The sequence below is a fragment of the Trifolium pratense genome, linkage group LG2, assembly GCF_020283565.1.
Source record: "Trifolium pratense cultivar HEN17-A07 linkage group LG2, ARS_RC_1.1, whole genome shotgun sequence".
Lineage (NCBI taxonomy): Eukaryota > Viridiplantae > Streptophyta > Magnoliopsida > Fabales > Fabaceae > Trifolium > Trifolium pratense.
The window spans coordinates 48,628,055-48,730,784 of record NC_060060.1 but is presented as its reverse complement, the minus strand read 5'-3'; the positions used below and the strand labels follow the sequence as shown (position 1 = coordinate 48,730,784).

The 102,730-nt window shown below is 36.5% G+C and overlaps 2 protein-coding genes across 11 annotated transcripts; both read right to left on the bottom strand.

Moving 5' to 3' along the window:
• Nucleotides 1-18,744: 18,744 nt before the first annotated feature.
• On the bottom strand, nt 18,745-26,009 carry LOC123907039 (pentatricopeptide repeat-containing protein At1g12300, mitochondrial-like). Of its 4 annotated transcripts, none has more exons than XR_006809095.1 (3): nt 24,164-25,995; nt 22,930-23,074; nt 18,745-18,941 (listed from the first exon to the last, which is right to left on the bottom strand). XR_006809095.1 is itself a non-coding variant. In XM_045957106.1 (2 exons), exon 1 carries the CDS (start codon nt 25,838-25,840, stop codon nt 24,176-24,178), a length of 1,665 nt encoding a protein of 554 aa, XP_045813062.1. In that variant the 5' UTR covers nt 25,841-25,995; the 3' UTR covers nt 21,656-23,074; nt 24,164-24,175. The 4 variants fall into 4 exon arrangements, 1 of the variants encoding a protein (XP_045813062.1); XR_006809096.1 differs by lacking the exon at nt 18,745-18,941 and adding an exon at nt 19,501-21,123 and having other exon boundaries at nt 24,164-26,009; XR_006809094.1 differs by lacking the exon at nt 18,745-18,941 and adding an exon at nt 19,501-21,123 and having other exon boundaries at nt 23,529-25,995.
• LOC123907040 (pentatricopeptide repeat-containing protein At1g12300, mitochondrial-like) lies at nt 19,501-75,455 on the bottom strand. Of its 7 annotated transcripts, XR_006809097.1 has the most exons (4): nt 73,632-75,443; nt 72,404-72,548; nt 66,081-66,305; nt 19,501-20,027 (listed from the first exon to the last, which is right to left on the bottom strand). XR_006809097.1 is itself a non-coding variant. In XM_045957110.1 (2 exons), exon 1 carries the CDS (start codon nt 75,300-75,302, stop codon nt 73,644-73,646), a length of 1,659 nt encoding a protein of 552 aa, XP_045813066.1. In that variant the 5' UTR covers nt 75,303-75,454; the 3' UTR covers nt 65,919-66,305; nt 73,632-73,643. The 7 variants fall into 7 exon arrangements, 4 of the variants coding, with proteins under 4 accessions (XP_045813066.1, XP_045813063.1, XP_045813064.1 ...); XR_006809099.1 differs by lacking the exon at nt 19,501-20,027 and having other exon boundaries at nt 65,919-66,305; nt 73,632-75,455; XR_006809098.1 differs by lacking the exon at nt 19,501-20,027 and having other exon boundaries at nt 65,919-66,305; nt 72,404-72,759.
• Nucleotides 75,456-102,730: the final 27,275 nt, after the last annotated feature.

The window sequence follows — 102,730 nt, the reverse complement described above, 5'->3', positions numbered from 1 at the left end:
GTAACAACCAATCTACCCGACGTCATTTTTTAGGAACACCCTATGCTGGAGACGCGGGTTACGACCACCCTAGAGAGGTACAACCACCAAGACTATTGCCATCACCAATCGACAAACAGTGAGGAACGGCAAACCTAGAGGTACGATAGTGCGGAGTGCAAGATGCCACTCATCGCACCACCGCCGGCCATGTTAATAATATGTTTAATAATATTATTGAAGAAACTAATGTAACAAAGCCACAAAATGCGGTGACGTCTAACATGCACAAACCTCTCAAGTGGTCCATTGTACACAAGTAGTGAATAACATTCTAACGAATACGAATTTTACAAAATTCACAATTGTATTGAAAGTTTATATCATATAGATCATCTATATATAATTTATTTTAGAGAAATTGAAAATCATTTAATATGTTATTGAGACTCTGTTGACACCAAAATTATAAAGTTTCTGGTATTGAGAAAGATTTGGTGTTTATTTGTCGAAATTAGCCATATTAAGTGGAATTCGACTAAACTATTTTGTGACATTCGACTAACATATGAAGAAGCCATTCAAAGAGTCGAATATGGACATGGTGCGTCGATCAAGCAAACAACTCCTACAAAGAAGTTATCGGAAGTTATTCAAAGGGACAAGTGGCAATCTTTGATACTAGAAGTTATTAAAAAGACACTTGTCAAAATCTTAGATGTAGGAAGTTATTTTCTATTCTCTATAAATATTTGTAACTTCTATGTATTATGGGTTGTTGAATCTCATTTTATGAAAGTCTTGCAACACCCACGCCGCGGTGGCAAACGGGTTCAGGGGCGGACATAGATGGATTCCAACCACCATTTACATTTCATGCAATTTAATATATTGCTTTGTTCTTGTTTTATTTTCCTTTTTCTTTTGCAATTATGCATTCCTTTTCATCTTCTTTATTTTTTTTTCTTTTCAATACTCACTTGAGTATTTTTTCTATTATGTTGTCGTGAGACAACTTGTTATTAAAAGTTGTTAGATGTGATTCTAACACTAAAAAGAACAATGATTTTGTTCTTAAAGACGCATGAAGTGATATCATAAACCGCGAGACTTGAACGAATACTGTAAAAGGACTTCTATCCGGTCCCAAAGTGTTTATGGATAGCGGTTGTTTACATTACCAAAAATCGGTGTAAACAGACTCATCAAAACTAACGGTATTCAATAAAACTGTTAATCTTGACGTGCCTAAATAACATATCAAATGATTTTCAATTTCTTTAAAGAAAATATGGATGATATAAACTTTCAATCCAACGATGAATTTTATAAAATTTATAGCTACTTATTGCACCATGCACTATTCGACAAACTTGTGCTTATTAGACAAAACTTTAATCATATAGAATAAAATCAAGAGATTAATAAATAATAAAAAAATAAATGATGGAGAAATAAGAAACAGTAATATTGTAAAGGGAAACAATTTTAATTTATAAATAAGATATTACTTATAATTTGGGACGAATATAAAAGAGTTACTATCTCAAGCTAATGTTTCCCTTTATCACATACTTAGAGATATGAATCAATGTGTAAATTTTTTCGCTAAATTTGTAGTCTTCTCAAATGTCGATTTCTTGACTCATGATTTCTTAGAAACGATTCAATTGGAACTTTTTTCTTTCGTGAATAATTTTTCTTTTAATTAATTTTTTCTTTTTTCTTTGGCTCCTTTAAAAAAAAAAAAAAAGAAGAAGAAGATTCAAAGAAACGTGAGATGTGGAGTGGAGAAAAGAAATAATGTCCTCATCTTTGACAATTAGCCTTTATCTCCAATTCTAACTTTCCAAGTCATGGTGGTTTGAAGAGTAAATGGAGTACATTGTATCATGCTCCCACCGCTGGTCCTGCTATAAGTGAAAATATAAAATAAATGCAATTATTTACGTTTTTAATTTTCTCTTTGATAATACCGGGTATTTATTCATCAGCCAATAAAAACAAGTTATATACGTGAAATAAAAGTTGATTCTAAATTAATTGTGGGTATTACATGCAAGTATTCCTAAATAATTAGGCAAATACTCCTAAATTATCAACGGGTAGATTAGGCTTCGCCAAATATTTATTATTTTAATTTTTATATATATATATATATAGGGGTTTTCTAACTTAGACCCTAGTTAGGTCTAAGTTAGCAAGGTGCACCTTTTGAGTTGGACAAAAATACCCATTTTTTTTTTTTTGAAACAATAGAGCAACTGGGGCATGTATGTAATTTGCATCATAAAAATACCCTTTTTTTTTTTTTTGAAACAATAGAACAACTATTACATTTTTTAAATTTCTTCCAAATTTCGACCTCATTTTACGTGCGAATCGAACGCCGATTTCAAAAACTAATACCGGAAACCTTTGTAAAATTGAAAAACGATCAAAATCCATATAAGGAACGTCGAGTTTCGTTGAGTATTGAGGGAGATCGAACCGGGTCAAAAACCGGGTCGCACGACCCGTTTCTGCATAAAACGGGTGGGAGGGACGATGAACAGTGCGCGTCGCCCACGCCCACTCTCATCGGCGGCGCGTGGGGGCGCGTGCGGCCTCAGGGAGGCTCTATTTTTTTTTTATTTTTTCATAATAAAATAGTAGATAATATTCTGGAAATTTTGGTATATTGTATGAAATTTTTGGAGACCCGAAACTATTTTTAGTTAATTAAATGAGTAAAAAGGTAATTAAAAATATTATAATTCCATAAAAAATTTCCAAAATTTTATGTAAAGTACTATGAATTATTTAGAACCCTCTTGTGTACCTCACTCTCCCTAGTTCAAGTCATGAAATTATTTTCACAAATTCCGCTGATTATTTAAAACCATTTAACAAATAATAATAATAATTTCCTAGATTTGTACTCTGAAACCAATTGTTTTTTTATTTGTTTCTAATAAAATATTAGATAATATTCTGGAACTTTTGGTATATTTTATGAAATTTTTTGAGACCTGAAACTATTTTTCGTTAATTAAATGAGATAAAACGGTAATTAAAAACTATTGTTTGCTTCTGAAACCATTTAGCTGGAAGAATGGTTTCAGAGAGTTATACTGTGAAACCATTCTAGCAGTAAAATGGTTTCAGAAGCAAACAATTAAAAATCAACTCCCCTGAAACCATTCTATCAGTGAAATGGTTTCAAAGTACAACGCTCTGAAACCATTGTACCAGCTAAATGGTTTCAGAATGGTTTCAGAAGCAAACAATTAAGAAATTACTCACTGAAACCATTCTACCAGTAAAATGGTTTCAGAGAGTTATACTGTGAAACCATTCTACCAGCTAAATGGTTTCACAGTATTATATAAAGATAATTAAAGGTAGTGAAAAATTGAGTTTTTTTTTTTGTGTCCAAATCAAACGAACCAAGTCTCTATTTGTAGACAAAAAAAAATTATGAATTTTGGTATAAAAATAAAAAAATAAAAAATTAATTTACAACGAAATAATTGAGTTTAAAGTATTAAATGAAAAAAAAAACACGCCAACCACCCAGCAGTTGACACGTGTCCTGCTTTTTTAAAATGAAATTTTCTCTCTCCAGGCGCAGATCTAGTGTGGTGCACGCGCTGGCTTATCATGGAGATGGATGATCTGGACTGTCTGATTGATCCGACAGCCATGATGAGATCATCTCTTGGCCGTCTGATGGAAATCAACGGTCTGTAACGGTGGTCCTGCGGTAGGCGAGCGACACTGGATCAGCGCCAATATGTTTTTTTTTTTTTTTTTAAAAAAAGAAAGGGTATTTTTGTCCAACTCAAAAGGTGCACCTTGCTAACTTAGACCTAACTGGGTCTAAGTTAGCAGCCCCCATATATATATATATATATATATATATATATATACTTCATGTGATTCAAAATAATGTTTTTTTGTCAATAGCTTAGTGGCTAGAAATTTCACCCTTAAGGTGGATAAGTGAGATGATCAGGATTTGAACCCCGACTCACTACATATATAATGCAATTACCTGTCAATTGAGTTAAACTTACGAGACCAAAATAATGTTGAAATAAATGTTGGTTAAAAAATTTTATTTTTTTTAAGCAAAAAGAGTACAGAAAGATCTGCACACAAAAGTAGAATAAAACTAAGATAAGAGAGTACAAACAACTGGGACATAAAATCTGACCCAGTGCAACAAAAACTATCCAAAAGGATAATACCGAACCTAAAGAAAAAATACAAATCTTAATTCAGAGTAATCAACCACACACCACAAGCACAATCCAGCGAACCCGCGGACGAGCGCGAAACTAAATTGCAAAAAAATGAAGTGTGTGACAACCAACCAAGATTTAGAGGACGATAAAAGAACTCGACTGCCAACACAGCAACGAGTCCACACACCGACAATTTACTGTGAAATGCAGCAAATAAAAAGGCCATTTCTAGCCACAAACAGTCTGAATCCAGTTGCAAAGAACCGAAGCTAACGATGGAAACACCGTTGCGGTGGATGCAATCTAAAGACTTGAAACCTGCAGATCCCAACTGATCTGGAACAAACAGGAAACAAAAGCCAGAACCGCAAACCATTGTGGGTATCACATACAAATCTATTATTTATGTGGTTTATTCTCATTGATTGTTGGACAGATACTCCTAAATTATCAACGGGTAGAATAGGCTTTACCAAATATTTATTACTATTTTAACTTCTTTTTTTGTCTTAGATGAAGTGGTGTCTTAGATGAAGTGGTAATCCATTGAAATTAAACTCACATAATTGTGAGATCTCGAGTTCGAACCTAGGTCCCGACGTCCGGCCTAACAATTTCGGCATTTTTTGTCAGTTGAGCTAGGACTTATTTTAAATATATAATTCATGTGATTCAAAATATATTTTTTTCGGTCAATAGCCTAGTGGTTAGAAATTTCACACTTAAGATAAATAAGTGAGATGGCCGGAATTTTGAACCCCAACCTCTGTCAATTGAGGTAAACTCACGAGACCAAAATAATGTTATTGTTGTTGGAACAAAATTGATTTAAAAATGTTTGCCCCTAAATCTATAAAGGTTTTGATGATAACAAAGTATTAATTAACAATTGGAAGGACTAAAAATTTATTTTAAGTGCGCAGATATAAGCATCATATAAGCTCTGAGTGAAGTTCAGAGGATGTGAATTCAGAAGTTCACAAGCGCTCAGAAGATGTTGGATTTCAGAAGATACAACCTTCAGATGATGAAGTCTTCAGAACTTCTTGACTGACTACAAGCTTCATCAAAGTCTGAAGATCTCTTTGAAAGCTGTGAAGATTCCTTTTGCTAGTCAACTCTTCTACCAATGAAGAAAAGGACCTTTCAAGCCTGATCAGTTCAGCTACTCTCGTTTTGTCTGTCCTAACTTGAGAACGTGGGTCTTCAGTTTTGTTAGCTGAATAAGGAAAGTCTTCTCTGCTGTAGTCAAAGTACCTGAAACTCTTTCTTAGTTTTGGATACAACCAAACTGCATCAAGACAGACTGCTTGAAGACAAAAGATTATCAACTCCAACGGTTCTTTTTACAACGACTCTTTTCTAGTGGTATATATACTAGAAGAATCAGCTACAACAAACATACAAACAATTATCAAGAATTGAACGTGCGCTGAAACAAACTCTGAACTTTGTGATATACAAGCTCTGAACCGCTGTTAAGTGTTTTTGCACTTTAGTCTAATACTCTGTACTCTTTGTATTGGCTCTCATTAGGTTCTGTTAAGAGCATTTGTATATTGTTATATACTTTTCTTTTACTTGAGAAACTTAAGCTTGTGTGCATAAGTGTGAAGTCTTAAGCTTGTGTGCTTGAGCATTGTTGAGAAGTCTCTTGCTTGTGTGCTTGAGCAGGTGTAATCTTGTGTGATTATAGTGAAATCCCTTGGAAGTGCAAGGGGACTGGACTACTCTCGTTTTGTGAGAGGAACCAGTATAAATTGCTTGTGTGATCTCTCTCTCTCTATCTTGCTTTTATTTGTGTTATTTATCCGCTGCTAACGTAGTTGAGTTAAGAACTTGAAAAAGTTTTTAACTTGGCTAAAACACAATTCAACCCCCCCTTCTTGTGTTTTCACACCTTCAATTGGTATCTAGAGCTCTGGTCTGTTACTTTCACTTAACAGTGAGACAGTAAAGATCTTGTGAGAACACTATGTCTGGAGGAGACGATAGTAGCACTAGAACAACCGGTGAAGCCGGTGAGGCCAGTGGTGCTGGTGGTGGTCCTAGAAATGCTTTTGGTTATGACTACTTAAGTAATGAATCACATGAACATAGTGGCAATAGAAAAGCCCCTATATTCAATGGTGATGCTTCATTATTTGAGTGGTGGAAAGAAAGATTGTATAGCAATATTACTGCTATTGATCATGAGTTGTGGGATTTGGTTGAGCTGGGAGTAACTTTTGAAAACTTAAATGAACATGGAAGGTTGTCCATTGAGCATAGAAAGTTACTCACACCAGCTAACTTAAAAACCTACACTAAGCATCATAGAGTAAAGGACATTGTTGTTGGTGCTATTAGACATGAAGATTATGTCAGAATAGAGAACAAGTCTACTGCCAAATCTATCTTTGATTCTATGTGTGCTACCTATGATGGTAATGAAAAGGTTCAAGAGGCTAAAGCTAGTCTTTTGATAAGGCAATATGAACTATTCACTATGCAACAAGATGAAAACATTGAGACTATGTTTACAAGGTTTCAAATCCTTGTATCTGGTCTTAAAGCTCTTAAGAGAAGTTATTCCACCTATGACCATGTTCAGAAGATTCTGAGAAGTCTTCCTATTGCTTGGAGACCCAAGGTCACTGCAATAGAGGAAGCTCAAAATCTCAAGACTCTGAGTCTTGAAGCTCTGATAAGCAATCTCAGAAGCCATGAGATGGTTCTGGATGCTGACTCAGAAACTAAGAAGAAGTCCAAGTCAGTGGCTTTACAGTCAACTAGGACTACTTCTAAGGCTCTTAAGACTCAGCTTCTTGATATTGAAGAAGAATCTTCTGCTGATGGTCAAGAGGATGAGATGAATGAGGATGAGTTTGCTTTATTCACCAAGTTTCAGCAATGGAACAGATTTAACAAAAGAAATTTCAGAGGTAACAGCTCCAGAAATTTTGTCAGCAAAAAGGATGATCAGAAGAACTGCTTCAACTGTAAGAAGCCAGGACACTTTATTGCTGATTGTCCAGAAATGTCTGCTAAAGACAAAAGCAAAAGATACAGCTCAAAGAAGCAACAATTCAAGAGTAAATTGAAAAAGAGTCTGATGGCTACCTTTGAAGAGCTATCATCTGAGGAAGAAGTTGAGGAAGAAGAAGAAGCAAATCTAGCCCTGATGGCTTCAGCTGACTCAGATGCAGACTCAGACGATGAATCAGAATCAGAATCAGATTCTGAAGTAACTGATGAGGTATTTTCTGACTGCTCTAAATCTCAACTTATAACTGCACTTAACAAGGTCATTGAGAAACATCTCAGAGTGTTAAGTAAACAAAAAGTTTTACAAGAAAAGCTTAACACTCTGACTGAACAAGCAGAACATTTTCATGGTCTATATCAAGAAACTCTGAATAGAGTAAATGACTTTGAAAAGGGTTGTGCTGTTTGTCACAAACCTATTGATGAGCAGGAAATAGCTCTTCAACAGTTTGTGCATCTCAACCTTGGGAAGAGCAAAGCTGCTAATAGAATTTATAATGTTTTAAGACATAGAGGAGAAGGACTTGGCTATGAATATGGTAGAACATATTCAAAGCTAAAGACCTTTGCCAAAAAGGTTGGAAAATCTTGGGTTTATTATGTTGTTCCACCAAGTGAAGAGAGAAAGAATCCTGGTATGGTTGAAAATGACAATGATGATCTGAGTGATTTAGAAGCTGACAGCTCAGAGGAACCAAGTCTCTCAGGATCTGGAAAGAAAAGTTCAGAAGATAGAAGTTGTTCAGAACCTGAGAACATTAGTTCAGAAGTTCTGAAAGCTTCAACATCTGAGACTTCAAATTCTGGATTCAAAGGAACTTCAGTACCTGAAGCTAGTCAATCTAAAACATCAGAAGTTTTTAAAAAAGAAAAATTCAAACTCCAAATCTCAGATGAAGTACAAGACTCAGATTATTTATGATTCTAGAGTCAGTAGATATAATCAATCAAAACATGGGATTGATGATAAATACAAACCCTGGAATCATAAACAATCCAAATCTTGGAACAATAACAGATTTCAAACAAAGAAAAGATTTCAAAAAGGTTATTATTCCAAACCAAGATCTTTCTCTAACACTAGACAACATAGTAAGCATGTGTGGACTAACAAGCGTGGACCCAGAAGATGGGTACCAAAAGCTGAAATAATGTATCATTCAGATTTACCAACTAGGAAAGGATATGTCTTACCTAAAGCATGGAAACAAGTCCTATGCAAAGGAAGAAGGGCTTATGTCCTAGACACATGGTTGACAAGTTCTCAAGTTAACAATCAGAACTTGGAAAATGAAGAGGAAGAATACTGGGATGACTTTATCATTAACCTTGATGAAGAGTTCTATCGCAATGATTAAAGTTGTTTCTCATACAGCCTGCCACTCAAAGAAGTATCATGAATCATTCATGGTATCTGGATAGTGGATGTTCAAGGCATATGACTGGTGACAAACAACTATTTTCCAAGCTGACACTGAAAGAAGGAGGATCTGTTGGCTTTGGAGGTAATCAAAAAGGAAAGATAATAGGTACAGGTACAGTAGGTAATTCTTCCCTATCTATTAATGATGTTTGGTTAGTTGATGGACTCAAACATAACCTATTGAGCATAAGTCAATTTTGCGACAATGGTTATGTAGTTGTCTTTAATAAGGAATCATGTACTGTGTCTAAACAATCTGATAACTCCATGATATTCAAAGGTCTGAGAAAGAACAATGTTTATAAAATTAATCTTTCTGATTTGAATGAACAAAAAGTGATGTGTCTTTTGACCTTGAGTGAAGAAAAATGGATCTGGCATAAGAGGTTAGGCCATGCTAACTGGAGGTTAATCTCTAAGCTTAGTAAGCTTGACCTTGTCAGAGGTTTACCTAAAATCAAATATCACTCAAACACACTTTGTGGTTCTTGTCAAAAAGGAAAAATTACAAAATCTTCTTTTAAACCTAAAAACATTGTTTCTACCTCAAGACCATTGGAACTTCTTCACATTGATCTTTTTGGGCCAGTTCACACTGCCTCTATCAATGGAAAGAAGTATGGATTAGTAATTGTTGATGATTACAGTAGATGGACTTGGGTAAAATTCTTAAGAACAAAAGATGAAGCTTATGATGAGTTTAGCATCTTCTGCAAACAAATTCAAAATGAAAAAGGCTACACTATTTTAAAAGTTAGAAGTGATCATGGTGGAGAATTTGAAAATGAACCTTTTGAAAACTTTTGTGAAAAATATGGCATCTTGCATGAATTCTCTTCTCCTAGAACTCCTCAACAAAATGGGGTTGTTGAAAGGAAGAATAGAACTCTGCAAGAAATGGCCAGAACCATGATGCATGAAACTAATGTAGCAAAGTTTTTATGGGCAGAAGCTGTAAACACAGCGTGTTATGTTCAAAATAGAATCTATATCAGATCTAAATTGAACAAAACAGCTTATGAATTGTTCAAAGGAAGAAAGCCTGACATTTCTTATTTTCATCAGTTTGGATGTACGTGTTATATCTTAAACAACAAAGTCCATCTAAAGAAATTTGATGCTAGAGGTTATAAGGGTATCTTTATAGGATACTCTGAACGCTCAAAAGCATACAGACTGTATATTTCTGAAACACACACTGTGGAAGAAAGTATGCATGTCAAATTTGATGACAAAGAGCCTGACCAAGTGTCAGAGCTTGTGGAAGGTTTGTCTAGATTTCAGGTATCAGAGGATCAATATTCAGATATTCCAAACTACTCAGAACATCCATTCTCTGAAGAACCTCTGAACATAACAGTTCCTACAGACTCTGAACAACAAAGAGCTGAAGCAACTGCTGAACCTGATGTTGATGAGTCTGAAGATGATGAGCCCCCAAGAAATACTTTCAAATACAAATCATCACATCCAGAGGAACTGATCTTAGGCAACAAGGATAGTCCAAGGAAGACAAGATCTCAACTGAGAAATGAGGAATCTTTAGTTGGTCTTATCTCAATGATGGAACCTTCAAAGATTGATGAAGCTCTGAAGGATGATGCTTGGATTGTAGTAATGCAAGAAGAGCTGAATCAATTTCAAAGGAATGATGTATGGACTCTAGTGCCCAAACCTTCACACAAGAACATTATTGGAACAAAATGGGTATTCAGAAACAAGCTGAATGAACAAGGTGAAGTGGTAAGAAACAAGGCTAGATTGGTTGCACAAGGTTATAGTCAACAAGAGGGGATTGACTACACTGAAACCTTTGCACCAGTTGCTAGACTTGAAGCAATCAGGTTACTTCTATCTTATGCTGTTAATCATGGAATAACCTTGTATCAGATGGATGTTAAAAGTGCCTTCTTAAATGGTTTTATTTCTGAAGAAGTGTATGTTAAGCAACCTCCTGGTTTTGAAGATGTCTCAAACCCAGAACATGTTTTTAAATTGAAGAAATCACTGTATGGTCTGAAACAAGCTCCAAGAGCTTGGTATGATAGACTCAGTAATTTTCTTCTTGAAAAAGGTTTTGAAAAAGGGAAGGTTGACTGCACACTATTTAGAAAAACAACCAAAGAAGACATTTTAATCATTCAAATTTATGTTAATGATGATTTTTGGTATTCAACTTTCTGTCAATTAGCGTAACTTCCCAAATTTGCTATTTTCATGTTAACTGTACTCATTTAAATAAACTTACACAATACACTTGCACACTATTCACTTTCACAACCTACACTTTCATATTCTCTCTAAACCTCCAACACACTTTCTTTCTCTCTCGTTAGTTTTCCAAACCCTACCCTAATCTCCAACAATGGCCGGACCTTCGTCATCTTCTTCAACAAAGATTCCACCGTTTATGTTCAAGAATCTTCAGATTGTTGGGAACGAGATGGAGTTTCCTGAATCTGAACTCTGCTTTCTGTCTGAGAAGATTGTGGACTTTGATAGTCTTTCTGCAAACGGTTTTGAAGTTAAGCAGTACTTTACATCACAAAGATGGGATAAGTACTTCGACATGCTTAACGGTCCTATCTACCCAGACTTGCTTAAGAAATTTTGGATGAAAGCAAGAGTGTTTGATAAACATGAAGCAAAGAAGGAAGAAATTGCTGCTATTGAGAGGGATCCTAGTCTGAAGGGTAAAACTAGGAAGGAAATGGGCTTGCTGGAATTTACAGGTGTTCAGATTAGGTCTAACATCTGTGGGATGAATATGGCTTTCTCACCAATTCATTTCAATGCTCTCCTTGGTCTACCTAACTCTGGGATAGAGTTAGATGCTTTTGAAAAGGATACCAGATATAGAGATGATCTTCTGCATCTCATCTGCACTGACTTTAAGCTGAAAGGGAAAGTCAAAGGATTGACTGACGAGTGCAGAGTGATGTTCAAGATAATCCTTGCTTCTATCAGTCCAAGAGTTGGAGGGACTGATACAATCTCCTGGACGCATCGTCATTTGTTATATTTCCTTCTGACAAGGAAGAGAGTTAATCTTGGAGATTATTTTTTTGAACGGATTTGTGAAGCAATTTTTGCAAGTAAGACTCAGAGGAAAACTACTATAGTTTATCCCAGGTTGTTGTCAGACCTTCTATATCAAGGTCACGTGGTTCAGAACCTGCAGAAGTTCCACCCAGAATTGGTTCAGAAGAAGTTTTATCCAGAGATTCTGAATGCTAGTTTTCTATCCAAGATGCGTTTGATTGCATCTAAGCCTGTTGCTCCTCCTCAAGAATTCTCTGTTAGGCTTGAAGATCGTCTGTACATTGAAGGCTACCCTGTTATTTCTGAAGCTGATGCTGAGCATGTAATTCAGGACTACTTAGAAGTGCTCAGAAAAGAAGGTTTTATTGTTGATAGGAGTATGGTTCCAAAGGCTCCTGCAAACCAGTATAACCCTTCTAGGAAGCAAAAGAGAAAGGCTGAAGCTCAAGATGATCTACCTAAGCCAGATCTTTTGGCTCAAAAGAAAGTTAAAGTTGAACAATCTATGGCTGAGCAAAGGACTAAGAGAAAACATGAAGAATCTGCTACCAAGGCTACTGAAGAAGCTTCAAAAGAGCCTGTTGTTGTTGAAGTATCCAGCTCATCTGAAGAGACTGAGTCAGAAGATGAGACTGAATCTGATGAAGAGACTCTGGCTGCACGTTTGAGGAAAAGACCTGCTCCTACTCCTAAAGGTAAAGGTAAGTCTACTAAGTATGTCTTTAATGCAAAAGAGATTGGAATAGGTTACACCAAACCTCTCAGAACTGTTTTACCAGCCTCTGAAACTCCAACCTCTGATAACCCCCTATCAGAATTAGAAAAACATCTTAGTCCAGATCCTCTGAATAACCAAACCTTCACCCAGAAACCTTCATCACCTCCAAAACCTAAATCACCTCAACCTCAATCACAAAAAGAAACACCTATCATATCACCATCTGAACCTACATCACACACTCCAAACCCTGACAAAGCTTCTCCCACTAAACAACCATCTCCAATTCTGTCATCTGAACCTGCATCCCCACAACATCAAAATCCTGAACCATCTAACCCTGAACCAACAGATAATCCAATTCCTGAAACAATCCCTGAACCTCAACCAAGTGCTGAATATGCTTCTCCTGAGCGTATTCATACTTGTGCCCCCAAGCCTTCAGAGGCAGAAGTTGTCATTATTGACAATCCTGCTAATGAATCAACCAATATCTCTACCATTCCCAATCCTTCACCCTCATCATCTAACCCATTCAATAATCTATCCACTCAATTGCATAAAGACTTGGTTAGATTATCTTTGCTAAAGGACAGGTTTCTAGTTTGTCCTTCTGATGTGGATTTGGAAATTTCAAGCATTAAGGCAAGGATTTGCAATGCTTTGGATGGTGCTGCTGAGGAAATTAAGGCTGTGGTTGGAAGAAGAGACTTGGATGTGATAAGCTTCATGAGGGAAAGTCTGGCTAGGGCTGAATTGAAAAGGTTAACCACTTTTAATCATGCTGAATCTGAACGTGCTAAGCTGGAAGCACTTGCTGCTGCTGAACAACGTCTGAACGCTTTCAAAGTCATCTGGATAGACTCCAAGCTGTTTCAGAGTCTTGAAGCTCAGAGGTCTGAGTCTGAAAGGTTAGAAGAAGCTGCTGCAAGAGTTGCCCAGTTGGCAAATGAGTTGCAACCAGAGGAATTCTCAGAGGATGATGTGCTGGCTTCTCAGAATCAAGAGGATGTGCTGATGATTGACTATCCAGAGGAAGGTGAACCCTCTGATAAAGGCAAGGCACCTTTGGTTGAAGAACAAGTGCCTTTGGTTCAAGATCAAGCTCCTGTGGTGGTTAATCAGTTGCAGATCTTTCAAGAAGCCCTAAGAGAACAGCAGGAAGGTTTGGAAAGGCAAAGAGCTGCTCACCAAACATTGGAAACCAAGGTGGATGGTTTAGTTTCCAATGTGGGATCTTTGAACGACAAATTTGACCAACTCTTAGCCTTCCTTAAGAAACCCTAGGATTCTATGCACTTGTTTTAACCTGTTTTTGTTTGTTTTCTTGATTATCTTCTGAACAATTTTTGTTTGGTTTATATTTTCACGTTATTGGTTTATATATCCTTGTTTATGTTTTGTTTATGTCTTTGATAAATAAGAACATAAGAACACACGATGCTTTTAAACGAAAATTTTTATTAATGATCTAACAATGTTGAGTACATTGGTAAAAAGAAAAAGAAAAAGACAACCTAATCCTAATCAGATGGATAAAACTCAGAAGAAATCTCTGATTTCTCCTCAGCATCATCTGATGAAATTTCTATGGGATCTGGGTTTTGCTCTTCTTCTTCTTCTTCTTGTTCCTCTTCTGGAACATAGTCAGCCAAGAACTCAACATAGTCAGCATCATCTCCATTCTCTTCAGCTTCAGAGTCTGATGAGATGATTATTATCTCAGCATCTTGTGGTTTCTTGTTGTCTTCTTTATTCTTCTCATCTTTTTCGCGTTGTTCGTCTTCTTTCTTTCTCTTAAACTCTGCGATGCGTAAACTAAATCTTTTCATTCTTCCTAGTCTCTCTTGATTTACTCGTTTATTCTTGTTTTTACGTGAAGCAGGCATGTTAACTCGTTCACCTTTTTATAACCTTTTAAGCGCGTTGTTTTCTGTCTTTGAAATAAATTCACCTTTGTAACAACCACTCTTCTTTCTTTGACTGTCTTGGTTATATAAATATTTTCTTACTTTTTGATAATGACAAAAGGGGGAGTAGTTACGCATTAATTGATAAGTGATAAGTTTCAAAACTGAAAACGCATTAATTGATAAGTGATAAGTTTCAAAACTGAAACCACGCCTTTTATCTCGCTTTTATCCGTTAAGTTAAAAGTTGTTACTTTTAAGTTGTTTTACGTATTTCAAGGTGAAGACTAAGTTAGTTAAAACTGAAATAAATTTCATAAGTAAGGATAAGTTAAGAGTGCAATTTTAACTTAGCCTTATGAGACTTAGGGGGAGAGCTTGCAAACCTCTCACTCTGAAGAAAGATATGAAATTTGTTTTATTTCAAACCATCTTAATCTTATACTAAATTAAAATATCATGGATAAAACATAAAGTTCAGACTTTATGGAGTATCAATCTTAGGGGGAGCTTGCAAACCTCATAAACCTAAGAGAAACATGATAAGTTAATTTAACAACAATTGTCAATTAATACTGATGTTTGTCATCATCAAAAAGGGGGAGATTGTTGGAACAAAATTGATTTAAAAATGTTTGCCCCTAAATCTATAAAGGTTTTGATGATAACAAAGTATTAATTAACAATTGGAAGGACTAAAAATTTATTTTAAGTGCGCAGATATAAGCATCATATAAGCTCTGAGTGAAGTTCAGAGGATGTGAATTCAGAAGTTCACAAGCGCTCAGAAGATGTTGGATTTCAGAAGATACAACCTTCAGATGATGAAGTCTTCAGAACTTCTTGACTGACTACAAGCTTCATCAAAGTCTGAAGATCTCTTTGAAAGCTGTGAAGATTCCTTTTGCTAGTCAACTCTTCTACCAATGAAGAAAAGGACCTTTCAAGCCTGATCAGTTCAGCTACTCTCGTTTTGTCTGTCCTAACTTGAGAACGTGGGTCTTCAGTTTTGTTAGCTGAATAAGGAAAGTCTTCTCTGCTGTAGTCAAAGTACCTGAAACTCTTTCTTAGTTTTGGATACAACCAAACTGCATCAAGACAGACTGCTTGAAGACAAAAGATTATCAACTCCAACGGTTCTTTTTACAACGACTCTTTTCTAGTGGTATATATACTAGAAGAATCAGCTACAACAAACATACAAACAATTATCAAGAATTGAACGTGCGCTGAAACAAACTCTGAACTTTGTGATATACAAGCTCTGAACCGCTGTTAAGTGTTTTTGCACTTTAGTCTAATACTCTGTACTCTTTGTATTGGCTCTCATTAGGTTCTGTTAAGAGCATTTGTATATTGTTATATACTTTTCTTTTACTTGAGAAACTTAAGCTTGTGTGCTTAAGTGTGAAGTCTTAAGCTTGTGTGCTTGAGCATTGTTGAGAAGTCTCTTGCTTGTGTGCTTGAGCAGGTGTAATCTTGTGTGATTATAGTGAAATCCCTTGGAAGTGCAAGGGGACTGGACTACTCTCGTTTTGTGAGAGGAACCAGTATAAATTGCTTGTGTGATCTCTCTCTCTCTATCTTGCTTTTATTTGTGTTATTTATCCGCTGCTAACGTAGTTGAGTTAAGAACTTGAAAAAGTTTTTAACTTGGCTAAAACACAATTCAACCCCCCCTTCTTGTGTTTTCACACCTTCAATTGTAGGAAAAAAAATTGTATTAATATGAATGTTTTCTTCAATTATCAATTTAGGTCTTTTCAATTGTACCCACCATGTACAATACAATAATTGATATTGAGCTTAAATAATTGATGAATGAAGTTTCCTAAAGCTTATACTTTGGAAAAACCCAAATTTAATTCCTCCAAGTAACAATAATTTTAGGCTTAATTAGTAAAATAGTCCCTTAAAGACATTTTTGGTTTTAGATTAGTCTCTTAAAGAAAAAAAGGTCTGAATAGGTCCCTTAAAGAAAAAAAGGTCCGAATAGATCCCTTAAAGACTTCTCCGTTAATCAGTTTGGTCCTATTCGGACCTTTTTTTAGGGACCAAACTGATTAACAGAGAAGTCTTTAAGGGACCTATTCAGACATTTTTTTTTCTTTAAGGAACCTATTCAGACATTTTTTTCTTTAAGGGACCAATCTAAAACCAAAAATATCTTTAAGGGACCATTTTACTAATTAAACCATAATTTTATCAGCAACAGTTTTTGTTGATTTTGATTGAGTTACACTAGTTCTCGTTCAATTACATGTTTGGTCCAGTGAATATCTTGACCATGATATATATCCCTGGTCGTTAGTTTGACTGATAAAATGGCAGGTCCGATTTATATCAATAGTAAAAATTTAATATTTAGTGATACAAAATATTTAATATTTTAAAAAATAAAGGCACAAATTCCCATAAAATGTTATCATATTTATTTTCTGAACATGTCTCCAACATTCTTCTAAATCTTATTATATATAAAAAAAATTAAATTAAATCTTATCATAATAGTTGAGGCTGATCGAAAGAGAGATAGATGAAATTAAAACGCTACAAAAAAAGCTTGACGTTTGAGTAAGAAAGCACTAAATATAGGCCAAACAAAAATTCTATAACAAATTTGTAACAGATAACGGAGAATAGTAGCCATTCAAAAATAAGAAAAGAAGAGAAGAAGATAACGGAGAATGGTCCATGGATGGATACCCCACTCAATTTCTACGAAGCTCCTATACTCAAAATGGAAAAACAAAAAGAAGATTATAGGTGGCATGCCTATGTATTCTTCATATACTTTTCAATAGTCATGAAACGTGTGATTGTGGAGAGCTTCTTTGTTTATGTCCTCATATTTGACAACTGACCTTATGGTTTAGAAATTAAATGGTACACTAATGATAGGAATTTACATGTTTTTAGATAGTTTTTAAGTTAATTTTTATTTATTTTAGTAGTTTTTAGTAGCTAAAAGTATTGAAAAGATTTCAGGGATCAAGTTACTTGAATAAGAAGCAAAAGCAGAAGAAATTACACAAAAAAAAAAAAAGAAGCAAAAATAGAAGAAAATCTGCTCAGCATACATCGTGCCACGATGAGCAACTTGTGAGAGATCGTCGCATGATGGGATTGATCGTGGCACGATAGCACGCAAAATCCAAGACCATGAAACTCAATAAATATTAAATACTAAATAGAGACCTTCACCCCATAATTTAGAACATCTCAGAATTGAAGAAGCAACTCAAGAAGGAAATAGAGCAAGGAGCTCTCTAGGAAGACAATCTCCACCATTAGGAGTAGTTTTCTTAGCATTTCAACGAAGTTATCGTGTATGCGTAATTTTCTAACTCTTTTGTTATGTTAGTTATGCTTATGGGTAACTAATTACTTTAGGTTATGTCGAGTAAATGTATTCCATCGTGACACGGTGCAGTTGAGCTGATTTTCTTCAATTTTGTGTGTGTGTGTGTGTGTTTTTTTTTTTGTGTAATTTCTTCTACTCTTTACTTCTTCATCAAGTAACTTAATTCATTAGGTCTTTTGCATACTTTTGATCTTGAAATTCTACTAAAATAACAAAAAACTAACCTTAAAACTATCTAAAAACATCATATAAATTTCTGTCATCATTGACTCTATCATATCAAGACATAAAAATATAGGCTAAATTGCACTTTTGACCTCCTATGTTTTAGAAACTTGCGATTTTGACCCCTTATATTTGAAAATAGCATTTCTAGCCCCTTATATTTAGCCCCTTTTGGAAAAGGTCGATTTTGACTCAGCTGCCACATCAATTTTGTTTCCATCTTATAATTAAAAGTAAATAAAAGAAAAGGTGATACATAAATTCTTCCTTTAAATCAAGGGAAATGAGTTCCCTTACATCTGCATGCATTTAAACCCAAAATAGTAAACATCCATATGAAACAAGAAACCAGAAGTAATATATCAAATTATATAAAATTAAGCATTGATTTCATATTTATTACATGTTGATTACCAAATTATATAAAATTGAATGATGTAGTTTAGTTGCAAATGCATGAAATAATTCTTAAAGGATACATGTTCGATTCTTGTTGAGGTATGTTTTAACATTTTATTTGATTTAAATTAGGGTTAAAATGGAAAGGAAAATGAGAGGGAATAAATTAAGTTTAGGGTTAGCTAAATGGAATAAGCTTATATTAATGCTATGAACAAACTTTCTAACACACTCTTAGTTATTGGGCCCGTCACCTTTATTTCAAAATACTGAAATGGGCAAACCGGTTCTTCCATTTTCCAAAACACACTGCTTCCTTTGCAATTATTATTATTATTATTATTATTATATTATTATTATTATTATTAATAATAATAAAATAAGAATTCACACCGTCGTTCTGAACAAAACAACAACGCAGAAGAAAATATTGTAATGGGTTCTTTGACCTTTTGTTCATCGTGAAAGATGGTTGTGGTGACCGGTGAGGAATAATAACAGTAAAATAAAATAGAAAAATAAAATAAAACTTGTTTAATAGGTGATCTAACTTGTTGATCAGAGTAGGTGATGGCCAATCCGTTGAGCAATTCGTCCACCGGAGGGGGTTGTACCTGCAGGCACTCTGATACTTAAGTCAGCAAGAGAATACGAGAGATACTAGAGAGTGAAGAGAGAGAGAGTAAAGAATAGAATACATGGCTCTCCTGTACAGGAGAGCTTATATAGTTGCCCCAGGTGCTGGGCCAAAGGTTGGTCTAATGGGCTGGAACGAACCGGCCCAATAGACTCAACTGCCAAGATAGTCCCTGTATCGTAGGGGAGGCGGTTATTCGCCCCTATTTTGGTTGGAGTTGTTCCGCTATTGGTGGATAATGGATAAGCTCCTTGGCTGAGTCGTGGTTGGATGGATGAGCACGTGTTTATCGTGTTGCGTAGCCGTTACGTCATGGAGGACACGTCATAGGCTGACATGTTGGGGAAGTTCCCCCTTATTGGGTTGTGCCCCAAATTCCGGGCAGGGGGACAATTGGGCCAGCTCTTGGCCCAGTCCAGAACAATAGGTAAACCAGTAATTGATTATAAAAGATAGGTGACATGGCCCAATAAGAAAGAGTGTGTCTAAGAGAGTGTGACAGAGACTGTGAAGATAGCATTCCTCAGCTTATATTATAAGAGAGATATTAACAAAAGCTAATTTTTATTGAGTTTGGTGCAATACACGTCATATTTAGAAAAAGGCATTGGCTAAATGCATACCTCTCATCAAATATCATCACTGCTATTGATTGCTCTATCATTGTTAACAAATAGAGCAAGATGGCTGCAAATGAAGTTTTATGCACATAAAAACAAAGAGAGTTTGATATTAATGTGATCAAGTAAATTGAATTTGGCCTAGAAGAACCTATATGATGGAAGAACCAATTTCTAACAAAATAAAAACAACCTTCTTGTTCAAAAGGTATATCAGACCCTTCTAACAAAATATATGTAATAAATTTAAAATTCTATAATTCTTCTGTCTAGTTAAGGTTACTAAATGACCATTGTGCCTACTGCCTAGTTCAGGAATTTGTCTACACCTTTATTCCTTGCTTCTTTTCTGATTCAAAATTTCCTCTTTAACCTCCTTAGAATTTTGGGGTCCCATATATGCCCAATAGAGAACGGGATGTCGGGAAACAAGAGAGAATTTCATCAATTGGATCTCAAAATAGTAATAATGTTCCGATTACATGTGTTACTCCTTGATTGTCTAAAGTTAGATCCTCCTAATTTGACTTGTGTGCTAAAATGTGGGTTGACTTTTAGTAGTGAGCCCTCTACAGTTTGATCCTCAAATCTTGGCCAAAAGAAAGGGCGGTCATTGGTTGGAGGAGGATAGTCCTCAAATTAAAGGTTACATAGCAGATAAATGATGAGGAAAAGAAAGCTCATCTTCTCATTAGATTAGACTTGGGCCATACAGAGGATTTACCTAAGTTGGGAGGTTACAAATTGCATTACCTCTCAGGTTTATTATTCTCTCCTTAACTAATTACACTGATAGGAAGCCCCCAACAATGAATTGGTCAGAGGTAAGGGTCTTGAGCCACTTGAGCAAATGGTGACGAGTGGATCCCTGACTCTTGCGTATGGAGAAAACTCAGTTGGAGGGAAGAACCCACCTTGTGTGCCCACAAGTTCCCTCGCAGAGATTAGACACAAAGTTAGTACCAATAACGCGGTAAATATAAAAATAAGAAATAAAAAAAACAAAAAAAAACAAAAAAAAAAGATGAAAGTGCACTTTTTACTGATTGTCTCTATTCATATCAAAACAAATTAAAAATCAATGTATACAAAATTTAAATCAATGAACGCTGCAACTAAGAGGAAATCATTGAAAATATTGATAAGAAATTGTGAAAGACCTGAAATTCAAGCAACGGTAACAGGTTGTTGCTTGGACGGCTGAATACCCTTGTGTTGATCAGAATCGCCAAGAAAATCTTCCATGTTGTAGATGACGGTGATATAGAGAGAACAACTAGGGCAACAAGCGATCTCCACACCAAGCTTGAGATCTCCCTTCGTGATCTGGAACAAGTCCCCACATGGACATGGATACGTGTATGACTGCAACTCCTCATTCCACTCCATGTCTTCAATCTCCACGTCATCGTACGACATTATTTCTGGTTTTTTATGCACTTTAGGGTTTTCAGAAACAACAGATAACGCGTCGACGGTGGGCGATGATTCTGGCGAGGAGAGGAAAGGGCGGTGCAACTTGCTGGATTGGTCTAGCCGTCTAGGGTTCGCTTGATTTGGGAAAGATGATATAAAACAAGCTTAGTCATATAAGAAAAGATTTAATCAAACATACAAATCAAATCATTGATTAAAACAATACTGTTGTTTTGTTTCGACGGATTAAAACAATACTGTTATACAAGTCTTTACTCTCAATTTCATCAATAAAACTAATAACAAAAACATGTAATGAAATACGACTTTCAAAAATAGATATAAACTAGATCCAATCTTATTTTGAAAAACATCATATAAGATAAACATGACTTCATGTTACACCATAAAAAAAAAGTAAAACCAGATCAAAAAAATTCATAAGTAAAACATGTCACTGTTTAAAGTATCACCAACCAAACACAATCAAATCAAACAACAATAAAAACATCATTTTCATCAAATAAGCAACATAAATTACAATCAAAGTCTTATCTTAACAGATCCAAAATCAAGCAACCAAAACATTAAAAGCTCATAACTTTTCAAACTAAATTACATGATTTAAACAAAAAACAACAGATCTATAAATTCATGAAAAAACAATTGGTTCAAAAAGCTAAAAACAAATCATATATTACAATCACAGATTGATTTTTTCATCCATAATAAAAATTGACAAATCTAAAGTACGTGACGACGTCGTTTTATTGAGGTTTGCTAAATACTGCGTCAGTTTGGGCTCTTTATTGACAGTGGCCCAAATGAAATGCCAAAATAAAGAATGAAGGATTTTTCTTTAGAATATTAATATACAAAGTTATATTATTTCATTCATCAACAAAGTGTTAGCGTTGGCATTATTGTCCCATATTGGTGCGTGTTCATTTGTTTCAAATTGTATTTATATACTGAGTTGCTTTTTACTACCTAAAAAGGTTTGTGAGCAAATTGAAAAGGCTATATGTCAGTTCTGGTGGGGAAGTAAGGATGGTAACCACAAAATCCATTGAAAAAGAAGGAAGGATCTTTTTAAGGCAAAATTTGATGGAGGTTTGGGCTTCAGGAATATGCATCTTTGTAACCAGGCCATGTTGGCCAAGCAAGGATGGAGACTTGACACAAATCCTAATTCTTTATTAGGACAAAGCCTTTTAAAGCAAGATATTTTCCTAATACTGATGTTCTACAAGTACAGAGTGGATACAAACCTAGTTATGTCTGGAAGAGCATTCAACAAGCTTTGTGGATTCTTAAAAAGGGAGGATGCTGGAAGATTGGGAATGGGACTACTATAAATCCTTGGGAGGACAACTGGCTTCCTAGACAAAATGGCTTCAAAATTTTGACTCCTCAAAATAGCCACTCCAACATTACTACAGTAAATGACCTTATGCTTTTCCAACCCTCGGCTGAGTGGAATGTCAATCTTATCGACCAAGTATTCTTTTGTTTTTGGTTTTCACCACTATTATCCGGCCCGCTGGACCGCCTAATCTGGTTAGGGGGTCAGTTCTTGCATCAAGTGGTTCTCGCCCCCTCCGATCGCAGTTGTGGGGATCGAATCGTGGTCCTCTCTACCAAGTTCAGCACCAATCACCGCTGAACCAATTAACGATTGGTTAGTATTCTTAGCTTTTGAAGGAGAACAATTCAAACAACTTCCTTTAATAAAAGAGCCAATTGATGACCAACTTATGTGGATGCACTCTAAAGATGGGCAGTATATAGTGAAAAGGCTAGTCCTTCAAGTAACCAACAACAAAATTTAGTTTGGAAAAAGCTCTGGACTTTGAACGCTATTCCTACCAGCAACCACACTACCAATAACAACCATTGTCAATCAACTACTGCTCAGCCAAGATGGAGAAAACCCTTACCAGGAATTATATCAAGGCCAACACCGATGCCAACCTGCAGCAGCAACACGACGGAAGATGGCTCAATCCTTTGCGATGAAAACGGACTGGTGATGGAATCAGCGACTTTGAAGAAGCGATGGGGATCTACTATACGGTGAATACACTAAAAAATATAAAAAAAATAATAATAAGATCAATACAATAAAAAAAATTATATGTGAATCATAAAAATTACAAAACAAACAACCAATCGTTAGTTGGTCCAGTGATTGGCGCTGAACTTGGAAGGGAGGACCGCGGTTCGATCCCCGCAACTGCGATCGGAAGGGGGCTGGAACCACTTGATGCCAGAATTGACTCCCGAACCAGATTCAACTGGTGGTGAAAAACCAAAAAAACAAAACCAAAACAAAAACAATAAAAAAATTACAGAAGCCTTAAAAAAATATTTACAGAAAGTTTAGTCAATACAAAATTTTAAAGATAAAAAATAAGATAAATACGCATAAAAAGAGGAATATAAAAATAAAATCATAAACAATATTTTTTATAAAAATAAATAAATAATATTGCTACCAAGTTTACTACTCTGGTCCTTAATATAAGAAAAAGTTTACTTTTTAGATGGAGAAGTTTCAGGCGTCCTTGCTGATTCGGCCTCTTTAATTAATCATGTGATGTGCTGATCTAACTGAAAAATTGCCATCTCCTTCCCAGTGCCATATTCTTTTATCATTCGGGAGCCTCCGAGATAAGGGAATATTGAGAATTTGTTGTGCTTCAAAAGAGGAGAAAATATCTAGGACAAGGTTCCTGTTCCAGCTTCTGTTGATGGGGACACCGACACGGACACAGAGACAGACATATTTGGTTGAAGAGAGAAAATTTAAACTTTTAATTGTATTCCAACAAGGATAATTTAGGATTTTTAAAAAAAAAAATAAAGCAAATTTGTCCATATAAGTTCATTTAAAAAATATTCTATGCACTCCCTTCAAAAACCCCCTAATCAAACAGACCCTTAAGCATATGTTGCAGCATAATAATGCAGAAAAAAAACTATGTTTCATATCCTACCAATTCTCCTCAAGTTGGAATGTCTATTAGTTGGGAAGTATAAACAAACTTAACCAAAAGAAATAACACAAGCACTTTTTCCATTAGGTGAAGTAACTACATAAATGAAATGACGAAACAATATTGTTAAAAGATAAATTGAAAATAATAATGTACAGTAGACAAAACATATTACCTAGTTTCAATCTTACAATAGACCTTTTGCGATAATTTCACGTAGAAGTTTCTCTGCCATATCATGTTCACCTTTATTAAACAGAGAACGGATAATTATTTCATAAGTTGCAGCGTCTGGAAGGCAACTATTGTCTTTCATTTTTGATAGCAAGGCCAACGCTTCATCAAACAAGCCCTTGATGCAAAACCCTTGGATCATAACAGTATATGTATAAACACTTAGATTGTAGCCTTTGACTGAAAGATCTACAAAAACATTTCTCGCGTCCTCTACTCTTCCAACTTTACACAATCCGTGAATAAGAATAGTATATGTGTTCATATTTGGTTGAATGCCCTCGTCCTTAACTTTTGTTAATAATGCAATCGCCTTTTCAACATGATGGGTTTTGCATAAAGCATCAAATATAGAATTGTAGGTAACTATATTAGGTGGTTGACCTCTATCATGCATCTCATCAACAAGCTTCAAAGCATGAGAGATTCTCCCTGATTTGCCCAAACCATCAATAAGGGAATTGTAAGTTACCACATTAGGAATAATGTTTCTACAACGCATTTCTTTGAAGAGATTTAAGGCTTCATCCACCATTTTAACTTTACAAAATCCATTAATCATAATATTATAGCTCTGAACATTTGGAGTCACTCCACATTGTGCCATGGTGTTGAATGTACGGTTGGCCTTGTTCATTTCTTTAACTAAGCAATATCCATCCATTAACGAGCTATAGGTAATAACATCAGGTTTAACACCTTTTCTGATCATCATAGCAAACACATTATTAGCTTCTTTCACTTTTCCTTCCTTACAAAATGCATCAACCAATATATTAAACGTATACGCATTCGGGGTGATGTTCTCCAAAACCATTTTATTAAAAAGCCCAATTGCTTCTTTCAATTTACCGACAATGCAAAAGCCACTAATTAAAGTACTATAAGTGACAACATTGGGATAAATTGTCTTAGCGACCATTTCAGAATATAAATCAAAAGCATCATCAACAAGTTTATCTTTGCACATACTGTCAATAATTGCAGTGTACATTACCACATTAGGTCGAACCAGTTTCCCATCAACTCGTCTCAGCAACTGCAAGGCTGCACTTGTTTCTCCTACTTTACATAACCCATTGATTAAGGTCCCGTAACTAACTTGGTTCAACTGAAATCCCTGTGCTACCACGTTGTCATGAAAGTTCAATGCTTTATGGATCTGACCTTTGAGACAAAGACCCTTGATGAGTGTAGTCAAAGTTATGGCATCTGGGTCATAACCCTTTTTGAGAATGTTGGCAAATACAGAAAAGGAAAGAGAGTTTAGACCCAATTGAGAAAAACAATTGATCAAGATGTTGAAAGTGACTAAATTTGAAGCAATTCCATTTAGTTCCATCTGACGATGAAGTGAAACAACAGTGTAGTAATGATTGGACTTAACAAGAGAACCTAAAATCTTACCAAAATGGAAGATGGGTGGAGTTGGATTCTGATGTAGTAATTGATTGAATGAAGAAACAAGATGATTATGTTGGTCTTCTTGTTGGTGATGTAATTGAGAGTATAGCATTAGCATTGATGAAGAATGGAAGCAAGGAATGAATTTAGGGTTTGAAAGTTGAAAAAGAGGAAAATTGGAGAAACGAAAATGCCTCAAAGTTGAAAACAACATTGTGGTTTAGGTTTTGAAGAAATGAAAAAGGATTAATTAAGGAAACAAACGAGAAGGTTTCATTAGAAATCTAATCCCTTCCTGCGCGATTCAGTTTTCTTTTAGTTCTACAACGGAGTTGATTCATTCGATGTTGTTTTGTTCCTGCTTCCTAGTATAATGCTGTTTTATATTATATATGAATTATGCTTATGTATAGGAAAAAACCAAAACAAGAAAGGCAAAAATCAATATTCACCGTTCATTTCAAACCATTACTCCCATGATTTCACAAATATTAACTGCAAGCACTACTATTTAGCAAATGGCCATAGTACAATTCTTTTGTTTCGTACCAAATAGCAGGACTCTTTATATATATATATATATATATATATATATATATATATATATATATATATATATATATATATATATATATATATATATATATAGAGTCAGGATCCGTTGACACCAACTAGTTTGACACCAAATGTTATACCTCTCAATAACGTTTTAACCGATATAAATTTTATAAAATCCACCGTTGGATTGAAAGTTTACATCATATAGATCATTTGTGTAAAATTTCAGACAAATCCAAAATCATTTGATATGCTATTGAGACACATAAAGATTAACGGCATTTAAAAAAATACAAAAACCGTTAATTTTGATGTATCTCAATAACATATCAAATGATTTTGGATTTATTTGAAATTTTACACAAATGATCTATATGATGTAAACTTTCAATCCAACGGTGGATTTTATAAAATTTATATCGGTTAAAACGTTATTGAGAGGTGTAACATTTGATGTCAAACTAGTTGGTGTCAACGGATCCTGACTCATATATATATATATATATATATATATATATATATAGGGGTTTTCTAACATAGACCCTAGTTAGGTCTAAGTTAGCAAGGTGCACCTTTTCAATTGGACCAAAATACCCATTCTTTTTAATTAATTAACCAAAATACCCATTAGTAGACACAGATCCAGTGTCGCGCGCGTACCGAAGGACCATGGTTACAGACCGTTGATTTCCATCATACAGCCAAGATCTAATCTCATCAAGACTGTCTGATCAATCAGACAGCCCAGATCATCCTGATCCATCAGATTCCAGCGCCTGCGCCACACTGGATTACAACCTGGAGAGAAAAATTTGCTTTTTAAAAGTAGGACACGTGTCACACAATGGTTGGCTGGGCGTGATTTTTGTTCATTTAATACTTTGAACTCAATTATTTCGTTGTAAATTAATTTTTTATTTTTTTATTTTTATACCAAAATTCATAATTTTTTTTTGTCTACAAATAGAGACTTGGTTCGTTTGATTTGGACACCGAAAAAAAAAAAACGCAATTTTTCACTACCTTAATCTCATTTTTTGTCAACTAAATACATTACTTGTGTGTTGTAATTTAACACGCACCACTCAACCAACTCACTGAAACCATTATACCAGGAAAATAGTAGATAATATTCTGGAACTTTTGGTATATTTTATGAAATTTTTGGAGACCTGAAACTATTTTTAGTTAATTAAATGAGATAAAACGGTAATTAAAAACTAATGTTTGCTTCTGAAACCATTTTACTGGTAGAATGGTTGCACATAGTTGTATTCTGAAACCATTTTACTGGTAGAATGGTTTCAATGAGTAATTTATTAATTGTGTTTGCTTCTGAAACCATTTATCTGGTACATTGGTTTCAGAGAGTTGTAATCTGAAACCATTTTGCTAGTAGAATGGTTTCAGTAAGTTGATTATTAGTTATTTGCTTCTGAAACCATTTAGCTTGTAGAATGGTTGCACATAGTTGTATTCTGAAACCATTTTACTAGTAGAATGGTTTCAGTGAGTAATTTATTAATTGTGTTTGCTTCTGAAACCATTTATCTGGTACAATGGTTTCAGAGAGTTGTAATCTGAAATCATTTTGCTGGTAGAATGGTTTCAGTGAGTTGATGTAAGGTAGTGAAAAATGAGATTAAGGTAGTGAAAAATTGGGTTTTTTTTTCTGTGTCCAAATCAAACGAACCAAGTCTCTATTTGTAGAGAAAAAAAAATTATGAATTTTGGTATAAAAAAAATAAATAAAAAATTAATTTACAACGAAATAATTGAGTTCAAAGTATTAAATGGAAAAAAATCACGCCCAGCCAATCAGACAGCGACACGTGTCCTGCTTTTAAAAAGTAGATTCTTCTCTCTCCAGGGTGTAATCCAGTGTGGTGCACGCGCTGGAATCTGATGGATTCGGATGATCTGGGCTGTCTGATTGATCAGACAGTCTTGATGAGATCAGATCTTGGTTGTCTGATGGAAATCAACAGCCTGTAACCATGGTACTGCGGTACGCGCGCGACACTGGATCCGCGTCCATTGATGGTAATTTGGTTAATTAATTAAAAAGAATGGGTATTTTGGTCCAACTGAAAAGGTGCACCTTGCTAACTTAGACCCAACTGGGTCTAAGTTAGCAGCCCCCATATATATATATATATATATATATATATATATAGGGGGCTGCTAACTTAGACCCAGTTGGGTCTAAATTAGCAAGGTGCACCTTTTGAGTTGGACAAAAATACCCATTTTTTAATTTTTTGGAAGAATAGAGCAACAGGGGCATTTCTGTAATTTTACGCAACAGTACACGCGCCCCCACTTCTTTCCCCCCCCCCCCCCAGGACACGTGGCAGCGTGTTAGTGGACAAGATCAGCGCGCGTGCATCACACGCGCCGACAAACGCGCGTGGTGCTTGCTGGATGACGCGGAGAGAGAAAATTCTGAAAAAGGCAGGCCACGTGTCATGATGTGATTGGCTGCGTTAATTTTTTTCCATTTTATACTTTAAACTCGATTATTTCGTCGTAAATTAATTTTTTATTTTTTATTTTTTATACCAAAATTCATAATTTTTTTTTCTCTACAAATAGAGACTTGGTTTGTTTGATTTGGACACCGAAAAAAAAACGCAATTTTTCACTACTTTAAACTCGATTATTTCGTCGTAAATTAATTTTTTATTTTTTATTTTTTATACCAAAATTCATAATTTTTTTTTCTCTACAAATAGAGACTTGGTTCGTTTGATTTGGACACAGAAAAAAAAACCCAATTTTTCACTACCTTAATCTCATCAAATAACTAATAATCAACTTACTGAAACCATTCTACCAGCAAAATGGTTTCAGATTACAACTCTCTGAAACCATTCTACCAGATAAATGGTTTCAGAAGCAAACACAATTAATAAATTACTCACTGAAACCATTCTACCAGTAAAATGGTTTCAGAATACAACTATGTGCAACCATTCTACAAGCTAAATGGTTTCAGAAGCAAATAACTAATAATCAACTTACTGAAACCATTCTACCAGCAAAATGGTTTCAGATTACAACTCTCTGAAACCATTGTACCAGATAAATGGTTTCAGAATACAACTATGTGCAATCATTCTACAAGCTAAATGGTTTCAGAAGCAAATAACTAATAATCAACTTACTGAAACCATTCTACCAGCAAAATGGTTTCAGATTACAACTCTCTGAAACCATTCTACCATATAAATGGTTTCAGAAGGATTTCGGTGTCCAAATCAAACGAACCAAGTCTCTATTTGTAGGAAAAAAAAATTATGAATTTTGGTATAAAAAATAAAAAATAAAAAATTAATTTACGACGAAATAATCGAGTTTAAAGTAGTGAAAAATTGCGTTTTTTTTTCGGTGTCCAAATCAAACGAACCAAGTCTCTATTTGTAGAGAAAAAAAAATTATGAATTTTGGTATAAAAAATAAAAAATAAAAAATTAATTTACGATGAAATAATCGAGTTTAAAGTATAAAATGAAAAAAATCACGCAGACCCATTCATATGCTGACACGTGGCTGCCTTTTTCAAAAGCAAAATTTTCTCTCTCCAGCTTATAATCTAGTGTGGCGCAGACAGGATGATCTGATAGATCAGGATGATCTGGGCTGTCTGATTGATCAGACAGTCTTAATGAGATCACATTTTGGCTGTCTGATGGAAATCAACGGTCTGTAACCATGGTCCTTCCGTACGCGCGCGACACTGGATCCACGTCTATTAATTGTTTAAGAAGGTGGGGCGCGTGTTGTTATTTTTTTTTTTATGCAAAATTACAGAAATGCCCCTGTTGCTCTATTCTTTCAAAAATTAAAAGAATGGGTATTTTGGTCCAATTGAAAAGGTGCACCTTGCTAACTTAGACCTAACTAGGGTCTAAGTTAGAAAACCCCATATATATATATGGGGGCTGCTAACTTAGACCCAGTTGGGTCTAAGTTAGCAAGGTGCACCTTTTGAGTTGGACAAAAATACCCTTTCTTTTTATAAAAAAAAAAAAAAAAAATATTGGCGCTGATCCAGTGTCGCGCGCCTACCGCAGGACCACCGTTACAGACCGTTGATTTCCATCAGACGGCCAAGAGATGATCTCATCATGGCTGTCGGATCAATCAGACAGTCTAGATCATCCAGCTCCATGATAAGCCAGCGCGTGCACCACACTAGATCTGCGCCTGGAGAGAGAAAATTTTATTTTAAAAAAAGCAGGACACGTGTCAACTGCTGGGTGGTTGGCGTGTTTTTTTTTTTCATTTAATACTTTAAACTCAATTATTTCGTTGTAAATTAATTTTTTATTTTTTTATTTTTATACCAAAATTCATAATTTTTTTTTTGTCTACAAATAGAGACTTGGTTCGTTTGATTTGGACACAAAAAAAAAACTCAATTTTTCACTACCTTTAATTATCTTTATATAATACTGTGAAACCATTTAGCTGGTAGAATGGTTTCACAGTATAACTCTCTGAAACCATTTTACTGGTAGAATGGTTTCAGTGAGTAATTTCTTAATTGTTTGCTTCTGAAACCATTCTGAAACCATTTAGCTGGTACAATGGTTTCAGAGCGTTGTACTTTGAAACCATTTCACTGATAGAATGGTTTCAGGGGAGTTGATTCTTAATTGTTTGCTTCTGAAACCATTTTACTGCTAGAATGATTTCACAGTATAACTCTCTGAAACCATTCTTCCAGCTAAATGGTTTCATAGTAATATATAAACATAATTTTTCACTTCCTTAATCTCGTTATTTATATGTTCTATTGCATTTTAAATTATGTGTATCGTACTAAGTACGTTACTTGTGTGTTGTAATTTAACACGCACCACTCAATCAACTCACTGAAACCATTATACCAGCAAAATGGTTTCAGAATATAACTCTCTGAAACCATTCTACCGGCTAAATGGTTTCATAAGCAAATAACTAAGAATCAACTCAATGAAACCATTCTACCAGTAAAATGGTTTCAAAGTACAACTCTCTGAAACCATAGTACCAGCTAAATGGTTTCAGAAGCAAACAATAGTTTTTAATTACCGTTTTATCTCATTTAATTAACGAAAAATAGTTTCAGGTCTCCAAAAATTTCATAAAATATACCAAAAGTTCCAGAATATTATCTAATATTTTATTAGAAACAAATAAAAAAACAATTGGTTTCAGAGTACAAATCTATGAAATTATTATTATTATTTGTTAAATGGTTTTAAATAATCAGCGGAATTTGTGAAAATAATTTCATGACTTGAACTATGGAGAGTGAGGTACACAAGAGGGTTCTAAATAATTCATAGTACTTTACATAAAATTTTGGAAATTTTTTATGGAATTATAATATTTTTAATTACCTTTTTAATCATTTAATTAACTAAAAATAGTTTCCTGTCTCCAAAAATTTCATACAATATACCAAAATTTCCAGAATATTATCTACTATTTTATTATGAAAAACTAAAAAAAAAATAGAGCCTCCCTGAGGCAGCACGCACCCCCACGCGCCTCCGGTGAGAGTGGGCGTGGGCGACGTGCACTGTTCATCGTCCCCCCCACCCGTTTTATGCAGAAACGGGTCGCGCGACCCGGTTTTTGACCCGGTTCGATCTCCCTCAATACTCAACGAAACTCGACGTTCCTTATATGGATTTTGATCGTTTTTCAATTTTACAAAGGTTTCCGGTATTAGTTTTTGAAATCGGCGTTCGATTCGCACGTAAAATGAGGTCGAAATTTGGAAGAAATTTAAAAAATGTAATAGTTGTTGTTGTTGCATGGGGGGCGCGCTATTTTGGGGGGCGCGCTATTTTATGATGCAAATTACATACATGCCCCAGTTGCTCTATTGTTTCAAAAAAAAAAAAATGGGTATTTTTGTCCAACTCAAAAGGTGCACCTTGCTAACTTAGACCTAACTAGGGTCTAAGTTAGAAAACCCCTATATATATATATATATATATATATATATATATATATATATATATATATATATATCAAGTTTAATACGTAATGTTTTATATTTATTGTCTTTTTTGTTAAGTACAATAAGCTAATTTATTTCCTTCAAAAAAAGAAAAAAAAATTAATTTATAACACTGATTTTTGGTCTCGTATAATATTTGACTCATATTTGCTTATGCGCAGGCCCGGTTTTAAGGGTAGGCAAGCAGGCCCACAGCTCAGGGTCTCGATTTTTTTTGGAAGCCCGCAACTAAAAGGTTGGGTTAAGTATTTGTCTAGAGATGTTTTAACATGTAATATTAGTTGGTGTAGTGGTGCACACCTTGCGGTAGCTAGTTCAAATCCTGCTTTGTGCCATTTTCTCTATTTTTGTGTATTATTTCATTTCATTTTAAGAAATTTAAAAATTTAAAGAAATGTTGTAGGAGAGAATCGAAACCATTTACAACCAACTATGTCGGTCCAAACATTACACAAATTATTTCAATTATTTTAAGAAATGATGAATTTTCTATAAAAAAGAATATCTTTATTAGCTTATAAATAACTTCGCTATTGAAACAGAGGGAGTAATATTTTTCATAAAAAACATAAGGCTTAAATGTAGTTTTGATCCCCCTATTTTTAATTTTTGGGTAAATAGGGTTTTACCCCCCCCCCCCCCTGCAAAATGGGCGAATTTTACATTACCCCCTGCAAAAAAAAAAAATTTGTGATTACCCCCTGTAATATAAAATTCATTCAATTACCCCCTAATTCGCCAACTAGACATGGAATCTTTTTTTTATGATGTAGCATGCATATGTGGATTTTCTTAGAATTTTTATTTATTTTTATTATTATAATTATTCCAAATCATTGTTATTTAAAATAAATAAAAAATTAAAAAATCTTCATCTCAAATCCCACAAATTTTTTTTCCAAAAAACAACCTTCATATCAAATCTCAGGAAGCAACTTTCATCTCAAATCCCTAAATTGAAAAAAAAAAAAACATCATCTCCACAATTCCTCCAATTCAAACTCTTCCTCCACCTCCTCCATAACCACCACCAACAACAACCCTAACATAATCAACTCCTTCATCTCTCTCCTTCCTGGTCTCTACCTCTCACGTATTCATTCCTTTGATCTTGGTGAAGGATATGGGTTGGGTTAGCAATTACAAGTTCAAGAAAAATAACAACAACACATGTTCTCCAAACATCATTAATTCTGATTTAATTTTAATTTTTTGAAAAATCAACAAACAACAAAATTGAGAGTGATGCTGCAAGGAAGAGAGATGTAATTGGTGGGAAAGAGAGATGGACGACGACGATGGTGGTGGCTGGTGGTGGAGAATGAACTGTGAGATTTTACGTTTTGAAAAACTTATGAGTTTTTTATGGTTTTGGATTTATGGGTTTGAGATTGAATTGATGAGATGAAATTTAAGATTGAAGATGAAGTTTGTTGTTGTTGTTTGTTCTTCCCATGATAGTGGTGAAAATTGTTGATGTTTCTTGCGGTTTGTTTTTTCCCTTTTTTTGTTTTTTATTTTTTATTTTTTTTAAATGACATAGCTCAATATGTGGCAAAATAAAAATTAAATAAATAAAAACAGTAAATAAAAGCCATGTGTAAAAAAAAAGCCACGTATGGTTGCCATGTCAGCAAAATTAAGATTTCAAATCCATGTTGTCAATTCAGGGGGTAAAACAAAGAATCTTAATATTACGAGGGGGGAATCACAACTTTTTATTTTACAGTGGGATAATGCAAAATTCTCCTATTTTGCAGGGGGTAAAACACTATTTACCCTTAATTTTTTGAAGTTTTGGTCACCCTATTTCAAAAACCAACTTTTCAATCCCCCTATTTTAAATTATTTGTACTTTTGGTCATCCACTTCTTTTTGAGTCAATTTTCATGATGTGTCAGATGACACTTAGACACTACAATTACAATAAAATAATAAATTAATTAATTAAAAGAGATTAATCCCCAAAATCCCTAATTTTTCCAGAATTCTTCACTATCATAGTTGTGTTCATCCTCTCATCTCCAAATCCAAATTTATTCAACTACATCACAAACCCACCAAAACCATTCTCTATTTCTTCCACTTAACTCCTCGTAACCAAAAATCTCACTGATGTGAACAAGAAATTTTTCTATGTTTTTCAATCAGGAAATTGTTCATTGTTTTCCTATAACTTTCCTTAGAGCATAACTCTAGACCTAAAGGAAAACCAACTCAACAAAGCATTCCCTAATTCATTAAGTCAGCTTAAGCATGTTGAAGTTGTAGATCTCAACAACACCTTTACTAGCTTGTCTCATCTGCTAAAATAAAAGTTCCCAAAAGAATCACAACTAACATATATATAAATCATAGTCAAAAGAATGACACCAATTATTTCAATGACACCAATTATTTCAGCACCATACCAATTAATTCAGCAACAACAACTTCATTATAAGGGGTAGAGAAAGCGGTACAAAGAGTGATTTTGACGGCGGCGGTGGTGGTGATGATAAATAATGTTGAAGAAGTCTGAATTTTGAAGATGAGATGAGGAAGAAATCTAGATTTGAGATGAGATGATGATCGCAGATGAAAAAATCTGGGAAAATTAGGGATTTTTGGGATTAATCTCTTTTAATTTATTTATTTAATATTTTATTAATTAAAATAAATTTTAATAATATGATTTATTGAAATAAAATAAACAATAATGTCATGTGTAATTGTAGTGTCCATGTGTCATCTTCCACATCATGAAAATTGACTCAAAATGAAGTTGAGGATCAAAAGTACAAAAAAAACTAAAATAGGGGACTGAAAAGTTGGTTTTTGAAATAGGGGGACCAAAACTTCAAAAGATTAAAAATAGGGGGATCAAAACTGCATTTAAGCCAAAACATAAATAATTTACTATTAATTATTATTAATTATAATAATAATATAATAATAATACAATAAAGTTAAGGGTCTTGCTAACGAGTGCCCCCGGGGCACTCTTTAAGCATTTCATTTAAAGAAACTTTTTATTCAAAAAGTTAAATACTACAATTTCCAATGCGTTGACTTTACGCATTCCGATAAAAATTCTATAAAAAGCTTACTATTTAAGGGCTTAAAGAGTGCTCGGGGGCACTATTTAGCATTTGCCTAAAGTTAATTAATATCAAATTTACTAAATTATTAAAAAATATTCATAATCAAATTTCTAAATCTATTACTAATATATTAAAATCGATTACCACCAAAGTTACTAACTTATCCTTATTACTTTTAACCACGTTGCAAGTTTTATATTCTTCATTGTAATTTCACTAAAAAAAATATAGAAAGATTTTGTTTTACATAATTTTTTTTTAGAAAAAATATAGAAAAATGATATGCTTAAAATAAGGAACAAAATAGATTATAAATAGGAACAAAACGGGGTAGACTATGATGAAACATTTTCACCAGTTGCGATGATCAAATCCATTCGGATCTTACTTGCCATCGCTGCATACTATGATTATGAAATCTGGCAGATGGATGTAAAAACTGCCTTCCTTAATGAGAGTCTCCTTGAGGATGTGTATATAACACAACCTGAAGGCTTTTGCATTCCAGGAGAAGCCAAAAAGATATGCAAATTACAGCGATCAATCTACGGATTGAAGCAAACTTCCAGAAGTTGGAATCTTCGTTTTGATGAAACTGTAAAACAGTACGGATTCATTCAAAATGAAGATGAGCCTTGTGTTTACAAGAAGGTTAGTGGGAACATAGTCGCATCCCTAGTATTATATGTAGATGACATATTACTAATAGGAAACGACATCCCTACCTTGCAACAAATTAAAACTTGGTTAGGGAATTGCTTTTCTATGAAAGATCTGGGTGAAGCAGCCTATATATTAGGAATAAGAATCTATAGAGATAGATCACAAAAACTGCTTGGCCTAAGCCAGAGTCACTACTAGAAAATTCACTTTTAGCGACCGATTTAGAGACCGAATTATTTTGGTCACTATAGAGACTGAATTAGAGACCAAAATGTTAAGATTTAAAATAAAAAATATTTTGGTCGCTAAATCGGTCGCTACTAAATTTAGAGACCGATTTAGAGACCAAAAATTAGCGACTGAATTATTTTGGTCACTATAGAGACCGAATTAGAGACCGATATGTAAAGATTTAAAATATTAAATATGTTGGTCGCTAAAATCGGTCGCCTAACCCAAATCAATTTTTTTTTTTTTTTGGTACATAAATCAATTATTTTTAATCAATATCTACTTTTTACTTTTCAGTTTCCCAAATCAAATCAAATTAAGTGTAAAGCATAACCTCACCACCCAAATCAAATTTCGCTTAACCCTCAAATACCGACGGACAAAATCTGTCTCTAAAATACAAATATTCCGTCACTAAGCATGTTAGAGACAGATTTGATTCTGTCGTTAATTTCCTCGTCTCTAAACTATCAGAGACGGATTTTATATTCCGTCTCTGATTGGAGACAGAATTTATCTGTCACTAACAAATAAAAATCTGTCTCTAAACATTAAATTCATAACACAATAAATCCGTCTCTATTGGAGACAAAATCATCCGTCTCTAAATTTAAATAATTCGGTCTCTAAAATTCTGTCTCTAAGCATAGAATTCCGTCTCAATAGAGACAACACATTTTCCGTCTCTAATAAGTTAATTTTAGTAATTAAATGCTTATACAATTTTTCAAATATTAATTTTTATGTAATTCATATAATTCTAGAATGTGAGAAAATTAAATTTCGATTGACACCAAATTTGAAACATTAACATAAAAATGTATGTCATTCTTACAAAGTATCAAGTATGCCACTACGACACTATATAATAATATCAAACTTAAAGTTGTCAAACACAAAAATACATATGATTAATTTTAACAAAAATATATAACAAAAAGTAACTAAAGTTAAACTTCATCACATCATTTTCATTAGTATCCATCTCGACAAGGAGATACACCCATCGACGACAGCTATGAACGCAAACCCAACATGGAGGAAGATGAACGCAAACCCAACATGGAGGAAGATGAACGCAAACTTAGCAGCTAGAAGATGAACACAGACCAGAGGCGAGAAATCAAGTTCACTGTCCTCCATTTGAAAAAGCTAATCCTATTTCAACTGCCTAAACCTGGACAAAAATCACAAAAACATTCTTAATGCAAATTCTAAATTGGGGAATTCAAAATAAAACAAGTACAATACTGATCACAAGTGATGAAATTGGAATGTGTTGTTACAATTGATAGAATTAAAAGTGAGACCTCAATCAATAGAAAAGAAAAAACAAAATAATTGAGGAAAACCCTAAAAAGAAGAGTATACCACTACCGCTAGAAACAGAACCTCAAGGCTCAAGCTACATCACATGCTTAGCTCTACCATTTCAAGAACATGAAGTAAATTTAAAAGAATAGACCATTGATTTAAGTAAACTTGAAGAAAAAACTTACAACTAGCATTGACATCACAGAACCTGAAGTAAATTTAAAAGAATAGACCATTAATTAAGTTTAAACATCATAACAGAGGTTTCAGTAGCAAACTAAACACAAACATGGACTTAGCCAAACCTTACCACACACATGAAACTACTAACACAACATAAACCAAAACCCAATAATAAACCACTAAAGGGAGAAAGAAAACAGAACTGTCCCAAATACAACAAAACTAAAAATTAAAACAACGGCAAAAAAGATCTCAGGCAACACGCACACGCCAATCATGCACAACCAAAACATTGAGGGGGCCAACACCAAAATAGATCACACATAAGATTCCTTGGTTTAGATCATAGATTAAGTACATACCTCATAGCTATTATTTCTTGGTTTAGATCATATCCATGTTACATCAGTGGTGCTGCAATTGTGAGATTGCAGGAACAATACTTTCAATATGTCTTATATCACCAACAAAGACATCCTCTGCATCACCAATTTTCTGCTTTTTTGTTTCTTTCTTTCCCTAATCAGCACTTTAGCCACATATTTTTTGACCTTTTTCAATTTTTATAAATGATTTGTCCTGAAAAGTAAAACCAATTAATCCATATCAAGAATTATCATAAAGTTAGAGAGAGAACAGTGTGTAACCTAATTTGGCTTGTATCAACATTTTCAATATTAGCTTACACAGCATAACTATTAGACATAACCAAGGCAAAATATGAAAGTATAAAATTAGAAGAAACAAAAAAAGCTGCAATGAAAAGAGAGAATTGATTAAATATTTCCTAACATATTCAAAAGACACAAAAGTACAAAATCCATGAAATATAATACAGTTTATGTATCTCAATGCATGTATGAAAGGTTGTATGAAACAGAAAGAGGGTTGTAAAAAACAATACCAAAAATTCCATGTTCTACGAACGCAACAACACCGTAAATGCCGGAAATGCAGAATTATGACTTAAGCTGCTCATTGAACAAACAATTGTGACATCGCTCAGCCAATTATATTTTCTTCAATTGCTTTTACAATTGGTTCCTGCAATAATCAACACAAACTTCAATAATCCAAAATGATATACATAAAGATAAAGGTCCACTACATGACATTTAAATTGAAACCAAAATGATATATATATGAAAAATGGACATTGACCTATAATAAACTACATTTATTCATTGAAATTAACTGCAAAAGGTAATTTAAATTGTTATCTGAAAAAAACTACTTACAAAACTATCTTCATGAATACGCCAAATAGTTTTGCCCAGCAAATTCACTACGGTAAGAATAGTTACCCGAGGGAAATAGTTGTTCTCTGCAATGGGAATGGTGCTGGTAATTATCATCTCTTATAAAAATATTATTAGTAGCCTCAATGTGTATTTTTCAAATTCTTTTTACCTCGCACTTGTAGGCTTGCAGCTAACAAGCATGCCAACGAAGTCAATTCAAAACTTAATGTAATCCTGGAGTATGACCATGAATCTCTCCACCCTGAAGCCAAAATACAAGAATTTCATGCCAAGACATCATCAATACATTGAATGTGTTAGGTGAAAATAAACCACTCAAATAGTTATAAATAAAAAATAAAAAAGGAAAAGCCTGCCCTACACTGAATCTCTTCACACCCATGACTCGTAGAAATTGGCACTGCATCATCAACCCTCTTTTTGATCAAAACAACTACAATGAAATTAATTGAATTATGAATGTTGCAATCTCACAAGAAAAGGATGAGAATCAATTGTATAATGCACCTATTAGTAATAGGTCATACCAATTAAATGGATTATAACAAGAACGACAACTAAAGACTCACTTCTATATTACCAAAAAAGCAACTAACCAACCTAAATTATATTATTAATTTCAAGAAAACCAACCATGAAGAACTTTTATCAAACAGTTTACGTGCATTCTATAAAATTCAAAAATAAGTGAAAAAGCTTACCTCAAACGATTCTTTGCTTGTTGTTACTCCCTTCCTTTAACAATGAAGCACCACTACATGCACTTATTCATCTAACGAGTCCTACAAAAAACACAATCTTTTTACTGACAAATTAGTTCACTGATATGAAGAAGGAAACCCTAAGTAGAGAAATTGTTTGAAACCCTAAGTTGAAAGTGAAATGAAAATTGGGTTTCGAATTTTTTTGAAACTGAATAAATCAGATTGAAAGTGAAATGAAAATTGGGGTTCGAGATTAAGGTTTAACGAAACCGAAACATTACCTGGTGTGAGATGCGAGTCTTCACAAACTGAGGCCAGAGAAGTGGCGGATAGTTTCGCCAGCGGGACGGAGGAAGAGAAGCCCTGTTTTCTCAGATGGCAGACGATTTCTCCGACAGCGGACACGGTGGGTGACGTACGATTTCTCGTTTTCTCTTTTCTTTGGGAAGCAATTAAAAAAGGGAGAGATGTTACAAAATTTAGAAAGAAAAAACAAAAAAGCGGCAGACGAAAAAAAAAAATGAATGAATGAAAAAATAAAAGCGCCTCAGGAAAAACTAAAGCGGGAGTTGTTTCTTCTCTACTTGTTTATTTTCCCAAATTTTAAAAAAATATAAAATAAATACAATAAAATTATAATATGCTTAAAAATATTTTTTAAAAATATATAGAAAGAATATAAGGTAAATACAATAAACAGATGATATGCTTAAAAATAGAAAAACAACCGATTATAGATAGGATTTAAACAAAATCACTAGGGGTTGGTCTAGTCGTGTTGGCTTGGGTCCTTTGAGTATTCTTCTCTCGAGGTCTCGGGATATTAAAATCGATTATCACCAAAGTTACTAATTTATTCTTATTAATTTTAACCACGTTGCAAGTTTTATATCTTTCATTATAATTTCACAAAAAAAAATATTAAAAAAATATATAAAAATAATATAAGATAAATACAAATATATATATATATATAGAAAAAATATAAGATAAAAAACAACCATAGGTGAGAGTAGAACTACCGCACCCATGACACTAGGAACTTAACACAAACCACTACTCCATTTTACTTCTTTGTAACTATATCTTCGCAATAATACATGAGCAATGCTTTGTATGTTGGGCTTGAAAACAAATATTGAGGCCCTCAAATTTAGAGACAAACAATAGAGACGAAAATACTCAGAGACAGATATTTTTCGTCTCTAATAAAAGTTTGACTATTTTAATAACAATTTGACTTCTTAGAGACAGATATAGAGACAAAAAAATTAGACACAGTTAAAGTTCGTCTCTAAAATCTGTCTCAAACTATTATTTTCTATTTATAATTATAAAAATAATTAACTAGAGACAGATTTAGAGACAAGGTGATTTAGAGACGGGATATTCGGTCTCTAACATCTGTCACTAATACACATATTTTAATTTTCGTCTCTGATTGTTTTTTTCTGTCTCTAATTTCGTCTCTAATAGAGAAGAAATAAATTCCGTCTCTAAATTCCGTCGGTATTTAAACTTTTTCTAGTAGTGGATGACACTTGGACACTACAATTACAATAAAATAATAAATTAATTAATTAAAAGAGATTAATCCCCAAAATCCCTAATTTTTCCAGAATTCTTCACTATCATAGTTGTGTTCATCCTCTCATCTCCAAATCCAAATTTATTCAACTACATCACAAACCCACCAAAACCATTCTCTATTTCTTCCACTTAACTCATCGTAACCAAAAATCTCACTGATGTGAACAAGAAATTTTTCTATGTTTTTCAATCAGGAAATTGTTCATTGTTTTCCTATAACTTTCCTCAGAGCATAACTCTAGACCTAAAGGAAAACCAACTCAACAAAGCATTCCCTAATTCATTAAGTCAGCTTAAGCATGTTGAAGTTGTAGATCTCAACAACACCTTTACTAGCTTGTCTCATCTGCTAAAATAAAAGTTCCCAAAAGAATCACAACTAACATATATATAAATCATAGTCAAAAGAATGACACCAATTATTTCAATGACACCAATTATTTCAGCACCATACCAATTAATTCAGCAACAACAACTTCATTATAAGGGGTAGAGAAAGCGGTACAAAGAGTGATTTTGACGGCGGCGGTGGTGGTGATGATAAATAATGTTGAAGAAGTCTGAATTTTGAAGATGAGATAAGGAAGAAATCTAGATTTGAGATGAGATGATGATCGCAGATGAAAAAATTTGGGAAAATTAGGGATTTTTGGGATTAATCTCTTTTAATTTATTTATTTAATATTTTATTAATTAAAATAAATTTTAATAATATGATTTATTGAAATAAAATAAACAATAATGTCATGTGTAATTGTAGTGTCCATGTGTCATCTTCCACATCATGAAAATTGACTCAAAATGAAGTTGAGGATCAAAAGTACAAAAAAAACTAAAATAGGGGACTGAAAAGTTGGTTTTTGAAATAGGGGGACCAAAACTTCAAAAGATTAAAAATAGGGGGATCAAAACTGCATTTAAGCCAAAACATAAATAATTTACTATTAATTATTATTAATTATAATAATATAATAATAATACAATAAAGTTAATTACTATCAAATTTACTAAATTATTAAAAAATATTCATAATCAAATTTCTAAATCTATTACTAATATATTAAAATCGATTACCACCAAAGTTACTAACTTATCCTTATTACTTTTAACCACGTTGCAAGTTTTATATTCTTCATTGTAATTTCACTAAAAAAAATATAGAAAGATTTTGTTTTACATAATTTTTTTTTAGAAAAAATATAGAAAAATGATATGCTTAAAATAAGGAACAAAATAAATTATAAATAGGAACAAAACGGGGTAGACTATGATGAAACATTTTCACCAGTTGCGATGATCAAATCCATTCGGATCTTACTTGCCATCGCTGCATACTATGATTATGAAATCTGGCAGATGGATGTAAAAACTGCCTTCCTTAATGAGAGTCTCCTTGAGGATGTGTATATGACACAACCTGAAGGCTTTTGCATTCCAGGAGAAGCCAAAAAGATATGCAAATTACAGCGATCAATCTACGGATTGAAGCAAGCTTCCAGAAGTTGCAATCTTCGTTTTGATGAAATTGTAAAACAGTACGGATTCATTCAAAATGAAGATGAGCCTTGTGTTTACAAGAAGGTTAGTGGGAACATAGTCGCATCCCTAGTATTATATGTAGATGACATATTACTAATAGGAAACGACATCCCTACCTTGCAACAAATTAAAACTTGGTTAGGGAATTGCTTTTCTATGAAAGATCTGGGTGAAGCAGCCTATATATTAGGAATAAGAATCTATAGAGATAGATCACAAAAACTGCTTGGCCTAAGCCAGAGTACATACATAGATAAAGTGTTAAGACGCTTTAATATGCATGATTCCAAGAAAGGATTCATTCCTATGCAACATGGCCTATGTCTTTCAAAGACACAGTCTCCTTCATCTAAGGAAGAAAGGGACCGCATGAGTAAGATCCCTTATGCATCGGCTATAGGATCTATCATGTATGCCATGATATGTACTCGACCAGATGTTTCATATGCCTTAAGCGCAACAAGCCGTTATCAGTCTGATCCTGGTGAGGCTCATTGGGTGGCTGTCAAGAACATCCTTAAATACTTAAGGAGAACTAAAGACTCATTCCTAATATATGGAGGACAAGAAGAGCTAAATGTAATTGGTTACACTGATGCTAGCTTCCAAACAGATAGGGATGACTTTAGGTCGCAATCAGGCTATGTGTTTTGCATAAATGGTGGCGCTGTGAGCTGGAAGAGTTCAAAGCAAGATACAATTGCTGATTCTACAACCGAAGCTGAGTACATCGCTGCATCAAATGCAGCAAAGGAAGCTGTTTGGATAAAGAAGTTCATTACTGAACTTGGCATATTCCCTAGCATTGTGGATCCCATTGAATTATTTTGTGACAACAATGGTGCAATCGCACAAGCTAAGGAACCTAGATCTCACCAAAAGTCCAAACACATACTCAGGCGCTATCATCTTATTCGAGAAATAATTGATAGAGGAGATGTGAAAATATGCAGAGTACCAACACTTGACAATGCTGCTGATCCACTTACAAAGCCTCTTGCTCAGCCGAAGCATGAGGGCCACACTAGGGGCATAGGTATTAGGAGTATGCCTGATTGGCTCTAGTGCTAGTGGGAGATTGTTCGTGTAAGCCCTAGAGGCCAATTATTTATAATTGCATGATACTTGTATTGGATAATTTACTTATTAAATAAAGGCTTTTCTTTATTATGTTTATGTGTTAAATAATAATAGAGTCCCTAGAATAGTAAGTTCATTGAATGGAACGTTAAGTGTGACTTAATCGTGAGAGTTCATTACACATAAGAACACTATTCTTAAAACATCCGTAGTCGAGCTTTAATGTGAATTGGGATAACATCAAAACATAGAGACTATTATGTTGGTAGACTGATGATCACATCTCACGGATCATAGATAAAGAGTTATCAAGTCTTCACATAGATATAAATATTAAGAGTAATATTTATATCGGATTGACCCACCATGAGAATACTACATAGTATGTTATGAAAAGTCATAGGATATTCTCATAGTGATAAGTGGTGTATTCCACCCTTCGACCTGAAACCACTATGTTCCCTAGATGTAGGAGTGTAGTACTTTGTCGCCATTCAAAGTTATCCGTAACAGGATGACTATAAAGTTGGTTGATGGGTATTCCACGAATCATGCTGAGGGACATGAGTGACCTAGATGGAATTTACCCCTCCTACATAACAGGAGATATGTCTATGGGCCCAATATTGAACTTAACAAGGGTGACGTACTATGCCTTGTGTTCAATATAGACATAAGGGTAAAAGGGTAATTATACACATGAGTTTTATCACGGAAAGGTTTGTCAGATCACGTGACATTCTTGTGACTTGGGTAGCAGTGATGTGTTGCTAGATACCGCTCACTGTTTATAATATTAAGAATAATATTATTGCCAACGTTATAAGAACCTACAGGGTCACACACATAAGGACAGTCGATATGGAAGAAATAAGTAAGACTTATTTTGAGGGTGCGATTAGTGAAAAACGGTTTTGGGCTTAAGAAGACCAAACACTGTTTGGCCCAACTGACCACACAAGAAACTCTATAAATAAGAAGCTTGTGTAGTTCAGTGAGTGCTTGCTTTTTCACAATTCGTTTTTCAGAGAAACCTTAAAGCTCTGAAACCCTAACCGCACTTCCTAAGCCTTCATCTTGTAGCAGCTAGCACTGAAAGTTGAAGACCTGTTCGTGTGGACTAGCTAGAGGTGCTGCCGTCGTGTGGTGCTTGTGATCAACAAATAGAAGCAAAGAGTTTGCTGTTTCAGTTCACCAAAAGGTATAACGTTTAACCCTGATCATGACCATTCGCAAGGATCCATTGAAGGAAAAATTTAAAATTCCGCTGCGTTTTACACTCTGTTTTAAACACGATTTTCCTTCAAAGGGTACTTAACATCCGTGCCCCATCTTGTTGTAAGTCTTATAATCAAGAGCTTGGGATTAATATATGTAAAACTAACCCAAGCTCCAAAACCAGATATCATAAAAATCCCTTAAAACCAACCATCCTTGTTCAAAGTACATCTCATTACACTTTTTCAGGACACGAACTTGAAACTCAATACCATTACGATCCTGAAGCATCACATGTGTGTCAATTAAGCTGCCAAACTCGCGGACAAAGCACTGAGGTAGTTTTCCCAAATTCTGTGAACACAACACATAAACAAAACATATATTAACTCATCATAAAATAAAGATGTCAATTAGTCTGGATCACTATACAAATCAGACCAGGTAGCATGATCAAAAAAATAGTAAGGGATGAGTGATTAAGACATATGTATTAATTTCTTTGACCAACACATATATCTAATTTCATAAATATGCATTCTCTTGTCAAATCTCTTGTCAAATAACAAAAATACGGCTAAACATGAATTTTTCATCAAATAACAAAACTATGAAAATGATGCTTGGCAATCAAATAGTACAGAATCCTGAACAAACAACACAAACCACTATTTTTTGAACTATACATGAATCTAATATATTCCCCTAAATAGACCAAAAAATAACAACAATCACCTAAACAAACATAAAAAATGCAAAGAAAGAAAGGAAAAAAATTTCCTAGATATGTATTCTTTTCTATACGATGATTGTTTACTATGATTTTTCATCACTAAACATGAATTTTTTCATCAAATTCCAGAACTATGAAAATGATCCTTGGCAATCAAACAGTACACAATCATGAACAAACAATACAACCCACTATTTGTCCGTACTATGCACGAATCTAATATAGTCCCCTAAACAGTCCAACCCAAAAATAGCAACAATCACCTAAACAAACATAAAAAATGTACAGAAAGAAAGGAAAAAAAAAACTCACACTATGTGGATCATATTCCATATGGAAAGTGTGTATGCCACTGAGAATTTTGTGCACACATGAACCATGAATTTGATCAATTGCCTGGGCAGTTTCAACATTCAGATATGTTGCACAATCGATGAAACAGTAACTGATTGGAGACATAGCAAGATTGGAGTGAATTTTCCCTGCATTAAAGCAAATGAATGAATCTGGGGAAGATGAGGATCTGGCAACAAGATGAGATTTAACATGGTTCAATGCAATGAGAGAGAAAATATTTAATGATGAGGGAGGACGAGTTTGGTGGGAGAAGGAAAGTGAATACATTTAGTGAAAGATTGTGGATGCAGAAGAAATGAAAATTTTGGCAATTTCCAAGGAAAATGTGCAGCCAATGAGATTGCTTGAACAACAATACAATGTGCTAGTTGAAATTGTGTAGGAAGTATTAGCAATTTTCAAGAAGCATTCAATGTATAAAAAATAGAAGAATGTATGTGAATTGATTGATGGCAATGCATATAGATACACGACATGCTTCTTCATTGGGCAATTCTCAAACCCTTATAGCATCAAGCCACATGTACGATGAAAACAACATGGCTAAACCTAAAAACCCTGGATGATGGAGATAGATGTTAAAGACTAATTGGGTAAACATTAGGGTTTCAAATAAGCAAAGATTTAGGGCTTCCAAGACAGCCTTGTAACCTAGGTGTGTCAAAATTTTATTGGATGATAGAAAAATATGGCAAAACACTATTGGGCAAAGATTAGGGTAAAGAATAAAGGGAGGAAAGAATAAAGGGATATAATGTACATCCTGATATTCTAAGCACAGGGTTAGTATTCAATAATTAAGAATTTTCTTTTCCTACCCTTCAATTTTATTTTCTTTCTCTTTTAATGCTAACCAATGAAATTACTTTGGTGAAAATGCAGTGTCATTTTTGGAATGTTGATTGCTTTGCCCATTACTCTTGTGTACTACATCTTAATGGGGCTATGAATGAATGAATGAATGAATGAATGAACAAAATGAAATGATGGATATGATTTCAAAAAGATTCTTTATTCTTTCCTCTATTATAATCTATGAACCAACAAGAGATATAACCTCCCTAATCTCTGAACCAACAAGAGATATAACCTCCCTTTATTCTTTCCTCTATTATAATCAATATTTGAAGCCATTAAATTTGACAAGTAACAAGTAACAACTAGTAGTTGTTACGAATCTGTCAAGTAAGAATGATTTTAAAATAAAAATATATAGGTTTTTCCTTTGGAAGATAAAACTAGCTAATTAGTTGAATTGATCTCTACTATTTTTTTTTTATATAGCTATCGGAATATTTTTTGAAAAATATTTGATGACTAATTTGATTTTTATTAGATAAGTGGCCATGCAATAATTTAAAAAATATTAAAAAAACTCCTACAATACGAGCATATACGTGCAAGTTTTGTCTTTGTGAATTGTGATGCTAATTTTTAATTAGTGATCTTAACTGTTGATCAGAACAGGTAGGAGGCCAGCTGGAAGTCCGTTGAGCAGGTGGTAGGCAGTAATCCGAGCAGATGGTCCACGGAGGGGGGGGTTGTACCTGCAGGTGCTCCGATGCCAAAGTCAGACAAGGAATAGAGAGCAAAAGAGATACTAGAGAGAGGTTAGAGAGAGAGAGTAATTGTGATAATGAATAGTATTCTACCTTGCTCTCCCAAGAGGGAGAGTATTTATAGCCCCCAGCTCTGGGCCAAAGGTCCTCTTAGTGGGCTGGACTAGCCAAGGCCCATTAAGAGGGACTGCCAAGATATTACCCTTGGATAGTGGGTAGAGTAGTAATTTTACCCTATCTTGGTGGAGAGGTTGTGCCATGCTGACATGGAGGTGGTTGGGCAAGCCATGTGGACTTTGTGAGGGTCTAGGTGGACTAGCATTAGTCTAGTCCAGAACAGGAGCCCCCCAAGTCGTTGCTCCTAGGCATAGGAGTGATGACTTTAGGTGTGTGCCCAAACGCAGAAGGAAATCTCCTTGCAACCTCTCTTGAACAAAAGTGGAAGAGGAAGTTGTTCGTCAAAGCATTGCTCGTAGCAAATACATGCAATGTTTTGCTCAAATGTGTTGCTCGTATCTCCTGCGAAGAGATACTGCACAAGATGGAATAGTTGCTCGTATCTCCTGCGAGGAGATACTGCACAAGATGGAATAGTTGCTCGTATCTCCTGCGAGGAGATACTGCACAAGATGGAATAATTGCTCGTTGCCATGGCGAAGAGATAACAACGGGAAGTATATCTGCTCGTGACTACGACGAGGAAGTAATATCAATTGTTGCTCGTTGCTGCACCTAAGAAGTTAGCAACGAGGAGGTTTTTGTAAATATAGCCCTTTTGCTTGAGGGCTTGCTCGAGTGAAATTCGGGGAGCTTTACTCGTTGGGGATGTGAAAGGGTGCATTTACTGCTTTGATTTTTACGAGGGAGTGTAAGGACCATTGGATCAAAGCGTCTCTTCACTTTCCTGGCTTGGTCTATATAATAGAGGAGAGTGAATTTCATTTTTACTTTTCACTCTCTCTCTTCAATTGTGAATCTCTCTGAAGTTTCAACTTACTAGTCAAATCGCTCTTCAGATTTCCTTCATATTCAAGGTAATTTTTTCAAATTTGTTCTTTAGATCCAATTTTTGTTGTTCCTGCCCAGCTTTGGGCGTTTTTTACATGAAGAATGTATGAATTTATGAACATCAAGATGAATATGCCGGGCACCATATGAATTTAGTGCCGGGGAGCTTTCCCCCCCTTTGAAACTCTAGGTTAGATAACTAGTGACGGGGAGCCTATCTCCCCGTTTGAAACTTTAGATAGTTTATTTAAGAGCCGGGGAGCCTATCTCCCCGTTTGAAACTTTAGATAGTTTGTTTAGGTGACGGGGAGCCTATCTCCCCGTTTGAAACTTGATCACTGTCGTTTCGTGATCAAAATAAGTTTTAATTAAGAAAAGTAGTAACAAGGTAGTTAACCTTGGTCGTCTCACAAGGACCTCTAATTTAATAATTAGTAAAAATAAGAACAATGAATAACACAATTAAATATGGGGTTTTGGGTTTGTTTAGATCGAAAGAGTATTAGAAATTCAATTGATAAAAAGACGATCAATCCATTGGTTTTAGGAAAACTTCGTTATGATTCTATCCTCGGTTCACATAAAATATTGTTTATATATTCATGCCTTGGTTGGTTTATAAGACCGATTATACAAGCGATAAACAGTTTATACGAATTCATTCGATTAAGCAAAGAATGTGTTCAACTAACCATGAGTAGTGAACAAGCGTCACTTAGAACACGGTTTGTATCATGACAGATTTCGACCAACCCTTTTTTGCTAAGCGCGAAAAAAACCTATATCAATTCCTATTCGAACTAGTCATACAAGCGATGAATCAATCCGAAAAGTCTCACAATATATAACTCAAAATAGAGATTAAGCATCACTATATTCGAGTTTCATAAATAAATAAAGAGCATGAATTGATAAGAGAAGACAATAAATAAATAAACTGAATTACTATTAAGAATTGAACCTCAAGAAGTCATGAACGATGTTCCCGTATACCAATGGATCAACCTAGGGTTGCTAGTTCTCCATGAGAATGTAGCAGCCTTTCTTTTCTATTTTTTTGCGTGAAATCAGAATTTCCCTGAAACCCTAGCTGTGTTTTTGCTTAAGTACTCAGAGAAAATTGGGCTTAAAAAGCTACGGGTCGAAAAACATAAGTTTGACCCCAAATTACATTATTTTCATAAAGTCTGGAACATAAACGTAAATATTTGACACACTTGCGCTCCGAACTGGGTTTTGGCCTCAACATGAAAGTTGTAGCTCTTGATCTCAGCTTTCCAACGCATCTTTCGGCGCCTCAATCCGATATTCGTAGCTCCAGTTATGACCTGCGGACTGGAAGGGTGTCAAAGTGCTATTTATTCATAAATTAAGTGCGAAAATAAAATAAAGTTAGAAATAAACTTAAATATAAAAACACATTAAAATAGTAAAAATAGTAAATTAAACCATAGGAATACACTAGTACAATAGTAAAAGAATGTGCATTAAAATGCACTGATCAAATTCCCCCACACTTAAACTTTTGCACTTCGAGCAAAACTTAGGATTAAAGACTTAAACTAAAAATTTAAAACACAAACAAGCATGCTACAACGTCACAAGTACCAACACATTCTAACATTCAAGCTACAAGCCTTGGATTGTTTTTCAAAGATTGGCATAACTCTTGTATGTCAACTATTAATGATAATCATGCGTGTGTGTGTGAACTGCCTATTACTGTCAACCAGAGTCATGACATGATCCTTCTCATAAACTACACAGTCAGGATACTAAACTACCTTTTCTTTCCTACAACTCAGAGTTTGAGTTTAGATTTCAGCTTGAGGGGAAGCTATTCTTTTCTTGTTCTCATAGGCTTCTTGATTTTTATACGCAGGGATACCACTTAAGTTCATTTTAGTTATGCTTTAGGTGCTACTCTACCTTTTCACCTGACGGGATCTCACTTGTAATGAGTCCAACCTGTTACTCCGAATAGAGCACCCTACACATCATTTGTTCCTCCAGTTTTAGGCACAGGAACTCAACATATTCATTATTGTTCCTCCAGTTTCGGGCACAGGAACTTATTATATTTTTATTTTTAATTTTAATTTTTTTATTGTGTAGTATCCCATCATTTAATCTAGCCATGATCCTACAATCAAGTAATCCAGCTTTCCCCCAAACTTAGTCCTAATCATACCTCTTTATCATATTCTATACTCAGACAACTTAGGATAATGACTGTGTATTTTAAAGATTTATCAAGCCACTACTAAGTTTGCAAGTTTTTCAGCAGTTGTGCATTAAGGTGCAAAGATCATCATATCAAGCATGAAAACGAGAATTTCCAAAAATTTCACCAATCCTACGGCTATATTGCTCTAGTCCTAAAACATGTAACTACTCATAACAATTGCATGCATGCTAAATTTATTTTTTATTTTATTATTACTATTTTTTTTTAATTGACAAAAAAAATAAAATGACTAAATGTTCCCCCCACACTTAAATCAGACATTGTTCGCAATGTAACAATAAGCATAAAGAGAGAATAAGGAAGGAACACACCCGAGAGGTCAAGGTGTAACAACTGTAGCTTCTATGTCTGGTGGTTTAGGTGGAGGCCTTGCTGCACTACGAACATATGAAACAAGAAAAAGCAAACAGCACGTGAACTTGCATAATAGTACAAAATCTGGTGGCTTAGGAGGAATAGCCAGCACAAATAGTGAACCTGCACTAACAAAAGCATGGAAATCACAAAATCCACAGTTAACTGGTGAGTCAGGTAAAATAGGTGGAAGAGATGCATAAATGGTGAAGGACGACTGCATGTTGCGTGGCTTAATCCGAGGCTCCACCAACAATTTTTCTGCTATAGGCAATAGTTGCTTCCGACTAAAATCCACATTTTTGGTGTCAACTTCAAGAGTTATTGAATTTGTTTGAATTTCTGCACAAGTGGTTGTCTGCATCAAAATGTCTTCACCTAAAATGGCTGCATTGATCTCAAGACAAACATTACAAACACCACATTCACAAGAAAAAATTTCAAAAGATTTATCTACTTCAAGCGAAGTATGTAATTCATCCAAATCAGATTGCAAAGCATTTTGTGGTGTAATCTCTTTCACGCATTCACTTGAGTTCATGCTATTTACTTTGTGTTCATGAGATGAAGCAAACAATGTTTTAATGGGCTCACCTGGAGAGTCATTAAGACTTGTATCACATTGCATTACCTCCAGTGGTGCAACAGGTTGTACATTATCATGAGACATCTTGTTCTCTTGAATTTGATGGTCGATGGAGACTATTTGTTCAACATGATCAGGCTGGACTTTCATAACTTGAAGAGATTGCATATGTTGTTGAAATTGCGAATTATCTTCAACCCCTACAAATTGGTTCATACCAATAAAACTAGTATCAAACAATATAGGACATGCATCCATACTATGATAGTTTGATCCACAAAAATTACAAAACAAAAGTGGAATATGATTTTGAAAGCAAAAGCATGCTTGTTGTTCTCTTGCTTCCAACAAATTAATAAGATAAGCTAATTCATCCAATGAGGTACCCATTTTTTTTTAAGTGTTTTTTTTTTTTGGGTCTAAACAAAAATGAATAGAAAAATAAAAAATCGTGTCAAACAAAATCTAAAAAAAATAAATATACCACCTAAAATCTCTAAAACTTAAGAAGATCTAAATATAATTTTTCCAGATTTTTTTAAATATATCGAAAATTAAAACAAAATAAAAAGTGGTCTAAACGAAGGAATTTCGGATTTTCAGCCTGAAATTTTGTATCTTTGATACAAAAGTATTATTCTCTGATTTATTTCTGATTTTGTGACCAAATTTCGGACCAATCTGAGCTGTTGGCCGAAAATCGATTATTTTTTTCAGCTTCAATGCAAAATTCAACGTCAGAACCTGTAACACAGCAGAAACTCACAAAACAAAAATTGTTAGTAATGTTAGTTGATTCTCAATTTTACTAATTCTAATAAGAGATCCCCGGCAACGGCGCCAATTTGATCACTGTCGTTTCGTGATCAAAATAAGTTTTAATTAAGAAAAGTAGTAACAAGGTAGTTAACCTTGGTCGTCTCACAAGGACCTCTAATTTAATAATTAGTAAAAATAAGAACAATGAATAACACAATTAAATATGGGGTTTTGGGTTTGTTTAGATCGAAAGAGTATTAGAAATTCAATTGATAAAAAGACGATCAATCCATTGGTTTTAGGAAAACTTCGTTATGATTCTATCCTCGGTTCACATAAAATATTGTTTATATATTCATGCCTTGGTTGGTTTATAAGACCGATTATACAAGCGATAAACAGTTTATACGAATTCATTCGATTAAGCAAAGAATGTGTTCAACTAACCATGAGTAGTGAACAAGCGTCACTTAGAACACGGTTTGTATCATGACAGATTTCGACCAACCCTTTTTTGCTAAGCGCGAAAAAAACCTATATCAATTCCTATTCGAACTAGTCATACAAGCGATGAATCAATCCGAAAAGTCTCACAATATATAACTCAAAATAGAGATTAAGCATCACTATATTCGAGTTTCATAAATAAATAAAGAGCATGAATTGATAAGAGAAGACAATAAATAAATAAACTGAATTACTATTAAGAATTGAACCTCAAGAAGTCATGAACGATGTTCCCGTATACCAATGGATCAACCTAGGGTTGCTAGTTCTCCATGAGAATGTAGCAGCCTTTCTTTTCTATTTTTTTGCGTGAAATCAGAATTTCCCTGAAACCCTAGCTGTGTTTTTGCTTAAGTACTCAGAGAAAATTGGGCTTAAAAAGCTACGGGTCGAAAAACATAAGTTTGACCCCAAATTACATTATTTTCATAAAGTCTGGAACATAAACGTAAATATTTGACACACTTGCGCTCCGAACTGGGTTTTGGCCTCAACATGAAAGTTGTAGCTCTTGATCTCAGCTTTCCAACGCATCTTCCGGCGCCTCAATCCGATATTCGTAGCTCCAGTTATGACCTGCGGACTGGAAGGGTGTCAAAGTGCTATTTATTCATAAATTAAGTGCGAAAATAAAATAAAGTTAGAAATAAACTTAAATATAAAAACACATTAAAATAGTAAAAATAGTAAATTAAACCATAGGAATACACTAGTACAATAGTAAAAGAATGTGCATTAAAATGCACTGATCAAAACTTTAGATAGTTTGTATTGCTGGGGAGCATGTTCTCCCTTTTTAACTTAGGAATTTTTTCATGAAATTCGTTGTTTGAAATTCAAACCGGGAAGCTTATCTCCCCGTCTTTCACCTGGGCTACCCTCCTCGGTTTGATTTTAATTGCCATTTGAAAAGGGCTTTGGTCGGGGACAGCGTCCTCGTCCTATCCTGCGCCCTTTCACTTGAATTGCGGTGAAAGGGTGGATTTGATCATCGAATTCACTTTGTTTTTGCTGCATTTCAGGTTGTAAAATGTCAGAAACCGAGGAGGTTGTGGAAACGCAGGGTGCGGAGAAGTATACATTGGTCGACTGCATAACCGATCCTGCGCTGGATTGGGTTGCTCCAGAACCCCGGGGAATAGCCTCGTCGCTTACTTCCCAGGATCCAAGATTATATATGACCGTCGAGCAGCAGAGAGCAGACGGGCTTCAAAATTGGTCGACCCGTATACCCGGGGAGGGTGAACGGGTGTGCTCGTCTTTTAACGGGCATGAGTTCGCTATGTACGAATTTGTATTTAAGGAGATGGGGCTCAGGCTGCCGTTCAGCCCCTTTGCGGCCAGCGTGCTTAAAGCCTTGCAGGTGGCTCCGTCGCAGCTGCATCCAAACTCGTGGTCTTTTATTATGGGGTTCGAGCGCCTCTGTACGTATAAAGGCGTTCTTCCTACTCTTCCCCTTTTCTTTAGAATCTTCAAGATTCAGCGTAAGCCGACGAGGGAGGTTGGGCGAGCACCTCGTCAGAATTGGGTTTCATTAAAGCATCACGAGGATGTTAAATTATTCAAAATGTTTGTGGATTCCGTTAAGGATTTCAAGGAAAGGTACTTTGTTGTCCGGCCAGAGTCTTCATCTGCCCGGGAGAGTTTAATGGAGCTGGAGGAAGGTAGGGACGAGCAAGGTGTTGCCCGTAAGGATGCCAGCGGGCAAGTTATAGTTCGGGCAGTCCCTAAGTTCCCGTTAAGCTGGTCGTACACCCATTTCCTGAAGGAGCCTAAGGAATATACAACCGGGGACGCAGATTTGTCTCCCGAGGACATGGCTGCCTTCGAAAGTCTGAAGACCTTTGTGGCCGGTTTTACTCCCGGGGTCTGGACGACTCGTAAGGGAGTTACCATAAGAGATGAACACGGGGAGCCTAAGGCCTCTCCTCGTTTTATTAATACTAGGACCCTCCTTAAGTGCAAAAATGCCGGGGAGGTTAAACTATGCTTGGGTATTGTTTCCTTTCTTTTTTAACTTAGAAAAATTTATGTTATTGTTGTGTGCATTCCTCGTCTTTTACTAACGTGCTCGTCATTTATTTGCAGACGAAATGGAAACCATTGCCGAGCGCATGTTGAAGGCCAAGCAGGATGAGAAGGCGAGCAGGTCTGGCCGAGGAAAAAAGAAGATTGTTGCCAGGGCTTCCCAGGAAGTGAGGCCGGGGACCCCTTCCGTGCAGGTTATTGGGACCTCGGGTGTTGGTTCGGGCACCCCTACCTCAGCTCCCCGGCCTCCTCCAGCGAAGAGGACAAGAGAAGAAGATACCCCGGTTGAAGATGCGGGCATGGGAGGATGCAGCAAGTTTCCAGTTCCTCGGTGCTTTACCGTGGACAGATTTTTTGAGAAGTATCCTCCGGAGGTCTTTGAAACTGAAAGGGCTGCTATTCTTGACCAGGAACCAGAGGCCCGTAGGCAGCAGCATGCTCGTGACATGGCTGCTATGGTGCGGATGGTCTCGAGCTCCCTTGTCCTTGGTGACGAGCGGGAGTCCTTAGTCGAGCAGCTGAACACTGCCCAGGCCAGGCACGAGCGGTCCAAAGGTCGGATCAACCAGCTCAAAATTGCTGTGGAAGACCTAAAGGAGAAGCAAAAACATTGGGGTGACCAGCTGGACGAGCACCGTAAAAGGGGAGAGGATTTGGATGCTGCTCGGGCTGAAATTGAAAGGCTTAATGCTGCCATGGCGCCGGGCGAGAACGAGCACAAGGCTGCCGAGGGGTTGACCACCCGAGCAGACTTGGTCAAGGTGATTGCTCAGCTGTCCCATGACTTTGTAGAGGGCACTGAGTACGCCTTTGAGAATGCCGTGCAGCAAATCAAGTGCCTCAATCCTGACGTGGAGCTGGTGACCCGGGGAATGCATGTGAACGGGCAGGTCAAGGATGGCCAAATTGTTATCCCGGCTGGCCTGGCCGACTCTGATGAAGAGGAGGAAGACGCTGAGGGGGTGTTCGAGGAGGGTCATGAAGATGAGCAAGATGACGTGAATGAGCAGGAAGATAGGTGCGAGGAGTAGATGTCCCCGGCCTTTCTAATGTAATTTATTTTTGTCTCTTTGATTTTTGGGGCCTTTGAGCCATGGTTTGTAATTTTGGAACAAGTGGGCTTTTGTCCCCGTTTGATATTTATGACAATTCCGGGCAGGTGCCCGTTTTATTTATATATGATTGTATATAACTGCTCGTCTATACCTGCTCGTATGTATGTTTCCTTATTTTTTAACTTAGAAAATTTTTCATGAAATTTGTTGTTAAAAATTTCAACCGGGGAGCCTCCCCGTCTCATAACTTAGAAAATTTTTCATGAAATTTGTTGTTAAAAATTTCAACCGGGGAGCCTCCCCGTCTCATAACTTAGAAAATTTTTCATGAAATTTTGTTGTTAAAAATTTCAACCGGGGAGGTCTGGTCCCTACTTTTATCTTAACCAAATTTTATGCTAATTTCTTGCTCAAAACCTGAGCCGGGGAGCTTGTCCCCATTTTTAATTTAACGAAATGTGTTGTTTAAATTTCGTGCCGGGGATCTTACCTCCCCGTTATTGAGATGCTCATCTGGCATGCTGGTATGCTCATTCGAGCAAGTTGGTGTGCTAAGTTTTGCCTGTTTATTTTTATGTCTATTTTGTATACTTATCATATTTTTGCATGTATGAATGCTGCGCTCGTTGTTATTTTGCCGGGGAGGTTTCCCCTGCTTGATACTGAGCATGTTTTATTGAGGGTAGTCTCCTCTGTTTTGACTTAAACAGTTTGGGGAACTGTATAAGCACTTAGAGTTGTTTCTAAGTTACGCGAATACAAGCACGCTAGTGTACCCTTCTTCGCAACCTGAACCTCCCATCGCGAGCTGGGTGCTAGGTCGTGGCACGGGGACGATGGGCTCGTTTCGAGAGTTATCCTCGTCTAGCAGGAGTTCCATTTCCCTTATGGTGAATTAGTTCCCCTGCTATGGTTTTAGATGAGCACGTGTGCCATGGTGCCCTCCGTTGTTTAAGGTGCTCGATTCGTTGTGTTCTGAAGTGCGAGCAGCCTTTTAGTGTGGCAATAACTTAGCTATAATATTGTTTCAACTTCTGGGCATTCCAAGGTCGAGGAAGTTTCTTCCCTCGAAGGTCCTCGAGATAGTATGCACCATTTTCTGTTTTGTCAATGACGCGGTATGGTTCTTCCCAATTGGGTGCAAGTTTGCCATCCTGGGAGTCTGCATTGCGTCTTAGGACGAGGCTGCCCACCTCGAACTCTCTTTTGATGACTTTGGTGTCATGACGGGCAGCTATTTTCTGCTTCAGGGTGGCCTCCTTTAAAGAAGCTCCTGTTCGAATTTCTTCGACGAGGTCAAGCTCCTCTCGAAGTGCTTCGTCATTTTGCTCCTCGTCTAGAGGTTGCTCAGTCCGACGAGACGGTTCCCCAATCTCTACGGGGATAACTGCCTCCGTTCCATATACCAGTCGGAAGGGGGTCTCTCCGGTTGTGGAGTGTGGGGTTGTTCGATAGGCCCAGAGTACGTTGTCAAGCTCTTCGACCCATTTCTTTTTGTTTTGGTCGAGTCTTCTTCGTAACCCTCTCAGGATTACTCTGTTGGCTGCTTCAGCTTGCCCGTTGGTTTGGGGGTGCTCGACCGATGTGAAGTGCTGCTTGGTGCCCAGGGCAACAAGAAATGCTTGAAAATCTTTGTCTGTAAACCGTGTTCCGTTGTCTGTGACTACCACCTGTGGTATTCCGAATCTAGCTAGCACATTTCTTTTGAAGAAGCGCAGGACTCTGAGCGACGTTATGTCGGAGAGGGGTTCGGCTTCCACCCACTTTGTGAAGTAGTCCACTGCTACTATTAAGTAACGATTTTGATAAAGTCCTTTGGTAAAAGGACCAAGTAAGTCCATGCCCCACCAGGCGAAGGGCCAGGGGGAAGACAAAGATTTTAGTTCTCGAGGGGGAGCTAAGTGCATATCCCCATGCCTTTGGCATTTGTCACATTTTTTTACGTGGTCTTTGGCGTCCTGTTGCATAGTAGGCCAATAGTACCCTGCTCGTAGAGCTTTCCTGGCAAGTGACCTTCCTCCCAGGTGTTGGGCGTTAATGCCCTCATGGACTTCGCGCAGGATGTAATCTGCTGTGTCCTCGTCCACACATTTTAGGAGAGGAATGGAAAATCCTCTCCTGTATAATTTTCCATCAAGGATGACATAGGAGCAGGCTCTTCGTCTGACTATAGCTGCTTGTTTCTGGTCGTCAGGGAGAGTTCCGTGCTCGAGGAAGTTGTATACTGGAGTCATCCAGCAGTCTTTGTCGCCAATGACGTTTATGTCCACAACCTTGCTTGGTTTTTCTATGCTTGGGCGAGGGAGTATCTCTTGGATGACAGATTTGTTTCCGCCCTTCCTTTTTGTGCTTGCCAGCTTGGACAGGATATCTGCCCTTTTGTTATGCTCGCGGGGAACATGTAATATTTCAACAGAGTTGAACTTGGTGATTTTTTCCTTTACTAGCACTAGGTATTCAGAGAGGTTATCATTCTTGGTCTGATACTCTCCTAGCACCTGTGAGGCGACCAGTTGCGAATCTGTGTATATTTTTATCTCCTTGGCTTGCAAGTCCTCGGCCAAACGTAGTCCAGCGAGGAATGCTTCATATTCTGCTTGGTTGTTTGAAGTTGGGAAGGATAGTGCTAGGGAGACCTCGATTAGTAAGCCATTCTCATTTTCAAGAATGATGCCTGCACCTGCTCCTGTAGCGCTTGATGCTCCGTCTACAAAGATTGTCCATTTATCTGCTCCGTCCACTGTAGGGGAGGAGCTCGTCATCTCTACGACGAAGTCAGCTAGGACTTGGGCTTTTAGAGCTTTTCTGCTCTCGTAACGAATGTCGAATTCTGAGAGTTCGAGGGACCATTTGAGCATCCTGCCCGCCATATCTGGTCGGCCAAGCAAAGACTTGATTGGTTGGTCTGTTCGGACCACAATTGTATGGGCCAAGAAATAATGTCTTAGTCTCCTCGCAGCATAAACTAGTGCAAGGGCTATTTTTTCAATTTGTTGGTATCTTAGTTCAGGACCCTGCAAGGCTTTACTCGTAAAGTATACTGGTTTCTGCCCTTCGTTTGTCTCACGAATAAGAGCTGCACTTACAGCCTCTGAGGCGACGGAAAGGTACAGGTATAATACCTCCTCGTCACTTGGTCGTGAGAGGACAGGTGGCTCTGATAAGGCCTTTTTCAGATGTTGGAGAGCTTGCTCGCATTCATCTGTCCATTCGAAGACTGCTTCTTTCTTTAGTAGTTTGAAAAAGGGGAGTGCATGTTGTGCTGATTTGGATACAAATCTGGAAAGCGATGTTAGCATTCCATTAAGAGTTTGTATGGACTTCTTATCGCTCAGAGTGGGGAGCTCGGCAAAAGCTCTGCACTTGTCAGGGTTGGCTTCAATTCCTCGCTCGGTTAGGTAAAATCCCAGGAATTTACTTGCTCGGACCCCGAAGGTGCACTTCTCTGGGTTGAATCTCATGTTGTATTTCCTGGCCTGCTCGAACACCTTTCGAAGGTGCACGACATGGTCGAGTTCCTCGGGGGATTTTACGATCATGTCGTCCATGTATACCTCGAGCATGTCTCCTATTTGTCCTCGGAAGACTTTGTTCATCATTCGCTGGTATGTAGCTCCTGCATTTTTGAGACCGAAGGGCATTACGTTGTAGTAATAGTTGCCCGACTCGGTCATGAAAGCTGTTTTTTCTCTATCTGCTACTGCCATTGGAATTTGGTTATAACCTGAATAAGCATCCATAAAAGACAATAATTTAAAGCTAGAAGAATTATCAACAAGTCTATCAATGCAAGGTAAGGGATAAGAGTCTTTAGGGCAAGCCCTGTTAAGATCGGTATAGTCGCAACACATCCTCCACTTTCCATTAGATTTTTTGACGAGTACAACGTTGGACAACCAGGTTGTATACCTGGCCTCCGAAATAAAATTTGCCTCTAGGAGGTCTTTTACACATTTTTCTGCAGCCTCCGATTTCTCAGGAGACTGCCTACGTCTACGTTGTACAACGGGAAGTGCAGTGGGATCAATAGTCAGCTGGTGACATGCTATGTTGGGGTCCAAGCCGGGCATCTCAGAAGCGTGCCAGGCGAACAGATCAGCATTTTCCTTCAAGCAGGCTTCAAGTTGCTTCCTAGCAAGTTCGGGGAGCCCAGTCCCAATCTTCACTGCCCTGCTCGGGTCTTCTCCGAAGGGAATCAGCTCGAACTCCCCGTCTGGAACCGGACGACGGTGCTCTTGGCTTGCCTCGTCGTCTTCCTTCTTCTCCTTGCGGAGCTTCTTCTCATCTTTGTTTTCCTGTTTGGAAAAGCGGCTGTCGAGGTCGATGGAGCTGATTTCTGGCAAGGGCAGGGAAGTTGTTGCCTTGGACTTCTTGAACTCGGGGAGCTGCCCGATATATTCATTTCCTTTGGAGGACGCATTGAAGACTCTCCTTGCAGCTTCAATGTCTCCATGCAGTGTTGCAACTTGGCCTTTATGAGTATAATACTTCATCTTGAGGTGGGCGGTTGAAGGGACAGCCATTAAGTCAGCAATAGCTGTTCGGCCCAGGATGCACTGGTAGAGAGAAGGGCAGTCTACTACCAGGAATTTCACTTTGATAGTTTTTGCAGTTTCTTCAGAGCCAACGGTGACTAGCAGGTCTACATAGCCCCATGGCTTAGTTGTTGCTCCATTAAATCCGGAGAGATCAGATCCAAAATAAGGAGTGAGGTAGGTTTCATCTAGTTGCAGAGTCTTGAAAAGTTGGGAATACATGATATCACAGGAGCTTCCTTGGTCGACCAGTACCCTGCGGACGTCCATATTTGCCATGTCCACTCTGATGAGCAGGGGTATCTGGGAGTTTGCAGTTCCACCGGGCAGCTCTTCCATATAGAAGGCTAAGGGCTTTGATTGCCCTTTCGGTTTATCCAAAGTTGCACTCAGGTTGGAAGAGCCATCTATCAATTCTTCAAATTTTCTCTTGATGGATCCCACAGTCTGTTTGTCAAAACCTCCACCAGAGATCACCATAGCTTGGGCAAGTGCGTCCCATTTGTTCAGTGTAGGAGCAACGTAGGTGTCGTCCAAGTAGTCAGGGACGAAGAAATCTTCAGGTCTGGAGATGGCAAGGGCAACTGGCTTGTGCCCGGATTTTTCTGGTGCAGCTTCTTCAGTGTTGCTGGTCTCAGCAGCTTCTGCCCGGGGAGCATTGCCCCTCTTCACGTATTGTTTGATTTGCCCATTTCTAATCAGAATTTCAATGGCGTCTTTTAATTGGATGCAGTCGTCAGTCAGATGGCCGTAACCCTTGTGGTACTTGCAGTACCTGCTCTTGTCTTGGCCAGGCTTTGTGGGTTGTTGTCTTGGAAATTTAATTCCTGCTTTAGTGAACTCAGCTGAGTTGCACTCTTTCCAAATTTCTTCCTGGGTTTTGCTAAGGGGAGTATAGTTGCTGAACGTGCTGGGAGGTCCACGGGGTTCCCTAGGCCTTTCGCCTCTTTGTCTTCCTCCTCCTCGGCTAGACTGTTCAGCATTTGAACGAGGAGCAGGTTGACTGTTCCCTGCTCGCCCATAACGGGCAGCATCTGCAGCTTGTTGCTCTTCATACTGGATGTAGGGTTGAGATTTGAGGAGGAGGTCGCTAAAGGTGCGCGGTTTTTCGATTCCGACGGCTTTTGCAAAGTCACTGTTTGGCCTAAGGCCCCTCTGGAGCAGGTATTTCTTCATATCATCAGTTGTTTCTACCTGGACGGCTTCTTTGTTGAACCTCTCTATGAAACTGCGGAGAGATTCGTTATCAGCTTGGAAGATGGCGTCCAGGACTGCTTCGGTCTTTGGTTGCTTGCGGGAAGCAGTGAAGTGCCTGCGGAATTGGTCGGACAGATCCATCCATGAGGTTATGGAGCGAGGAGCTAGGCTGTGGTACCAAGCCATAGCTCCCTTTCTCAGAGTAGTTGGAAATATTCTGCATCTAATTGCTCCGCTGACCCTCAAGAAGTTCAGGGTAGCATTGACTGATGCGATGTGTTCATCTGGGTCAGAAAGTCCATCATAAGCTGGGAGAGGAGGTGGTCGCTTACATCCCTTTGGAACGGGTGCTTGAAGTATGTCGTGAGATAAAGGGCAGCGGGGATCATCCTCGTCACTCTCCTGCGAGTTTAGGGGAGGTGAGCCCTCACGATCAGGAGTTGGGCTCCTGGAGAATTGGTCAGTGTGATGGCTGCGGCTTACTGGCTGCCCTTGTTTGGTCATCAAGCTGAGTCCCTGGGGAGAGTGACGACGAGGAGGTGTTCGGTCCACAATTTTTCCTTTTTTCACATTTGGAGAAGATATACCCTCGCGGGGAGGGGAGACATGGTCTCATTTCTTGCCAGGCTGCTCAATCCTCTCAAGGGCAGGTCGTCGTTGCCTGACAGTTTCCTGACGAGGAGGGGATTGAGAAGTAGGAGTTCTCCTCGGGGGAGAGTTGTTCCTTGAGAGTCGCTGATTCCTTTCCAAGCGATCTAGTCTCATATTCTGCTCGTCCATTCGGCGATTCTGGCCTTGGAGAGCTTCGGTGGTTTGCTTTAGGGCAGCTATGAGTGCTGCTAGTTCAGCATTGGTAACTGAAGCAGTGGACAAGTCGGTTTCTGCTGATTTGCCCTGCTCGGACTGAGGGCGCTTCCCTGCCTGCTTCTCAGTCAAGACGACCAAGTCGCCGTCCTCAGAAGTCCAGGAAGTTTCCTGCCCGTCTCTAGGGTCAGACTCGGGGAGGGCCTGGAGGTCAGTGATGAGAGCAGGAGACAGACGGGGAGAAGGTGGAGGAGCAGCGTCCTCAAGGTCATTGTTGAAATGAGATGAACTGGCCATGATGAAAAAGTGATTGATTGGTTTTGTTCTTTGGTTTACTTGCTCGAAACAAAGAAGGGGAGAACTCAGATCCCCACAGTCGGCGCCACTGATCTTAACTGTTGATCAGAACAGGTAGGAGGCCAGCTGGAAGTCCGTTGAGCAGGTGGTAGGCAGTAATCCGAGCAGATGGTCCACGGAGGGGGGGGTTGTACCTGCAGGTGCTCCGATGCCAAAGTCAGACAAGGAATAGAGAGCAAAAGAGATACTAGAGAGAGGTTAGAGAGAGAGAGTAATTGTGATAATGAATAGTATTCTACCTTGCTCTCCCAAGAGGGAGAGTATTTATAGCCCCCAGCTCTGGGCCAAAGGTCCTCTTAGTGGGCTGGACTAGCCAAGGCCCATTAAGAGGGACTGCCAAGATATTACCCTTGGATAGTGGGTAGAGTAGTAATTTTACCCTATCTTGGTGGAGAGGTTGTGCCATGCTGACATGGAGGTGGTTGGGCAAGCCATGTGGACTTTGTGAGGGTCTAGGTGGACTAGCATTAGTCTAGTCCAGAACAGAATTCAAGTTCGATTACTGGTGGAAACAATTCTTAGTTAAACTTTATAGTAACACCGAATTGTGAATTATGAAGACACTCTTTAAAAATCAGAGTTAGTACAATTTTTTTTTATCCAATCATACAAAACAATTATTAATTAGAATTAGTTTGTGTTAAATCGCCAACAAATACATATGACCTAACCACAATGCAACACAAATAAACTTATTAATTAGTTACATGAATGAATAATAGTGGTAGATGAGTTATTACCTATAATTTTGTTGGATACAAATTCCATTATACTCAAACAAACCCTAACAACACTAAACCTTATGCATTCTCTTTTATATATTATTATGCTCACTCACTCTCGTACTAGCTAGCTACTATCTCATTCTCATCATTGTTTCCAACAAAATGAGAAAGCTACTACTAGCAAGTTCTCTTTATGCATTCTCTTCATTTTCTCACAATCCAACACTAGGAGTAGGAGGACTCAAGGGATTTGACTCTAATGATCCAGATTGTGTTATGCCAAAGGGATTAATCGGTCTTTTGAGATGGAGATTTATTAGAAACTACCAAACTGTTCCTTACACCAATCGAACTCGTTTTATTTCCATACCAATTTCTGTTGAGAGGATAGCTGGTGAGAGATATTTTGAAAAACAAAAACAAAGTTTTGACATTATGCCTTCAACTCATCCGGTTACTATCAGGGTTACAAACATTCTTAATCACATTATTCATGCATTGCATAATGAGAAGAACAAAATGAGCTCTGCTTCTTCTAATTATAGTGTTTGCTTGCATTTAACTCGAAGCTTACCGCCATCTATGTCGCATTTGGATGGATTAAATTGGGAGGTTTTGGTTGTCAATGAACCTGAAGATATTTTTACCGGGTGTTACGCTGGTGGCAAGATTGTTACCACCATGGCTTCGGTTTACCATGGGTCAGATGCACATTTAGCAACTGTTCTTGCACATGAGGTGTTTGATCATTATTATTATCCTTTCTTCAACTCTTTGATTTTTTATATGCATGATGTTGATTCAAAATTGCGGTAAAATGTAGCCATTGCGGCAGTAATTGCTGTTTTTACGGACATCTCACTCTATTTATATCTATGATTTAATATGTAATTGGGTTTCTGGTCTTTTGTTATTTTGAAAATATGTTGATTTTCTTGTTATTATTATTTTTTTTTTTCACTAATGTTGATTTTCTTGTTATTTAGGTTGGGCATATTGTGGCTAGACACCATGCTGAAAGAGAAACAAGGAGCACATGGGTTTATTACGATTGATTTTGCCCAAAGAGTGCTTCCACTTGTCCAACTACTACCCTTCAACCGACGGTATGATTAATTCCTTGTCTGCCTTTTCTAATCCATTGATTTCTTATGTTCTTTAATTGAATACAGGAGCAGATATTATATTCATGTATAAATTACTATAGTATGATATGTGTTAGGGGTGGCGGTCTCCCCATTTTCAATACACCTGGTTCCGTCCCTGGTGATATTTGCTATGGCTACCGATAGAATCAAAACTATATACAATACCATTTTCAAGGCAATCGTTTGTCAATCCAAACAGCCTTAATATAAGCAGCATACTTGCATTCCAAACAGCATCAATATATTACCATGATTTGACATGCTTCTTTAGTTCATTTTGAATGGTATCTTGGTGCATGGAATTAACATATTTTGCTCCATGCTCGGTCTCAACCCAATTTGTTCATAATTTCCAGGCTTGAAATGGAAGCTGATTACATTGGACTTCTACTAATGGCAGCAGCTGGCTATGATCCTCGGTGTGCACCTATAATATATGACGAATTTGACAAATATGAAGAGTTAAAAGAGTCACGCAATAAATTTAAGCTCGGAGGTTTCCTTAGTTCCCATCCACCAGGGAGAAAAAGAGTCCAAGCATTGGATCGACCTAGGATAATGGAAGAAGCTCTTGTTTTATATAATAATGTAAAAGCGAAGCGAGGGGATGAATCATAATATGCTCTTGAAATTCCCATGCAAGTCAGCTTACTTTATTTTCAAATCCTTTGAGTTTCAAATGTAGTCGAGTCGAGGTATTTGTGACCTGCACTAAAAACTCTACTATTGACATAGTTTTTGCTTGTATATGTTTATTTTATCTGGTATGGATATTTGCTTCCACAATTTCGAATCGACAAAATAGCACAATGCGCAAACAACTTATTAATTCTTAAAACCTTATCACATATACTATTTTTAGAACCTTATTAATTCTTGAACCAAACAGAAGCAAAAAGATAGCATACTAGCCTACCTTGATATTACTATATACAAATCATATCATCCTAAACCAAAACTACAACACCAGCAATTATGTAGAAAATAGAATCCCACTCCCTACAAAGCATTCAAGTTCTAAACTCTCAGGTCTCAACCTAGTGAGCAAACAACTTGAAGACCATTCCAGTTCTCAATACATGTCTTTAATGCATACTTATTAAAGTAACTTTCATTTGACAGTAATTTTATGTAACCATAAGAACAATTAAAGTAATTCACAAGCTTACAACCGTCGCACATCAACTTCCCTAGTATATGATGTTGCTTCATGATCATTAATTAGTGCTAGCCTGACTCAGAACACCTACCTCTCGACTGTTCTTATTCAGTTACCTGAAAAAACATAAGTATATATTAGGATACTTAAACAAATGAACAAAATTGCGCAGACAAACACAAATTATTTATGGTTTCATCATATTAGTTTTCTAAAGGTTTTTCCAGCACATAACTCATTAAAAATATAAATGTTAGTATGTTACAATATGCAGGTCTTTGATTTGAGGGATTAATTTGGTGAGAAGACTATTTGAATCACTAACGAAATGAAATGCTAATTGGAGGACCAATGTAGATTTCAAATAACTAAATTCAATATTTTATCTTGGATCATGTGTTCATAGCTAGTACATTAAATGCTGATAACAAGAATACACACAGTTGTTAATCTAAAATGATACTCCCTCCGGTTCTTTTTATAAGGAACAGTTTAGAAAAATCACACAGACTAAGAAAATACATTTAACATAGTTATTTTCATTTAATACTCTTATGAATTTAAATTTATATTTCATGTATACCCTTATTTAATTACTCTTTATTCAACTAACTTACTTATTTTTAAATTCTCTCTCATAATAAATAAGGGCATAAGTGAAATTGAACATTTAAAACATTTGAAAATTGGTCAAAGTTTCTTATAAAAAGGACCAAAAAAATTTCACAAAGTGCTCCTTATAAAAAGGACTGGAGGGAGTATTAAATTTAGGGCTTAATAATTCAAATGGTCCCTTAAAGATATTTTAGGTTTCACAATGGTCCCTTAAAGAAAAAAAGTCTGGATTGGTCCCTTAAAGACATCTCCACTAGTCATTTTGGTCCTTTCCGTTAGATTTTGACAAAAAACGTTAAATGGTGCAAAAAAATACTGTTCATCTTCTTCCTCCTCCCTTCTTCATCTTCTGCCTCCATTCTTCTTCATCTTTTTCATAAACATCATAAAAATATACTCAAATCTTCAATCAATATTCAAACAAACTCTAAAATTCATCTTTTTCCCCAATTTTCCAACATCACCTTCTTCCTCAATTTGTCTCTTCAATTTCCTTCTAAAGCTTAAACCAAGCAATTATTGGTTGATTTATGTTCAATATCACGTTTTGAAGCTTTTCCAATCGTTAATTTTGCGTGAGTTTGCTTGAATCATGTTTTGGTCATTTTTATGTTCTTAAGTTGTTGTTTCGATTTTCAAAATATAAGCCTCCACTATGAAATCTAAGCATAGATTCATGACCAGTGCTAAAAATCAAGCGAATTTGTGTATTCTTTTGTGATTTTTGAAGCCGATTTGAGTTTTTTTGTGAAAGCTCCATTGAAGGTCAATGGTGTGTTCATGGTGAGTCCATTGAAGAAGATGAAGAAATGGGGAGAGAAAATAGTTGTTGATGGTGTATTGCTAGATGTGGTAGGCATACAAAATCAAATGGTTACTATTTTGACAAAAGAATCAAAAGTTAAGATTAAATGATTTATTAAGATCTATGGTGGACCACATGTAATGTTGGTCCACCTAATATATTTGGTGTTAATAAATTAACGGAAGGGACCAATGTGGCAAACGTGATATCAATAAGGGACCAATTCAGACCTTTTTTTCTTTAAGGGACCATAATGAAACCTAAAATGTCTTTAAGGGACCATTTAACTAATTAAGCCTTAAATTTAGTGTTCCCAAAGTTTCTGAAACAAAAGCTCTTCTTTTACCGAATGGTGGAGACGAAATCTAAGACGGAACAACAGGCGGAATTTAATAAGATTATTGATGATTTAGCCAACCTTGAGGTGAACCTAGAAGATGAAGATAAAGCCCTACATCTACTGTGTACATTACCTAAGTCCTATGAAAGTTTCAAGGATACCATGCTCTATGGCAGGGAAAACCCTTACCTTGGAGGAAGTTCAATCGGCCTTGAGGTCGAAAGAGCTAACTAAGTTAAATAACTTGAAGGTGGAGAACGGTATGGATGCCTTAAAGAAAAAAAGGCGGAGGTAGAGGTAAGTAGGTTAAGGGAAAAGGCGGTGAGAAGTGGAATTGTTTCCATTGTCAGAAGAAAGGTCATTTCAAGAGGTATTGTCCGGAGTTGAAGGACAATAATTCTGCTCATGTTGTTGAAGGCTCATCGGAGTATGAGGGTTATGAGTATGGAGAGGCACTAGTGGTGTCTGGTGATGATGCTCGTGACGGTGGAGAGTTAGGGGATTTCGGGGTGGCTGTTTCAGAGGAATTGGAGAGGTCTTGCCTGTTACAAGGTGGAGATCATGGTGGGTATACTTTGGTGGAAACTCAGTTTGAGGTGTAGTCTTCCAATAGTGGTAGTCAGTCAACATTAACCCTTGGCTATCTAATCGGAGATAGGGAGGAGGGTGGTAGTGTTGAACCAAAGAGGGATGACCATGGAGACCTTGTGGGTTATATTTCAATTGTATATGAAGAAGTGCAAGACCTTGAGAGGATCTTCAGGGAGGCAACTGAAAGCAACGATGATCAAACTTTGGAACTTGTAGAACTGTTGGAGGTATTTGGATGCAAGGGGAGTTTGATCTTGCAGCTTGTGGAACCGCCTAAAATTCCAAGGTGGGTTCGGAGCCAAGCAATACTTCGAGAGGATGGAAGGCATTCCGGGGGTCGAAGGGTGGTGGAGCTTGTTGAGCTATGTCAAATGCCGATGATAGTGGGGAACAAACGTTTCTTCAGGGAGGTACAGATTTGATCACTCCAAAGTCTGAAGAGGGTGCGGTGAATCTTGTGAGTGCTACCAAACATCTTATGGTAGTGGGAGGCAAGATCTTCATGAGGGAGGAAGACATTCCGAGGGATGAAGGGGAGGTACAGCTTGCGGGAAGCAGGTGGAGGATGGTACCTAGGGCAAGGTTCAAGTGGCACTTGGACTTGGCCGGTGATCTTGAATGGGAGAGTTCAAGGAGGATGAAGAGAAGCACAATGATTGATTGGATCACCATCAATTTAAAGGCAAGATGGAGATTTGTTGAAATATGCCTTGAAATCTCAGTTATAAGAAGTCAGAAAAATTTGTGTAGAATCTATCGGCTATGCGAGGCGTAGGCTTGTTCTGGTTTCTTTTTTTTTTTGTTTCTGCCTCCTGCGCGAGGAGCAGCGCGGACCATAATTTTGCATTTTTGGAGATTTTGTGGAAAAATCTTTTCTTGGATGACACCCTGACTTTGATTTGTTTTATTTTAAAAACAGATTTGTTACTAAGTTTTAGGCATATATTTTTTTTCTATAAATAGGGAGTGTTTTATTCATAGAAAAATAAGAGAGTAGAAATATAGAGGCAAGGATTAGGGTTTGCCACCACACAAGGGCTAGGGTTTTAGAGAGGAAGAAGAGTTTTCTCTTGGTACAACCAACTCTAGGGTAGACGAACTATCTTTGTGGTACACCTTGGGAAACACTTATCAAATTGAGTCTCTTGGCCACGGGAAGAGATTCAGATTTTGGGTTGAATTAGGATTAATTCCTTGTAACCCAATTGAGAATTTCTTTGTAAAGTTACTCTTTGATATAGTAGAACGGAGGGGCTGCTCTCTCCCCCAGACTAGGTTATTGTTGGACCGAACTGGGTAAACAAATTATCATGTTCTTCCTTCTCATTTATCGGTTATTATTATTGCTTATTCCGCTTGTTATTGGTTGTCGTTCTATTGCTCCACACATCAAGTTCTTTTATTGGTGTGATTATTTAAGACGAATTCACAACAAAGGTATTTGTTACAAAAGGTATTTTTAACATTTTTAATGAGTTTGGTGCAATACACATCATATTTATTTAGCCAAAGGCATTGGCTAAATGCATACGTCTCATCAAATATCATCACTGCTATTGATTGCTCTATCATTGTTAACAAATAGAGCAAGCTGGCTGCAAATGAAGTCTTATGCACATAAAAAATAAAGAGAGTTTGATATTAATGTGACCAAGTAAATTGAATTCGGCCTAGAAGAACCTAAATGATAGAAGAACCAATTTCTAACAAAATAAAAACAATCTTCTTGTTCAAAAGGTATATCAGACCCTTCTAACAAAATATGTGTAATAAATTTAAAATTCTATAATTCTTCTGTCTAGTTAAGGTTACTAAATGACCATTGTGCCTACTGGCTAGTTCAGGAATTTGTCTACACCTCTATTCCTTGCTTCTTTTCTGATTCAAAATTTCCTCTTTAACCTCCTTAGAATTTTGGGGTCCCATATAGAGAACGGGATGTCGGGAAACAAGAGAGAATTTCATCAATTGGATCTCAAAATAGTAATAATGTTCCTATTACATGTGTTACTCCTTGATTGTCTAAAGTTAGATCCTCCTAATTTGACTTGTGTGCTAAAATGTGGGTTGACTTTTAGTAGTGAGCCCTCTACAGTTTGATCCTCAAATCTTGGCCAAAAGAAAGGGCGGTCATTGGTTGGAGGAGGATAGTCCTCAAATTAAAGGTTACATAGAAGATAAATGATGAGGAAAAGAAAGCTCATCTTCTCATTAGATTAGACTTGGGCCATACAGAGGATTGACCTAAGTTGGGAGGTTACAAATTGCATTACCTCTCATGTTTATTATTCTTCCTTTACTCTCATTTTCATCAATAAAACTAATAACAAAAACATGTAATGAAATACGACTTTCAAAAATAGATATAAACTAGATCCAATCTTATTTTGAAAAACATCATATAAGATAAACATGACTTCATGTTACACCATAAAAAAAAAAGTAAAACCAGATCAAAAAAATTCATAAGTAAAACATGTCACTGTTTAAAGTATCACCAACCAAACACAATCAAATCAAACAACAATAAAAACATCATTTTCATCAAATAAGCAACATAAATTACAATCAAAGTCTTATCTTAACAGATCCAAAATCAAACAACCAAAACATTAAAAGCTCATAACTTTTCAAACTAAATTACATGATTTAAACAAAAAACAACAGATCTATAAATTCATGAAAAAACAATTGGTTCAAAAAGCTAAAAACAAATCATATATTACAATCACAGATTGATTTTTTCATCCATAATAAAAATTGACAAATCTAAAGTACGTGACGACGTCGTTTTATTGAGGTTTGCTAAATACTGCGTCAGTTTGGGCTCTTTATTGACAGTGGCCCAAATGAAATGCCAAAATAAAGAATGAAGGATTTTTCTTTAGAATATTAATATACAAAGTTATATTATTTCATTCATCAACAAAGTGTTAGCGTTGGCATTATTGTCCCATATTGGTGCGTGTTCATTTGTTTCAAATTGTATTTATATACTGAGTTGCTCTTTACTACCTAAAAAGGTTTGTGAGCAAATTGAAAAGGCTATATGTCAGTTCTGGTGGGGAAGTAAGGATGGTAACCACAAAATCCATTGAAAAAGAAGGAAGGATCTTTTTAAGGCAAAATTTGATGGAGGTTTGGGCTTCAGGAATATGCATCTTTGTAACCAGGCCATGTTGGCCAAGCAAGGATGGAGACTTGACACAAATCCTAATTCTTTATTAGGACAAAGCCTTTTAAAGCAAGATATTTTCCTAATACTGATGTTCTACAAGTACAGAGTGGATACAAACCTAGTTATGTCTGGAAGAGCATTCAACAAGCTTTGTGGATTCTTAAAAAGGGAGGATGCTGGAAGATTGGGAATGACCTTATGCTTTTCCAACCCTCGGCTGAGTGGAATGTCAATCTTATCGACCAAGTATTCTTTTGTTTTTGGAGTTCACCACCATTATCCGGCCCGCTGGACCGCCTAATCTGGTTAGGGGGTCAGTTCTTGCATCAAGTGGTTCTAGCCCCCTCCGATCGCAGTTGTGGGGATCGAATCGTGGTCCTCCCTACCAAGTTCAGCACCAATCACCGCTGAACCAACTAACGATTGGTTAGTATTCTTAGCTTTTGAAGGAGAACAATTCAAACAACTTCCTTTAATAAAAGAGCCAATTGATGACCAACTTATGTGGATGCACTCTAAAGATGGGCAGTATATAGTGAAAAGGCTAGTCCTTCAAGTAACCAACAACAAAATTTAGTTTGGAAAAAGCTCTGGACTTTGAACGCTATTCCTACCAGCAACCACACTACCAATAACAACCATTGTCAATCAACTACTGCTCAGCCAAGATGGAGAAAACCCTTACCAGGAATTATATCAAGGCCAACACCGATGCCAACCTGCAGCAGCAACACGACGGAAGATGGCTCAATCCTTTGCGATGAAAACGGACTGGTGATGGAATCAGCGACTTGGAAGAAGCGATGGGGATCTACTATACGTTGAATACACTAAAAAATATAAAAAAAATAATAAGATCAATACAATAAAAAAAATTATATGTGAATCATAAAAATTACAAAACAAAAACAACCAATCGTTAGTTGGTCCAGTGATTGGCGCTGAACTTGGAAAGGAGGACCGCGGTTCGATCCCCGCAACTGCGATCGGAAGGGGGCTGGAACCACTTGATGCAAGAATTGACCCCCGAACCAGATTCAACTGGTGGTGAAAAACCAAAAAAACAAAACAAAAACAATAAAAAAATTACAGAAGCCTTAAAAAAATATTTACAGAAAGTTTAGTCAATACAAAATTTTAAAGATAAAAAATAAGATAAATACGCATAAAAAGAGGAATATAAAAATAAAATCATAAACAATATTTTTTATAAAAATAAATAAATAATATTGCTACCAAGTTTACTACTCCGGTCCTTAATATAAGAAAAAGTTTACTTTTTAGATGGAGAAGTTTCAGGCGTCCTTGCTGATTCGGCCTCTTTAATTAATCATGTGATGTGCTGATCTAACTGAAAAATTGCCATCTCCTTCCCAGTGCCATATTCTTTTATCATTCGGGAGCCTCCGAGATAAGGGAATATTGAGAATTTGTTGTGCTTCAAAAGAGGAGAAAATATCTCGGACAAGGTTCCTGTTCCAGCTTCTGTTGATGGGGACACCGACACGGACACAGAGACGGACATATTTGGTTGAAGAGAGAAAATTTAAACTTTTAATTATATTCCAACAAGGATAATTTAGGATTTTTTTAAAAAAAAATAAAGCAAATTTGTCCATATAAGTTCATTTAAAAAATATTCTATGCACTCCCTTCAAAAACCCCCTAATCAAACAGACCCTTAAGCATATGCTGCAGCATAATAATGCAGAAAAAAAAACTATGTTTCATATCCTACCAATTCTCCTCAAGTTGGAATGTCTATTAGTTGGGAAGTATAAACACACTTAACCAAAAGAAATAACACAAGCACTTTTTCCATTAGGTGAAGTAACTACATAAATGAAATGATGAAACAATATTGTTAAAAGATAAATTGAAAATAATAATGTACAGTAGACAAAACATATTACCTAGTTTCAATCTTACAGTAGACCTCTCACGACAGCTTCACGTAGAAGTTTCTCTGCCTTATCATTTTCATCTCTATCAAATAGACAACGGATAATTATTTCATAAGTTTTGGCATTTGGAATGCAACCATTGTCTTTCATTTTTGATAGCAAGGCCAACGCTTCATCAAACAAGCCCTTGATGCAAAACCCTTGGATCATAACAGTATATGTATAAACACTTAGATTGTAGCCTTTGACTGAAAGATCTACAAAAACATTTCTCGCGTCCTCTACTCTTCCAACTTTACACAATCCGTGAATAAGAATAGTATATGTGTTCATATTTGGTTGAATGCCCTCGTTCTTAACTTTTGTTAATAATGCAATCGCCTTTTCAACATGATGGGTTTTGCATAAAGCATCAAATATAGAATTGTAGGTAACTATATCAGGTGGTTGACCTCTATCATGCATCTCATCCACAAGCTTCAAAGCATGAGAGATTCTCCCTGATTTGCCCAAACCATCAATAAGGGAACTGTAAGTTACCACATCAGGAATAATGTTTCTACAATGCATTTCTTTGAAGAGATTTAAGGCTTCGTCCACCATTTTAACTTTACAAAATCCATTAATCATAATATTGTAACTTAAAACATCTCCGCTTTGGGCAGCTATGGTGTTGAATATACCGTTGGCCTTTTTCATTTCTTTAACTAAGCAATATCCATCCATTAAAGAGTTATAAGTAACAACATCAGGTTTAACACCTTTTCTGATCATCATAGCAAACACATTATTAGCTTCTTTCACTTTTCCTTCCTTACAAAATGCATCAACCAATATATTAAACGTATACGCATTCGGGTTGATGTTCTCCAAAACCATTTTATTAAGAAGCCCAATTGCTTCTTTCAATTTACCGACAATGCAAAAGCCACTAATTAAAGTACTATAAGTGACAACATTGGGATAAATTGTCTTAGCGACCATTTCAGAATATAAATCAAAAGCATCATCAACAAGTTTATCTTTGCACATACTGTCAATAATTGCAGTGTACATTACCACATTAGGTCGAACCAGTTTCCCATCAACTCGTCTCAGCAACTGCAAGGCTGCACTTGTTTCTCCTACTTTACATAACCCATTGATTAAGGTCCCGTAACTAACTTGGTTCAACTGAAATCCCTGTGCTACCACGTTGTCATGAAAGTTCAATGCTTTATGGATCTGACCTTTGAGACAAAGACCCTTGATGAGTGTAGTCAAAGTTATGGCATTTGGGTCATAACCCTTTTTAAGAATGTTGGCAAATACAGAAAAGGAAAGAGAGTTTAGACCCAATTGAGAAAAACAATTGATCAAGATGTTGAAAGTAACTAAATTTGAAGCAATTCCATTTAGTTCCATCTGACGATGAAGTGAAACAACAGTGTAGTAATGATTGGACTTAACAAGAGAACCTAAAATCTTACCAAAATGGAAGATGGGTGGAGTTGGATTCTGATGTAGTAATTGATTGAATGAAGAAACAAGATGATTATGTTGGTCTTCTTGTTGGTGATGTAATTGAGAGTATAGCATTAGCATTGATGAAGAATGGAAGCAAGGAATGAATTTAGGGTTTGAAAGTTGAAAAAGAGGAAAATTGGAGAAACGAAAATGCCTCAAAGTTGAAAACAACATTGTGGTTTAGGTTTTGAAGAAATGAAAAAGGATTAATTAAGGAAACAAACGAGAAGGTTTTATTAGAAATCTAATCCCTTCCTGCGCGATTCAATTTTCTTTTAGTTCTACAACGGAGTTGATTCATTCGATATTGTTTTGTTCCTGCTTCCTAGTATAATGCTGTTTTTTTTTTTTTTTATGTCAAGTTTAATACGTAATGTTTTCTATTTACTGTCTTTTTTTAGGTTTCATATTTAGTGTCTTTTTTGTTAAGTACAATAAGCTAATTTATTTCGTTCAAAAAAAAAAACTAATTTATAACACTTTTTTTTGTTTACAATACAACTAAAGATGATTTAAATGCAGTTTCCTTATTTTAAAATCTAGAATTTCACTCTTATATTTTAAAATTCTTTCGATTTTGCTCTCGTATAATATTTGACTCATATTTGCTTATGCGCAGGCCCAGTTTTGAGGGTAGGCAAGCAGGCCCACAGTCCAAGGTCTCAATTTTTTTGGGGCCTCAATTTTTTTTGGAAGCCCGCAACTAAAAGATTGGGTTAAGTATTTGTTTAGAGATGTTTTAACATGTAATATTAGTTGGTGTAGTGGTGCACACTTTGTCCCTAAGTTGCCAACATCTTGTGGTAGCTACTTCAAATCCTGCTTTTTGCCATTTTCTCTATTTTTGTGTATTATTTCATTTCATTTTAAGAAATTTAAAAATTTAAAGAAATGTTGTAGGAGAGAATCGAAACCATTTACAACCAACTATGTCGGTCCAAACATTACACAAATTATTTCAATTGTTTTAAGAAATGGTGAATTTTCTATAAAAAAGAATATCTTTATTAGCTTATAAATAACTTCGATATTGTTCCCTTGACCAAAAAAAAAAAAACTTCGCAATTGTTCCAAAAAAAACTACATTTTATTTCTTTAAATAAGAGATTACTTGTTTTTAAAAATTATCGGTTCATTTTTAATGATATATCACTTAATTTTTTATTTATCAGCTCAATTTCAATGTTGTGAAATGACCTTTCATTTATGTTTCTTACATGGATAAATGACTATTTTTGATGTTGTTGATACTATTTACAATTTAAATAAATGATGTTCTTTTTAATTTTTTATTTTATTAGGGGTCATTTTTATTATTTGTACTGGGCCTCCAAAATCTCGGAACGGCCCTGCTTATGTGTTATGACACTTTAGCTAGACTAATCTTATATCATTGAATGCATAATCTGTAGTAGTTGGTGTGGTATGGTCATAATCTGTGGCAAAGAAGTAAAGGGTTTTAAATGGTCTCATCGTGGACGATGGAACGATAGTAATTTGAGGAATAAACTTAAGATGTATTTTGGACGAGAATTTTCGGAAATTTTCTAGAAATGTCATGTTGAGAGTAGACAAGGAGTCATTACTAAGAATACTAAGACGAAAGTTGATTAGAATTTAATGGATAGAATTAGATCGTATGACGAGTATTTGGAGCTTGGTGGATTAAATTCAAGAGTTTGATTTTGGTATCGAATGTACTAAGGAGGAGTTTAAAGATAGTTATCCATAGAGAGATGATGATTAGTAGAAGAGAATAAGATGTTGGAACAAAATTGATTTAAAAATGTTTGCCCCTAAATCTATTAAGGTTTTGATGATAACAAAGTATTAATATACAATTGGAGATACTAAAAATTTATTTTAAGTGTGCAGAACTTAGATACAGACAAGCTCTGAAGAAGACTCAGAAGTTAAGTTCTCATAAGTTCGCATGAACTCAGAAGATAAGAATCTTCAGAAGTTACATGCATCAGAGGATGAAGATATCAGAACTTGCTAAAGTCTGAAGTTAATCAAACTCTGATGTATATCTTGGATTATGTGAAGATTCGTTTTTGAAGGTCAACTCTCTTACCAAAGAAGAAAAGGACCTCTCAACCTTGATCATAACAGCTACTTACATTTTGTCTGTCCACAAGGGAGAACGTACTTATCTGACTTCTTAGCTGAATAAGGAAAGTCTTCTCTGCACATGGTCAAAGTTGCTGAAACGCTTACTCTGTTTTGGAAACGACCAAACTGCATCAAGACAAGCTGCTTGAAGACAAAAGGTTATCTTCAACAACGGTCATCTTTGCAACGACTCTTTCTTAGTCTTATATATACTAGAAGAATCAGTTTCCAAGATATCAAGAATTACAACACGCGCTCGAACAATTCACATTTGCGAATACAAGCTCTGAACCTCTGAACAAGTGTTTTTCAATCTTAGTCCAAATACTTGTAGTTTTAATATACTCACTGTATTTGATCTTTAAGGTTCTCATAAGAGCAGTTGTATTACAATCAACGAACTTTATTTACTTTGTTAGTTTGAGAAGTCTCTAGCTTGTGTGCTTGAGCATTGTGGTGAAGTCTCTTGCTTGTGTGCTTGAGCAATTGTAATCTTGTGTGATTATAGTGAAATCCCTTGAAGTGCAAGGGGACTGGACTACTCTCGTTTTGTGAGAGAAACCAGTATAAATTGGTTGTGTGCTTTTCTCTCCCTCTGATCTTGTTATTATTTGTGTTGTTTATCCGCTGCTAACTTAGTTAAGTTAAGAACTTTGAAAAAGTTTTAACTTAGCTAAAACATAATTCAACCCCCCTTCTTGTGTTTTCACACCTTCATAAGAAATCAAGGAGTGAATAAACGGAGGATCAAGATTAACAAAAACTTGAGAGAAAGAGATCGATTCCTCGATAGAGACAAACTTTATAATTTTAGATAGTCACGACGATGTGATTAGTGATTGGTCGAACGGAGAAAAGTATGCTTGTTGAAATGCCAGATGATGGGGAACATAGATAGATGGATTGTGGGCGAATTGAAGATGTCGTTTGGAATCAACGAGATAGAAGTTATGATTGTTTGGGGAACCAATTTTAGGCGGTAGCCTAATTTTGAAGTAGCAAATTACTTAAAGATTAAGGAGGAGTGGTATTGGAAAATGTTTGCGTTAAGGAATGCAAAGGTTGGTTAAGAGATTACTTGGGAACACAGTAGTCGTGTAACGACCCAATTTTCATATTATTATTTTTATGTGTTAAAATATTTTATTAACGTGGAATTTTAATTAAGTTAATAACTTGAGTTATTTATCGAATACTTTAGTTATTAAGCGAGTAGAGTGAGTTAACGCGTTATTGGGCCAAGCCAATTGGGCTTGAGGCCCAATGGGCCTTGAGTGTGTGTGAGGGGGCGCCCATTAAGGGCAAGGAAGAGAGAGAGAAATTCATTTCTCATGGTTCTTGTGTTCTTGAGAGGAGAAGAGGAGAGCTTGGGAGCTAGAGCAAGGGGAGAGCTAGGGATTCGAGATCTTCGTCGTGTTATCTTCGAATCCAGGTAAGAGAGTAGATTTCATATTCGTGGGTGACTCGAGGAAGGGGAGAATGTCGATTTCTCCTCACCCGAACTTCCTCCACCCCATTTTCGTTTTAGCTTAGAACGGATTTTCTTGATGGAAATCGTTCCTAAGGTTCTTAATATGTTTAACATGCTTTTAACATGATTAATGAACGGATTTAATGGTTAAAAACGAGTTTTATAACAGATTAAACTCAAGAACTTGAACTTTGTGTTCTTGAGAGTTTTGATGAAAAAGTGTCAATCTTTACTTTTTCGATGTTTATGACGTAGATCTGAGAAATGAACTGTCCTTTTGTGTTTATCCATGTTTGTTGCACTTGAATATGAACTTATTTGGGGTTTATAACATGAAAAATGGTTTATGTGAGAGTCTTGAGAGTTTAGAGTTTGAAATGAGAAATGTAGAAAATTGTTATCTATGAGGTCTGAACCTTTACGTGCAATTTTGACCTCTTTTCGTTGTGAACTGGTTTTAGTGGCCAACATAAAAGTTGTAGCCCTGTTTGTTAGCTTTCCAACGAGTATAAGTGCGTCTCCATTGGACTTTCGTAGCCCAAGTTATGATCGTTGCAATGAGAGGCTGTCCTGCAGAAATCAGAACCAGTTCATTCTGCAGAGAATTCGCCCCAGGCGAAATATATTTCGCCCCAGGCGAAAATTAGTCAGTGAGCAACCAGTAGAATTTCGCCCCAGGCGAAATTTGTTTCGCCTCAGGCGAAAATGTTGCAGATTTCGCAATTTTTCATCTGCTATCTTCCTTTGCATGTAGTTTCAAATCAGTGTCTTATTCTTACATGATTGGTTGATGCTTGTTGATGCTTGTTGATGCTTATAATGATTGTTAATCATGTATGAAGTATAAATGAAGTATATTAAGGTGTTAATCAACTTAATAAAGAAGTATATCGAATTATGTTATTCGATAAAGAAGGATATTAAGGTATAGTGTTATCTTAATAAAGAAGTAATGTTGGATAGTGTTCCACATTAGTAAATGAAGGGCTTAATGCTAATTAAAATGATTGTGAGTGAATTCATGAAAAACATATACATGCATTCATGAATATATGTGATATTGGATATTCCAATAAAGAAGGATATCGGATTATATTTATCCGATAAAGAAGGATATTAGAGGTGAGATACTCTAATAAAGAAGATGGTACCACATGCATTAGAGGTGTCTAGAGGACATAGCATGAATGTGAAGCATTAGATTGCATTAGGGATTATGTGTGCATTTTATAATAAATGGTGTTTGACACATACTTGGTAAATGTTGATTGTTAATCCGTATGTGAGGAGCAGAGTTCGTCATGACTATAAAATGAACAACGCAGGGTCCGTCATGACCATAATCTGAACAATGTATTTGTTGATGTTTTGGTATTGTCCGAGACGACGTGAAACTATATGTTTGATGTATTTTGTGAATGATTGATTAGGTGATAAATGAAGTATATGCATGATATATGAATATGCATGAATGATAGTGATGTATATGTATAATGTATGATTATGCATGTTTTATGAAGAAGTGGTTAAGTACCCTTTACTTACACTTGTATATTTTGAGTATGTTATCTAACTCTCTTTTATGTGTTATGTGCTGGACCGTTGGGGGTCCAGATTTACAGGTTTTGTGGTATTCGATGTCGAGTCGTCGGTGAAGCTCTGCTCTGATTGTGACACGGGAAAGGGTTTTATATTGTATATAAAGTCTATTGTCTAGGTTGTTTTGTATAATCAATAAATACATTATTTGATTCAAAGATTTGTATAAACCCTATTTTTACTAATTAATTACATTAGTATTATTTTGATAGAGGAGTGTAATACTCGAACCGATATTCAATAAATTAAATGTGATTTTCCGTTGCGTATTTTGAAAAAGATTTTACTAAAGGTAGAAATATATAAATAATGGGTTTGGGTGTTACAATTGGTATCAGAGCCCCGTTGTCTTCGGACTGTGTGGGTTATGTGTCGATCAGAGCAGGTCTGTGCAGTCAGACCAAGTGAGTGTAGTGTGTCAGTCGTGTTTGTCTAACAATTTTGTGTTGTTTGTTTTGTGAAATCATTCATGTTGTTCGTTTAGGAACTATGAGTGGTGTGAATTGGATTAATAGATCCATTGTTTTGTTGAGTAATGGTGTGAGTACTATACTTCTATGTTTATAATAGTTGTATATGCGTAGAGTTTAATCTTTGTGTAGTTTAAACTTGGTTGATTGATGCTTATTTGCTAATTGTTGATGATCCGGCATGATGTAAAACTGTATGTGATGATCCGGCATGATGTAAAACTGCATGTGACGATCCGGCATGATATAAAACTGCATGTGGTAATGATTTGAAATAATTTTAAAAACTAATATTATTTCTTGAAGATTTTGGTGAAAATATAGAGTTATTTTCTTTTGAGTGAGTGAGAATTAATTTTCAAAATGGTGAGAAGAGTAGGATATTAATGTGTCCTGGTATGTGTTTGTTATATGTTTGTTTATAACATGTGCTAGATGATTACTAGGCATTTGAATTGTTAAGCGTTTTATGAGTAAAAACATGAAGATCTCATAATCCTATGTTGTAATTGTGATGCATGATTCTAATTGTGCTTTCAAGTCTATAATGATGTTATATGCTTGATGTTTTGGATTTTGTGGATTAGTGAGTCGAGAAAACGAGAGTTTAGTGAGCGTAAGTTCAAAACCGTAGCAGAGCACCCAGATTTTTGGATGTGCTCGCTAGGCGAAGAATGAACCTCGCTGAGTCTCGCTAAGTCTTGCCATATCCTGTGAATGTTTTTGACTTGTCTCGCCGGGAACTCGCTAGCTTTTGCTAAGCGAGGGAGCCAGACAAGAATTTTATTTTGTTGATGTCGTGTCCTAAGTGGATTGGATGTGAGTTTCTTGTCTTCTTGTGTTTGTTAGGACTAGAATAAATGTGAGTATGAATTATTGCTATGCAATGTTCATTTTTTCTTGTGTTGTTTTGATTTCCTAACTTTGAGAAGTGAGGGAAGTATAGGTTACTTGAATGCTTGCATGAATTTGTGTTAGTGTTTAGGTATCGTGGGTTAAGTTTTGTCCCCTGTATGCGACATGCGTATAAACGATCTCGATACTAGTTTCTTCTTAGGAAGAATATGTTTAGAGACGATAGAACCGTTAGGTGCGAGCACCGGAAGTTCTAGTGGAAGAGTGTAGGTGGGTTTGAGATAAGTGGGGGAGAAGGTTATATCCCTCCGAGATGTTTCGAACGTGAGAAGATTGGATGAGTAGAGATGTTCTTGAAGCGGAATATTCAGGAGTTGGTAACGTTGTTCGAAGTGGAATGAATGGGCGCAACAAGTTGTGAGAAACTATTAGAAGAGGAGTTGTCGGACCAAGTGTTTCGCCGTGAGGCGTTAGTGAGATTGGTTAAGTGAGATGAAGAGTATTCGGAATGATTGGAGATCGTGTGTTGCACTAAAAGTATGGAGGCGTGTTTTGTGAACCAAAGTTGAAGTATCTGTTTGATTGAAATGAGTCGAATATGAAGAAGAGGGAGTGATTAAGATTCTTGGGAGGTGATGATTTTGAAGTAAGTTGTCATCCAAGTGGATAGGATGTTGTAGCGGATTCTTGAGTAAGAAGATTTACGTGAGTCGTGCATATGGTAGTATGTGGAATTGGTTGAACAAGTCGGAGTTCTAAGTCTAGTGTGCGAGGTGATTTCTAGAAGAGGTTTGAGAAACTTAGAGAAAGAGATGTGAAGATTAGTGAACTGTTGGTGTTAATTAATTGATGAAGGGAAGTAGGTTTTAAAGTAGATGAGAATGGAATTGAGAAATATCATAATAGGATTGGTATGTTTGTTGAATCGTTGGAAGTGAGGATTGTATGAGTAGTCGAGTGTATTCGAAGATGGAAGTAGGATAACAATTCGAAAGATTTTGTGAGAGGTATCATTTTGAATGATGAAGAATAAGAAAGTTAGCCGTTGGAGAACGTGTTGAGAATGAGTAGTATGAGGTCATGTTGGAAGTGACTTGTGTTAGGTGAGAATTTGCGAAAAGGATTATCGCACATGTGAGTAGATGTTGTGTTTGGGCACATATAGTAAGGGGTTGAAGGCGATGCCTAAGGTGAGTGTCGGAGAGCATTTTGCAGTGCCCACAAGATAAGAGTGAGTAAGTATTTGCTAAGGAATTTGGATTCATGGAATGGAAGAGTCGGTAGAGACTAGTTTTGTTAGATGTATCGTGGATGTTGATGTGGTATGGTCACAATCGGTGACAATGAAGTAAAGGATTTTAAATTGTTTCATCATGGATGATGGCACGGTAGTGATTTGGTGCATAACTTAAAAGGTATTTGGACGAGAATTTTGGAAATTTTCTAGAGATGTCATATTGGGATTAGACAAGGAGTCATGAGTAAGAATACTAAGACAAAGGTCGATTAGAATTTAATGGATGGGATTAGATCGTATGACGAGTATTTGGAGCTTTGTGGATTTAATTCGATGAGTGAATAAACGGAGAAGAGTGTGCTTGTTGCAATACAAGATGATGGGGAACATGGATAGGTGGAGTGTGAGAGAATTGAAGATGTTGTTGGAATCAACGAGATAGAGGTTATGATCGTTTGGAGAACCAATTTTAGGTGGTAGCCTAATTTTGAAGTAGCGAATTGCTAAGGGATTAAGGAGAAGTGGTATTGGAAAATGTTGCGTTAAGGAATGCAAATGTTGGTTGAGAGATTACTTGGGAACGGAATAGTCGTGTTGGGATTCGACTCAATGATTGGAGATATGTGAGAAAAGGAATTTGACGGTTAGAGACGGTAGTTTTTAGCTTGTGTCAATGAAGTTTGAGAATGTTGGTCATCAAGTGATTGTTGGAATTGAACTATCAAGTGATAAGTTGGAATAAGATTCGAATATGAATAAGTGATGTAACACGGTTAAGTGATTCATGAGGGAATCAGAGAATTATGGAGTTGTGGAGTATTCCACGGGTGTACCTTTTCGGAGTGTGTTCAATTGGTTGTACCAGTTTTAGGGTAACGTTGTGAGGTCGTAGAATGTGAGTCTATGGATGTTTCGTGCGAAGTTGACGTTTTAGCGGTTTGATAAGAATGGTTTGTGCCGATATCATGATTGTTAAATATTTATTGACAAATTGAGGAACTGGCCGTCCTTGATCTCTTGTTGATAAATGGACAAAAATTGTGTTGGATGGGATAAACTAATTTTGTCATACTTGGTAATGTATAGTGTTTTGAGCGTTTCGTTGGAAGGTCGGATATAGGAGTTATCCGGAGCTGTTTTAGTAGCGTAATTTTCGAGGGCGAAAATCTTTTAAGTGGGGGAGAGTTGTAACGACCCAATTTTCATATTATTATTTTTATGTGTTAAAATATTTTATTAACGTGGAATTTTAATTAAGTTAATAACTTGAGTTATTTATCGAATACTTTAGTTATTAAGCGAGTAGAGTGAGTTAACGCGTTATTGGGCCAAGCCAATTGGGCTTGAGGCCCAATGGGCCTTGAGTGTGTGTGAGGGGGCGCCCATTAAGGGCAAGGAAGAGAGAGAGAAATTCATTTATCATGGTTCTTGTGTTCTTGAGAGGAGAAGAGGAGAGCTTGGGAGCTAGAGCAAGGGGAGAGCTAGGGATTCGAGATCTTCGTCGTGTTTTCTTCGAATCCAGGTAAGAGAGTAGATTTCATATTCGTGGGTGACTCGAGGAAGGGGAGAATGTCGATTTCTCCTCACCCGAACTTCCTCCACCCCATTTTCGTTTTAGCTTAGAACGGATTTTCTTGATGGAAATCGTTCCTAAGGTTCTTAATATGTTTAACATGCTTTTAACATGATTAATGAACGGATTTAATGGTTAAAAACGAGTTTTATAACAGATTAAACTCAAGAACTTTGTGTTCTTGAGAGTTTTGATGAAAAAGTGTCAATCTTTACTTTTTCGATGTTTATGACGTAGATCTGAGAAATGAACTGTCCTTTTGTGTTTATCCATGTTTGTTGCACTTGAATATGAACTTATTTGGGGTTTATAACATGAAAAATGGTTTATGTGAGAGTCTTGAGAGTTTAGAGTTTGAAATGAGAAATGTAGAAAATTGTTATCTATGAGGTCTGAACCTTTACGTGCAATTTTGACCTCTTTTAGTTGTGAACTGGTTTTAGTGGCCAACATAAAAGTTGTAGCCCTGTTTGTTAGCTTTCCAACGCGTATAAGTGCGTCTCCATTGGACTTTCGTAGCCCAAGTTATGATCGTTGCAATGAGAGGCTGTCCTGCAGAAATCAGAACCAGTTCATTCTGCAGAGAATTCGCCCCAGGCGAAATATATTTCGCCCCAGGCGAAAATTAGTCAGTGAGCAACCAGTAGAATTTCGCCCCAGGCGAAATTTGTTTCGCCTCAGGCGAAAATGTTGCAGATTTCGCAATTTTTCATCTGCTATCTTCATTTGCATGTAGTTTCAAATCAGTGTCTTATTCTTACATGATTGGTTGATGCTTGTTGATGCTTATAATGATTGTTAATCATGTATGAAGTATAAATGAAGTATATTAAGGTGTTAATCAACTTAATAAAGAAGTATATCGAATTATGTTATTCGATAAAGAAGGATATTAAGGTATAGTGTTATCTTAATAAAGAAGTAATGTTGGATAGTGTTCCACATTAGTAAATGAAGGGCTTAATGCTAATTAAAATGATTGTGAGTGAATTCATGAAAAACATATACATGCATTCATGAATATATGTGATATTGGATATTCCAATAAAGAAGGATATCGGATTATATTTATCCGATAAAGAAGGATATTAGAGGTGAGATACTCTAATAAAGAAGATGGTACCACATGCATTAGAGGTGTCTAGAGGACATAGCATGAATGTGAAGCATTAGATTGCATTAGGGATTATGTGTGCATTTTATAATAAATGGTGTTTGACACATACTTGGTAAATGTTGATTGTTAATCCGTATGTGAGGAGCAGAGTTCGTCATGACTATAAAATGAACAACGCAGGGTCCGTCATGACCATAATCTGAACAATGTATTTGTTGATGTTTTGGTATTGTCCGAGACGACGTGAAACTATATGTTTGATGTATTTTGTGAATGATTGATTAGGTGATAAATGAAGTATATGCATGATATATGAATATGCATGAATGATAGTGATGTATATGTATAATGTATGATTATGCATGTTTTATGAAGAAGTGGTTAAGTACCCTTTACTTACACTTGTATATTTTGAGTATGTTATCTAACTCTCTTTTATGTGTTATGTGCTGGACCGTTGGGGGTCCAGATTTACAGGTTTTGTGGTATTCGATGTCGAGTCGTCGGTGAAGCTCTGCTCTGATTGTGACACGGGAAAGGGTTTTATATTGTATATAAAGTCTATTGTCTAGGTTGTTTTGTATAATCAATAAATACATTATTTGATTCAAAGATTTGTATAAACCCTATTTTTACTAATTAATTACATTAGTATTATTTTGATAGAGGAGTGTAATACTCGAACCGATATTCAATAAATTAAATGTGATTTTCCGTTGCGTATTTTGAAAAAGATTTTACTAAAGGTAGAAATATATAAATAATGGGTTTGGGTGTTACAAGTCGTATTGGGATTCGACTCAATGATTGGATATATGCGAGAAAAGGAATTTGACGGTTAGAAACGATAATTTCTAGAATGTGTCGAGGAAGATTTGGAATGGTGGTCATCAAGTGATTGTTGGGATTGCATTATAGAATGATAAGTTGGAATAAGATTCAGATATAAATGGGTGATGTAGCACAGTTAAGTGATTCATGAGGGAATCAAATACTTATAGGATTTGTGGAGTTTTGGAGTATTCCACGGAAGTATCTTTTTGGAGTGTGTTCGATTAGTTGTATCTGTTTTGGAGTAGTGTGTCGTGAGCCGTAGAATGTGAGTCTATGGATGTTTCGTGCGAAGTGGATGTTTTAGCGGTTTGATAATAATGGTTTATGCCGATATCATGATTGTTGACTATCTATCGACAAATTGAGGAACTGGCCGTCCTTGATCTCTTGTTGATAATGGACAAAAATTGTGTTGGATGGGATAAACTAATTTTGCCAAACTTAGTTTTGTGTAGCGTTTGGAGTGTTTTGTTGGAAAATGGATAAAGGAGTTATCTAGAGTTGTTTTAGTCGCGTAATTTTTTAGGGCGAAAATCTTTTAAGTGGGGGAGAGTTGTAACGACCCAATTTTTATTATTCGCTTTTATGTGTTTAATTAATTGTTGCGATAACTTTTAATTAATTTAGTAGCGAATAATTATTTATCGAGAGCTTTAATTAACACGTGAGTTGGGCCAAGCTAGTGGGCTTGAAGCCCAATGGGCCTTGTCACATAAGTGGGGGGCGCCCATATAAGCCTTGGAAGAGAGAGAAAGTTCATTTTCTTTGTTCTTTTGGAGACGTAGAGAGAAGGAAGAGCTTGAGAGCTAGGGCAAGGCAAAGAGCAAGAGATTCAAAGAGCAATCGTCGAGCTTTCGTCGGATTAAGATACCAGAGGAGAGCCCGACACGCTTCTTCTCTGCTGGTGGATCTTCATCCCACCCGGGACAGTGATGCGGATTTCCCGCTGTTCCCTTCTATCTTTATTTTTATGCATTTTTCATTTATGTACTTTTATTTTTCTTTTTAAGCAAAACAGTTATGTAATAATGTCATTTGCTGACAACCTCCCAAATAAAAAAAAATAAAATAATTGTTTACTTGTTTATTATTGAGTACATGTTTAAAGCTATAGGCAAAGTTCAAGTGCGACGACAGAAACAACTTCTATGATGACAGTTCACACCTCGATACAAAGAAACACTCAGGTGATTGCTTTAGAAAGCGCAACAATTCGAGAGATAGCAAGACGAGTAAGGAAGATACAGTTTGTAACACCCAAACCCCTTAACACGAATTTATTAAATATAAATAAATAAAACACTTAAGAAAATTTAGGCGTCACATGTTATAATACGAAATCACGGTATAAACGCGTCATGCTAGCACAGCGGAAATTAAAAAAAAACAATTAATTAACATAGTGCATATCATACAATATCCAAATTGTTCACATAATATCCCTAGGCTCTAGGCCATATCAACAACAAGGATATTATGTTTACCACAAAAAGTAAAGGATTAGCAAGGTCAAATATGCCATCACGGGCTTAATACAATTCAACGAATAACCCGACCCGGTAAATACCTAATCAGAGCAATTCTATACAACCCAGTCAAAAAGATATACAAAATATATCTAAGGAGTAGTCTAAGCTAAACTCCTCACCAAAAAGCGCACTACCACGAGCACGAGCAATCCTCTAACTCTGATCGGGATCCTCAACTTGAGAATCTGAACCCCCAACGGTCCAGCACATAACACAAAGCATGAGAGTTTGAAATCTGGCACGCAGTGAACACAATGTTGCACAAGATGCTATAGCATACGTTGCAGCAAGACAGTCGCAGAACACAGGAAATAAATAAATAAATTGCAGAATAATAAATAAGACAGATAGTTGTTAACCAAGTTCAGTGCAACGTCACCTACTCTGGGGGATACCAATCCAGGAATGAATCCACTATAATAGCTCTAGTTCAAAGCCCTCGACCAACACCCGGTACTTGACTTATCACCTAGACACTACCCGTGCAATCCTACCTAAGAACCTCTTAGATAATGAGACCCCGTCCCAAATTCCTTCTAACAACACATACTATGTTGCTGTCAATAACAATAATCAGGATGGAGACACTCTCCTAGAAATTAGACCACACTCTTGCTTAAAAGCTTATGAGTGAATCACACACACTAACTCCGTGCTTAAAAGCTTAGGAGTAGCTTACAGTTAACAATAAAACACAGTCCTAAACTTGCATCAAAGTGACACAAGAAAGGCTGACAAAAGACACACACTCTAAACCTTAAAAACTCACACTTTGTAAAAAACACGGTTTAGAATACATGAGTAGAATAGCTTGAGGCTTCACATATTTATAGTCTTCAATTGTCTTGATGGGCAAGCTAGGTCTTCAGACAAATACAGCTGTAGGAATTGTGGCCAACCCTAAATTATTTCCAGAAATATAATTCATGTTGTACCAAACAAAAAAAACGCTAAAAATATAATATAATTATATTAAAAATATAATATAATTATATTTTTGTTTTAAATAACATTCCTTCAACCGACTTCAATAAAACTTGCTGAGCAAGACTCGTTTTGCCCAGACGCACGTGCCTGAATATATAATTGAAGCAAATCTTGACCAAGATTTGAAATAAAAATTCTGCACGAAAAACAGAGCTTCAGGATGCTGTACTATAATGCTACAGCACCTCAGTCCAGCATCTGGCTGGTTGGCTTTTGCAAAATGTAGCCAATCAAAACACCAACAATCTCCCCTTTTGGCAAATTTTGGCTAAAACAACCTTAGGCCAGTGCATAGAGAGATACAGTCTAAACTTTCCTTCGAGTCAACATAAGCACACAACTAGGAAAGAAAGTAGAACGATGCTAAGCTATTTGAACTTTCCTTCGAGTCAACATACGCACACAACTAGGAAAGAAAGTAAGGAAATTCATCAGATGAAGAGAAAGGAATTCATCAGATGAAAAGATAGCTAGGACGTAAGCATCAGAGGCATGCAACAGCGGAACATAACACATCTTAGCCTCTAAGTACAGATAGAGAGAAATAAACTCTCACATAGTGGATTCAAGATCGGAGAAATAAACTCCTTAAAATTTAAGCAACGCCACAGAGAATAGGAAAAATAAATTCCTATGTAAACACTTCAGACATGCATATCATAAGTAGTAGAAAAATAAATTCTACCTACTCCCCCTCAATATATGCATAAACTTCACTCCCCCTCAAAACATGCATATCACATAAAACCAACAACATGCTATACTAGATGCTATAACATTTTTCATCACATCATGCACACAGATATTACTCCCCCTTTTTAGCCATAAATTCTGACAACTAAAGTCATTACCATAGAATAGGAGCAAAGTACAGACTTCCACAGAGTTATCAGAGCATAGAGAAACATAGAGTACAGAGAGTATCAGAGCATAAGAGATCATAAAGTGCATATTACAGACCATCATGGCAAAGAGAACCTGGAGTGTCGGAGCCAAAAGACATGGATTGTGCATGTTACAATCCAGAGAGCAACAGGGCGTAGCCCACAAAATTAAAATCCAAAAGGACATGCAAATAAAGCATAAGCAGGGCACATAGAAGGACTTGCGTCAGAGTCCTCCTCCTCTACCTTAGTATCACCACCTGCATTATCATCAAGAACACCAGGATTGACATTGGAAAACACCTTGAGGTCAACAATCATTTGCTTCCTAGGCAAAACGTCAGTTGACTGATTTGACAGATGATGCAGTACAGTCTGCAGCATGTGTACCCTCAAACAGTCATGCAGAACAGTTTCATCAAGAATATAAGAACCCAAGGCAAAAGGTGATCTGGTCCCTACAACATATATAAACCTAGCCAAACCTGTAGCCACAGTATTGGAATGAGTAGTTGGAGCCCAGTTGCAGTTTTCATCAATCCAGCTGCATTAATCAAATCAACAAGCTTTTGGCATTGTAAAAAAACTTCACTTAAATTCCTTTCCACAACAAGCCTTCTTTTTATCACAAATTTCCACCTGTCAACATTTTCAAAACGATGAAAGGAAATGTTGTCAATGGGTAAAGGGGATACATCTTGAGGGATCCTCTTTTTCTTCACAGACTTCTTTGAGGATGTTGCAGGCGATGCAGTAGCATGTTGGTCTTCCTCAAACTCTGAATCACTAGACGAAATAGTCTTCCTCCTCAAAAGCTTCTTCTTTGGCTCAGAGGGCCTAGTAATCTTACTCCACTGTCTTTTAAGACCATAGATTTTCTTTTCCTTGGCAGTCTTGACAGGAACATTAGAAACAGCTACACCTTTACCAGCATTGCTCCTTAACCTCCTAGTACTAGAAGCAGGAGTCCTCTCAGTAAGGTTGAGATTGTCCACATAAATAACATTTGAATCTTTCTCAGCAGATTCATCAACATTCAAAGGAACAAACGTAGTTTTACCACTATCATCAACATAAGGGATCACATAGATATCATGAACAAAAACATTATCAGTAGTAGTTGCTTCAGAACCCTTTTCTTTGTCAGGAACAATAACATCATCTGGAGACTCGGGTATCACGATGTTATCCAAATTTTCCCGTGCTGCAGATGTTGTAGCATCATGTGCAGCATCTTTCTCAGGAACACTCTTCTTGACATGTTCCAACACAAAGTCATCTTTGACCTCAGTTGGAGCGCTAATATCATTACCAACAAATGTTAAACACAGCAGGGGAGAACACCACATAACTTTCTCTGACAAATACTTTCTCATCACAAGAAACATCCTTATCATCAACAAACACACAATTCTTACCAAATCTTCAGATGTTTCAACATTACCCATAACAGCGTGCATTACTAAATAAGTTGAAGAGAAAACTGCACGCCACACTTGCAATAATTGCTATAACTCTTCAGATAGGCAAATCCCAAGTTTGCCTCGCAATTTTTCAAATTGGACCGCATCTAGAGCCTTAGTAAAAATATCAGCCAATTGTTCTTCAGTTGAAATATGCTCAAGAGTCACAATACCTTCTTCAACTAGGTCTCTAATAAAGTGGTGCCTAATATCAATATGCTTCGTCCTGCTATGTTGGATAGGATTCTTTGAAATATTGATGGCACTAAGATTGTCACAGTACAATGCCATAGCATCTTGTACCACATTGTACTCCAGCAACATTTGTTTCATCCATAATAGCTGGGAGCAGCTACTACCAGCAGCTATGTACTCAGCTTCAGCTGTAGATAAAGATACACAGTTCTATTTCTTGCTGAACCAAGATACAAGATTGTTGCCTAAAAAGAAACAAGCTCCTGAGGTGCTTTTTCTATCATTTGCACAACCTGCCCAATCAGCATCACAATACCCTACTAGCATAGAGTTCTCACCATGAGTATACAAGATTCCATAGTCACATGTACCATTCACATACTTCAAGATTCTTTTCACTTGAGCAAGATGACTCATCTTTGGCTCAGCTTGGTACCTAGCACATACTCCTACAACAAAGGTAATATCAGGTCTGCTGGCTGTAAGATACAATAAGCTTCCTATCATGCTTCTATAAAGACTTTGATCAACATCAACTCCCTTTTCATCTTTGGTAAGCTTTAAGTGGGTTGCTGCAGGTGTTCTTTTATGAGCAGCACTTTCCATACCAAACTTCTTCACTATATTTCTTGCATACTTGCTTTGGGAGATAAAAATAGTATCTTCCATCTGCTTTACCTGGAGCCCAAGAAAGTAGGTTAGTTCACCTACAAGACTCATCTCAAACTCAGACTGCATTTGCTGCACGAAATGCTGTACCATCTCACTAGACATTCCTCCAAAGACAATGTCATCAACATAGATTTGTGCTATCAGAAATTTGCCTTGGTCTTCTTTCACAAATAGAGTCTTGTCGTTTCCTCCCTTCCTGTAGCCTTGACTAATAAGAAACTCAGTCAATCTTTCATACCATGCTCGAGGTGCTTGTTTTAATCCATATAGAGCTTTCTTTAATTTGTAGACATGATTAGGAAAGCTTGGATCAACAAACCCTTTTGGTTGTTCACATATACTTCTTCATTTAAGTACCCATTGAGGAAAGCACTTTTCACATCCATTTGGAATAACTTGAATTTTAGAATGCATGCCACTCCTAGAAGTAATCTAATGGATTCAAGACGAGCAACCGGAGCAAAAGTCTCATCAAAATCTATCCCTTCAATCTGTGAATATCCTTGTGCAACCAGCCTTGCCTTGTTTCTGGTCACAGTTCCACTTTCATCAGACTTGTTCTTGTAGACCCATTTGGTACCAATTACATTTGCATCTTCTGGTCTAGGAACCAAGTCCCAAACTTCATTTCTCTTGAACTGATTTAGCTCTTCTTGCATAGCATTTATCCATAACTCATCAGTAAGAGCTTCCTTTACATTTTTTGGTTCAAACTTAGACACAAAACAAGCATTAGAAACTAAGTCGAGTGTCCTTCTAGTAGTAATTCCTTGATTAGGATTACCAATAATCAGGTCTGTAGGATGATTCTTTTGAGTACGAGTAAAAGGGCCTTTCTTTGGAGTAGCAGAGATTTGTTCAGATGTAATAACCTCTGTATCATTCTTGGATTCATTAATAGTTTCAGAATCTTCACCACCTGTTATAGATGTTATAGCATCTTCTGTATCATCTTCAGCAGTTTCACTTGAGGTGTCATCTATTACCACATTTATAGACTCCATCATGGTTTTGGTTCTATTATTATATACTCTGTAGGCTCTGCTATTTGTTGAGTATCCCAAGAATATGCCCTCATCACTTTTAGGGTCCATTTTGGTTCTTGGTTCTCTATCAGACAAGATGTAGCATTTACTACCAAACACATGGAAGTGCTTAACAGTAGGTTTCCTCTCTTTCCATAATTCGTACAGAGTAGTTGTAGTTCCAGATCTCAGGGTGACACGATTATGGATATAACAGGCAGTATTCATAGCTTCTGCCCAAAAACCATGTGAAAGCTTTTTTGCATGTAACATTACCCTTGCAGACTCTTGTATAGTTCTATTTTTCCTTTCTACTACACCATTTTGTTGTGGTGTAATGGGAGATGAGAATTCATGTATGATGCCTTCAGAGGCACAAAAGTCAAAGAACCTGGAGTTTTCAAACTCCTTACCATGATCACTCCTGATCCTTAATACAACATTGTTTTTCTTCCTTTGAAGTTGAATACATAGATCTTTGAACACATCAAAGGTTTCTGATTTCTTTCTAATAAAATTTATCCAGGTGTATCTAGAAAAGTCATCAACAACAACATATGCGTACCTTTTACCTCCTAAGCTTTCAGTTTGCATAGGACCCATCAAGTCCATGTGTAGAAGTTCAAGAACTCTGGTGGTGGTAAGATGCTGCAGCTTTGGATGTGGCATCTTGGTTTGTTTTCCAATTTGACAGTCTCCACATATGCTACCTTCTTCAATTTTGAGATTTGGTAGTCCTCTGATGGCTTCTTTAGATATTGCTTTCTTCATGCTTCTTAGATTAAGATGACCAAGCTTTTGGTGCAATAGTTTTACTTCATCTTCTTTAGTGATTAAGCATGTTGACATATTTGCTTCTTCTTGGGGAACCCATAGATAGCAGTTGTCTTTTGATCTGACACCTTTCATCAAAATCTCACCTTCGTTATTTGTAACCAAACATTCAGATTTGGTGAAGTTTACTTTCATTCCTTGGTCGCATAGTTGACTAATACTTATCAAGTTTGCAGTCAATCCTCTTACTAACAGTACATTGTTTAGTTTAGGCAAGCTATTACTTCTGAGCTCCCCTATCCCAACAATTTCTCCTTTTGCACCATCACCAAAGGTTACAAAGCTGGTTGAATAAGACTTTATACCGACAAGAAATTTACTTATTCCGGTCATGTGTCTTGAACAGCCACTATCGAAGTACCAGTCTTCCCTTGATGAAGCTCTAAGTGATGTGTGAGCAATCAGAGCAGTAATCTCTTCTTCAGGTTGAGTTGTATCACTTTTCTTCTTATTTTCACCTTTAGGTTTCCATTCTTGTTGAGTAGAGGCAGTTGTGGAAACAGGTTTATGCTGAGGACGTCTGTTAGGGTACCCAAATAGTTTGTAGCAGTAAGGCCTTATGTGCCCTTTTCTACCACAGTAATGACATCTCCAAACATGGTGTTTTCTTCTATTTCTTGACATGGGATGCTGCTGACGATGTTGCGGCTTCTGATAAGGCATCCTTTGCTTCTGAGTTTCTCTAGGATCCATGTACATGAGGTCAGGACTGTATTTTTTGAATTTGTTGACATTCTCATAGCTAAGCCCAATATTCCTAGGCTTTCGAACATTTTTCTCTAAGATTTCCTCCAGTTGGCCATCAGCCTTATGAAGTTTGTCAAGATGCTCATCATCTTTATACAACATGTCAGAGAATTTTCTCAGCCGCCAAATGTCAGCATTTAATTTTTCAATGACTTCCTTAGCTTCTTCAAGATCAGAGGATAGATAATTTACCTTCTTTTGAAGTTCCTCCATCTTTGATATATTCTCAAATTTTTCTGCTTTTAACTCATTGATGGTTACCTTTTGTTTCTCAATAACCCTGCAGATTTCTTCACTCTTAGAACAAAGTTCCTTGTAGGATTCAACAAGCTCTTCATAGGTTACCTCTCCATCATCAGATTCTGTATCAGATGTAACAATACCTGTTAAGACTGAGATATGTTTAGCAGTTACAGATGTTGTATCATCTTCTGAGTCATCATCCTCAGACCAACTGACAGTTAGCCCTTTCTTTGTTCTCTTCTGATATGTTGGACACTCAGGTCTGATGTGACCATATCCTTCACATTCATGACATCGAATGTTTCTGTTTAAGTTTGATTTTTCATCACTTTTTGGTTTTCCTTGATTTTCATTGCTGCGCATAGTGCCTGGAGCATTGTTTTTGAAATTTGATTTTGGTCTCTTATCCATTCGTTTCAGAACTTTGTTGAATTGTTTTCCCAATAACACCATGGCCTCAGAAATGCTCTCATTAGTTTCTTTTTCATCCTCCAGTTCTTCTTCATAATTTTTAGATGAGAAGGCAATGCTCTTATTTTTCTTTTCACTTCTTCCATTTGCAGCACTTTCATAAGTTTGGAGTGATCCAACCAGTTCATTCAGCTTCATCTGAGATATGTTTTTGGCTTCTTCCATAGCTGTGACTTTCATATCAAATTTCTTTGGAAGAGATCTGAGCATTTTTCTTACTAACTTTTCTTCGGGAATTTTCTCCCACAAAGAATCAAATTGATTATCATAATCTAGAATAGTCATATGAAAATCTTGGATTGTTTCCTCATCCTTCATACGTAAATTTTCAAACTGAGTAGTAAGGATCTGTAATTTAGACATCTTTACCTGAGGAGTACCTTCATGAACAGTTTCAAGAATCTTCCAAGCTTCCTTTGCTGAGACACATTTTTTGATCAGCTTGAAGATGTGTTTGTCTACCCCATTGTATAATGCATATAATGCTTTTGAGTTTCCCAAGGCAAGCTCATCTTCTTCTTTAGACCAGTCCTCCTCAGCTTTTAGTTCAAGTGTTGGCTTTCCATCTTTGTCCATGACCACAGGGGGGTCCCATCCTTTCAGAACAGCTTTCCAAGTTTTGCTATCCATAGATTTTAGGAAAGCAATCATGCGTGATTTCCAATAATCATAGTTGGAGACACCAACGAGAAGCGGTGTTCTGCTTACAAGCCCTCCTTCTTTGTCCATGTTGCCAGACATTCTCCCTGGAGCTCACCCTATAACCAGAAAGGGTGCCTGCTCTGATACCAATTGAAATCTGGCACGCAGTGAACGCAATGCTGCACAAGATGCTATAGCATACGTTGCAGCAAGACAGTCGCAGAACACAGGAAATAAATAAATAAGACAGATAGTTGTTAACCCAGTTCAGTGCAACGTCACCTACTCTGGGGGATACCAATCTAGGAATGAATCCACTATAATAGCTCTAGTTCAAAGCCCTCGACCAATACCCGGTACCTGACTTATCACCTAGACACTACCCGTGCAATCCTACCTATGAACCTCTTAGATAATGAGACCCCGTCCCAAATTCCTTCTAACAACACATACTATGTTGCTGTCAATAACAATAATCAGGATGGAGACACTCTCCTAGAAACTAGACCACACTCTTGCTTAAAAGCTTATGAGTGAATCACACACACTAACTTCGTGCTTAAAAGCTTAGGAGTAGCTTACAGTTAACAATAAAACACAGTCCTAAACTTGCATCAAAGTGACACAAGAAAGGCTGACAAAAGACACACACTCTAATCCTTAAAAACTCACACTTTGTAAAAAACACGGTTTAGAATACATGAGTAGAATAGCTTGAGGCTTCACATATTTATAGTCTTCAATTGTCTTGATGGGCAAGCTAGGTCTTCAGACAAATACAGCTGTAGGAATTGTGGCCAACCCTAAATTATTTCCAGAAATATAATTCATGTTGTACCAAACAAAAAAAACGCTAAAAATATAATATAATTATATTAAAAATATAATATAATTATATTTTTGTTTTAAATAACATTCCTTCAACCGACTTCAATAAAACTTGCTGAGCTAGACTCGTTTTGCCCAGACGCACTTGCCTGAATATATAATTGAAGCAAATCTTGACCAAGATTTGAAATAAAAATTCTGCACGAAAAACAGAGCTTCAGGATGATGTACTATAATGCTACAGCACCTCAGTCCAGCATCTGGCTGGTTGGCTTTTGCAAAATGTAGCCAATCAAAACACCAACAGAGTTAGATCACATAATCAAAATACAAGTGCAAGTAAAAGAGTACTTAAACACTTCTTCAATAATCATGCATATATCATACATTCATACATATTCATCAACAATCTACCATTCAATTATAAGTACATAAACACATATAATCGAATACTCACACAATCAATTATCACTTATCACAATTAGACAAGTATGTGTCACATATCACTTATCACATAATGCACACATAACCTAATGCATTCTAATGCGTCAACTTCATGCAATGTCACCCTAGACATATCTAATGCATGTGGTACCGTTTCGTCTTTATTAGAGTATCTCACCTCTAATATTCGTCTTTATCGGATAAATATAATCCGATATCCGTCTTTATTGGAATATCCAATATACAACAACAAAATTCATGAATGCATGTATATGTTTTTCATGAATTCACCAACAATTATTTAGCATAAAGCTCGTCATTTACTATGTGGAACACTATCCAACATACGTCATTATTAAGATTAACAAAACCTTAATATTCGTCATTTACAACTTCATACATGATTAACAATCATTATAAGCATCAACAAGCATCAACAATCATGTAAGAATACCATTAAACCATGTTACAAGTGTCTAATTACACTTACAATCATCAACAAAAATTGCTGTCACAGAGGCCTTCGCTAAGCGAAGGCTCAGCGAGACATGGCGAACCTCACCAGGAAGTCACCTGCTCATGGCGAGCATTGGCGAGCTTCAGCGAACTATTCGCTGAGCGAAGGCTGAGCGAGCCTAAGCGAACCACGCCAGGAAGACACCTGCTCGTGACGAGCTGCAGCGAGCTGTGGCGAGCTGTTCGCCACACGTTCGCTGAGCGAAGGCCTAGCGAGTGTCTCCTGTCAGGACAGTTCAAAACTTGCGTTTTCTACACCAAATCACCCAAAAATCCCATTTTTCATGTTATAAATCCCAAAAGAGTTTGTATTCACACATAACAAACATAGATAAACACAAAAGGACAGTCCATTTCTCAGATCTACATCATAAACATCGAAAAAGTAAAGATTGAACACTTTTTCATCAAAACCCTCAAGAACACAAAGTTCTTGAGTTTAATCTTTCATAAACTCGTTTTTTAATCATTAAATCCGTTCATTAATCATGTTAAAAGCATGTTAAACATATTAAGAACCTTAGGAGCGATTTCCATCAAGAAAATCCGATCTAAGCTAAAACGAAAATGGGGTGGAGGAAGTTCGGGTGAGGAGAAATCGACATTCTCCCCTTCCTCGGGTCACCCACGATTATGGAACCTACTCTCATACCTGGATTCGAAGAAAAACTCGAAGATTGATCTTGAACCTCTAGCTCTCCCCTTGCCCTAGCTCCTCAAGCTCTCTCTTCCTCTCTCAAGAACACAAAAGAACATCATAAATGAATTCTCTCCCCCTCTATGCCCATATGGCGCCTCCCACTAAGCTCACAAGGCCCATTGGGCCTCAAGCCCAATTGGCTTGGCCCAATAACACATTAACTCTCACTACTCGCTTAATAACTAAAGTACTCGATAAATAACTCAAGTTATTAACTTAATTAAAATTCTACGTTAATAAAATATTTTAACACATAAAAATTAATAATTTGAAAATTGGGTCGTTACACAGTTCATGAGATAAATGTTCAACTTTCCAGATACCGAAGCCAAGTGAGAATTTAAGCCAAATATTTTCACGGTATTACCAATTTCTTTCAATATAGTTATGAGAGTATCCGTGTACTTGTTCATTTTCTAGAACTTGCGATAATTCTCTGCTGACTAATTGGTTTAACTTATACGCATTGAGGCAATTTATTCATATAAACTCTGAGCCTTTTTCAAACCACCCATTTATCATTATCCATTGCTAACCACTTTGAGCCTAAAAATCCCTTTCTTTCGGTGACAAACCAGATTATAAGCCTAAAGACCTGAAAAACAAAGTTTTTAGGTAGAGATCTAGTTCTCTTGTCTTGGAAACATTTTAAGTGTGGAGTTGCTCCTGGAATTAACAACATCTAAGTGTGAAGTGGTATACAAGAGAACTACCACAAAGAAAAAAATAAAATAAAAAGAGACGGATTCCATAAAAAAATTCATAAAAAAATAGTCTCTTAAAAAAAATAATAAATAGAAAAGTGATAGAATAAGGACCACACAAAGACACGCCCGATCCAAATTTTCTCTTGTATCTCATCAAAAAGGTTCTACAAGGTAACATGTTGCACCTAAATAAGGACAAGTAGTCACACTTAACTCCAAATTTTAAACCTACTTTCCCAAAAATATCATACCTTTACCTAAGCCACGTTAGAACCCATAAAGACTTCTTATAATGCGTATTTGTTCAAACTTTGATTGGTTGCTTAGAGTCATTTCAAGCCTATGGTAAGATGACAGGTCTCACGTCGATTGAGAGTACCCTTTCAATTTGAGCGAAAATGTGAGAAGAGAGAAAAAGTTGAACATGGACTCTCGTGAACATCTGTTGTACTTGATAATATTGACATCTCTTGGACCAAGCGCTGATTGGGCATGATCGCTACAGTGAAGATCGGAGGTACCATTGCCGACAAAATAATAAAGGTTGTGAATTGTCTGTCATCTAAGTTATCTGTTGTTTCGCTGATGATTTTGCTTGGTAGGCATGTTATTCGAGGATGAGCAACAGTTTAAGTGTGAGGTTGTGATGACAGCAAATTATATGACGTTTTTAGTAGTAGATTAGAATAGTTTCTATAGTAAATAAAGACCAAAAGCAAGTAAATATCGGAAAAAGTGAAGACACAAGGACCAGAAGCAAGAAAAGTGGTAAAAGCAGCAAAAAAGGGCAAAATATGGAATACAGAAGCGCACCATCGTACCCACGATGAGTCTGGGCGTGGCGCGATGAGAAGACTGATAAAATTGAAGAAAATTTGCTGAAATTTTTTACCATTGTGGCACGATGGCTTGTCAACATGGCACGATGATGACTTAAAAAATAAGCAGAAAATCCCGAGTAAATCTTCCATCGTACCACGATAGGATCCATCGTAGCCACGATGAGGCAAAAATACACGCCATCGTGGCCACGATGAGTGCGATGGAGGCGCAGAAAAAGCCCAAACCCAGCTGTAAAACTATAAATAGAGTCTTCCTCTTCACAATTATTCATTTAAAAATATTGAGAACAATTCAATATTCACAAGAGAGTTAGGAGAACTCTAAGGAGGAGGTGATGGATAATTTTCGCAAGTGAACGAATTACCACGTAGTAATAAAAATATCGATCCACTGGGATTGTGTGATTAAACGAGTCTAATAGTGTTCATAAACATGATGCAAAGAATACACATAAATTGGGGGTTTGGTTTGAATGATGTGCTTGTACGAAAATGTTGAGAAATCAATTGATTAAGAATGAGGTTGGATCGTCGACAATTCCCTAAACAATAGTATTCACATGCAATTCAATTGTATCGTAATGAATCACTCGAATGTTACAACTAGATCAACAATATGGTGAATCGCAATCTCTTGTCCAAATCCACCCTATCCTCTACCGATACTTCTCCAATCTCTTGGATGGAAGCTACCGGTAGCGGAGTATTTGAAAACGCGTTGATCGTATGCTACATTCTATGTTTCAATCTCTCGACCGGAAACACTCAAATGCACAATGAATTCAGTTCTGATTTCAACTCATACTCTCGTACATAATTAAAATCTAAGTTCATTGCAAGATTGATCAGAAATTGTAAAGCATTAAGGATAGAATTTCATTGAATAACATTCATAAGAGAGAGATTCAATACATATACAATTGATTACATGGAATACATTGGTTTAGTTCCTCATCATGATCCAACCTCAATGGAGGTCTAGCCTCTCATCGTGAAGTAGCTCAATTCTTGCTCCAACTTCAAGGAATCAACTCCCATGATGTTGAATGCTTCCAATCTCGCCACCTTTAGCCTCTGGAATACAGGACCAGTCTTCAAATCGTGCCTGGAATTCCCAAGATCAAGATCAGATTCCCCAAATTTTCCAACACTCTTTCAGAAAAACAGAATTCCTTATATAACATCGCAACCACGCCGCGCGTCAGATCTATCACGCCGCGCGTGGTTGCAAATCCATCAACTACGCCGCGCGTGGTAACGGTATCATGCGGCGTGTGATCAAGTCAGAGAGCAAACCAATTCCTGAACAAAGCTTCACGCCGCGCGTGATCAGAGTGAAAACTTGGCTCCCTGTGATCTCCATCACGCGGCGCGTGATGGGCTACGCCCCCAGCGTAGTGAACATCAGTAATTTCCTGCAATTTTTCCTGTTTTCTTGCAAAACAAGTAATCAAGTTTCTGATTAGATTTCTCTTATATTTATTGCTAAAAACCTACTAAAAAGCATTTAATGTTGCTAAAATAGGCATGGATTAGAGAGTGTGACGATCCGTCATCAGGAGGCAAGGAGGTCAAGGAACTCCAAGGCCAACAAGGTCTTTTTCTTTCTGTCTTTGTAATTTATTTTTCCTAGGTTAGGTGGAGTCGAGAAACTCCCTTACGAATGCTTGGTTGTAGTATTTATAATATTTATAAATTTTATCTATTTCTATTCAAACTCTTTTGTTATCTGGTTTTAGTTATTTTAATATTGATCACATTAGAATAAAATCTAAGGACCTGGTGGATATCGTATAGGAAATGAAGCTAGTAATCCCGACCGAAGGATGACATATTAAGGCCTACATGAGACCATTAAATTCAGTATCTGCTGTGTTATTATAGGATTGGAAAGAACGATAATTTCTACGTTGCAGGGTTTGTGACTAGTTTAGGGCATGCATAACAGCTTATAATTTAGGGGTCCCCAGGGCGATGAGACCAAAGTTTAAACGAAAAAGTGGAGTTCTGGATCATGGTGTCTAAATAAAGATATGACAACCTTAAACTAAACCTTGTAAAAGCTTGTGATAGAAATAAGACAGAAAAATACATCATACCTAATTTCAAGAGTCTAAATCCTTAAAGAGAGAAATAACTAAGCCACCAAGCAGGAGTAAGGGAGGGATCCGACCACAATTAACCACCATGTGTGGTCACGCACACACCCTTTATTTTTCAGTTATTTAATTTATGCATTTATTTTCTGCAATTTACTAAAGTACCCGCAATGATACCTTCTTAAATACACAAAGCGAAGGCAACTATCCTTTTTCCTAAGTGAAACTAGTAACCTTGGCACAATCTCTGTGGAGAACGATAACTTATCACTTTATTACTTGGTAGCGATTATATGCACTTGCAGAGCCGACCGTCAGCAACAAAAATCTTTTATTACCATAACATAAGATACATCTTTTTTTTTAACCACAAAAATATTTTATTAACAGAATTCATAAAAATAGGATTATAGTAATAGAAACATAATACTCCTTCTGTTTCAAATTGAAATCTGGCACGCAGTGAACACAATGCTGCACAAGATGCTATAGCACACGTTGCA

What these genes read in the sequence shown, in the direction of transcription:
- LOC123907040 (XM_045957110.1), bottom strand. Translation starts at nt 75,302, where the DNA reads ATGTTGTTTTCAACTTTGAGGCATTTTCGTTTCTCCAATTTTCCTCTT.
- LOC123907039 (XM_045957106.1), bottom strand. Translation starts at nt 25,840, where the DNA reads ATGTTGTTTTCAACTTTGAGGCATTTTCGTTTCTCCAATTTTCCTCTT.